The following is a 108,133-nucleotide window of genomic DNA, read 5'->3' as shown; positions in this document are numbered from 1 at the left end:
TAACAATTTTTTTTATTTTCATGGGATTATACACTAATTAAAAACGTCCTGCTTTATATTGTCGTTGGTCTTCTCATCCAGGCCATTGGTTTGGGGATGATAGGCAGCTGTGATGCTTCTTTCTATAGCCAGGAGACTACAGAGGCTGCTGTTGAGCTGAAACATGAAACTGTTTACAGTAAAAAGAAAAAAAACACAAAGGAATAATTCCTGAATTGTATTTACTACAATAGTATTTAAAAAGTGCACATACTTCATTTACAAATTCTCTTCCCTGGTCAGAGAGGATCCTTTGTGGACAACCGTGTCTATAAACAATAGAGCATATGTGCTGTGCCACTTCAGCTGCTGTTTTGCTCTTCAGTGGGAAAGCCTCAACCCATTTAGAGAAGTAGTCTGTGGCTGTGAGTATATACAGGTACCCATCCACAGTCTTTGGAAGAGGTCCAGTTAGGTCAATGCCTATAAGCTCCCAGACAGCAGACACCTATCAAGGTAAAACAAATATTTACTTTAACATTTTCAATACTTCTTTATCTTTAGCTGTTGTATAATATCAATACCACTATACACAATTACCTTTATACACTGTAACGGCTGTGCAGCAGTCAAAGATTTACTACTTTTCTGGCAGCAATCACATTCCGAGACCTTTAAGAAACTATCTGTTAATAGTCCTCAGGTGCAAGCCTAGTTGGCTGAATGCAAATCTGAATCTGAATCAAACACAAAACACCTCAAACACATACCCAGTTGTCAATACTCTGGGCAAAACAGAGTCCATTCTCTTCGGTTCAAATAAAAAACTCAGCAAGACCGACGGCTTCTCAGTTACAGTGGGTGACAATATTGTCACAAGGAAAGAAGATATTACCTACCTGGGTTCCATCCTAGAGGCAAATCTTTCCTGTGACAAAATGGCATCCAATGTAATAAAAAAAGTCAACCAACGAACTCGATTCTTGTACCGGATCTCCTCACTGGTAAACAAGAATACCCTGAAGACTCTGGCAGGAGCACTCATTCAAGGGTACTACGACTATGCTTGCACCTCATGGTACCAAAGCACCTCAAAGGCGCTAAAAACAAAATTACAAACATCTCAAAACAAACTGGTCAGACTACTGCTTGACCTTACTCCTAGAACCCACTTCACCCCTGCCCACTTTGACAACCTAGGATGGCTTAGAGTAGACGACAGAGTACAGCAACTTGCAATGGGCCTGGTCTACAAGATACACTACACGACCAAGGTACCCATGTACATGTCAAAATACTTCCCAAAGGTCAGTGAATACCACGATCACAACACCAGAGGGAGCTCCACAAATCATGTTAAACCCAGATTCGGCTCAAACAAGGGACTAAACACATTTCGCAATTATGCCACATCAATGTGGAACGCCCTACCCAAAGCTGTAAAGGAATGTGAATCACTACCCACTTTCAAAAACACTCAAAAAACACCTAAGGGAGACTGCAATTCGAAACTGGCCCCTGTAAATGTCCGAACACAACCCCCTCCAATGTACAGTAAATTACCAAGTATGGTCTTGTCAATATTCCAATGTACAGTTTTGTTTGTACAGTTGTACAGTGTCCCCCACCCACCCCTCCTACCCAACCCCCCCCCCCCCCCACTCCTACCCAACCCCCCCACCCAACCACCTCCAATGTACAGTCCCGTCCCCCCCCCACCTACCCAATCCAATGTACAGTTTCTACGTCAAATGTATATACTCTTTTTTCTGGACTATTTTTGTATCACAAACAGTACTGTATTTGCAAATCTGGTATGTCATAAATGTATAGATGTAGCAGTACTGTCTATCTGTATGTCATGTATGTCATATATGTTACGATGAATTGAAAATGGGGGACCCTGATGTAAACAAGACGAAAGTCTTTCTCTGGTCTGCATCCCCTTAACAATTGTATGTATTGAGCTGTACTGTACCCATTCTGCAATCTGTTAATAAAGTTTTCAATCAATCAATCAATATCAATGGTCATGCCAAGCCAGTAAAATCTCGAGCACATTGCAGTGCGGGTTTTCAGCTGTCTGTATGCCCACCCATTGGAGAGGAGTGGTACTCCTTGAAGAGTTTTCATCCATCCTCTTTGGATTTGACTGCTCTTCTCTTTTCAAAGAAGAGCTCTCCTTCTGCAGTGAACAACTATAATCATTAAAGAGTTATCTTACCAAGACACTTGTTACATTTTAAATGCATTGTAGATACTCACCTTTTACTGTGAATTTGGAGGAATACCTTCTTAGGTTGAGTTTCTGGGATTTATCAAACCCTGTCAGGGTATATTCCCAATGAAATAAAATTGACCACCTCGGTCCACCTATTCTCCATTGCTATACAGACCAGGGTCGGGATAAGTATTATTAACACACAAGTGATTTTTTATGCATAAAAAGTGATATTATTAACACACAAGTGATTTTTGATGCATACAAAAGTGATTTTAAAACAAGATAATGCTAAACTCAGGCCTATATCTTTTGACAGCTGGGTGTCACGTTCACTCCAAACTCCAACAGTTGTACGACATTTTATCATCTACTTTATACATACTTTATACATTCTGCTGCAAAGCCAATTACAAGACTCAACAAGACGTTCGGCAGCAGAATATTGTAGATTGAAAACGTGTGGAAAAGGATTGTGGGTCATGCGCATGCGTGCGCAAGCGCAGAAGCGCTGGCAGCAGAATTCTGGTGTGGAGTAGAATTTTGCAGAACACCCGAGGGTCGCGTGTATGCTTTCCGCAACGCAGTTGTGTTTCCGCGTTGCTCTGATCATTGTGCTAAGCTAGGCTAACATGAAGCCAGATAGCTTTCTAGTACTGAACGCACAGAGAGGAAAGGGTCAGGGGGTAGAGTGGCCTCCCGGGCAGCGTGTCGAAGTGTCCTTAAGCAAGTCACTTAACCCCTAATTGAGCAGGTTGGCACCTTGCATGGTTGCCTCTACCGTCGGTGTGTGAATGTGAGGAACAAAATTGTAAAGTGCTTTGGATAAAAGCGCTATATAAATGCACCATTTAGGGGATGGGGCTTTGGTGGTGATTCGTCTTGGATATGTTAAAGATTACTGTAGCAACTAAATGTATTTGATTGCATTCATATTTTGTATGTAATTTGCCAGATATAACTTTCTACTGAAAGCAGAGAGGAAGCTGATTGATTGATTGAAAAGTGTATTAACAGATTGCAGAATGGGTACAGTACAGTACAGCTCAATACATACAATTGTTAAGGGGATGCAGACCAGAGAAATACTTTCGTCTTGTTTACATCAGGGTCCCCCATTTTCAATTCATCATATGACACACACAACATACAGATAGACAGTAGGTCTACTGCTACATCTATACATTTATGACATACCAGATTTGCAAATAGTACTGTTTGTGATACAAAAAGTGTCCAGAAAAAGAGTGTATATACATTTGACATAGAAACTGTACATTGGAGGAGGTTGGGTAGGTGGGGCTGTACATTGGAGGTGGGGGGGACACTGTACACTGTACATTGGAATACTGACAAAGCCATACTTGGTCTTTACTGTACAACTGGGTTAGGACATTTGTAGGGGCCAGTTTCGAATTGCTGTCTCCCGTAGGTGTTCTTTGAGAGTGTTTTTGAAAGTGGGTAGTGATTCACATTCCTTTACAGCTTTGGGTAGGGCGTTCCACATTGATGTGGCATAATTGCGAAACGTGTTTAGTCCCTTGTTTGAGCCGAATCTGGGTTTAACATGATTTGTGGAGCTCCCTCTGGTGTTGTGATCATGGTATTCACTGACCTTTGGGAAGTATTTTGACATGTACATGGGTACCTTGGTCGTGTAGTGTATCTTGTAGACCAGGCCCATTGCAAGTTGCTGTACTCTGTCGTCTACTCTAAGCCATCCTAGGTTGGCAAAGTGGGCAGGGGTGAGGTGGGTTCTAGGAGTCAGGTCAAGCAGTAGTCTGACTAGTTTGTTTTGAGATGTTTGTAATTTGGTTTTTAGTGCCTTTGAGGTGCTTTGGTACCATGAGGTGCAAGCATAGTCGTAGTACCCTTGAATGAGTGCTCCTGCCAGAGTCTTCGGGGTATTCTTGTTTACCAGAGAGGAGATCCGGTACAAGAATCGAGTTCGTTGGTTGACTTATTTTTATTACATTGGATGCCATTTTGTCACAGGAAAGATTAGCCTCTAGGATGGAACCCAGATAACCTGGTATCTATCTTCTTGTCTCTCTCTGGAGAAGACTGTAAGCTAATTTCCCGAAATGTTGGCATGTTCCTTTAAGTGGTAGAAAATGCTAAATAGCTCAAGGAAATATTTTAATGGATAATATAAGTAAATGTCTAAATCAAGCAATGTCTTTGGAATGTTACTCTCGTTGTTTTAATAAAGCATTATATTGCTGAATAAACAATACTGGTTGCTTGGTTGGGTGATGATGTAGGGATAGTTTAACCAGGTAAGAATAGCTGCATTTTTATCCCACTCATTCAACAGCGACGTCTCTATGGACTCGTTTTTCTGGTTCATTATGGTTCCGGTTTATGTCACGTGACCTCATCTCCAAAGCGGAACAATTGTACGTGAACTACCGTGCTTTAGGTCGGAGATATTATTTTGTAGCACATAAAACCAATGGCGTCAGAAAGCAGTGGGGATCAATGTTGCTGCAAAGGTGTCAGAACTTGTCTGATATGTGAAACTTTTAAAGGAGAAGAACGATTTAAGGATAAACTTACGTTAACGGTAAATACTCAATTGTATGGGCGTAACGTTATATAGCTTACTTACTGTCCCTTGCCTCGTAGACAGCGCTCCATGTAGAATGATCGTCTGGAGGCTATGACTTGGTGCAAGCTCGTTTATTGACAACCTCAGTATGTAGTAACAGACAGACTCCTTCACGTTCCGTGTAACAATATATATAACTCCAGATCAATGCGCATGCCTTAGAACTACCCCTGCATCTCTTATATACTTTCGTATATGACATCTCCCCTTTTCAGCATGTTATCGCTAACATCATAGGAACATTCCAAATGAAAAGTACTATAGGCTGAACATACCTTTTTAACTTAAATCTGAGACATCATCACACATTCTGGTCTCTGTCTAAAACAATTAACTGTTTAAGCTTTCAAGTGTTATTATTATTATTAAATCACCAACCAACATTTCAACATCCAATACAACATTCCTTTTTTTTTTTTTTTTTTTTTAACATTGTACCCAAAACTCTGCACAGTCCATTTACCCGACCGATCTACAGGTCAAGTCTCTTGACTGGCTTACTCAGTCGTCCCGATCGGGTCACCGTTTGACCAGACAACGGGGTTGTAGGTGTAGCTGTAGCCACACTCTGACTGGCAGGAACAGTCTCTAACAAGGTGTGTCTGTCAGAGTGGGAGTCTGTCCCTGCGCACTCACCAGGCGTTGCTGGGGTTGGCTGCATTGCAGGCACTGGTTGGAGGTGGCGGCGGTTACGCCGCAGCTCTGTTCCTTGCTGTGTCTGGATGACGAAGGATCTCGGGGTGCTGCTCTCGCTGGAGATCACTTCTGGCAAGGACCACTTCTTGTCATGGTCCAGCTTGGAGAGTACAACGTCTCCTGGTCGCAGGGCGGGTAGGGCCCTGGCCCCATGACGGCGGTTGAAGTAGAAGGCCTGTTTAGCTTTTTCCTTCTGATCCTTCTCTCGCACAGCTGCCTTGCTGGGCCATTTTGGGGTGAGGTTTTTCTCAAGAGTGGGGAGGGTGGTTCTGAGTTTCCTCCCCATCAAGAGCTCCGCTGGGCTGTAGCCTGTGGAGGAGCACGGAGTAGACCTGTAGCTCAGTAGAGCCATAGCTGGGTCATCTTGCTTGAGGATTTTCTTTGCCGTCTGCACGGCTCTCTCTGCGTGCCCGTTGCCTTGCGGGTGATGAGGGCTGGACGTGTAGTGTTTGAAGTCCAGTTGCCTAGCCAGCTCCTTGAACTCCATACTTGCAAACTGGGGTCCATTGTCACTCACCGCTTCCTCAGGAATTCCGAATCTCGCGAACACGGCCTTCAGCAGCCTCTGAATGACTTGTGTACTGGTTGTGGAAGACAGGTGGAGTATCTCGATGAACCTAGAGTAATAATCTGATATTACTAGGTAGTTGTTGTGCTTGTACTCACAGCGGTCCATGGCGATCCTCTTCCAGGGTCGCTCTGGGAGTGGCGTGGAGAGGAGAGGCTCTTTTTGTTGAGTTCTTTTCAGTTCACAGCACACCTGGCACGACGCCACGAGCTGGCTTAACTCTGTGGAGAGACCAGGCCACCATACTGAGGAACTCGCTCTCTCCCTACATTTCACTAGGCCCTGGTGCCCTTCATGGATTCTCTGAAGGATCTCTACTCTCATCTGTCTCGGCATGACAATCCTGTTCCCTCTTAGGACAAGTCCATTTAGCTCTGACAGCTCTGATTTCACTGGGCCATAGGGTCTCGCCTCGATAGGCACCTCGACCAGGTGTTCAGGCCATCCCTTTTTTATGAGTCTGGCGACTGACAACAGTTCGGCGTCAGCTGCTGTGGCCGCTCTGATCTCGTCCATCTTGCTTGTGGACGCTGGGATCCCCTCCATTACACTAGCCACATAGCATGCCACCTCACGCTGTGTGTCCAAGTCTGCATCTGTGTTGGCCATTGGGCTGCGTGACAGAGTATCTGCGACAACCAGAGTCTTTCCAGGAGCATACTCTGCCACCGCGTTGAACCTCATGAGCCTCATGAGGAGTCGCTGGCATCGGAGAGGCACATTGTCCAGGCTGCGAGTGTTAATGAGAGGTACAAGGGGCTTGTGGTCAGTTATTAGCTTGAACTGGCCCAGTCCACTGAGGTACCGGTCGAACCTCTCGCACGCCCACACGCCCGCCAGACCTTCTTTTTCAATCTGGGCGTAGCGCGTTTCTGCTTCGGTGAGGCATCTTGAGCAGTACGCCACAGGTTTCCACTGCTCGCCATGAAGTTGAAGTAGCACGCCCCCTAACCCGTAACTGCTTGCGTCGGCAGACATGGCGGTGGGCTTGCTCACGTCGTAGAAGGCGAGTACTGGTGCTGTGGTCAACATTCTTTGATCCTCTGAAAAGCTGTTTGCTGGGCATGGTTCCATGTCCATGCATTCTTGTGCTTCAGGAGCTCATACAGCGGTTGTCCTACTGTTGAGAGGTCTGGGACGTACCTGCCGAGATAATTCACCATTCCCAGCACCCTCCTCAGCTCCTGCACATCTGTTGGCGGCGCCAGCTGCCGGATAGCCTCCACTTTTGCTGGGTCAGGCCGGATCCCGGACTGGTCGATGATGTGCCCGAGAAACCGTAGCTGACTTTGCTTGATGGAGCACTTTTCTCTATTCAGCTTCAGGCCAGCCGTCTCTATGCGCTGCATCACCTTCTCCAGGCGACTGTCATGCTCTTTTTCTGTGGCCCCATAGACGAGAATGTCGTCCATGAAGATCTCGACGCCCTCTAACCCGTCCAGGGTCTCCATCATCTTCCTCTGGAAGATTTCCGGCGCGCTTGTGATCCCGAATGGCAGTCGCTTGAAGTTGAACCTGCCAAACGGCGTGATGAAGGTGGTGAGCTTACAGCTGTCTGGGTGCAACAGGATTTGGAAGAATCTACTGGCGGCATCGAGTGACGTGAAGACTGGCCCCGCTTAGCTTTGCTGTGATCTCGTCGGTAGTGGGCAGGGTGTACTGTTCTCTTTTAACAGCCTCGTTCAGCCTCTTGAGATCCACACAGATGCGGGCTTTGCCTGTGCTCTTCAGGACCGGCACCATGGGTGCACACCAATCGGTAGGCTGTGTCACCTTCTCAATGATGCCATTCCTCTCCATCCTTTGGAGCTCCTCCTTGACCTTCTGCAGCATAGGGAGAGGTACACGTCGCGCTGTGTATACCGCGTACGGCTGGCGGTTGAAATTTTGCCATTTTTTGTCTACTTTGCTTCTGACACCATGTAGAATGATCGTCTGGAGGCTATGACTTGGTGCAAGCTCGTTTATTGACAACCTCAGTATGTAGTAACAGACAGACTCCTTCACGTTCCGTGTAACAATATATATAACTCCAGATCAATGCGCATGCCTTAGAACTACCCCTGCATCTCTTATATACTTTCGTATATGACACTCCAGAGAGGTCGTCTACGACTCTAAACGTTACCAGCTATGACGGCTTGCGCATCAAAGCACATCAGTCAAACGTTTAAAAAATAACCTCTTTATTTGGTTGTATATTGTGTAGAAGGTTGTTTCAAAGTCGACAGTTTTAAACTAAAATCCAGTTCTAAACTCATAGAAGAGATATACTAAATCTACCGTAAACACATTTGTTCTCAGGTTGTGCATAAATTCTGCTACGACCCTGTATTGAGACTAGCAGTGCGGAAAGATGGAGAGCCTCTGTCTATTCCCTTCCCGGGGGTGTTTCTGTGGGAAAACTTTATATCAGAGGAGGAGGAGAAAGAGTTGATTACCAAGATGGACCAAGATGTCTGGACCCAGTCACAGTCTGGCCGACAGAAACAGGTAATGTAGAACTAGTTTTTGAAAAATAATAATGTCCTCGTTATTGTGTAAAACTAGGACATCCTGCTTATCCAGCCTGAAGTGATTTATTCAACATGTATATTTTTCAACAATGAAAGTGATTTTGGTAGATTCATATGATAATTTTTTGGGGGAGGGGCATTTTAATCTGAGTGAGGGTCACGTCTACACTGATTCTACAATGTTACAACTACAACTTGTACACCTTACTGTAAATTGTACCTAAATTGTACCTCATCCCATTTCTGCTTTGCACTAGATAGTACTGTACATTAGTACACTGCATAGTATTGTATATTATATGGTAACTCAGAACATTGTACATATGTCTATACCGAACACTGTGACCTCTTTTTCTTTTTTTTCTTCTTCTAAATTACATGTATACTATGTTTGATACTATCTTGTCTAGCACAGTCTCTGGAGCGTAACAGTAAGAAGCATTTTGTATGAAAGTATTCTGTACTTCTGTATGACAACTATTAAAGAAACTTGAAACTTGAAACTACAATGTTCTACATGATGCTCATCCACCTGCCTTAACTTTCCCCTGTTGAAATCATCAAAACGTCTATGCTTGCATCTTGTTATAGGATTTTGGTCCAAAGGTGAACTTTAAGAAACGAAAGGTGCGTTTGAGTGGCTTTTGTGGGCTGCCCACCGCCAGCCAAGATCTGGTGCACCGGATGCTCAGAAAGACAATTTTATCCGGCTTCCAACCAGTGGAACAGTGCAACCTTGATTACCAGCCCCAACGCGGGTCTGCCATTGACCCTCACCTGGATGACTCCTGGCTGTGGGGGGAGCGGCTCGTCACTATCAACATGCTGTCTGATACTGTGATGACCATGTCCCTTGAAGAGGGTCTGGCAGGACTGGGATCTGCGGAGGAAGTCCAAGTGGCCGTGCATCTTCCTCGCAGATCACTGCTGGTGCTATACGGTGAGGCGCGTCACAGGTGGAAGCACGCCATTCACAGAAAGGATGTTCAGGCACGCAGAGTGTGTATTACTTACAGGGAACTGTCTGCAGAGTTCCTACCAGGAGGAAAGCGAGCAGAACTCGGCTCTCAACTATTGGAAATTGCTCTGAGCTTCCAGGGGACTCCTGTCTAGATGAAAATAATGAATAATGAAAAACAAGGCTATCAAAATGTACAATGGTGCATTGTAACATTTGGTTGAATATGTGTTTTGTCAATCCACCACTCAGACTGACACACACTAGTCTTGCATGCCAACTATGTCTCTTTCTTTTAGCACAGTGCCAGGGTGTCCTAGTTGATACCACGTCATAGAAAATTCAACCCTAAATTTACTTTTAAAAAGCTGATATACATGCACGCACGCACACACACATGTACGTACGTACACACATATAGAAACACAGCACAAATGTGTGTGCTTCTGAACAAGACAAAGAAGGGCAATGACCGAACAATGACAATCACAGAAATGACTGTAACTTGCTATAACTACCCATTATCAACCTCACACACATGCAGTGCAGTGGGAAGTTCTCGGACAACCTTCTCCATCTCTTTTTGTCAGTACTGAAAGTAAAGCAAAGAGAGGGAAGGTGACTACAGGAAATTGTTTATATTTAAGAAACGACCAAACACTAAGAACAAGTCGATTGAGAGGTCACCATCGGATGGCCTAATGCAAACCACCTGACGCAGGCCTCCTTTTTATTATTATTAAGTAAACAATCAAAACAGATAATCTCACTACAATTTTTTTTTTACATACGTACAAAAACAGATGATCTTCTGTCATGTGTTGTGTTGGCTATGGCTGGAAAAAGGAAATAAATCAATTCTGGTTTGTAATGAATTACTGCAACAATGGCTAAACAAATTTGTTTTTTCATTTTTTATTCACTCACCTTTATGAGGTTGAATGGAATAAACTGGAATAACTGCCATACAATGTACAGAGAGCTATGTACAACCTATGGCCATACAACTCAGTTCTGTCACCAAACCAAAGATGAGAAGGCTTGGATAGGTAAACTTTTTTTGAACACAGGCCCTATTTAAACATTGTCTGGCATGTTACAGGCCATAATCTTACTGATCGCTTTAATATTGAGAAACTGTTGATGCACCCTTGTATCCTTTTTCAAAACATGGAGCTCTCAAAAACATTGGAGTATAATCAAATGTGTCTTCATATGTTTCACTGGCAGAACTTTTACTTAAGTAATGTACCTAAATAGATTAGTAAAAACAAGATTCTTGCTCTTTACTTGAGTATTTTCATTTCAGGGAACTTCATACTTTTATTCCACTACATTTATCTGATCCCATCAGTTACTAATTACTTTGAAGAAAATTCTTTTGCATAGAAAACTTGATTGACTTTCAAATGTATCAGAGCCAGCATAATGGAAATTTCACTTTCACATAAGTCTTTCCCAGCACAGGTATGTTTTCTCTTCTATATGTTCTCAAATCAACACAGATATTTTTTACAATTTTGGACCATTATTGACTTTTTCTTTGAAAGTACTTTCATTTTGTATGGTGAAACAGCATCCAGTATCAATCTAAAATGTCACTTGTTTTCCATTTACAACCATGCACGCTTTATATAGGGTCCGATAATGGGCACTGGCTCCTACTGTATGTGAGTGTTATTGGTTAGGTATCAGGGTCAGTTCCAACCACAATAAACCAACATGAAATACACATGTTTCACTTTCACTCACTATTTGATTCGGTCAAATGTCTCCTGTTTTGTCTGTCACTCTTTTCTATATTCTCTATATAATTTAAGGACTTCATGTTGACATAAATTACTCACAGAAAACGCATCCTCTCCTGACTGAGACTAGATGGCAAACATTTATTCTACCTCCCCCCGGCCCAGATCGATTTGCAAATTAAACAAAACAACACCAATGATGATACCACAGCCAATGGCCCTGGCATAACGTAATAAGCATTTGTATAGCAGGGGGATGCTGTGGACACATCCACCTCCTAATTGATTTGCAATTGCAAAGTCTGGGAAGGAACTGGAGTACCCTATAAACATGTGAATGGGGTGATCAGTTACTATAGTAAAGTTCCTGCCATAGATGTATTTGTGGAACCTCTTTATTCCACATATCGTAGCCAAACCTTCCTTGTCCAACTGTGAATACTTCACCAGTGACAAGGTTTAAAATATAAACCCTGGAGACAATTCTACCGTAACTGTCTGTCTGTTAATCTCGCACCAAACGACCAAATCAAATTCCTTGTATGTGTAAACTACTTGGCAATAAAGACCTTTCTGATTCTGATTCTAAAACCAATGGGTTTCTCTGTTCCATCTTCCATTTTGTGGGACAGCACATCTCCTATGCCATAGGGTGCTGTACTGCCACAGGATAATATTATTATTGTTATTATTATAATCACAGGATAACATTAGGGCCTTATCTCCAGAGTAGTGCACTAACACCTCTGCTGACTTCAATAAAAGTCTTTGGACCTCCTGAAGGCTTCGTCTTGATGGTCACTACATCTCCAGACACCCTTTCTCAACAGGTAATGTAAGGGGGTTAGCAATGTGGAGAGGTTGGGAAGGAAGCGATTATAATAATTCAACAAGCTCAAGAAAGCCTTAAGCTCTGTAACATTAGTTGGGTCTGGAGCATCAACAACTGGCAGTTGGTGTGGTTGTTAGAGGTATACTGGTTCTCCAAATCCATTATTAAATTAGATTTTCAATTTGAAGATCACAAATGTATTTGATTTTCTTTACCCCACATTGATTGCTACACTGCTGTTGACTGCTATTTACAACTATGGCCACACAACTCAGTTCTGTCACCAAACCAAAGATGAATGCGTTTTAGGATATTTATTAAGATATTTTTAAGATATTTGCTCTTTACTTACTAGTATTTTCATTTCAGGGAACTTCATACTTGTATTCCACTACATTTATCTGATCCCATTAGTTACTTTGAAGAAGAAATTACATAGAAAAATGTATTGACTTTCAAATTTATCAGAGCCAGCATAATGGCAATTTCACTTTCACACAAGTCTTTCCCAGCACAGGTATGTTTTCTCTTGTATATGTTCTCAAATCAACGCAGATTTCTTTCAATTTAGGTAATTTTAAACTTTCTTTTAAAGTACTTTAATTTTGTATGGTGAAACAGCATCCAGTATTGATTGATTGAAAACTTTAACAAATTGCAGAATGGGTACAATACAGTACGGCTCAATACACAAAATTGTTAAGGGAATGCAGACCAGAGAAAGACTTTCGTCTTGTTTACATCAGGGTCCCCCATTTTCAATTCATAATGACATTTATGACATACACAACATACAGATAGATATACAGATATATATCATGACATTTATGACATACAGGTATATAGTACTGTTACATTTGTGACATACAACATAATGCAAATATACAGTACTGTTAAACAGAGATCCTAACAGAAAATACATACGAGTTTTTTTTTGTAATTTACGGTGGCCAGTTTAGAATTGCAGCCTCCCGTCTGCGTGTTGCTTTTTAACAGCCACTCTGAAGTAGTAATGTAATAAGATTCCGGTAGGGGCGGCAGTGCAACAACTTTGGATGCCACCAGAAAACAAAGAAGAAGGCCGTCTACCGGAAGTAGCGTCATTAACATGCGTGTACATTTTCCCGGGAAGTTTTGCTCCTAGGCCACTGGTGAGTCTTGTGCATAAAAAGGACATAGTAGTGAAAATAGCAAAACAATAAAATATTTGAATGTTTAGCTGTCATTAGCTATGATTAGCATCTAACTGATAGCATTTGCGAGTACTGGATATGTAACCTGAAAATGTATAACGTTAGATTACGGTTAAAGCAAACAAAACGAGCATAACTTTACAACGTGACTAACGTTACAAGCTACCAGTCTGTTGTCCCTTGCTGTTCTTTGTTAAAGTGGATGACAATGTAATTACATGTTTCTTATTTATGCCTGGTTCGGTAACAGTTAGAAAACAGAACAACCGTGTCTTTAAAAGTATAAAATCATAGGATGGTTTGCTGAAATATTAGCCTGCAGTCAAAACGTTACGTAAAAGTATGACATTGTAAATTAATTATTCATATCTGCCAGCATTTACCCCTGAAAGTAGGCCTACATGACATATTCGCATATAGATCTGTACGCAGGAAAATGCCTTTTGGAACTTTCATAACCATCATACAGCACAATCATACTGCGGCATGGTCATGCTGGACCTACAAAAGGCCTTCGACACTGTCAATCACACCATTCTGATTGACAAGCTAAAAGCAATAGGTTTTGATAGTTTATCAGTGAGCTGGATACAATCCTACCTGGAGGGGAGAGAACAGATGGTGGAGGTAAACGGTACCCTACCTCCCCCCCTCACAGTGAGCTGTGGTGTTCCACAATGAAGCATACTAGGACCGCTACTATTCCTAATTTATGCAAATGACATGTCGTCAGCTTGTGACTGCAACTTGTTCCTGTTTGCGGACGACTCAGCCCTGCTGGTCTCTGACAAGAACAAGTTACAGGTTGAAAAAGCCCTCAGCTCGGAACTAGGCAAAATCTGCATATGGCTCGCCGACAACAAACTATCATTACACATGGGCAAAACAGAGTCCATACTCTTCGGTTCAAATAACAAACTCCGCAAGACCGACGGCTTCTCGGTTACAGTGGGTGACAATATTGTCACAAGGAAAGATGAAATTACCTACCTAGGTTCCATCCTAGAGGCTAATCTTTCCTGTGACAAAATGGCATCCAATGTAATAAAAAAAAGTCAACCAACGAACTTGATTCTTGTACCGGATCTCCTCTCTGGTAAACAAGAATACCCTGAAGACTCTGGCAGGAGCACTCATTCAGGGGTACTACGACTATGCTTGCACCTCATGGTACCAAAGCACCTCAAAGGCACTAAAAAACAAATTACAAACATCTCAAAACAAGCTAGTCAGACTACTGCTTGACCTGACTCCTAGAACCCACCTCACCCCGGCCCACTTTGACAACCTAGGATGGCTTAGAGTAGACGACAGAGTACAGCAACTTGCAATGGGCCTGGTCTACAAGATAGACTACGTGACCAAGGTACCCATGTACATGTCAAAATAGTTCCCAAAGGTCAGTGAATACCACGATCACAACACCAGAGGGAGCTCCACAAATCATGTTAAACCCAGATTCGGCTCAAACAAGGGACTAAACACTTTTCGCAAATTATGCCACATCAATGTGGAACGCCCTACCCAAAGCTGTAAAGGAATGTGAATCACTACCCACCTTCAAAAACACTCTCAAAGAACACCTACGGGAGACTGCAATTCGAAACTGGCCCCTACAAATGTCTTAACCCAGTTGTACAGTAAATTACCAAGTATGGCTTTGTCAGTATTCCAATGTACAGTGTACAGTGTCCCCCTACCCCAACCCCCCCCTCCAATGTACAGCCCCCACCCACCAACCCCACCCCACCCACCCAACCTCCTCCAATGTACAGTTTCTACGTCAAATGTATATACACTCTTTTTCTGGACACTTTTTGTATCACAAACAGTACTGTATTTGCAAATCTGATATGTCATAAATGTATAGATGTAGCAGTACTGTCTATCTGTATGTCATATATGTTATGATGAATTGAAAATGGGGGACCCTGATGTAAACAAGACGAAAGTCTTTCTCTGGTCTGCATCCCCTTAACAATTGTATGTATTGAGCTGTACTGTACTGTACCCATTCTGCAATCTGTTAATAAACTTTTCAATCAATCAATGACAAGGGTCTTACCATTGACTGAATCACAGTGAAGATTCCCATCTGAGTTTCAGCCATGGCAGTTACATCAAATCATTTTGTGATCCCTTCCATAACAGTCATGTGAAAAGGCTGGTCGCAAACAACAAGTGATAGTAATCGAATAGCAGGTGATTGTCATAATGACAATCATGGCCAATGAGCTGTGGCTCTGTGCCATATTGTAGGCAGAACACGTCATGACAATACTATAGTATGAATTCTATTTTACGTCATCACTAACTGAAACAAAATCAACCAATCATCAGTCTGAGCTACACAAAGGCATAATAAGATACTTCTTCATAGATTGAATAGCCCACCTATTGTATTGTAAATTCTTAACAATCATTATTGGTATCGGCTGATTCGGGTGGTGGTCCTGTTTCGGTATTGGCCTCACTGGGTAAATTGGGCTTTCTGTAGACAATGTCCCTCCCCCAAAGGCACCTGATAGGCCAGGTCCTTCAGGGAAGACAGCATAAAAACACAGAGCTTCAGGTAATCTCAACTTTTCACTCTGTTGTTCCTTTTCACAGTGAAAGAATGGAGAAAATAACTGAGAAACTGCTATTGGAGAAAGGCTCTCCAAACACCAACAAGCTTGAACAAATCAAAACCCTGAAGTGAGTACTTTTTCCTTCTCTTGGTAAGGTATTATAATATTTTTTTCTGCCCTGTGCGCTTTAGGGAGAGGTGAATTTGTTTGCATTTGCAGAGCATGCAGTTCATTTACAAAACATTTTGACCATACATGTAATTCTTAGAATTATCTTATTTTATCATAGATTAAAAAAAAGAAAATAATTAAGGCACTGTTAACCAAGATAAGATACTTTGATTAGTCAATATGTTTGTTAATAAAATTACAAACTGCTTTTCTAAACAGTTGAAACAGTAACTTCTCTGGTAGCTCTTAAGCTTCAAACAGTGTTCCAATGACCCATCAAGTTTCAAGTTCAAGTTTCTTTATTAGTTGTCATACAAAAATACAGAATACTTTTATATGAAATGCTTTTTTCTGTTATGCTCCTGAGAGTGCTAGATACAAATGGATAAAGTATAAAATAGAAAGTCAAAAGTACGTAAACAAAAGTGTTCCATCAGAGGACAGACTGTTTACTCGGTTCTGAAAATATAGTTTTTTAGAACCACATTGTGTTTTTTTTTAATAAAAGTTTAAATATAGAAACCATTGTGAAAACCTTAAAGAAACACCAACATTATGGGAAATGCACTTACCTTCTTCTCCAGAGTCGGACAAGACGATAGCTAGCTTAGCACAGCACAAATTAATGGAAATGGATATGGGCTAGCCTAGCTGTGGCCATAAACGCTGGAGTTTTAAACAAGGGTAGTGGTCTGTATCCGCTTCTATTCATTTGTGCTAAGCTTGCAGCCAGATAGCTTTCTACTGAACGCACAGAGATGAAATAGGTATTTCCCATAATGTTCCTTTAAAGGTGTTCCTTTAGGTGACATGTTCCTTTAAAGGTGAAGAGAAACAAGCGGCTGGGTGGCTCAGCGGACATTGCGCTTGTCACCAATGCAAGAGACACCGGGTTCGAATCCGGCTGTCGGCGTTGCCTCTGGCTTGGGCCGCCCGTCATACTAACTCAATTGGCAGAGTTAGCGGGTGGGAAGTCGAAGTGTGGTAGTCTGGTCGTTGTGAACAGCGACTCCTACAGGTCGGTTGGGGCGCCTGCACAGCAAAGTCAGGAAAATGGCGGGGGCAGTGTGAGCCTCCTACACGTTACTCCTCGCCAAAATGAGAGTCCGCGCTGGCAGGTGAAAAGATGTGACTGGCTGCCTCCACATGTATCGGAGGGGACATGTGATGCAAGGCTTCTATCCTCCCTACAACCGGCCAGTGGGGGGCATATGCGAGCAACGATCAGGACAGGGGAGGGAGAATTGGCACGAGAGGTAAATTGGGATGGGGAGAAAAATCACAGAAAAAAGGAGGAGGAAAAAAAGGTGAAGAGAAACGAGAGTAATTTCTAGCCCCCATCCCATTACCATCCCATTATTTAAGTATTTTGATTTGGAATAATGAAATTGAATGGCAGAAAGGCCGTCTGGGTTGTGTGATTCTCACCAGAAAAGCAAGCTGATTTAAATAGTTGAATGTCAAAAGCATTGAGGTGTGAACAATTGATCCTGTAACTACTATGCTACTGTGCCTGTTCACATGCAGATACAGAACTGGGTCACTCAAGTGGGCAGCCATCTGACCCCCCCCCCCCCCATCACATGCTGAGTATCACCAGGAGCAATTAGACTTGAACACACGTAGACGGATCAGGTGTGACTGAGACAATACATCATTGTAGTACACGCTTTTTAACTCTTAACTCTTTTAGTTTAGATTTGTTCTTTCTCTCTTTCACCAAAGAAGACTAGTTGAGAGCCCTCTTTCACAATGGTATCATGGGATACACACTATACACTATAAACAAAAACTTGATAAAAACGCATATATATTTTCATCTTTACTCCCTATCCATTCCTTCCAGTCTCTCCGGAATGGGTTTGAAGGGCCAGGACTTGCCGGTCACCCTGCTCTCCCGTCTCCGGGCCCTGGAGCGGTGGGACCTGTCGGGGAACAGCCTCAAGCAGGTGCCCAGGGGCCTGGTTCTGCCGGCGCTGCGCTCCCTGGACCTGTCCAACAACGCCATAGAGGACATCGGCACCATGGGCTCTCTCAACGGAGTGGAGGAGCTCAACCTGGAGGATAACCTCTACATCACGGTGAATTTTTAATAATAAAGGAATTATTATTAAGTAAATGAACAATAACAAAATTCATATGAAGTGGGAAAAAAAGATTAACTAATACAAATACTGGTGTGTATATATATGTCTTATATTTAATGTTGAAATAAATTCTTGGATTCTGCATCACAGGGCCCATTTCTGGGTTTTGTCTGGCGATGTTGAGCTTGAAGTAGATTTTGATGATGCCAACGGTGCATGCCAGTTGTCAAGGAGACAAACAACTCACTTTTGAACCTACATGTCACCATTTCTGTCAGGGATGTGTTATTGGAACTTAAAGATACAGTGACTGCTCATCATTTTGGGAATGCATTGCTAACATTATATCTCTTTCTTAGGTGAATGACAAATACAAGTTGATGACTCTATTGCCAAAGCTAAGGGTGTACGATGGGAAAGATATAAGCACCACTGCCAACCACATGCGCTATGTCTACAGTGAGCACCTAAGGACCAGGGTATGGATATACAGTGTTTTTTCAGTTGCACTGTGATTTTGTTTTCATAGAGCTCTGCAGTGTCTGTCCCTTGGTTCCAGAGGAATTGTTTCTATAGGTGTATTTATAATAAAACACAACAGACTGCCCTAACGATAAGGACAAGCGTTCAATGAAGAAACTCAATCCCAGTGCCAAAAAAGTCTAACATGCCTATAAATAATTATACTACACACTACAAATGTATTACATTGCCCATGACCACCAAGCGGCATTGCCAACTCCAACCGTCAGACTGTCTGTTACACAGAACCATGTGGGCAGTCGTCCTTTGAAATGGTTAGGAATAGGGCCAGCACTTTAATTAGCGGAGTATCTTTGCCTGTAGCCACCTGTAATTTCTCAAAGGACGCTGGTTGGTCCGAAGCGCTGTGGTTTAGGCACAAGCACATAATTTGAAGCCTGACAAGATGGGATTCTTGTAAGAATAGCCATAGTCATTTTAATGTGCTGCATACTGTAGCAACCCATGGGTCTCTGTGATCGTAAAGCAGTAGCTTATATTTAATGTAAAATCAATAGGACTGTCGATATTAACGTGTACATCTTTTCAATTAATTTGAAAAGCACAACCCAAAAAATCACACTTAACCACACTTAATGTAATTAATTACATTACCCTTTTTGAGCCCAAATGCCTCCTATGCCTTCTACAGGAAGCAGCGGTGGGAACGTTTTTTATTTACGTTCCTGGTAACTTAGACATTCAAACCAGGAGAATAATGAGTAACCAGACATCCCCTAAATGTCTTTGTTTCATTATACAAAGGTTCTGAACAGACTTTGGGATTAAACCAAGTTGTATAAATGATGCAGTGATGAATGGTCATTCCCAGCGAAGCAACATGTACTAAGTAACATTACAAAGGCTGAGCTACGTTACACTTTCTAATTATGCTTGGTAGCAGTAATGTTAACAGATTGTCCAAAGGAGCTGTCTGCCAACAACGATATTGAACATTGGTAACCATTGGTTGTTGGGTTTAAGCTATATTTAATATCCACATTTTGAATCCCGTTTCCCTGTTTCAACAAACACAAAGAATCTATGCAACTGTTTTACGACTGGATAGGAAAGTTATTACGTCCATGGAGAAAATTCGTCTGGAGGCAGAGAGGCGGCAGCCATTATGCACAGAACTTGTGGCTGTTTTGGTTTCAGTGTATAATGTGTCTTTGGTTGACAGGTAGTCACAGTGTGGGAGTCAGGTTTCTGTCTCCCAGTCCCCGCCACCACTGAGAAAATGGCTGCCTTGGAGAAAGACTTCGTCAGCACGGCACGCCAGAAGGTCAAATATGGACAAAGCTCAATCAGCGACTATACTAAATGGAGGGTAAGACTATTTTATGTAATTGAACTTTTTTTTCTTACACAATTCCAACGTTTCTTCAAAAGTCATTCGGGCATCTTCTCTCTGGTCCCTTTCATTGTGTCACAAGTCGTCTTTCATTATGTTCCTGACAAGGGAGGTCCTCAAATAAGAAATCCATAGTTGACTAACAAAGTCATTTCCAACAGCCCTGGCATTACATAGAGACCTAGTTAACTGACTAAAAAGCCCTAGCCCTAGTTCCTAGTTGTTGATATCCTCTCGAGTGTCTGTAGTTGGCACTGACATACTCTGGTTTCTAGGTGGAGATGATCGCCAAGGAGTACCTCCGTTCTCTGACGGAGCCGAAGGAAGAAGACAAGGAGATGTCAGAGCCTGTTCACCCAATGGAGAGCAGTGTAAGATTTCAGGAGATGCCATTATTAACACACTGTCAAAATTGTACGATTGAAACCGTCATGGTGTTCGTCGCTAGTGTTTGTTCCGTGACTGATATTTGGTTGACACGAAGGCCTGCAGGTATTTTATTAATTTACACTTGAAATATCTTATTTGTGTTATTTCCTTCCATCCTTCAGAAAGCTGCCACCCTGGTCAAGAGACAGCGGTTCACCTCATCAGCGGACACAAGGGTAACTCTGACCCCTAAGAAGAGAACCAGAATAGATGCCGACGGCAACTCGGTTGAAGCCAGCCCTCGCAAGTCCAGCCGCTTCCAGCTCACTCCTTGCAAGAAGGTACAGGCCCCTCCTACCACCGCTAGCCCTCACAAGAAGGTACAGGCCCCTCCTACCACCGCTAGCCCTCACAAGAAGGTACAGGCCCCTCCTACCCCCACGAGAGGTCAGGCTACAAGACCAGTGACTCCCAGGGGAGGCTTGAAGGAGCCCGAGGTGGATCCACCTCGGGCTAAAGACAACAGATCTGCCACTAAAATGGATCCCAGACATACGTTGTCCCAGAGAGAAGTAATTGGGTCGCCCAGAAAAAAGATGAAGGTGAGTGTGTGGTACAGGATGATCAGCATTTTTGTCTGAAATGGCTTCCTTAACTCATTCAGTGCCGGGCATTAGACTGGTCCCGTTGTAGCAATGCCACGCTTTAAAGATAGGAGTGCGTCACCTTGTTTGTAGAGCTATATTCTATATTATAGCTATGGATGCAATACTATGGCCCATTTGACATAAACTATCTATCGTTCAATATGTGAAAAAGAATACATTTTTTCATCCATACATTCCCGTGTTATACCGTGGTGAATATAAGTGTAGTTTTAGAGTGGTCTGGGGTAATTCCCGAAAGGTCCCTGGACAAATAATGAATAAAAATATTGAAAAAAAGGAAAAACTATCAAAACCCGAGATATCTCGGATCTGGCATCCAAAGCATGGCGAGTTAACCCAATTTATCTCGGGTCTGGCGTCCAATGAGTTAAAGTGCCTCTGGATTTTGCTTTCAGAATGGGGCATGGTTAGGCCATATATATATCCCCGATTACAATGGTCAAAAATTGTTACCATTTGATTTACATTTTTTCGAACCTTTCTTCACCCGGGGTAGGTTCGCTGAGCACATAATGCTATTTTTCAACATCATCCAGCTACACGCATGCACAGTTTCACACACTCGCACCAGAGAACTGTCCAGAGCAACCACAGTCTGACACTGTTGGTCCCCCCCCCCCCCCCCCTCTGTACAGGAGCCGGTGTGTCTGAAGCCCGTCCACATCCTGCAGTGTCACAGTAAACAGGATAACCCAGATGACTTCACCACCCAGCTGTGGGCCTGCGCTTTCCAGCCCTCACTGGAGCTCTCTGGTGGTGAGAAACACCCGTCTGAAGTCCTAATCCAACTGGATTTGTTTCCCCTGTAATTAAAACCAACGGCATCTGTCGTTTTAATCGAGTAGTGCATTTATTTGGCGATTTACTGAAGTAGTTTGAATACAGTTTTGGTTCAGTGAGATTTACCCTCCTTTCATGTTACCACAATATGCATTCTCAGGTATAGCAATAGTGCTAAATCATATTTATCGGGCCAAAATTGCTACATAAATAAACAGAATAATTTTTTTTTAAATCTATAATTAATGGAAATATTTATCCCACCCTCACGAAATATTGCAGCTCTAAAATGTATTCACCGACTGAAAACACTAGTGTATTCCTGTTTCCTGAGTGAAATCACTAGGGATGCACCAATGCCGATACTGGTATTTGATATCAGGACGATGCCAGCCTAAAATAGGGTATTGGTATCTGAGAATTTACTCCATTCTAAAACCTGTTACGTGTAACATGTCAGAAATCAAAACAAAGCCACTTGACTTTCTGCATTTTTGACACATAGAAAGATGTCTCTGATGGAGAAATTGGATTCTCTATCTCTATTATTCTTCTCCACTGACCCCAAGCTAAGTCTATACTGTTCAGTAAAAGTAATGGATCTGATCTATATCATGTATCGGGTAACACTATAGAGTTTAGTACACCGAATCTGTAGCAGCGGTGAAAAGGTGGTATCGGTGCATCCTCTTTTCTATTGAAGGTAGTAAAAAGTGGTATTGGTGCGTCCTCTTTTCTATCAATATTAGTAGTCAAAAGTGGTATCAGTGCGTCCTCTTTTCTATCAATATTAGTAGTTAAAAGTGGTATCGGTACGTCCTCTTTTCTATCAACATTAGTAGTGAAAACTAAAAAGTTGTATCAGTGCGTCCTCTTTATCAATATTAGTAGTTAAAAGTGGTATCAGTGCGTCCTCTTTTCTATCAATATTAGTAGTGAAAACTAAAGTGGTATCAGTGTGTCCTCTTTTCTATCAACATTAGTAGTGAAAACTAAAGTGGTATCAGTGTGTCCTCTTTTCTATCAACATTAGTAGTGAAAACTAAAAAGTGGTATCAGTGCGTCCTCTTTTCTATCAATATTAGTAGTGAAAACTAAAAAGTGGTATCAGTGTGTCCTCTTTTCTATTGACGGTAGTAAAAGGTGGTATCGGTGCATCCTCTTTTCTATTGACTGTAGTAAAAGGTGGTATCGGTGCATCCTCTTTTCTATTGACAGTAGTAAAAAGTGGTATTGGTGAATCCTCTTTTCTATTGATGGTAGTAAAAAGTGGTATTGGTGCGTCCTCTTTTCTATCAATATTAGTAGTTAAAAGTGGTATCAGTGCGTCCTCTTTTCTATCAACATTAGTAGTGAAAACTAAAAAGTGGTATGGGTGCGTCCTCTTTGAAAAGCGTGCAGGATGCACTAACCAGAGTCTCTGTTGCTCCATCAGACAGTGCTGGAGGAAGCCGTATCGTGGCCACCTGCGGAGGAGACTCTGTGTGTTTGATTGACTGTGAGACGGGGATGGTGATGAAGAAGTACAAGGTCCCATGTGAGGTATGTCCCCCTGTGTCCCTCTCCGGTCAAAACTACCCCTTAATGTGATATCATGAGGTATCTAGCATTTTGGACAGTAACGATATACATAACAGTGTGTTTGTGATTCTTGTAATAACATCTAAACATGTTGTTGGAGTACAAGAGCTCTATGCCATGGGGCTCAACAGTGCAATTACTATACAGTATAATGTGCAACATAATACAACTTTTTCACAACACGACGCTCCGTCAGTTGTAATTCTATATCCCTTCTGCACTATTTGGCGGCGGCTGTTTCCCTCTCCTCAAGTTTAACACAGTCTTAGATGATTGTGTTTGTTTGAACAAACAGGAGTCAACAGATGCCTACAGCTTACAGCAGGGGTCTGCAATTAGGTTTGGCCGCGGGCCAATTTTTCCCCAAGCCATTGAATGGCGGGCCAGAACCAAAAACAATGGCTAATTTAATATAATGATAGTGAAAAATGCAGCACCGCGACGGGTGCATAAGTAACACATGAACAGCAGATCAGTAGGATGGGCATTTGATTTTCATGCAGCACCGCGGCGAGTGCATAAGTAACGCATGAACAGCAGAACAGAATGCATGAAAACACGACTCACCATAACTGCCCTGGGCTTGTTTCAGTCCTCCAAAATCCCTGCTAATGTTTGAAACATGTCAAATGTTCACTCGCCGCCCTCATCATTGCCTCGTTTGCTATCTTGTCTCCACATATTATGCAGAGAGGACGTCGGCACGAAAGAGTCACCTGTTGCGATAAACCCGTATTTTAAGTATGACTCCTGTTTATTAAAAGAAGCTTTATGTGTCTTGGAGGTCGTAGGCTCCTCTTCTGGCTCCTCAGTTGGTATTTCCCCTTTGCAAAGAAGCTATCCAAAGACGTTTTTTTTAACACATTTTTGCTAACGTTAGTTTAGCTAACGTGGCCCGGTACCCGAACTCGGAAGTGAGAGTGCGTTAGGGAAAATATTTAAGATTGCAAGCTAAAAAGGTTTGAGAACCACTTATCTCTAAAGTATGATCTAACTAATTTCTCCGCTGTCACTAGGAGTTCTTTTCCCTGGCCTGGTCCACAGTCCTGATGTCCGGCAAGAGCGCAGGGGGCTCTGTGCGTCCCTGCAGTATCCTGGCAGCCGGTGGGAAGAGGGGCCTGGTCAAACTGATCCACCCCAGGGCTAACATGGCGTACGGGGAGTTCAGGGCCAGCCGCAGGGCCCTCTCAGTCCTCCACTTCAGTCCACGCCAAGGAAACTTTCTCTTCAGTGAGTCGCAGATGTGTCGCAAAATGTTATACTATGTAAAAAAAAATGTATCCACCTTTTTTCCTTATTTTTTTTCTATTTTTCTCCCATCCCAATTTCGTGTTTCCAATTCTCCCCTCCCCTGTCTTGAACGTTGCTCGCATATGCCCCCCACTGGTCGGTTGTAGGGAGGATAGAAGCCTTGCATCACGTGTCCCCTCCGGTACACGAGGAGGCAGCCTGTCACATCTTTTCACCTGCCAGCGCGGACTCTCATTGGCGAGGTGTAACGTGTGGGAGGCTCACACTACCCCCGCTATTTCCTGTCTCTGCTGTGCAGGCGTCCCCAAACCGACCTGTAGGAGTCGCTGTCCACAACGTCCAGATTACCACCCATCGACTTCCACCCGCTGACTCTGCCAATTGAGCCAGTATGACGGCCGGCCCAAGCCGGAGGCAATGTTGACACCCGGATTCGAGACCGGAGTCTCTTGCATTGGTGACGAGCGCAATCTCCGCTGCGCCACCCAGCCGCCATACTATGTTAAATTTGATGTAATTGAATAGTTGTATAAAGTAACAGTTATAATGTCCTGAATTGGGGATAGGGTATCTGAGATATTCCCTGATGCTAAAATCCGATACCAAGAAACGTGCCTTAACCATGCCAGAAATCAAAGCAAACTGACTTGATTTGCAGAATTTTTATGTTAGAATTATCTCATGTATTATATAGAAAAATGTATTATATATCTCAACCATTTATGTCCATAGACCTGAACCGTCTTTAAGACAATACCGTTCAGTAAATAGAGGGATAGTAATGGCTCCGATCTGTACTCTGTATCAGCCCATACTGAAAGGACTTGGTATCCGCTATGAAAAAGTGGTATCATCCTTAGGGATGGGATGATACGAGTAACTCAAGATATGATACTGTGGTGATATTTGTCCCCTGATGACGATAATATCACGATACACGATATCTGCAATAATCTATATAGTGCAAGAAATGTCATCTTCAATTCATCACGATATCGGTGTAACCTGAAGAAGAAAAAATACCCATAAAAAGCAGGAATTATGTATTTATTTACAGAATTGACATGAAAGCTCATCAGATTATTTAGTGTGCATCATAAATTGGCCAATTGTACATGAAACGATGTACAACAAATTGCATAGTGCCTCTTAACTCATTCAGCGCCAGAGCGATATGCCCGATATAGGTCTAGAACGCCACCGCTTTAATCAATGGGGGTACTGCAAGATTTGCGAGTGCTTAAAATATATCTTAAATTATAGCTATGGGTCTAATACACCCGTCGATTATCAGTGAGTTGCTTCCAGTCAACATGTACAAAACGGATAATTTTTTCATCTGTACATTTCCGTTTTATACAATTTTGAATGCGAGTATAGTTTTGGTGATTTCTAGTAATCCCAGGAAAAGACGTGATAATAGCCCTTTAGTGGAATACACAAAACACACGTCATTTTTCGCCTGATTATCGAATCTTCCTGAAATCAACGCTAGATCATCATTATTATCCTTCCTCGTGCAAGAATGAAAAGAGCCCTGGACCGCGGGTCCCTCGCCTGAGTTTTTTTTTTTTTTTTTTTTTTTTTTTTTTAAATCCACTTTTTCTCCCATTTTCTATATTTTCTCCCATCCCAATTTCGAATCATCCAATTCAACCCTCCCCTGTCACGAACGCTGTTTCTTTCCTCCCACAAGCCGGCTGCAATGTGGACTAAGTCATACATAGCACAAGTCCCCTCCGGTACTTGAGGTAACAGCAGTCGCATCTTTTCACCTGCGCAGCTCGATCTCTCAGTGGCGAGGAGTAACGCGTGGGAGGCTCACGCTGCCCCCGACACTTCCTGATTCTACTGCGCAGGCGCACCAACCGACCTGTAGGAGTCGCTGTCCACAACGCCAGATCCCCACCCATCAGTTTCCCACCCTCTAATACGGCCAATGTGTATTAGTATGAACGACCAGCTAAACTGAAAGCAATGTGGAGCGCTGGGCTCGAACAGGCGAGCCCAGCGTCTCCGCATTCGTGGCGAGCGCCTTGCCGACTACGCCACGTAGCCGCCCCCTCGCCTGAGTATTTAAACCCTGCCCGCATGGCTCGTATCGTCCCAGAAAAGAAACTACACCATTCCCAATGGGGTGCAATACCAGCTGGAAGGCGTAGGCGGCGGTATTTGCCCTTTTGCAAGCTCAGACACATTCCCAACGATAATATCAGGCTGGATGGATGAAAATTAATGGATATCGCTAATAAAAGAAGTAACGATTAAAACCAGACTATACTTGTGATTGGCGCTCAAGCGATGGCGAGTTAACCCGACTATCATCGGGTCTAGCGTTGAATGAGTTAAGGCACACTGACTTGATTATTATTAACTTTCCCCAACGGAAAGCTTTGTTACCATCTTCAATAAAAAATAATATCATCCGTTTTATCTAATAAGATACAATTTTCAGTCTGTTCACCTCAGTCAAGTAATTTTTATTGCAGTACGTCCACGCTGCTTTTCCCCCCACATGAAAGTAATGGTCTTTATACTGTGGGTCAAGTACAGTCGGGATGCAGTACAGGGGTTCAGAGTCTGGAGCGCATCGTGTTCACAGAACAGCATGGGTTGTCGGCACTGTTTGAACCACGGTCTGAGCGACTGAGTAGGAGGAGCTTGACGGCAACAACCTTCAGGCTCTCATAGGAAATTAATGGGATGTGGTTGGGGTTTGAACGCATCAGCAATAGGAGAGCAACGAGACGGAGTGGGCAAGGCGTTCGCCACGAATACTGGAGACGCTGGGCTCGCCTGTTCGAGCCCAGCGCTCCACATTGCTTTCAGTTTAGCTGGTCGTCCGTACTAATACACATTGGCCGTATTAGGGGGTGGGAAACTGATGGGTGGGGATCGGGCGTTGTGGACAGCGACTCCTACAGGTCGGTTGGTGCGCCTGCGCAGTAGAATCAGGAAGTGTCGGGGGCAGCGTGAGCCTCCCACGCGTTACTCCTCGCCACTGAGAGATCGAGCTGCGCAGGTGAAAAGATGCGACTGCTGTTACCTCAAGTACCGGAGGGGACTTGTGCTATGTATGACTTAGTCCACATTGCAGCCGGCTTGTGGGAGGCAAGAAACAGCGTCCGTGACAAGGGAGGGTTGAATTGGATGATACGAAATTGGGATGGGAGAAAATATAGAAAAATGGGAGAAAAAGTGGAGCAAAAAAAAGGAGAGCAACGAGACGGCATAGAGGTCATTCTAATTATTTGGAAACTCACATTTTTGGCCTTTTGGTGCATCCCTAGATTTTCGGGATATAAATCTTGTTCCACCATTCATCCTTTGTTTTTCTCCTGTAGCTGGAACCTACGATAACAAGATTGTGATGTGGGACATTGGTGGATTGGACAGCGAATACAACTTCAAAGCCATGTGAGTGTACCATCGATTAACAAAGTCTTGGTCAACTAAGACCAAACTAATCGACTAAGAGGGACAGACTGATCACTCTTCATACATTAAGCACTGGGAACATCTATCTTTTTTAAGTCTATTAGTGAAATTGATAGCCACACATACAATGGGGGTTACTTCTGAAGTTTTGGACCTTGTTTGACCTTGTTTGACCCCACCAGTCAGCTGTTGGTGTTGGAGACCAGTGCCACAGCCCTGCACATCTGTCTTCCCCCCACCTCCCCCGACACACACCTCCTGGCCGCCTGTGAGGACGGATTGCACTGCTACAACATTCAGCTCAGTAAAAATACCATGAAGAGGTGAGTGTGTGTGTGTGTGTATTGCCCTCCTTTCTTGATCCTCCCATCACAACTGTTGGGAAGCAATGGTGTATATATACTGTATATATATGTATTGTGATACGAGAGGAGCGTGAATTTTGTCTAAATCAATGATAAAAAGCGTATAATATTGGAGTCAGTTCTCACAAAATGATTTGCCAGTCAGTTTCAGTTTGATACTGTAGCATACTTCCAATTACCCTGCAGGTCAATATGAGGAACGCCAGTTGGATTATCGAATATGTGATTTTATGCAGATTTATATCTACCGTAATTTTCGCACTATAAGCCGCACCTGAATATAAGCCGCAGCAGCTAAATTGAATGATGTGTACATATATAAACCGCACTGGACTATAAGCCGCAGGTGTTTTAATGTTTAATTACCATATGTAAGGGTTCGTGCACAGAGGGGATTGTTGGCTGTTTGAGGAAGCTCCCATTTATTAACTTGCAGCAGCTGTGTGCCTGTGAGAGAAGAGCGAGTGAGAGTTAAAGGTGGTGGACTGTAACCTGTAAAATCCATAGATTTAGGAGGTCCCCTAAATCAAATCAAATCAAATTTATTTATAGGGCCCGACAACACACGTTAATGTCCCCATGGGCCGTACAGGTCTTCTTTAAACAAGTCAAGAAGACAACATAACAATAAGTCAAGAACAGAACAAGAACACCATAGGGTCCAAACATTTTTTAGATGAATGCAAATAAATGAAAGAATGCAAGCACTCCCAGACATACCCCACGTGAAGGTAAGGAAAAACTCACTAAACCTAGCAATAGGGAAAAAAAGCTCCACAGGCAATGTGGAGGAGAGAAACCTTAGAAGGGCCGTTCAAGGGGGGATCTCCCTTCTTAGATGTCGGTGATAGTAGTGTTGCAGACGGACAGTTGGTAAGCATGCACTCATGTGTGTGGTGAAACACAGATGAGTGCATGCAATAGCAACTGTACATTTTGAAAAATTAAAGATAGAGCTAATAGCGATAGCAACTGAACATTTTGAAAGATTAAAGATAGAGTTGATAGCGGATCTATTTGAGGCACAGGGGCGGCGCAAGAGGGTCACGTCCTCCCCGTCTTAGTCACGGGACATTCAACACTCCGGTCGTTGCTCAGGGACAGCCGGAGACAGGGGGAAGTGGCCGTTAGCTGTAAAAATCCATAGATTAGCCGCACTGTTATATAAGCCGCAGGGTCGAAAAATGGGGGGAAAAGGCGCGGCTTATAGTCCGAAAATTACGGTATATTGATACTTACTAAGTGTCGTGATATATATATATATATTTTTTTTACCATATTGCTCAGCTTTGGTGTGACTTCATGTTAGCTTAACAATAGCTTATTCAAAGTATCAGCTCATATGACACCATTTGTCATTTCATGATTTAATCACCTGTCATTTGATTACAATCGCCTGTTGTTTGCCGACCAAGAGGTCTGCGATGAAATATCATGAATACAGGGCTGTTTTCACCACAGGTCTGAGGAGATGGAGATTACTTTCCCCATTTATGAGAAAGAGGACAAAGACCATAACTACCACACCATTGATGGGTTTAAATTTCTCAACGGCGACATTGTGGGTAAGTAAGCAACTGATATTAGCATAACACTTAAGCATCATAAAGAAATTAGCATCATAAAAATGAAAGGCATCATCTTAGGAAATCGCTAAAGTGCGTAAATTCACGTCATCTAAGCTTGTTAAGCAGCTGGAGGCTTTGTGGGACAAGGGATGTGATGCCTCTTTTTTAGTCCTCTTGTTTTCAACATGCGGTCATTTCTATACAGGTCCTATTGTTTTCAACGTGAGGTCATTTCTATACAGGTCATTGTTTTCAACGTGAGCAGGTGGCATTTCCCCCCCCTCACTGAAACATGTCTTCTGTTTATTTAGTGACATAACATTGAAAGGGGACTATTGTAATTTGACGTAGACTATTTTCAGTGACGCCAATAGAAATGTATGGATCTAACCTCATGGCCAATAGAAATGTATGTTTCTTGATTCTTCCTGTAGATAATATTTTTTTCTATTTTTGAATTTATAAATATTGATGCATCAACATGGTCTAATCATATGAATTAGGATGTTATCCAATCTCATTGTACAGGCTTCAGAGATTACACGTAATCTAATCTTGGAATCTATCTCTTTCTCTCCCTTCTTTCTTTCTTTCACCCCCCCCCCCCCCCCCCCCCCCCAGCCTCGAAGAGCCATATGCAGAGTTCCATCTACCTGTGGAGCTGGAGCAGCACCCAGTCCCGGCGCCCCAACAAGAAGACCAGGGAGGTGGCTGCTGTGATCCTGGCAGAGCTGCAGTGGGACAGCACAGACATTCCCTTCCTGGCCCTCAACACCTGTCCTGGTGAGTCCCCTATACACCCTATAAACCCTATACACTGCATAGCCCAAGGGAAAAGTAACCCAGCAAAGCCTAGCATTTTTAAGTTTTCATGAGTTGTTTATTAATTAATATATATTTATTTTCTTCATGCACTTGGGCGGGGGGGTTTGTCCATGAAGCATTTCACTGCCGTTTTGCATGTATAATATGTATGTGACAAATAAATAAACTTTTTTATTTTTGAAGAAGAGGATGGGACGCAGCCCCACCATTACCTGCATTTACATGGAGTCTAATGTTCCACTAATAATGGGAATAATGGCCTGATCAGAATAAAAATGCTGCATGTAACCACCTCAATTGGGTGAGAGGGGTGGTGTAACCCTTTGATTTATCAGTTATGTCAATAATGGGAAAATATTAGTGCCTAATAGCCATGCAAACTCCCAATTGTTTCTCTCTGGTTGGAATGTATATAATCTTTCTGTGCATGTTTGCCCCACGTGGGAGTAACATTAGGGCTGCAACTAATAATTATTTTGTTATCAATTCATCTGATTATTTTTCTAAATTAATTACATTTACCAGAAAAACAACAACAATTAATTAACACTTTGATTGCCTAAGGCTAAATTCATGATATACCATCCGTTGCCAGCTCTATTTAACATGGAGAAGTTCCCCTTCTTTGCAGGGCTATAACTTTTTAAATTCTATTGCTAGATTGCCATTATTAGGGCCCATTCAAGGTCCTATATGTATTGTTCATTGTGTAGCAACGTTAAACTTTTTCATTCACATATTCATAGTAAAATATGGTCTAAAGTATAAGTATGTTTTCATCTCTTTCTGCAGCTTTCTCCAGAACGTGATTTATAGCCCCAAATGCATTATATTGATGATGAAATACAGTTTGATAGCGATCGGTGCCAGATGAAAAATTTCAAATGGACGTGCTTCTAGGAGTTTCTACGTATCATCTGATGATGACCGGATGGGCGGGGGATCGTTTATAATCCCGTGGGCAACGTTATACCATTCATCTAATGTGGGTCAAATGTTTATCATAGAAGTTAGTATCGAACACGATAATAATAAATGCTAAAACTCACCCCAGTCTCTGCGGGCCGTTGGGCGATCAGCATGGAGAAGACAGTTTTCAATTATGGGATGTCGAAATACCGGATCTATTTCCAGGTTGTATAATAGTATATACGTCCAAATCATGTTGTTTATCGAGTTATTGGCAACGGATCGCTATGTATTGTGTCGAGATCGAGTCCCGGGACATATAGCGAGTGCCCGGAAGTAATATGGACGATCACCACTTCATAGATAGATAGATAGATACTTTAGATACTTTATTAATCCCCTTGGGGAAATTCAGGGTATCTCGCAGCTCACATAGTATACAGACATTGACCATTCCCATACAGTAGTTACACGTTATGTCTGCATCATGAATTAAAATAAGTACATGATAAAATTCAATTAAATCATACCCATCAATATTAAAATTAAAATTAAAATAGGAGCGTGATTAGATAAAAGCAGGTGTGTAAAAACAGATGTAAAAACAGGTGTAAAAACAGGTGTAACTATAATACGCTGTTGTACAGTCTGATGGCTGTGGGGACAAAGGACCTCCTGTGCCGCTCAGTCCGTGAGTGCAGGGAGATGAGCCGTCCGCTGCGACTGCTGCTCTGCCCCACCAGGGTGTGGTGGAGAGGGTGGTTGGTATTGCCCATGATGGCCAGCAGCTTGCTCTGAGTGCGGCTCTCCACCACGGTCCCCAGTGGGTCCAGTCTCCTCCCTACCACTGAGCCAGCCTTCTTGACCAGCTTATCCAGCCGTCTGGTATCCCTGGCCGTGGTATTACCACCCCAACAGACAGCGGCGTAGAGGAGCACACTTGACACCACTGCCTGATAAAACATAAACAACATTTCCCCACACACATTAAAAGACCTGAGCCTCCTAAGGAAGAACAGCCTGCTCTGTCCTTTCTTGTAAAGTGCTTCCGCATTCGCAGCCCAGGCCAGCTTATCATCTAGGTGCACTCCTAAATATTTGTATGATTGCACCGTCGCAATGTTGTTTCCCCGTATGCTGACTGGTTGCAGAGGTGGTTTCGACCTGCGGAAATCCAGTACCATCTCCTTGGTCTTTTTTGCGTTCAGAAGAAGGCCGTTCCGTTCGCTCCAGTCGCTGAAGGCTCCCACCTGGTCCCTGTACTCTCCCTCCTGTCCCTTCCTCACACACGCCACAATCGCTGTGTCGTCCGAATATTTTTGGACGTGGCAAGACTCAGAGTTGTAGTTGAAGTCTGCCGTGTAGAGGGTGAACAGGAACGGAGCGAGAACAGTCCCCTGTGGGGCCCCAGTGCTGCTGACCACTGTCTCCGAGACACCGTTGCCCATTCTGACAAACTGTGGTCGATCTGTCAGGTAATCTGTGATCCAGGAAGTGAAGGAGGGATCCACCCCCATCTTCCTGAGCTTGTCTTTAAGTATGACTTCCTGTTTGGCGCTTCTGCCGATCGGCCACCAGATGGCGCTCTTGAACCGCTAGAGGGTTGAGAGGAGGCCAGCACTGTGTCTCAGGGCTGCGGAGGAAAAATATGATTTCGATCACAGATTTTTGAAATATTGATATTAAAGACGAGTTAGGGCGTCCGCTGCAACTTTAGCATGCTAGGAAAGACGCCTAAACACGTTTTCGGCACTTAAAGTGTTAAATGAGCAATTGAACATTTAAAAATGATTGACAAGTGCGGCACTACTATCCTTAGGTCACATGGGTAGTTGCCTCTCTGACACCACCTACTGAATACCCAGAGTAGAAGATGAGCCATGAAGTTTATTTATGTCTGTAAATGCTGTGTAGTGTGGGTGAGTAACCTACATGCCATTACTACTTTTTATCTATTGAGTCATTATAGCTACTTTATTTTTTTGATTATCTGGCTCAGCCCCTCCCATTCCTCACTGTTGCAGCTGGAGTGGACGTCAAAAACAAATGAGAGTTGAGTCCTGGCTTTAGGCAGAATCACTAGCAGTGCTTTAAGAGAAGTTATTTATATTTTGAACGTGATTTAATTAATTCATTGCGCACTAGTTAGATGATATGTTGCGCATGTTATGACTTTGAACGTCTGCCATTTCCACTGCAAAGACAGCATATAAGTGACGATACGATGCGTCTGTCATGAATATGCAAATCGATGAAATGTCATGGTCATCGATAGTGTTGTCAAAAATATCGAAGTATCGATACATACCGATACTGAATATTTAAAACGGTTTTGATACTCATTTCCCGAAATACCGATACTTTCTGCAGTATCGATACCAGCTAGCTTGCTCCCGCAAGTTGTTGACAGACAGACACGCTGCTGTCCTCCTCCTCCTCAGAGACCAACAGACACAAGTTGCTGCAGCCTCCTCCCCCTCACAGACGCGTCAGACCTGTCTTCAGTTTGTAAACAAAGCTATTAGCTAACGTTAGCTAGTCCGTTAGCTCCGTCCGTTAGCTCCGTTAGCTTATGCTAGCTAGCTGGCCACCTTTATAATTCCTTCATGGAAACGGAGTAACGCCGAGCCCACCCACACTACACCAGTACACGCATGAACTCGACACAACGCTACCCCGTTAGGTAGAGCCCATCCATAGTACACACTGAACTCGACACAACGCTACCCCGTTTCCAACGTTAGGTAGAGCCCATCCATACTACACTAGTACACGCTGAACTCGACACAACGCTACCCCGTTTCCAACGTTAGGTAGAGCCCATCCATACTACACTAGTACACGCTGAACTCGACACAACACTACCCCGTTTCCAACGTTAGGTAGAGCCCATCCATACTACACTAGTACAAGCTGAACTCGACACAACGCTACCCCGTTTCCAACGTCAGGTCGAGCCCATCCATACTACACTAGTACAAAACTAGAAAGGTGCGCTCAGTAGGTGGCAGTCACACATTTCTTCTCTCTCACTTTTTAAAACAAAGGGTTTTAAAAGTGTATTTATCTTCTCGTATAGTACCAGAGAGAAGCTGAGGAGAATCAACCAGCAACAAAAGCAAAATTTGTTTAATTTTTTTTTTTATTATTATTATAATTTTTTTGGTATCGAAATGGTATCGATACTTTTCATGGTATCGAAGTCGAAATTCCAGTATTGTGACAACACTAGTCATCGATGACGTTGACTCATCGTTGCAGCCCTAGGTAACATCTAAGCTATTTGATGTTGTTATGTAACGTTTTAGCGCTAGCTAAAAGGATCATTGAATGCCAGATGGTCAGTCTGTAGTGAATGTCCAACTTGTTCTTCATCACGTTATCCAAATGAAGACATAAAAATTGTCTGTTTTCACTGTTTTCACTGTGATTTGGACATTAGTACACGGACCATGGTGGACAGTTGCTGGTCCCTGGCTAGCATAGCTTTACATTACAGCTGCCGATGAGCAAGGTTGAAAGGCTTGAAACAACGAGTTTTGAAACAACAAGAAAATTATGCACAGAACTATCAAAATGAACCCACGTGTGCTGGGAACAGTATTTGACTTTCTGTTGTTGATTAATAAGCAACATAAATATAGGTAGCGAGTGCAAGAGGGGCTACGTGTAGGTAGGGTTTTCTGGGCATGTACCAAAAAAAAAGCAATATTCTGATTACATGCTTGCAGCTTATTTAGCATCCCATGTAAACGGTTGTTTTGAATCTGAATTATTTCAGTCTGGTTGAGGAAATACTGTCCATGTAACCAGGGCCGCCTGGGAGAAATGCGAGGCCCTGTGCGAGATTTAAACGCGAGCCCCCCCCCCCCCCCAAAAGGTAAAAAAAAATATATATATATATATATATATAATTTTATTTTATTTATTTTTTCATACAGTCAACATATTCGTAAATAATAGCGCTGCCCGAGGCTGGGCATGATACAGTCAACATATAGCAAGAGAGAGCGAGAGAGAGCTCCCGTTCTACAGTCAATATACAGTGTACAGAGAGAGAGACACATTGGAAAGAAATTGAAATGCTATTTGGCCCTAAACAGAGAGTACACAGTGGCAGAATACCTGAGCACTGTGACTGAAGATCCTTGACTAGGTACAGACTCAGCGAGCACAGCCTAGCCATCGAGAAAGGCCGCCATAGGCAGACTGTGTGTGTTAGAAAGAGAGAGAGAGAGCATGTGTGTTAGAGAGAGAGCATGTATGAGAGAGATAAGCAAAGATGACCCCCTAAAGGATATTCAACTTTTAATGAAAGAACAAAACAGAAGGAAAAGATAACTTCACAAAGGCAACATGAATATACATAGATCCAAAAGGACAAAGATCAACACTTAAATCCAAAGAGAAGAGGGTCTATACCAGAGAAAACAAAGCAGCAAGGAGCCAATGGCCGACAGCTAAAGGCTAGCCAGGTAGGCTACTGACACCAGGCCACACACAGCTTTGGCCAACGGCCCAACGCTACCCAAGCTACACAAACGACCAAGACAATGAATTCACACACAGCACATGTCGTATCTCCAAATGTTGTGATGTAATATATGTTTTGCCTGGAAAAAAACATCGTTATTAACAAAACATTCGGGAGGGGAAGGAAGGAAGAGTGGGGTAATGTCATGACATTTTCATTAATCTTACCTGCACCAAGGAACGCAGGGCGAAAGGCCGCAACACAGGTCTCCACGTTGACGAAAGGCCTCTCGCTGTCGGGACAAAAATAAGCTATGGCCAGAGCCTTGTCATGGTGCAGGCCCGACTACATCTTCTGTCAAAGATGATGTCGTAGTCAGAGTGCCAGAACCCCCTGCTATTCTCACGGCTAATGTCAATGGTCGTAGCACAAGCTAACAGCTAACTCAAGGCTAACTGATAGCATCAAACGAACGTTCCCAGCCGAGCGCAGCCGGCAGCTAACGTCGTAGCTAAACAGCTAACTGGCTAACAGTTAGCTCAACCAGGCTATCGCTAACCATTAGCTAACGCAGAAGCAAGCTATGCGGCTACATACAGGTGCTGACACCAGGCCACACACCGTTAGCTACTAGTAGTACTCCAACAGCTAGTCGGCCAGTTTAGCTCCAGAGAGAGAGAGAGAGAGAGAGAGAGAGAGAGATGTCCACGGCGGGAATAGAATAGAGTTAATAGAATAGGTTAAAAACTCACCAAACGTCCAAGAGGATGGAGACAACCGCGTGGAGTTGACGAAGTTCATCTGCCAAACGACCATCCTCTTCATCTTGGCTGCATACGCTGTCTCTAGGTTAGCTAACGCTAGTTAGCCTTTAGCTAAGCTAGCTACTAGCCGACATCATCATGGCTATATCCCGACTGCATCATGACAAGGCTCCGGCCATTTGTCCCGCCAGCGAGAGGCCTTTCGTCAACGTTCCTTGGTGACCGACCGACCTCTTCGTCTTGGCTGGCATAACTAAGCATAATAGTCAAAAGCTGCACTCGCGAAATAGTCAAACGCAGCTGACTCACGCCAGCGTACTACACATGATGTAAGTAACCACTCCCTTCGTTGAAACCAATAGTATGTCTGCTGCAGAGCACCAGAGCTCCAATAGTGAGTATGTCACTGCAGACCCAGGAACAAGTCAGACACATTCTACAAACGTGTCTAATGTGAAATATATAAGCATATAAGCAAAACTAGATTTTAGGTCTGTGATAAAAAAGGGCCTCGCAGGAAGGGGGGCCTCGCAAAAAAAATAAAAAAAATAATAAATAAAAAAAAAAAAAATTATTTTTTTATTTTTTATTATTTTGCGAGGCCCCCCTTCCCGCGAGGCCCTGTGCGACCGCACTGCTCGCACACCCCCTGAGGCGGCCCTGCATGTAACCACAGCTATTGTCACGGAGGACATTCAGCACTGGGAGAAGACGCCTACTTCATTCTTACAACATGATTGTCTCTCCCAGCGGTAAAGGGGAAGCCATTTTTTTAAAGTTTCTATGGCGACACTGATTAGTCCTCCTATTATAATTCTAGGCGCACACCAGGACACCTGTGTTTAAATGTGGTAGTAGGACGCCGGGGAGGATAAGATACACATAACTGAACCCCCCCCCCCCACACACTCATATAATATTCATATTACTGCCATCTAACCAGAACCACTCTCAGTTCACCGGCATCTGTCTTCATATTACTGCCATCTAACCAGAACCACTCTGTTTACTGGCATCTGTCTTCATATTACTGCCATCTAACCAGAACCACTCTGCTCACCGGCATCTGTCTTCATATTACTGCCATCTAACCAGAACCACTCTGTTTACTGGCATCTGTCTTCATATTACTGCCATCTAACCAGAACCACTCTCAGTTCACTGGTATCTGTCTTCATATTACTGCCATCTAACCAGAACCACTCAGTTCACCGGCATCTGTCTTCATATTACTGCCATCTAACCAGAACCACTCTGTTTTCTGGCATCTGTCTTCATATTACTGCCATCTAACCAGAACCACTCTGCTCACCGGCATCTGTCTTCATATTACTGCCATCTAACCAGAACCACTCTGTTTACTGGCATCTGTCTTCATATTACTGCCATCTAACCAGAACCACTCTCAGTTCACTGGTATCTGTCTTCATATTACTGCCATCTAACCAGAACCACTCTGTTCACCGTCATCTGTCTTCATATTACTGCCATCTAACCAGAACCACTCTGCTCACTGGCTCTGTCTTCATATTACTGCCATCTAACCAGAACCACTCTCAGTTCACTGGCATCTGTCTTCATATTACTGCCATCTAACCAGAACCACTCTCAGTTCACTGGCATCTGTCTTCAGATATAACTCTGATGAAATTAGTGAGCTTATATAACAATACTAAATGTTGCGTTGGTTTAGGGCCTAAACATAAACTTTTTAGATCCAGGCGTGTTGTTTGTACCTGACTGTTGAGCTGTTTATGTCCCTTGCTTGCTTGTACTTCCATGGACATAAATAAACTATTAAAATGTTCCTTCTTAGGTGCGGGCTACGTGGTGTGTGGTGACGACAAAGGCAGACTGTGGACCTACCACATCACCGACCTCAAGGCCAGCTGTAGGAGTGAAAAGCTTGTTCCTGCTACTGAGGTATGGTCTAGCTCTGTGGTGCTCAACTGGTGGGTCACAATCAAAAAATGGGTTGTGGGGCCATTTTGAGTGGGTCGCAGATGTGTGCATGGGAGAAAAAAAGTCTAGGATTTCTGATGCTGTGCTTTTATTTTGAAGGACATTAAATGTGTGTTTTCTTACATCGAGGACAAGTGTGCAGCGAAGTGCAATAACATGAAAGCATGAAGCCATCAACAATGAAACGCCATTTAAAACAAAACGAGACAAGTCTGCCTTTTTATTTCATTTAGTTTAAATTTTTTTTGTTTATTTCATGTTTTTAACAGTGCATGAAGGCAGTGCACAGGAACTGCAATATTTTTGGTTAAATACATTTTGAGTGGTTAAAAAATGAGTTTCTTGATTCTATGTGAATGATTTACAAGATGAATGCCCTGTGTCCACTCAGCAACTTTTTATATGTCTGTCTGTTTACCAAGCAGCACTTAACATCTGCTGTCTTGGCTTCTGCGGTTGCTATGCAACTATTATAAAAACCTGTCCAAAGGCGCAGCAGCACTCTTTGCTAAAGTTGCTAAGTAGTAAAGTCTGATACCAAGAAACATATAATGTTTTATCGTACAGAAGCATGTGTTAGATCTATTTTAATGGAGAAAAAAAAACATTAGATTTCTCATAATTTCTGTCCTATGACCCCAAACTGATGGTCTAAGTCTATACTGTTGAGTCAAATGTATGGATCGGATTGTATCAGCCAATACTGAAAGTTAAGTACTCTGAATTGGTATCTGCAGTGAAGAAGAGTTATAGGTGCGTCCCTACTAAGTATTTTATTTTTTCTGGTACATTAGGTGGCGCTGTACACCTTCAGCTCTGGTCTTGGTTAATGGCTTGGATGACTTTGGGAGGGTATTTCACAGCAGTTATAGAGCAATCAAAGCCATCAAAAGTTGCAACACAGTTGGCTGTGCCACTTTTACATTCTCTATACTTTATTCCAGGGCCGTTTTTTGCACCCATAATCCCAGTTTTAGGGGCAATTCATGAATTCTCATGTGCCTTTTTGCCCCCGAGCCCCTATTAATTTCCCCACCCTGATTTAGTATCTTCCTCAAAATGTTTTCCCCAAGTAATCCCCCCCCTCCCCCATGCCTTTTGATGACCTGCTAATGATGCGCTCATGTTTCCCACCAGGTCCTGGAGTGGCCGTCTCCAATGAGGAAAGGCCAAGGCAAGGTGGACGGCCCCTCCATCAACAATGTAACCATGGACCCCGAGTTCAAATACCTGGTGTCCCTCACAGACAAGAACATGGTGGTTGTGTGGAAGAGAGTGGAGTCGTCCTGAAGAGCAGAGACTAGTGGAGGCTGTTGTCCGCTACCCCAGAATCGAGGCAATTCAGACGCCTATGACTTCTCTTCTACAAAAAAAAGACTGTTGAACTATGCTGAGCTGAGCAGTATCGGCCCAATATGTTCGTAGAAAAATGTCTGTTGTGCATTTTGGCCCACTTTGATCGGTCATTGCCATGGCAATGCTGCAAATGTTCTGCCGAGTATGAGTGCTACTCTAAAAGAAGAAAAAAGTAAGTGAATACAATTCAATTGTAGTACTTATCTACGGTAAGACTGTTGCCATCATTTTTCAATGATGAATCGCTGTTTAATTGTGCATTGATATATTATTGCAATCTTTGTTTTAATGAAAGAAAGGTCAACTTTTTTATGTTTCACACATCTCACCAATTCTTTGTTTTTGTCATTGAAATATTTGGACATTCTACGGTTCCTTATATCAACTGTATTCCTTCTCCAATGGTATACAGAAGTACACCATCCAGTTTTTTTGTATGTGTTGTCAAGTCAGAAAAAGGCTTATTTTACCCTAAACCTGCAACCAGCAGCTCTATAGGTAACTCTGTCGATCGGTCGGTCGATCCACAAAAACAATTCCCTGCCCTCTAGCGGCCACAGGTTTCGCCCCTAGGAGGCTGAAATTGGGCATGAAGGTCAAGTTTGTGTGTTTTTGCCAATTGGCAAAAAGGGGCATGGCAATGGGAGTGGCCTATCAAAAAAAAGTTGCAGCTATTGCAAAAAGAAAGTCAATAATTAAATCTAAAGACATTTAAAAAAGAACAGTAGCTGCAACCTGTCTGTAGTCGAGAATTCAAGACCAATGAGGCCAATTATTAGAGCAAGCCCGGTCTTTCCAAGACCAAGACTGAAATGGACTATGTATGACAACTCTTATTTAGTCTTGAAAATACTTGAATTCGATTCTAAATGCTTTTTGCATTCCATCTTGATTATACTTTTGTCATTGATTCCATTAAAAACTTGAAAAGTCTATCATCCATATCTCAGTGGTTTCTGATCCTATCTTTGTGTAATTTAACACTAACTCACCTTGCCATAGCAAAAAAAGTTTGCCAATAGCTTGGATGCCAATTGTCTGGGGGGCTCCTTATGACCTTTAAGATATTATAGTAATTACATTCACTATTTGGTAGAAGTAGTTACTTTCGTAAGCTATATTCTGCCTGCTCCATTATCATCCCTGGGTACTGGCAAGTCCTTTGAACATATTTTGATCAGTCATACGAGTCCAAGGTTTGGGGGGATAGTCACTTTTTAATTGGATGCCAACAAAGCTCATGTAATTTATGTTCAGAATGACTTGTTTTATATACTCTGTAACATAGTCAAGTTTTTTGAAAAAATGCTAAGTAATTGTATGTAAAATTACTGTAACTGAATATGTAATTAATTAGTTACTTTCCACTTCTGAAGCGTCAGGTAATATATCCAGAACCCCTAAATATCTGACTATTTGCTACACCGCATTATTTGTTGGGCAGCACGAGTAACACACGCAGCTAAAGACGCTGTTGCGCTCTCTCTCCATCCCAGAAGTTGAGAGAGACACATATAATAACCCCCTTTCTCAGTTATCCGGTGCCAGTTTACGACCAGAGGCAAATGAAAACAATGTGAATTAAAATCACTATTTGATGCTTCCAGAAGAAAAGAACATTGCGTACTTTCTCACTGGTTTTGCACACGCATGGCACGATGGCACTGCAATTTTTTGTACAGTAGAGGAGGAGGGGAGAACCCTTTAATCTCCGCCTCTTATTGCAGCGATTGGATAAACCGGCACGTCTTCTCACAAACACTCTCCACCACTGGTCAATGCGTATAAAGCCCTTTCTGTACCCTGTCAGTACTGTATTCAGATCCGTGCCTTTGTGCACGATAACGATAGACCGATGACCTTATAGCGGCAGCCACCGAAGTCAACACTTGTGTGATCAGGGACCAGGGAGGATCGGGATCGGGACCAGGCAGGCCCTGTTCACTCAGTAACTCGTCCCCCAAATGCGTCGCAGGGTGACGGGCAGAGCGCTGGAGATGCTGGGCTGTGCTCCCTCCATGGCCACCAGCCCCAGGCTGAGCAGGCTCCTGCTGGCCCCCCTCCTCACCAAAACAACCGCTCCGGTATCAAAGACAGACAACAGGAAATATCGCTCAACGTCCTCCATGCACGGGCACACAGAGCTGGCACGGGAGAGGTCCAAGACTGTCACGTCGTTTTACAACCAGTCGGCGATCGATCTTTCTGCAGAAAAGGTAAAAAGGGGAAATTGTGGCGTTTCCATGGCTGCTGCTGCACTGAAGTGCTCCGGCAGTGGCAGCCGGCTAACTGTTAGCTGTTGCTGTTAGCAGCGAGGATAGCATTGCTACCAGTTAGCTGCTCAGGGGTGTCAGGTTGAATGTTCGGTACCCATCCATCAGTGCTTGGGTTTAGCCATTAGGGGGTTTAGCTTGGCAAGCAAGGCCTTCGTTTTAGCTGACGTTAGCTAGCCAATGCCTATTATTGACAGCTGCATTTATCTCATGTGCAGAGACACGAATATAATAACGCACCATACAAATGACAAGTTGGCTGTATCTCTGTTGGCGTTACTTTACAACACGGTGGTATAAGGGTGCAAAGCATGCTGTCCTCCACCGAAAATGTTAACGATCAAGTCAAGCAGGATCAGAAAGTTGACCGTTATTATCCACCGCTAAATTAATCTGATTTTAAAAGTTAAAAGTGGTTTCGGGGACGTAAATAAACACGACAGTACTGAATTCACTTGACCAGCCGCTGTGGAGTTGTTGTTGTCGACCCTAGGTGAGGAATCAGAGGATTACAACACACTGTGTAAAGTCACTGGATTATCATTGGACCCACGGCCCAGGACATTCACGTTCCCTGGGGACCCACATTCTAAACTGACCCAAGCTGATTTAGTGGGAGCTATTGTGGAAGCTCATGGATATGATGAATTGAAAATGGGGGACCCTGATGTAAACAAGACTAAAGTCTTTCTCTGGTCTCCATCCCCTTAACAATTGTAATATATTGACCTGTACTGTACCCATTCTGCAATCTGTTAATAAAGTTTCCAATCAATCAGCCCATGTAATTTTTTCTTTAATTTAGTGGCAGAGGGACTAGTGAAAGATACAGTATTGCAGCATAATATTAACTTAGTGGCAGAGGGACTAGTGAAAGATACAGTATTGCAGCATAACATTGTGCCAACCTATATATATATATATATATACAACCAACCAAATCTATCAACTGTGTATCCAGAATTTTTGGGAACCCATTTCAGTCTTGCCACAACTTTGTGATCCCTCCCCCCCCAACAGGTTCAAAGTTAACCATAGCCGCCCGCCAACACATATTATTCTTGGGACTGTGTGTGTTTATGCCACCAAATACTTTGGCAGGTGACCAGCTGTCATTTGAATGTCCTGTTATCCGCTAGCCTGCCGAGTGAAATAGTTTCAGTGGAAGGTGATTACTCAGCCAACTGTGGCCTGTGTAGACAGCAGACACTGCACGCTGGTCTCTGAAAAGAAAAGCGGTGTTATTTGGCTCGAGACACACCAGTTTGATCCCTTTCTGTGCCGTGACAACAACAAAGTAATTTCCCTACAGGGCCAATAAAGTTATTCTCATCATATATTATCATATCAAGCATGCAGTGAAGAAGGTGAACACACACACACATAGAGAGAGAGTGCATCCTCATCCAGTGATGGGATAAATTATTCCAGTGTTTGCTGATTCATGTAATTGGTTGCCGTTGGTAGTTGACATTCTTAGGAAACCAAATCGCCCAAACCAACCCACTGTATGTCTGGGGTTAATTTTGGCGCACTAGACTAGTCCTACCTGTACCTTGTTAGAGAAATAGAGTATTATCTGTCTTGCTGTTTTCTGTTCAGAAACACTTCTTGACCTGGATAAGGATGTTAGGCTACTAGATCATTACCTGTGTTGCTGTTTTCTGTTCAGAAACTCCATCACCTAGATAAGGATGTTAGGTTACTAGAACATTACCCATGTTGCTGCGTTCTGTTCAGAAACACTTCTTCACCTGGATAAGGATGTTAGCTCATACAACCTTCAGTGAACCCCCCCCTCCTTCCATCCTGTTTATCATCCAGAATATCTTGGTAAACGTTGTGGTAGTGAAGCAGTTTTGTGTTCATACTGGAAGTGGGGTATACATAATCTGCCCATGTAGTTTTAGCTCTTAAATCCAGTATTCACACCAGACAGACTGGTGTAATGAGTCACACTCGGTGTGAGAAACGGGAAGTATCCTCTAGATAGAGCCACCAAACATCATCGATGTTGTTGTTGTTTTTGTTCCTTTTTCCTTTTCTGTTTTGAACCACTCCATCTTCCATAAACCTCCATTGATGTAATTACGATTGCAACTCTTAACCTAGAGATTCCAGACTTGATGTAGCCTAGCTATAAAGGTTATGATCTTTGTAGACATCCGTCCTCCATAGAATTCTATTAATTTAGCTACTCTTAGAACCTTCAACCTAAAGCTTCCAAACTTGATCTAGGCCTACATTTGTGACTGACCATCCTAGATGTTGGATGCTGTTCTTTTTGCGTACCTACTCCCCATCGGTCTTTACTTTACCACTCTTCCATAGAACACTACTCTTACAACTTTCAAACGTAGACTAGATAGCTTCCAAACTTGCTATAGAGAGTGGGATAAATAATTGGATGTTTTGGCATCACTTTAACCGTTTCCCGGCCAACCACGGAGATGTCCGTGTTTCGAATCCAACGGTTGAGGACCAACCACGGACATGTCCGTGGCAAGGTTGTTTAGGCTTTTATTCCATTTTAATAACCTACTCAATGTCACCGAGCAGCACCGCAGAAGTACCCTACTCGTTGAATTCGAAAAAGTGCATTACCGGCCAGATCCTCTTAGGGGCGCTATCTCGATAAAGCAGTGTTCTCTGTGGCAGAAGTTGTCTTGTTTTTTCTGGATCTTCAATGTAGTTTTCTGCTAACCTGAAGCTATGCCTATAGCATGTAGCACGGAATACGTTTTGGGACGCGGATTTCAGTGTGCAGTAAAGGAATATATGATCAGCCAATGGACATATCGATCTACTAGATGACGATCGATAACTGGGAAATCCTTTGGGGGATCCAACCGGCCCATGGTAAGATCTTTTTAACGTAAATTACACGCTGATCAGGCCTTGTTATGATAGCCATCCACCCGATCAGCTACTGAGGCTAACACAGTTATTGGTAATCAATAATCAGAAACTACGTCCCCCGCCCCCCCCTTTCATGCATTCATGGTGGACCATCATATCGATCATATGCAGTTTGATTTTTAACTCTAGCTTCTGTAGTGCCGTAGTGTATTTAACGTTACTAGCTTAGCGCCCTGTATCTCTCCTTCCAGGAAATATACTAGTCCAAATCCCATATAATGCTTATATTCAAGAAGCTATAAAATGAGAACGTATTGATGAGAATGATTTCTTTAAGCCATTTTGAAGGGACGGTTTATGATGTCAATTGACAATGAGAATGGACAGATAGCAATACTATAAACAGTATAAAGTATAGATTTAGCTCTACAAACAGCCTCACGAACTATGCAAGTCTGTTTAGAAATGCTGGCCGTCTAGAGTGATATTAGATGGCCCCAAATGTGTTATTTGTGACTTGGTTGTTTGTTTGGGTGCAACCTCCATGTGGTAACCTTTCGCCTATTGCCTGGATGCAATTTTTTTATATAGGCAAGACCTTTTCCCCAACTTGTCTGCTCTTGCCTGTGTAGAACTATGAAGTAGCCTATTGGGTAACTAATTAGAGGTTATATTGCTTGTGTAAATAACGTAAAGATAAGTTCGAGTCACTTTTTTTTTTTTTTTTTAATTATAAATTTTTTTAAATCTTTTTCTCCGCCTGATTTTCGATGCTTTTCTCCCTATCCCAATTTAGTCGTTATGCCAATTCCCCCCCTCCCCTACCTGGTTGTTGTGCGCATGTTCCCCCTACTGGTCGGTACAAGGGAGCCCTGAGGTCTACCACATGCTTCCTCCGACACATGCAGAGACAGCCAGCGGCTCTCTTTTCACCTGGCAGCGAGGACTCTCATTGGTGAAGTGTAACACGTGGGAGGTCACGCTGCCTTCACCACTTCCTGCCTTTCGCTGAGCAGGTGCCCAGACCTGACCTGTAGGCGTTGCTGTCCACAACGCCAGATTCCCACCCACGACTTCCCTCCCGCTAACTCAGCCAAACGAGTTAGTATGACGATCGGCCCAAGCCGCAGGCAATGCTGACTCCGGGAGTCGAGACCGCAGCCTCTTGCATTGGTGACGAGCACAATCTCCACTACGCCACCCGACCGCCTGGACATGTCACTTTATTTTTATTTTTATTTTTTTATCTTTTCCCCCCTCCTTTTTCCTCCGATTTTCTCCCATCCCAATGTTAGTCGTTATGCCAATTCCCAATCCCCTTCCTGGTCGCTGCACACTTACCCCCCACAGTCGGTCTGGGAGAGTGGAGGCTATCACGTGCTTCCTCCGACACACGTCTAGCCAATCAACCGCTTATTTTCACCTGGCAGCGCGGACTCTCACTGAGAGGGTGTAACGTGTGGAAGGATCCACTACCCCCCTTAGATCCTATCCGCGCTGAGCAGGCGCCCCGACCGAACTGTAGGAGTCGCTGTTTACAACGACCCGGACCCACCCCGCCAGCTTTCCCACCCTCTAATACTGCCAATTGTATTAGTGTGAACGGCCAAGCTGGTGACAACGCCGGGAGCTGGATTCGAACAGGCGAATCCAGCGTCTCCGGCGTTGGCGACGAACGCAATCTCCGCTACGCCACCTGACCGCCCTGGACTTGTCACTTTCTAATGTTTGCAATAGAGGCTACAAGAGCCATCATAGTAGGTTTGGAAGGCAAACATGTCCAAGCATAACTGAAGCCAGCCAACATATTCACAACTCAAATGGCCTTTTAAACTCTGTTGATGGTTGAAGACAAAAGGTTATGGTTTAATGTTGTAGTTGGCTTAATTTAGGCCTGACCTCTGCTTCTACTCTTGTAGAGAAGACTTCTTTCATAATATGAACCATCTAAGCAAAAGAGACCCGCTTGGTATTACGCTTTATTTCCTTTTTTTTTGTTTTAGTCTGACGTGTGGTTTGGAGTTTAGTAACTTATTATAGTGTGAATTTCTCCAGACCTCTCTTGGTAGAGCCTGAGGTGTGACCAGCAGTAGGAACCCCTCCCCTATACCCATTGAAATCCAATCCGCACATCAGACAAAAACAAAATGTAAACAAAGCACAATACCAAGAGAGTCTCTTTTGCCTAGAGCTCGCTGTTTGATTCTATCTTTAATGTAAGATAGTTGCAGTGTGTTAAACTAGCTTGTCTTGAAGAAAATGAAATACTGACTGATTCAGAAGCATGCTTTTCAATTGGCGTGACTCTCTACCATACTGGCTGGCATTAGGACTCATGGATTACAGACTGTGTCGACATTCACTCCGACACGGAGCTATTAGTTCTTGTATAATGTAACCACAGCAGAATGCCATAATGGGCCCCTGTTGTTGTTGTCGTCGTTGTTGGCCCTACACTCTTTCTGCTTATCAAGAGGACCAGAGGCTCATTAAGCCAGAAAGAACAAACTGGACCATTTATAATTATTGGGCCTCAGATCGCCAGCTTGTTTAGTGAGGCCCCCAATCCTTTCTACCAGCAGAACTTCCAATAAAAACTGTTCATCATAACTGTCCCAGAACAGTCTCGATGTAGTTAGTTAAGTCTCAAACTAAAGGACAGTGGACACCCATCCCAAATCCAATAAATAATAATAATAAACTTTATTTGAATAGCACCTTTCATACAAGAATTGCAGCTCAAAGCTCATCAGTAAAATAAGACATGCATGAAATGAGCACAAAATTGGCAGATCTTTTTTTCATCTATACTGTCTCAGCCGGGGACCATCCCTAAATCTGTTTTGGACCATCCCAGACAAAGTTATTTCCCCCTGGATGTTGGGACACCCCTTCATTTCAAGCCCTGGCTACTGTCTGTGCCCACGGCTGACATGCCCCTGAGCAAAGGACATCATCCTGACCCCCAATTAAATTTGTACCAACTTGCTCCAAGGATATTGAAAAGTAGCCAGCGTCGCTGAGTGAGTGGTGGTGCAACACAGTTGGCAGTTGCTTACAATAAGTTATTAGGGCTGCATCCGTTTTTAGTGAAAAACAAAACCGGATGCATTTAATTGTGAGTTTTATAAGATGAACCAGATTCGTTAAGCTCCGAATCCTTTTCTCAAATCTCCCCCCCCCCTTTACTAGCCTATCTGCTACAACTTCAACCTTAACCACAGTCTTTCAATATCAAGTTGTTTATAGAGTTACAACGTGCTGAAAGTATATTGTGTTAATAAAAGGAATACACACTCTTTACACAATAAACTAGCTATAAAGAGCTATAAAGAAGAAGTCAATCTAGAGATGTTATCTTGTGTGCTATGAAAGTATTTCTATTCATGGGCCTATATTATATTATTGGATGTTGTTTTAGCTTCATGCATCATTTGTTTGAGCTGAATTTTACTGTAAACATTGCCTTGATGTCTCGGATCAGATCAGATGTCGGATCTTCAACAAATGAGTTAATCTTCTCACTCACAACTTTATTTATTTGGTTCTTTGTCTGGTGTGTGTTTTAATTATTTTCCTTACCTCTGTGATGTATGTATCATCTGTGTCCAATAGTCTTATCTGGATCGTTCTTTTTGGTTTATTTATTTAATTTATTAAACCTTTTGTTGTTTTTGTCCTGATGAATTGAAAATGGGGGACCCTGATGTAAACAAGACGAAAGTCTTTCTCTGGTCTCCTTAACAATTGTGTGTATTGAGCTGTACTGTATTGTACCCATTCTGCAATCTGTTAATAAAGTTTTCAATCAATCAATCAATCAACCTTTCCATAGGCCCCTTTGTCTTCTCACCAGGCAGAATTGACCTGCCTGGTTAAATAAAGGTTTAAAAAAAGAAACTCACACACACAGACACAGAGAGAAGTCTGCTTACAGTGGGACTTATGTTTGTTCTTGTTCCTCCCCCAGGCATCCGTGCGGCTGACCCCAGCCACCCTGCTGTATGCTGGGAAGTCTCCTGATGGACATCACATTCTGGTAAATAATCCAAACCAAATTCCTTTAACCCAAGTGCGGGAAGAAAAAGGAGAACCAGCAAACAACATTTTAAGAATTGATTCGATTTCAAGTGAAACGATTCGATATCTATTGTTTGTTTTCCCCCACACTTTTTCTCCTTATTTTTTTATTTTTCTCCCATCCCAATTTCGTATAGCCAATTCTCCCCTCCCCTGTCTTGAATGTTGCTAGACTATGCCTCCCACTGGTCGGCTGTAGTGAGGATAGAAGCCTTGCATCACGTGTCCCCTCCGGTACACGAGGAGGCAGCCTGTCGCATCTTTTCACCAGACAGCGTGGACTCAGTGGCGAAGAGTAACGCGTGGGAGGCTCACGCTGCCCCCGATACTTCCTGTCTCTGCTGTGCAGGCGTCACCCAACCGACCTGTAGGAGTCGCTCTCCAATGTCCATATCTATTGTTTTGATATTTTCCCCCAGTCCTAACTAGTCCGACTATCTTATATGATTTTTTTCTTCACGTGGTTATGGACAATGGGTCGGTCTCCATCCATTTCCTTGCTGTCTTTATGGATCACTCGTGAGTTTTGTAATCACAATAGTGTGACCTGCCTGCTGTTCAGGTTATTTCCGTTTATGAAATGGTATTTTTATAGCAACGTCTCAACATTGAGGTGAACGGCCTTTCTACCTTTTTCCTTTTATAATTATTCTGTCATTCACCACAGTTGTTTTCTGTAGTCTTCCATGTCTTTTGGTTTTGCTGAGCACATTCTTTCTTTTTAAGAATGTACCAAGTAGTTGATTTGGCCACACCAAATGTTTTTGATGGGTATGTTTTGGTTTTTCAGCCTAATGATGGCTTGCTTCACTGATGGTGAAAGCTCGATGGTCCAAGCTCGTTGGACCTCATATTGAGGGTTGACCGCAACAGATTCCAAAATTCAAATACCACACTGAAATTAATTCTACACCTGCTCATTTTAAATGAAATAATGAGGGAATTACATATACCTGGCCATGAAACAGCTGAGCAGCCAATTGTTGAATTACTTTTAGTCCCTTAACACTTTGGATGCCACTGGTGAACATGGTCAAAACATGGTTGAATGCCAGCACCCACTTCAATGATAGCGTTGTGAACGCATGTCTTAAATTATGTGTCTAATCTGGCCGTCGCTTATCAATGACTTGTTTGCAGTCAACATTGTCGAAACGGATTGTTTTTTAATCGGTTAATTTCCATTTTATAGCATTTTGAAAAGCCCTAGTTTTCTTGAAAGTTTCAGGAAAATATAAAGATTCCAACATGGACATAGGGCAAACGCTGATATCTCTGAAAACAGATCCGATTATCCTAAGACTGGTAAAATAGATTCCTTACCTCAGATCAGATGTTCTCCAAAAAGATTATTCCAATTCCTGATCGCCATTCCAAATATCGATCGCGTTTATTGATTCAGCGCTGGGTACTGGAAATATGTATTCCACGCTGTTTTCCGGCTCGGCAATCACTTCGATCTCTTCGGATGGCTTGCCGGATAAGTAAAATGAGGAAACTGGATTCCCCCCCCCCCCCCCATCAGTCTAATCCAATGGGGTGCAGTTATACAGGGAGAGACGATAGGGGGCGGTATTTTCCCAATGGAGCTCCGAGAGAGGTTGCTAGATTGATGAAATATGAATTCAAATCGCTAATAATAATAAAAACGACAAACAAACGCTATATAGCGTCGCTGGCACTCAAAGTGTTAAAAGGGGGAGACACATATACAATTGTAATTCCTCCCCTCAAATTAAAGCTGAAAGTCTGCACTTAAAGCACATATTTATTGTTTCATTTTAAATACATTGTGGGGGTATATACATTACAGAGCCAAAATGATGTTTGTGTTGAAAATTGTGTTTATGTCCAAATATTTATGGCCAGTCTGTAATATAGTTAGCCTTTACCTTGTTCAATTAGTCTTTCTTTTAACAATTCTGTGTGTGTGTGATCACAGAGCAGTGCCAAATACCTGCATAAAGAGCTGCCAGTGCGTATCGCCCATCGCATCAAGGGTTTCCGCAGTCTGCCCTTCATCATCGGCTGTAACCCCACCATTCTACAAGTGGTAAGTCCAGAACAGTCCTCCCCACCAGTCGTTCTCTGCATAGAGCCTTTACTTAATACCACAGTGCTTAAAGGGGTAGTCTGGATTTTTTTTGGAACCCTAGCCCTATTTGCTACTTACCAACGATGTCGTCGATTGGTAGAATCCCTTCTCGGCACAATCCGTGCCGTTACTCCACAGTGCAACACAAAGTTGATTTCAGCCAGCTTTAGCCAGCTTGTCCAAATGGGAGCTTGAACCCGTCGACCTTTCGTTAGTAGAGCTAGTATGAGGGACAGCATGGACTGTGCTGAGAAGGGTCTCTGGCTCTCTGCCGATCAACAGCATCGTTGGTAAGAAATGCATAGGACTAGGGGTCCAAAATTCTGAACTATCCTGTTTTAGTTGTTCAGCTGTTTACTACCAGAAAGTGAATCTGCAAGACTGCAATAGCTGAGGGAGTGGCCCATTGCCAAGTTCCTGGAATACAGGACTTCCATTGCATGTTGTGGCCTATTCAAGAAGAGTGGTTTCTCCACTTCACTTTTTCAAGATTTCCTTTCACAGAAGTCATGGCCTACGTGTTGAGTTGAGCGTTGTGACATTGACTTATTGCTCATGAATGTGACTAGTTTCTTTCTGTGAGGAGAAATGCGCTGACGTTTTGGAATAAACCCGGTAGGCAAACGGTGATACTAGGCCTGTGGTAAATCAAAACGTTGCCTTGGGTGTGTCTGTATAGGAGACAACTTGCGAGGTCAGTGGTAGTCATCCATTTGTTCAGTTGTCACTCGTCACAGAATATCGGCATCGTTTTCCTTCAGTCAATAATTGAAGTGCATTAGGGGGCACTGTGCCCACCTGACGCGAGGGGAGGGCCCGCCCACTAACCAGCATCACTCCCGTCATGTTGGATCACAACTTGTGTTGGAGCTCTACGAAAATAGCATTCCACTTTCTTTTCATTTTCACTTCTTCTCCCATCCCCCAATTTTGTTGTTATGCCATTTCCCTCCTGATCATTGCACTGCCCTACTGGTCTGGGGAGGGTGTAGACTAGGGTTGCCACGGTGGAATGTCTAATTTCCCATGACTAATAAACTCACAACAACACCTGTATTACCAGTGACACCGGACATTTTATAAAATTATGCTCAGTATCTTTAGAGCGCCTACCTTGTTTTTTAACTTATACTTAAGTCTACATCTGATTTCTATTTATTTTCAATGATTAGTATCCATTTGTTGGACAGAGTTGATGTTAGGTTCTAATTAAAACAGACGGTAATACCTTCCGTCATTTATGTTCATTGACGGACAAGCTGTAGGTACTGCTGCTCTGGAATTGAACCCGGGATTCTGGGGTGCTTAGACCTCTCCACGTCTCTCATGTACAGTATACCGTGAACACAGAAGCAATTCCCCCCCGCACCCCTCCTCCCGCTCAACAACTTTAGCCCCTCCCACCATAAGAACATTTCTAGGAGGCGGCTAGGTGGTGTAGTGGTCTAAGGCACTCGCCACCAGTGTGGAGACGCTAGGATTCGCGTGTTCGAATCCAGCTCTCCACATTGTTTTTCAGTTTGGCTGGTCGTCCGCAGTAATACACATTGGCCGTATTACGGGGAGGGAAAACTGAAGGGTGGGGATCGAACGTTGTGAACAAGCGACTCCTACAAGTCGGTTGGTGCGCCTGCGCAGTAGAATCAGGAAGTGTCGGGGGCAGCGTGAGCCTCCCACGCGTTACTCCTCGACACTGAGAGATCGAGCTGCGCAGGTGAAAAGATGCGACTGCTGTTACCTCAAGTACCGGAGGGGACTTGTGCTATGTATGACTTAGTCCACATTGCAGCCGGCTTGTGGGAGGCAAGAAACAGCGTTCGTGACAGGGGAGGGTTGAATTGGATGATACGAAATTGGGATGGGAGAAAAATATAGAAAAATGGGAGAAAAAGTGGATCAAAAAAAAAAAGAACATTTCTAGGAGAAACACTGTATGGTATATTTTGTCACCAGCAGAGAGCAGACCACCAGTAATCAAATCCATTAAGTCAGAGTCAATCAGCTTGTCATGCCATTGTGTCACATAGGACCATGTATGCTTCCATTATTTCTGCAATGTAAACAAAAGGCAAGTGAATGATCTGCTATGGAACGCTGACTCCTATGTTGATCACATTGAACTTGAGAATGCTCCTTTCCTATTGTTTCACTCAGCTTGTTTGACGTGAGTAAACATCGTCATTTAATGGCCGCTTGGTACATAAAGAAGTTTAAAAGGCTTGGTTTTATTACACACAATGAGCTCCTGTAAGTTATGCATGCTCCCTTGCTCTTTTGAAAATTGACAGTCATTTTGTATTATACAGTATTTACTTAAATACATTACTTTTGAAATATGCCATTCTTTCATGAGTTGAAGACTCATTAGGGACTACTCAAGCTTTTCAATCCCGCCTCAAAACCGTCTCGTACCCCCCATCCTTGTGTGTTTGTTATGTTTGTCTGTTGTTTGTCTCACTAAAGCGAGTTCTAGAAAAGCACTATATAAGTAGTACCATTTATTATTATTATGACCTATAATGCTTTTCATCAGTTATACTCTCCATATGTCTATCTTATCTATGACCTTGCTCTCACCCTCCTGTTCCACGTTATCACTGATTCTGCTTTGTGCCAGCCACAGCAACTACTACGTTGTGATTATTGTATTCTAAATGAATGCACGTTTCTTTATGCTGCTGATGTTTAAATCTTTAAAGGAATTCCACTCGTCTATGCTGTAACACAATAGGGATGCCACAATCAAATCTAGGCACAGCGTATACGAGGAGCACCCTCTTTCTATTCGCTCCTCCTTTCCCGCCTCCTGTAACCCAGTCACCTCCGGCTGAGACACCAGTCTCTGTGTGAACTTTCACCTAGATTCCTCCTCTCTCGCGGTGCCGCGGCTCCTCTCCTTCATAGAATAGAATAGAATAGAATAGAATAGAAATACTTTATTTATCCAGAGGGAAATTTGGCACTACAAATCTCCCGCTCACAGTGAACAGTAAACATTTAGGTAGACAATAACAAAAGTCATGAATAAAAATAAGCCTAAGAATAAAATACGGTCCGGGATATACATTTCCTATGTTACATTCTAATGTAAAATATACAGTAAAAATATACAGTAAGTGTAAATTTTTACTATGATGGTTTAAAAGTCCAGGAAGATAGTACTGTCACCCTGTGCTTAGTGAGGCACAGTGATGCATTATAAAGTCTGATGGCTGTTTGGAATGAAGGACTTCCTGTGCCTCCTCCTGTGTTCATGTTCATTTCATCGCCTACTTGACCCTCCTGAACACAAAACGAGTCGTAAAAAACAAATCGAGCTCTGGGAGCTTCTTCTCTCTTCACAGAGTTGTGTTATGGGACTGAATAACAAGTCATTAGTGATGGATTTCCAGTTTGGTGCAGCAGCAGCAGCTTAACCAATCCCCCTGTCGACGTAGTCCGACTCCCACGTCAACAAGCTTTACCCAATGATCCGTGAGGGAATGATTTAGGCTGACACCACTTTGGCATAGTAGTCCATACAATCAAACTTCTATTTTTGTATGCTATTATTTATTTAGCCGATTCCATGTGTAAAACAATTTTTTTCAAAATGAGTCAATTACATCAATCAATTCATCATTAAATGACGGAAGTCCTCTGACTACTAACGTTAGTTGATTATTAAGAATTTATAATTCATTGAATAGACGGATCAGGATTCCTGTTGTTTTTCTACCTCTGGAATATGAAGAATTCACCCGTGGTTAGTCTTCCTGGTATGGAGCTGGATGTCAAGTCACATGTCGGTGGCTATGCATCTTGGGGCCCCTGTTGGGAGGAGTTTGGGGACCTTGAGGTGAGAGTTCCTCGAAGGTGGGTAGCGTATGGGTGGAATTCTAAGGACAACGTCTTGTTTTTCTTCTTCTTCCAGCATGAGCTGTACATCCGGGCCTACCATGTGTTGAGTGACTTCCCCCTGGTGAGTGATCAGACACACAGACAGACACACACACACACAAACAGACAGACACACAGACGCAAGGTTTAAGCCAAGTTCAAGTTCACGACCCCGTAGCGAACTAGTTTATTTATAGCCATATGTGTGTAATTTTAGGAGTTGTTAAACTGAATGGCATGTGGCGGCCCTGAGGTGAACTGATGTTTTGCTAACTCATGTTTACTGAAGTGTTGTATGGATTCACCAAAGCGTACTCATATAAAACATGATAAAAAAATAAATCTATTGTATTTTTTTTGTATCTGCCATGATGATAATCGATGTTGAAAATCACTATTTTGGGGGCTTCGTTTTCTTAGTTTTTCTTGTTTCGTTTTTTATGAATGGCAAATTTTGGTTACTCACTCAGTCACGGATGATCTGGCAGGGACCGATCTGGCAGGGACGTTTAGTCGGACGCACGGTAGCAGACTTTCTCCTGCTCTGGCACAGCGCTAACATAGTGTGGAGAGCAGTCAGGCTAAGCGATGCCTTGTGCTGCACCCGCCTAAATCATCTTCGAACGCAATTGATATTAACAACACAAAAGCTGCCCCCCCCCCCAGATGCTAAACGGCACTCTGGTGCACACATTGGGACTGTGCATGGATCATGTGTTGCCAGAGGCGGCTTCATTGCGCTAGCTTTTATTGTGAGTTGTTAAGTTAACAACTATGGTTTTGAACCAACTGAATGGTTTTGAGTTTGTTTTGTTTGTTCTTTTACCAGAACACTCCATAAATGTGCCTACATCAGCACAAGAAATGTAAAGAATCAGTTCTTATCGGACATCATCATATGATCATTAAAATTAACTTTCAGAAAACCTGTCTACTAGGCCTGTCCCCGACTAAGGATTTGGATAGTCGACTTTGATTGGCCGAAATGAGCCGATAGTCGACTATTAATGTCTGTGCTTAATGTCTGAAGGAGTCAACGTAAGGCTTCTTGTCCTCTGCAAAAGCATGCAATTGGTCCACTGATACATCTTGATATTTGTCTAGTCTAGTGTGTTCCTTAGATGGGTGAAATCCTCTTTCAGTGCCTCTGTGCCTGTTTTCTTAGGCAGTTAGCCTCTGGTATGCGTGCCATTAGCGTTAGCCACGCTTCTAGGCCTCTTTTCTTTTGGAAAGAATGATAAAAAAAAACTAAGAGGTTGGCAGTCGACTACGGCTCCTTTCGATCGATTATTCGACTAATAGGGGTCAGCCCTACTGTCTACCACACAGCTTTCATTTACCCACCGCATTGATATTTTTGAGCGGGAAGAATGAAGCTTTGATTATTTCATGATAATTACTATTGAACCTCAAAGCCCCAAAGATGGTAATCAGGACAGCCCCAAAAAAAGAAAAAGGAATTTAGGGCGATATCTACTGTATTTGCTGTGGGTTGACGTTTTAGCCTGGCCTGGTGTCTGCTCTGCTGTAGATTTGATTGGGTTGATATCTTTTCACAGATCAAGGACCAGGAGGTGGATGCTCGTTTCAGTAAACTGGTTCAGCAGCTTCTGGATGATCACAAGGACGTGGTCACAATGCTGGCTGAGGGCTTCAGGGAGTGTCGCAAACACATCCAGGTAAAGGCTGATGCTGCATTCGTGCTTCTTTTAGTATGATTCACTACAAGACAAATGTCCCCATTAGGGATAAAGTTGGAATAATCATTTAGTGGTTTGAGTATACACGGTTCTCATGCCATTGAGGCAGCTCTCGAGATACGGAACACATTGGTAGAGAAAAGAGGGAAGGAAGGACGTTTTATATGTCAGATTATCGTGTGTTCTCCTCACAACAGAATGAAAGGATAAGAAATCACTCAATTTTTCCCATTTTTAAAGGACTATTAGCTGATTTGTTACCAAGCAGTTGACCGGTTTTGTTCGGTTTTAAGGATAAGACGTTACCAAACCAAATGCTTTGACTAGATAAGTCGTGAAATAATATATATTTTTTAGTCAGTTTTAGATGTGGTCCAGATGCTGAATTAACTTCCCAGAGATAAAATACTTTTCCACAAAACAAATACCAGAGGCTGTGTATGTATATATGTATATATTAATATATATATATATATAGAGAGAGAGAGGCCTTCGGACCACAGCAATGGACGGAGAGAACCCGTGGGACCACTTGGCTACTAGGGCTGTCAATTGAATACCATTTAACTATTTAATAGGCTGAAATTAGGCAAATTCGATTTTAATATTAAGGACAGCATTTACATATTATTATTACCACATCAAAGCGGGTGCAAAATGCTTACAATTAACACATTTTCTGTGTGTTGTATTTGCTATTATGAGTTCTACCCATGGGAAACGTATCATTAGGCACTGGGCTGTGCTTTGTAACAACCATATTGGCTTCCATTACAGGCAAATCTTTCCCAAATCACAAAAGTTTCACTTCACCTCGGATCAATAATGTCTATTTTGTTTTATTTACCTTCAATTGGCTGTTTAGTAGTCAAAAGTGCATATGTTGGGGGCGGCCGGGTAGCGCAGCGGACTATGCGTCTGTCTACCACCGCAGAGACAGTGGGATCGAATCCGGCTGCCGCGGTACCTCCAGCTTGGTCGGTCGCCTATACTGACACAATTGGCAGTGTCAGCGGGTGGAAAGCCGGTGGGGTGGGTCCTGGTCGTTGTAAACAGCGACTCCTACAGGTCGGTCAGGGCGCATGCATAGCGAGGGAGGGAACTGGGGATGGTAGTGTGATCCTCCCACGCGTTACACTTCACCAGTGAGAGTCCTCGCTGTCAGGTGAAAAGAGGCTGCTGGCTGTCTCCACATGTATCGGAGGAAGCATGTGATAGAATTCAGGGCTCCCTAGAATGCGTGCAACGAACAGGAAGGGGAGGGGGGAATTGGCATAACGACTCAATTGGGACGGGAGAAGAAATACAGCAAAATAGGAGGAGAAAAAGTAGATAAAAGAAAAAAAGATAAAAAGCACATACGTTTTGTTTTCTTTCCAAACTCATTTTGACAGCCCTATTGGCTGCTAAAACTGGACTGTACCGACTTCGGGTTTTGAGATGGGTTGATAGGAGACCATTGAAAGAGCTCCCGGTCAAATAATATCGAGAAAGGGAAGTAAAACCGTCTAAAACAAAATAAAAGGTGACAATTCAAAGATATAAGAGAAAAGGAAAGATGTCCACGAGAAAAAGTGAGAGAAATAAGACCCCAGAAGACGTACAAACACCGGAGGAAAGATCTAGACACGAGGAAATGACGGAAGAAATTGCTCAGGCGAGCGTGACGCAGGTAGGCAGGGACGGAGACCCCGTGGAGCCCGCCTGGGTAGCGAGGATACAAGCGACCATACTGGCTGGCCAGGAGCTACAAGCTAAGGCTAACCAGGCTAAGCTAAGGCTAACCACTAGCTAGTGTGCAAGCTAACGCAAAAGCTATCCAAGCTATGCGGGATAGCATACAAGCAAGCGCACAGGTACCATTTATATCCATGTAATTTTTTCTTATTGTGTTGTTAGTTTTAATTTCATAAATTTATGCGGGGATGTCGGTGACATGGGAGGTACAGTGGGGTCGGGGGGAGGGGCCATCGTTCCGGCGGTTCGACCTGGGGGAGGGGGGGCCTTGCGTGTTGTGGGATTGGTGTGGGGGGGGCGGGGTTTCCTGGGGTCCTCGGCCGTCGTGGCCGGGCGGTCTGGTCTCCGGGCCGGGGGGGCACCGGGCTTGGGGTCGGGGGGCCATTGAGCCGTGGTGCTTGGGCCTTCTGCGGACCTGGGCTTGGGGTTCTTGTGGACCGGGGGCCTGGCGGTCGGGCGGGGGCGGGTGGGGGCTCTGGGTGCTCGGCTCCGTGCATGGTGGACCAGGATATGGGGGTGTTCTATCTCTCGGGGAGGAGGGCGTGAGGGAGGGGTTTCTCTCAGGGGGATCTGAGAGGCTGGGCCAAGGGACCCATATCTGTATGTTGTTATGTTATGGATGTCACTGTAAATGTTGTGTTGTATGTCTATAAATGTTAAATAAAAATGTAAAAAAACTGGACTGTATCAGAACTAAGCGCTTTGTTTCCTGTCCTTTCAGGATGAGGCTGTGATCCGCAACTTCCTGGACACTACCCTGTGCTCTCGTCTAGGGATTCGCATGTTGGCCACACACCACCTAGCCCTTCATGAAGACAATGTACGTAACTCTAACCCTAAAGAACTCTAACTCTAACCTGTTCGTTCTGCCACGTGTGGAAACTGACTGTTAGGATTGTGTTGTTCTGGTAAACATGGGTACCTTCTTTTGTTACAAAGCGGTTTCTAATGTGTTCAAGGCAAGGGTGGACAAAGTGCACAAATGTCTTTCTTAAAGGGATAGATTTTTTTTGGAACCCTAGCCCTATTCCCTAATTCCCAATGGTGTTGTTGATCGGTAGAGTCCTCTCTCCGCACAGTCCATGCTGCTCCTCACACTTGTTCCGGCTAGTTGGCCACAAACTAATGCAAAGTTATTTGGGTCAAGCTCCTGTCTGCACAAGAGGACAGAGGACAACTGATTCTACTCCAAAGTTCACACAAAGTAGATTTCAGCCAGCTTGTACAGATAGGAGCTCGACCCCATTGACTTTGCATTAGTTTGTGGCCAACTAGCCAGAGCTAGTATGAGGAACAGCGTGGATTGTGTGGATTGAGAAAGGACTCTACTGAGCTGACGGCGAAGCAAAAGATAGGAGGGAACAACTAATATAATCCATATGTAGCACCAGTTAGTTTACTTCCTCGTTGGGCAGATATGTTTTTACAGTGAAACGTTGGCCAACTCTCCACATAGGAGTGTGGTGGTCATCGTTCCAGATCTTACTTGGATGAGTTGAACCACCACCAACATATGAATCAAACAAAGCCCCTGTTTTTGAATGTGGTTATTGCACTCTGCCCCACTGGCTGCTTTGTGGCTATCTATAGCCCATTGTAAAAGCAGTGCTGTGTGAAATTCACCTCATTTCTTTCTTTCGTTTTTTTCCGGCATGACTCAGTTAAGGGGGGGGGGGGGGCGTGGGGGGAGACTATATTTAACCAGACTGGTCACTTCGGTGTCACTACGTTAATGAGGCGTATTTTGGATGGTCTGACTCAGGCATATGGTTTAAAGAGTCCCGTATGACTTGAGTGTTGGCCAGGTCATTTTGACCCTGGTTTCCCTGCTGGTACCTAACCTACCTAAAATATATTATAATAATAATAAGTGTTTTTGCACACCTGCTTCCTCTGGACATGTGAGTACTGCGTAGGTGAGGAACAGTTGTCACATTAAAAGAGACTTGTCTTTTTTGTCAATAGTCACTTTTATTCTAAATACAATGATGACAATGAATGTCATCCGACCTTCATCTGATACCTGATACCTATTCTCTTTTCACATAACAGAGCAGTAAAATCACTCTGGGATTAGATTAGATAACAAGTACAGTACAATGAAAAGAAGTTTGGCATCCAACCAGAGTGCAAATGTAACATTAAAGTGCAATAGTAATATACAATGTACAGGTGATTCAACTGGGTACAAAATATACAAATTAGTACTACTGAGTGTAGTGCTAATCAGATGTACACGTACAGAGTTAATATGTATAGTGATATAAGTATAAAGATGATATGGTAGTAGTCATACTGGCCGGCAGTGTAACTAGTAAGGGATATGTACATATATAGATATAGTATCTACAGATATGTAAAAGGGTTATATGCAGGTATGTACAGACAGGTGGATAGATAGCTATATATACAGTAAGAATATATTGAAATTCTTTTATTGGAATAACCACATTGAGATACAGTATCTCGTTTTCGAGAGGGTCCCACATTTTGTGCAATGTAATTCAGAATCAGAACACATGGCACACAACAACAACAAAAAAATAAAATAAAATAAATAAGAATAAATATATATATATACATATACAGCATTATTGTACATGCTATCATACAGAGTTATATGGGTTATATGCAGGTGCATAAGTAGGTATATAGGATATGTAGGTATATTCAAATGGATATGTATATATATATATGCTGTAAATATATAATGTATATACAGCACTGTTGTACATGCTATCATACAGAGTATATGGGTACCCCCCCCCCCCCCCCCCCCCCCTTACCTCAAATGAGTTTAAATGAAACGCAATAGAGGAGGCAACTCATTCAATGCCTCAAATGAATACTAATAATACTACTAATATTAATCCTACTACTACTACTACTACTACCACCACTAATAATAATGATGATAATACTAATAATAATAGCCTCGGGTAATTTTGCTCTGAAAAGCATAGTGCTGTCAATTGGCATCAGAGTCTTTGGCTAGACGATGTGCATCATTGCCATTGAAGCCTGACGGAGGGAGTTATGTAGCCATTAAGCCAAGGCTACAGCCTACACAGGTTCCTAGAGAGAAATGCAGGCCAATCCACTTGAGTACTACTCCCTACTACTGCCTTTTTAGGAACTGTGTTGACCATTAATGAGATTAACTGGCAATAGCGGTTACTCCCGCAACCAGTCTCTGACAGTTGGAAATGTCCCAAGTTAAGCTGCTCTCTGCTGTTTCAAACTGTGTCATTGGCTCTTACTCTAATCAGTTCAGTTTGTCAGGGCATGATGGGGTACGTTAGCCCAGTTGGGGTTCAATTTAATTGAAAACGGTCAGTCAGTTGTGATGGCTGGGATTACTTCAAGTAGAATGTCCTTTAGTTATCTTAAAGGGAAAAACCACCCTAAAGCAGAATTTGTATTGTGGTTTTCCAATGATCTTGGGACAGTTACGTCAATATCTATAAGTATAAACACAGACAACTGTCTCCCTCTAGTATCGATACTTTTTAGAATAATAGGTAGCCTGATGTATTTTCTATGGTGTGTGTGTGTGTGTACACGTATACATGTAGCTCAGCGGCGGGAACAGAATAATTCTTTATTTTTGAAAATGTACGTTTCGACAGCGTCAAAATATGATTTATTATGAATTATATTCTATTAATACAAATAATTTAATAAAGACTTTTCCATGTTCTGTCATCTAATATTATACTCCATTATGTCTTGATGTTTTAGGTTTTTGCTGTGGTATCATTTTAGAACCGGTATCGTGATACTTAGGCTGGTATTGGTATCAAAGTAAAAATTCTGGTATTGTGACAACACTACACTAGATCAGGGGTTCCCAAAGTGGGGGTTGCGAGCCGCCGTGGGGGGGTCGCCAGATGATAAAAAAATAAAATAAAAAAAAAAAGATTTCCAAAGATTTTTATTCTTTTTTTTTTTAATGCAGTCAGGCCACTGAACTTAGAAGCAGGCCAGGCCAATAGTTAGATAACCTAGGTGGGGAAAAACCAGGAGATCACTGCAACCCACACAAGTTGGAGAACTCTCTCTCTCTATCTCTCTCTTGCTCACACACACACAAAGGGAGCCGCGTGTGATTGGTGGAGGCGGGACCCTTACAAAAAACAAAAAATCCATCAAAATCAGTGTTGTTGCTAATCATACATATGCTAGCCTGTTTTTTAACAATAATTTGTGATGTCATCACAAACACTGGCATTTAAATAAAAAAAACAAATAAAAAAATGCCTACACCAGAATGCAGGAAATGAAGTCTTTGTAACAAAATGTCCTGGTGGGGACCCCGGCTTAAAAAGTGGCCTATATTTTGCACTATATTTCCTGGCCTGAATGATTTCCTCAGTCCGGCCCTGGTTAAAAGCCTCCAATGCTTATTAGTGTGTGTGTGTGCGTTTGAACGTGTGCATGTTTCAACCATACATTTTCATTTATAAAAAAAAAAAAGTATATATATATTTTTTAAACTTTTTTTTTTTTTTACCTCTTATAATAGTGGGGGTCGCGGCTCTCTGACACTGTTATTTCGGGGGTCGCGGCCTGAAAAGTTTGGGAACCCCTGCACTAGATAACATGATGGGTACCATAACATGTCAATTCCATCTTAGGGTGGATTTAAATGCTCTGTAATGTTCCACTGTTTGACTCCCTCAGTTCTACTGTGTTCAACATGTTCCACATGTTGTCTGTGTTCCACATGTTATCATGTTGTCTGTGTTCCACATGTTATCATGTTGTTAGCCCCTTACGTGACTGCGATCTGCAAGCCAGTAGCTTTTGGTATCCGCAGTCACTCTCAGCTATGTACCTACCAGGCTAGTTTGGACCACCAAGCGCTGCTTCTGAGCTGGGGGTGGGTCAAAATATATCAGATATGAATTTCAAAAGGTACCCAGCGTACAATATGGGTTTCACACAGCGAGGCGCTGGGGTCTGAAAGCTCGGAGTTGCTAATAAACAGTTTAAATCATTGTTACAAAACGAGTGGTACTTACAGAGCGAGCCGTGTATTTCCGCCATTGGTGTCACAGCGCATGCGCACCAGGCAGCCAAATAGCCTGGTGCGCATGCACTGTGACACCAACGGCGGAAATACACGGCTCGCTCTGTAAGTACCACTCGTTTTGTAACGATGATTTAAACTGTTCATATCTGATATATTTTGATCCAGCTCAGAAGCAGCGCTTGGTGGTCCAAACTAGCCTGGTAGGTACATAGCTGAGAGTGACTGCGGATACCAAAAGCCCCTGGCTTGCAGATCGCAGTCACGTAAGGGGCTATCATGTTGTCTGTGTTCAACATGTTATCAGCCATCTTTGGTCTGGGTCACACTTAACTGACAGTTATATACTCGTACTGGCAATCGCGTCCCGCTCTTCGCCATATTGAGATATACCTCATCTCCAGTACCTATTGTTAGATGTTCCGATAATCCCAGTGAGTGATGGATAGACGATAGTGTCCTGCGTTGTGTACTTTTTTAATGATCCCTCTGGTGTGCTCACGGAAACATCTGATAATCCCAGGCAGAATGAACACCTCACACGATTCAGTCGACAATCATCAAGGAGAACTTTATTCAACCAGACAGGGTAGTTTTACAGGAATAAAGTGGTCTTCCTTGACATACGCAGCTTGTGATAAGGTCCAGTGATTTAAAGTTCATTTGATAAAGTCCGTTAATAAAAGTCCAATTGATCAGCTCCTCATAATCCTCTCTCTCTCTCTCTGTTATTTCTCAACTGAAGATGAATCACCCCCCCCCCCCCACCTCCTCCTGCTCCATCCTTATCTTAGGAATGCTGTTGTGACTGCTAGGCACCGGGTCGCCTAGCGACCTGCTCCAGTCTTGCCCTACTTACACTATCTGAAGAGAGGGGTCACACCTCTTCTCTGCCATGCAGAGAGTAACTGTTTTGCTCATCAACATTAATTCATATTATAATCACAGACGAATCACCACAATTCTTCAGTCCCTCCTTTTGATTCGACAGAACATATGTTCACTTGATTATACAGGATTAATTATTCCCCTAAATTATACCAGGGTTAATCAATAGATTCCCCCCCCCCCCCCCCTAGGCACCTTTCACTATCCTTACAGAGGTATCATTTCCATGGGCACCGAGGCCCCCTGTAAACGCCGTAACCGAGGCCCTGTTCCCCCCAACAAGACGCGCTGGATCAGGCAACGGACCAGACTGACAAACACCAGCACCACTGTCAGCACCAATACCATGGGCGCGGCCAACTGCATTAACATGGCTGACCATGAGCTCCCCGACAGCCACGCGAAAAAAGAGGACCCCCCAGAGCCAGAGGCCGGGGAAAATTGGGTCGCCATCTTCCGTATCAACTATCTGCTCCCTGAGGGGTTTGGAATTGTCTGGTATATAGAAACAACAGGTCGTGTTCAGGACCCGGCACAAACCTCCTGCCTTAGCATAGATCATGTCCAAACCCATCCGATTCTGCAAGGCCACCTGACGCATTTGCACCATTTCCTCATTGACCAGACCCAGAGCTGCCTGTGTTCGATTGGCTAAAGCCCCATAGGCTCCCGCCAACTTCCCCACATCCCATGTCAACAGCTCCACCCCCACCCCTGGTAACAAGAACATTAAGAGATCTTCCCCCACCCCGTGCTGTGTTACCAACCCCTCTATCGATCCTGACACCTCCTCCCTCCTATACCGATGACTGGAGTGCTGACTCGACTCGCTGGGGAGACCAACACCATGGATTCGCTCAACTGACTCCCAGGTCCGGTGCACGACCACTCCTGGGAGAACAAATGCCAGATAACAGGTGCCACTCCAGTCCTCCGGGAGGGACGTATATGCCGTCATTCCACAAACCCAGAACGCATTCTCCAAGGCGTGCAGGCCTCGGATACCTTTCGGTATACAGCGCGTGGTCTTCACACTACACAAACTCATACCCACCTCCCTAGTCCCCCCCTGCCTGGACAGACAATAAAACCCCCGTGTGTTCTGCGCTAACGACACCGGCACCTGCTCTCCCGCCCATACCACCCCTGGATCATACTTGGCGTCTACCCCCAACCCCAGGCCCTCGGCTGGCCGAAGCATGGTGGAGACCACTGCCCGTTCCAACCCGGCCTCCGCTTTCTGAGAGAGTCGTACAACCTGATCTTGCATGGTAGAGGAGTTGAACGGGACAGCCATCTGTGGCACCCCTGTATGCTGAGATAAGGGTATCTGCATACAGACATAACATTCCTTGACGTTCACTGTGTCAGCCACTTGATGTGCCCACTGGAGGGCGCTGTTGTGCAACACTGGTTCCCCCAGTGCCACCAACACCACCAATAGACTCCCAAGGAAAACCCTCATGTTAACTCCCTGTAGTTGACGTGTAGAACGACCTCACCTCTCTAAATGGAAAACCCTGTCTCGTCTCGTCCCCCCCCGTTTTGTGGAAAGACCGGATAGCTCTATGTACCTCCTCACTCTAGAGCCTAACTGCACTCTCACGGTCTGGACCTTGATTGTCACTAAAGGGTTTATCAATCAACACACACGACACTCCACATGGTCGTTGACTCTGGTTATCTTCCCGTTCGATCTTCGGATGATCCCTGGATTGTCTCTCGATCGTGCCCTCCTGTGCCCCCCCCCCCCCCGGTCGCCGCCGTCTTCCACTTGGCCCAACCCGTCCACAGTCCGTAGGTCTCCGGACTCGTCTCCTCCAATGGTCTCGGCCCCGCACGTCCACGGTCCGTAGGTCTGCCTGGACTCGTCTTCTTCAATGGTCCTGTGGACACAGAATGGAGGAACAGGGAGTCTCTTTCCGATGGGGAAAATCTGGAATTCTCCTTCCCCCCCCCCCCCCCCCCCCCCCGTCTCCGAGACCGTCTGATTGTCACATTGATCCTATATGGGTTTTAACTAATCATTTTTTTTTTTTTTAATCACCCAAACACTAATAATATAGGTTTCAAATAATCACCCAAACACTAATAATATAGGTTTCTTAACTAATCATCAAAACATTTTTTTTTTTTTTTTTTTTTAATAATAAAATTAATAAGAAAAAAAATCAGAAAATCACACCAAACAATAATCACACCAAACACACCATCATTCTACACTCCCCACTCTTTCCCCCTCCCCTCCTTTTTCTCAACACCTTTACCTGTCCTACCTCGGGGTCACCCCCGTCTTTCCCGGCGTGACACGACTGCAGCTCCCGATACCCACTCCGCGCAACTCTATCTTCGTCCCACGGTTGACCCCCAGCGCGCGCCAGTTCTTTCTGGTGACCGTGTCTTCTCCTAACCACGCCCTCTATTGAGGTGTTGAAAAAAAAGGGGGGACCCAACCCCCTGACTCCACCCCTCCCATCTCCTAAAACTACATGTCGATGGTCGGTGTGTCGACTAGCTTACAATGACTCGCATGGATCCAATTGGGCCTCCCCGCCACCTTCACTGCACTATCGGTGATCAACAGAATCTGATACGGCCCCTCCTATTTAGCCTCCAACGGCCGACGCTCCACCCTTTGCACCATGACGAACTGACCCGGGACCAGTGCGTGTCCCCCCACCGGAACCGGTTCCCATGCAGCCCGGACCTGACGATAAGCTATCCCCACCGCTTCGCTCAGTTTCTCACAATACAGGATGAGTGCGTCACTCGCAAGATGAATGTCTGCTTTTCGCAAATCAATCGCCCCTGGAAGAGACATCGGCCTCCCACAGATGACCTCGAACGGGCTCAGCCCCGTCTCCTTGTTGTGGGTTGCCCGTATTGACCCCAGGACCAGATTCAACGCATCTGGCCAGGGGACCCCCTCTTGGTGATACTTGGTCAACCTCTCTTTAATCACACGGTTCATTCGTTCGACCTGTCCACTACTCTGCGGGCGATAGGCTGTGTGAAACTTCCACGTGATGCCCAGCATCCTGCACACCTCCGCACACACCTCCGCGGTGAAGGTCGTTCCCCGATCCGAATCGATTTGGACTGGGAGACCCCAACGCGGAATGATATGCTGAGTCAACACCTTCGCCACATGTTTTGCTGTTCCCCGCGCCGTCGGGAATGCCTCCACGTACCGGGAAAACCGATCAACAATCACCAGGACCTCTCTCAGGCCCCGACAGAGAGGCAACGTGATGTAGTCCATCTGCAGCCATCTGAAAGGCCCAGGAGGGGCCGGCGTTGTCAAACATGGCACCCTCACCCGTGCCCCCGGGTTGACCTTCATGCACGGTGAACAGTGACTGACCACATGCGCTGCTTCCCTGCGGAATTTAGGACTCCACCACACCCGATTGAAACGCTGAAGCACCTGTTCCGCCCCGACATGTCCAAACGAATGGATCTGGGTAGCTAAATAGGGGAGCAACCGCTCTGGCGCCACCATCCGGAGACCGTGACGCCACACCCCATCCGGGTGTAGTTTAGCCCCCTCCTCCATCCACGTCCACACCTCTTCCCGACTGCTCTCAGCCTGCATGGCCGTCACATCTTTGATTGTGTCCACGCAGTAGTCTCCTGCCTTCAACACCGCTACCACCAGCCCGGGCGGCAACGCCCCTCGTGCCGCCTTCTTGGCTGCCTCATCAGCCAACATGTTCCCCCGGCCCTCAGGAGTCTCCTCTGGCGAATGCCCCGGTATCTTGAGCACAACAACCTCTCTAGGAAGCCGGACTGCCTCAATCAACTGTTTCACCACCTCCCCATTCCTGATGGGGGTCCCCACTGCGGAGAGAAAACCTCGTTGTTTCCACAACTCCGCAAAATCATTGACCACCCCATGTGCATACCGAGAGTCAACATGGATGTTTGCCGTTCGACCCCTTGCATACTTGCAGGCCTCCACCAGAGCATGGAGCTCCGCCTGTTGGGCCGAGGTACCGGCGGGCAACCCACCCGAAGCCACAACCTCAAACTCACTGGTGACCGCCCACCCTGCTTTACGAACACCCTCCTCCACCATTGAGGACCCATCGGTGAACAAGATTAACTCTGGATTTTCCAGAGGAGTACTCCGTCTCTGTTCCGCCTGCTCCATGGCCTCAACCACCCCGTGGCAATCATGTTCCCCCTCTCCCTCCTGTTCGGCGGGGACCAACATGGTCGCAGGATTTGTTATCGTCGCTCTCTCGATCACCACCCCCCGGGGCCTCTAGCACCGCTAGCCATTTTCCCCACCGGGCAGCTGTGACTTGGGAGGCCCGGTTCATGGTCAACAACGTGTGCACCGCGTGTGGACACTTCACCACTATGGTCTGATCCAGCACCAACATCAACACTGTCTGCACTGCCAGGAATACCGCCTGTACCGCTCGGAAACAGGGGCCGAAACCCTGTGCCACGGGGTCTAGACAAGCGGAGTAATAACCCACCGGTCTTTGGCGGCCACCATGCTCCTGGGTCAACACAGCCGTCATGTACCCATCCTTCTCTGCCACGTACAAAACATAGGGTCTACCCGCGTCTGGGAGCCCCAAGGCCGGAGCCCTAACCAAAGCCCCTTTTAGGGCCTCAAACGCGGCTCTCTGTTCCTCGTTGAGTTCAACCCTCTCCCTGGGCCCCGGGCTTCCTTTCAACATCTCCGTGAGGGGCTTTGCGATCGTCGTATAACTATCCACCCATGCCCTGTTGTAGTTACACATTCCCAAGAAGGACCGCAAATCCCGAACCGTTTTGGGGACCGGCGTCTCCCGGATGGCCTTGGTGCGGTCTTGGGTGATCTCCCTCGTTCCCTGAGAGATCCTCTGACCCAGGTAGATCACCTGTTCCTGCATGATCTGGGCCTTAGAGAAACTCGCCTTATGACCTCGTGCCCGCAAATGGTCCAAGAGTACTCGGAGGTCCCTCTCATGCTCTGCCTCACTGGTACTAGCCAGCAAAATGTCGTCCACATAATGGACATAGGCGGACGTGATGGTCGGCGTCTCCAATAGGTGGCGCCGCAATGCCTGATGGTACACCGTAGGAGAGTTGTGGAGACCCATTGGTGTCCGGAGGAACTGGTACTGCTCTCCCTCGATGGTGAAAGCGAACCACGGTTGAACCTCCTTCGCCAGTGGCACACTATAGAAACCCTGTGTCATGTCAATCACTGAAAACCAACAGTGTTCTGGTTTCAAGGTCCCAAAGATTGTGGACATATCTGCCACCAATGGTGTCAACTTGTCGACGCTCTCGTTGGCCACTCGAAAATCCACAGTCAAACGCCACTCCCCTGTCGGCTTTAATACCGGCCAGGCAGGGCTGTTAGACGCGCTGGGGGCCTTCTTGATGACCCCCCGCTCCTCAAAGATTTTTAGAAGCGGCCGTATCCCATTGAGAGCCTCCACGCTCAGAGGATATTGTCTGGTACATGGCGGTGGTTTTCCCGTGAACCTCACAGGTTCCATGTCCAACAACCCACAGTCGTTTTTTCCGGTCAACACTCGAACCTTGGGCTCTGCAGCATCCTTCATGATCTGCAGATCTCTGTCTAACCTACACAGTGACTCCACTATGGCTCCATAGCCTGCCCGCCCCCAGGTGGGAGTGGACATGATTAAACCGTTTTGCAGCCGAGGTGCCACGGCTGCCACAAACGTTTGAGTCAACACTGGGCACTGTTTCTCCCCGATATTAGCTTCTGTAATATCATCTATGCCACTAAACCTCACAAAAGCGACCCTGAATCTGTCTTCGAACTCAATGAAAGACTCGGCCTCTCCTTGGCGACAGGCCAAGATCTGGGTCCAGTCCGCATTGACCCGGGAGAGTTTAGCTATCCATTCCCTGACTGCATCCCAACCTGCGTTGAGGTCCTGCCCCTCCTCTCCCAGTGCCTCGTTGATAACCCCGGTCAGATCCTGTCTCTCTCTTGTGGAGAGACGATGACTGAGAATGGCCAGGGCATCCCATGGGTGAAGGGAGTAAATCCCTCTTAATTTATTCAATTCATCCCATGCCCCCAGGCCAGCGGTGCGGGGATGACGCACCTTCTCACACCACCTCTCAATATATTCTGGTTTGGCCGGAACATAAGAGGTGTGCACTACTCGCTCTCCAGCTACAGTCTTGGGCCGATGTATCTTTAAAGGCCGCAAACTTTTGGGGTGTGAAGTGGAAGGTCCCTCTCCTTCCTCTGATTCACCACTACTATCCTCAAAGATATCCACGCCCCCAGAGGGAGCCAGATCTCTCCCCTGCCTCCCACCAGCCCCCTGCACCAACCCGCGTTCACCACTGGAGGGAGCCGGAGATCCACCCATTGCCCCTCTTTCACCCGGCTCTACCGTCTGGGGAGGCACGCTTGTCCTCCCAGCCCCATTCTTGTGGTGACGAATGGTTTCCGCCTGTCTCTCAACCTCCTGCTGTAATCTCAGCAGATTCCCAGCCTGCGTTTGTCTGATGTCATCCAGGGCGCGAACCTTCTGCTTCTCAGATTTCAAGAGACGATCTGCTTCAAGACGCGCGACCTCAACCATATTGCGTCGCGCCTGGCCCAAAATCACAATGGCCCATATCAATTTATCCTGAGCCTCCGAGAGACGAGTGAATTTTCCCCAGGCCTTCCTAATGTCGTTTAATTTCCAATTTCCTCTCTCATCTGGCACTACCTGGTATTTGGACACGATCGTCCCCACCACTGTTTCCAAAGCCATTTTCTCATGAATATATTTGGTCACACTCTCTTTGATGGCCTGTATCGACACATCCGGGGGAGCTACCCCCCCTTTCTCTCGCGTAGTTTTTTGTTTTTGGTCTTGCATGACTTCACAAGTGCGATCCAAAACTATGTCTAGAGTGGGAAATAAAATTAAAAGAAGAATACTCTTATCCAAAAAAAGAAAACCACACTGCACCAGCAAAAACCGCAGTTGCCGATGACTTATTAGAAAAACTCTTACATACAACAGAGCTGTCCGTCGCCCTATACCCTACGGGGCTGTCTCCGTCGCCCTGGAGCTGTACGTTGCTCTATACCCTACGGGGCTGTCCGTCGCCCTGGAGCTGTCACGTCGCTCTATACCCTACGGGGCTGTCTACCGTCGCCCTGGAGCTGTCACCGTCGCTCTATACCCTACGGGGCTGTCTACCGTCGCCCTGGAGCTGTCCACGTCGCTCTATACTACACACAGGGCTGTCTACGTCGCCTCCCGTCTCGTTAAACTCAACCAAAAATAACAAGGAAAACCTCTGTCTTCACAAACTTCAACATTCATCAAGTCTTATGATCACAATGGGTTATTTATTTTACGTGTGCTTGTTCACAATGCTTATCTTTGTGTTGGCATGTGAGATTAAGCCCATAAATCAGCTTACGTTTAGAATTCTGGCTTCCTCCCACGCAGCAACATCCGGGTCACGGCACCAAGTTTGTTAGATGTTCCGATAATCCCAGTGAGTGATGGATAGACGATAGTGTCCTGCGTTGTGTACTTTTTTAATGATCCCTCTGGTGTGCTCACGGAAACATCTGATAATCCCAGGCAGAATGAACACCTCACACGATTCAGTCGACAATCATCAAGGAGAACTTTATTCAACCAGACAGGGTAGTTTTACAGGAATAAAGTGGTCTTCCTTGACATACGCAGCTTGTGATAAGGTCCAGTGATTTAAAGTTCATTTGATAAAGTCCGTTAATAAAAGTCCAATTGATCAGCTCCTCATAATCCTCTCTCTCTCTCTCTGTTATTTCTCAACTGAAGATGAATCACCCCCCCCCCCACCTCCTCCTGCTCCATCCTTATCTTAGGAATGCTGTTGTGACTGCTAGGCACCGGGTCGCCTAGCGACCTGCTCCAGTCTTGCCCTACTTACACTATCTGAAGAGAGGGGTCACACCTCTTCTCTGCCATGCAGAGAGTAACTGTTTTGCTCATCAACATTAATTCATATTATAATCACAGACGAATCACCACAATTCTTCACTATTGTACTACATGAACGAAAACAAAGCACCCTTGCACTTGACCAGGCCCCGCCCCAGTGACCTCCTATAAGTCACCAGGCGTGGTCACACTCGCCCTTCCTCTTTTTCCATCATGGACGTGCTTTGCACCCTGTGTAACTAGCGTAATGAAATGCAAAGAGAAATTTAACAATGTTGGTTTTCGCCGGAGATTTGCCAGCCCCTGGAATCTTCTCGGCATGTTCCAACGGCGCCTCGTATGGGTTCTGCGGTCCTGCAGCTGGATGCATCTCGATGCATCTCCGCGTCGGGCCTGTCCTGGAGTTTCCTCGTCTTTTGACAGCAGATTGAGGGACGTCACACGATGTTTAGCTATCGGGCTAACTCGCGTCCAGGTAGGATCTGCGCCACTAGGCATAACAATGCTGGCGTTGGTGATGTTGCTCGAGTTGTCCCGGGAGACAACCGAGTTGTGTATTGGCGCAAGGGGCAGGATATCTGGGTAAACGTTGTTGTTTTCCCGGTTATCTTGGAGCGCGCGGCTAACGCTATGCTATATGCTGGGTTACTGTTTCTGTTTTGATTCCCCGCTGAGGGATGTCTGTCTAAAAGGTCTTCCCTCCTCTTAACCATTCATGCTGACGGTCAATCGGTGTCTACTGTTGGGAGTATTGCGGGGGCTTGTTTACCTTTTTCATGGGTGAATGGGCTGAGGTCTAGGGCTGGTGTGCTTTTTGTGAATATTATGAATGGTATGCGGGACTGGTTTTCTCTGGTCCGCATCTCCTTAACGTTGTGTGTATGGGCTAGCCCATTCTACAGTGTATTGGTGGTGTTTCTAGTTCATTTATTCATTAACCCCTTCATGGGTGCACACCACAGTGGAGGTTGCTGGTTGCTACCACCACTGGTGCTCCGTGTTTATGAAGCAGGTGGCATTAGTCCTTTGCCTCTGGCATGTTGAAACAGTGCCCCGCCCGGCCGACGCCATGAGGTGAGTCGGCCCGGCGGGTGGCTGGTGGGCTGTTACGCCTATACCGCCACGGTATAGCATTAGCAGCGATTAGTAATTTTGTTCGCATTGCTGTTTTTTTCTGTCAAAATGGTGTCTGGTGGCGGGACCATAAGGGCCAGCCGACGTCGAAACATCGCGCGAGGTTTTTGACGTTATTAGCTTTGACCTAGCCGCAAGCTATAACCGCAGGGAGGGCTAGGATGCTGTCAACGCTTGTTTACAGACATCTTGGTTGGATTAGTTTCCCTTTGAGGGGGTGAGAAGTTAAAAAGAATTTTTCCATCCTCAGGGCTCCCCTCTCCGCAGAGGATCTTTGGTCTTCCGCTGGAGCGCGGGCGGTATTTGTCCTAGGCCCCACACCGCCTCACGCCGTGCAGTCAGAGGTGTGAGCACGGCCTCACCAGCGGCTGTGGCGAGGCCCTCGACCAGCGGCCATGTTTCCCTCGCCTGAGGTACCCTGGGCTCAATGTCAACAGGTGTCCACAAGGCCGACAGCCTTGGCGGCCGAGGGATCAGCTACATTGGATGAGCACGCCCTAAACAACCGTCGCCGTCCAGCTGTGTGCAGCCCGCTCTCCGGTCACTCCCTCCCCCAACACCAGCAGAAAAGGGGCTCTGATTTCTTTCTTTTGGCTGCGGGCCGCATGTCTTCAATGAAGCGCAGGCAGCCCCACGTTCGCTTCTCATGAGGACAGGGGCTGACACCCAGTTGATGGCTGAGACTGGGTCTGTCCGTGAGAATGTTGTGCTGTCAAGCGGCTCCCACACCATAAGCTGTGTTGGTTGAGCCTGGTGTTACGTCTGTCAACTACAAGGGTTGTCAGCAGGGGGGCTCGAGACCTTTTGAGGCAAACAGTGTGGGCTTCCCCGACCTCGCCTTCGCCAGGCCGGGTATCACGTTGGTGCCTCCCACTCCTGAAAGATTGGCAGTGGTCTCGCAGGCGCGTGTGATTTGGGTGGTAGTAATATCACTGCAGGGCTACGGTGTGTAGGAACCCATGGGGGCCTCGCACCTTGCATGTCCAGCTGCAGAACAACTCCTCAGCATGTACTGGAGGGGTGTTCAGTGGGGGAGCTTTTGTCACCTAGTATGATGTCAGCTTCCCCCGTATCAAACCGGCCCTTTCTGTCGGGGTCCCCCCTTGGGTGCGATTGCCTCGTGGGTCCGATGTCCCGACTCCACGGAACGCTCTGCTCGCACGGTTAGCAGGTCCAGGGTTGGCTACGCACAGCGGGTGGGACCGGGCCACTTATCTACAGTTCCTAGCGGACCTGCGCCAAATGGCGGCGGGTGCGTTTGGGAGTATCATCACATATGGCTACAGCAGTACCATATGTCGAGGTGGATGGAGAGAACGCTGAGGCGGGGACTTGTATTTACACAACCCCACCCGTTTTTAGGTTTGGTACAGACCCTATTGTCAGGGTCACCAGCAGTGACAGCTCTGGTCAACGAGATCCAATCTCTGTGGGCGAAGCAAGCCATCGTCATGGCGTTTCCTCCCGGTATTCTCTGGTGCCCGAGAAATCGGGAGGGGGGGTGTCAGACCCATGCTGGACCTGTCCCATGTTGAACACTGTCAGGTGGGGGCCTGGTTCTCCTCCATAGACCTGTAGGATGTGTATTCGCATCCCCGATCTTCCATCCTAGGGCTTACCTACGCTTCCTTTGCAGGGTTTAGCGTATGAGTACCAGAGGCTGCCGTTCGGCTTTTCTCTGGCTCCGCGCATCTTCACCAAGTGCGTGGAGGCCGCACTGGGGCCTCTGCGTCGTCAGGGGTTACGAAGTGTATACTGCCCTGACGATGTTCTGGTCCTTGGTGGTCAAGGTGGATCGTCAGGTCTCATACCAGGCAGGTGGTGGAATTCCTCACCAGCCTGGGGTTTGCTGTAGACTGGAAGTAGAGTACTCCTCTTCCCAGTCAACGGGTGGAGTACTGTGAGCATCCCTCTCAGAGCATGTTATCGGTATGATGGCATCTGCTCATTCCGTGGTCCCTCTTGGCCTCCTCTTCACCTCATGAGGAGGATACGGACATGGTTTTCCAGTATGGAAATAGACCCGGTGGGAGGCAAGTGGAAGCGGCTAAGGTTCCCGTGTCAGTACTGGGGGACCTCGCCCTCTGGGGAGGGCCTGGGGCCTCACCAGGGGGATCCCCATGGGCAGTAGGCTGTCACACGTCAGGGGCGTCGGGCCAACGCAGTAGGGGGCAGCTGGCAAGACCATGCTGCCCGGTCTGCGCTACGTTCAATGTGTTGAAGGCGGTCCTTCTGGTCCTCAAATGGTGTTTTGATCAGGACGGACAATACGACGTCGGCGTCGTATATCGACAGACAGGGAGGAGTACGCTCCCTTCGTCTGCACCGGGCTATGGGCGGCTGGCTATGGGCGTTCTCCATCTGCGCCGCCTGAGGGCTCTCCACATCCCCGGCAGGGTGAATGTAGGTACAGGTGTGATGTCGTGGGGCGGTCCTCACCCTGACGAGTGGGGATTACGTCCGGACATAGTCGGGCAGGTCTGGGACAGATGCCGTGGCCGCCTGGGATTCTTTCCCCCCATACATCTGATAGGTCAGTTGTTGGTGCGGATACGTCGGGAGCGCAGGACCTTGGTCCTGTTCGCGCCGGACTGGGGCACAGCTGTGTGGTTCCCGGTCCTGATCCAGCTCTTGTTAGCCCCGCCGTGGCCTGTTCCTTGGTCGTCACAGGCCCTCTCTCAGGCACACGGGTCTCTGTGTCAGTTCCCTGTGCTGGCCTCTGATGGTTTGGCTGGTGAGAGGGTGAGTCTGGAAAGGATGGACCCTTCTGTGGTCTACACCATCCGGAACGCGCATGCTCCCTCCACTATCGCGGGTTACGCGGGTAGGTGGCGTATTTTCCAAGAGTGGTGTAAGGTGGGGGGCTGGGACCCGGTGTCCTGCCCCCTGGACGCTGTCCTTACCTTCCTTCATTCTATTTTTGGTCGACTTCGACGGTGAGGGTATATGCTGCGGCTATAGCCTCTTGTCATGAGGGGTTTGAGGGCGTTATGTTGTTCAGCCACCCTCTTGTGAAGCGTTTCCCGCTTGGCGCCTTAAGCCGGTGAAAAATTCTCTGTCTCCGAGTTGGGACCTTCAATTGGTCCTCGGCCGGTTGTCCGAGGCCCCGTTTGAGCCTCTTGAGCAGGCGTCTTTGGAACAGCTGTCTTCAAGACTGCATTCCTGCTGGCCATCACCTCCGCTGAGTGCGTGGGTGAGCTCTGTGCTCTCTCGGTGCGGCCTGAGTGCTTGTCTATTCGTGTCAATAGCGGTGCGACTCTGAGGCCTAATCCAGTCTTCGTGCCAAAAAATATCCGGAGTTCTTTTCGCTCCAGGGATATTGTGGTTCAGGCGTTTCATCCGCCTCCTCACGCTGGTGAGTTAGAGGCGAGCCTTCACCTGTCGTGTCCAGTCCGGGCTTTGGGGGTTACCTCAGCCGGACTCAGGACCTCAGGGCTACCGATCAGCTCTTTGTTTGTTACGGTGGCTCTCGTGTAGAAACAGCGCCTATCACATTGGTTGTGCGAGGGCATTGCCCTTTGCTACACGTTGGCTGGGCTGGCCCCCCCTGGCACTCCACTCGTGGAGTGGCGGCCTCTGCCGCCTTGTTAGGGGGGGCCTCGGTGGAGGACGTCTGTGCTGCGGCCTCCTGGTCCTCCTCGGGTCCCTTCGTTAGGGTTTACCTCATGGACATGACTGGGGGTTCTGTCTCCCAGGCGGTTCTGAGGTCTGGGACCTCCCCTGCGTCCTGCCCTTCGGTGGGTTAGCAGGGTTGTGTGGGTGTGTGCCACGAGGTGTTGTGTCACACGTGGTCCCGCCTGTGCTGTGCGTTTTTAGGGGTTCTAGTTCCCTCTTTTTCGCACTTGAGTGGAGTTGACATCCGCCCCCTCTTCGCTAGGAAGGGGGGGTGATGGGACTCCCCTCCCCCTGGTGGTAGGGCTTGCGGGTCCTCAGGGGGTACATTTGTCGGGCCTCGCGTCCGCTCTGCCTCATATCTCAATATGGCGAAGAGCGGGACGCGATTGCCAGTACGAGTATATAACGATAGGTTATGTATATAACCTAGTTATATGAGTACTGGCTGAGCGTCCCGCTCTAAGCATGCCCTGAGGTCCCTTGAGGGTTTTTTTTCCTGATGGAAAACTTTTCCCGAGGAAGGGCGAGTGTGACCACGCCTGGTGACTTATAGGAGGTCACTGGGGCGGGACCTGGTCAAGTGCAAGGGTGCTTTGTTTTCGTTCATGTAGTACAATAGGTACTCAGCCAGTACTCTTATAACTAGGTTATGTATACATAAACTAGGTTATGTAACCTATCGTTGTGCAACCAAACTGTATTCTACATGTATGAACCCATGTTGCAATAGAGGCCTTGCATGGAATGTTTTGGTAGTTGTCTTTCTTCCAACATGGGCTTTAAACATGTAGAACACAGTTCAGTTGCATAACTGTCAGTTAAGTGTGACCCAGCCTTAGTAAATGAATGAGTGATGTGTGAGTCCTTGACCAAGGTGCGCCATGTGGGGTTCACTAGTTAAGAGTCTAAACGGTTCCAACGGTTCTCAAGTTCTCCATACGTTAGTTCTCCATCCGTTGGAGTAGTACATTACATTTACATTTAGTCATTTAGCTGACGCTTTTATCCAAAGCGACTTACAAGTTCTGTACGACAAGTCGTCAGGAAGGGCACAACTCTATCAGCTGAGTAACAATGTTCATCAAAGTGTTGAGTGCTACAGTGTAGGTTAGTATATTAGGACAAGTGCATGACAGTAAGGTTAGTTAGGGTTAGATTTTCTTTTGTATGAGCAGGAGAGAATCGGGAGAGAGGATCCAAATGCCTCTGCTGTCAAGAAGCCAATGAGCAACCTGAGTGAGACAGGTCTTGATTGATTGAACAAGCCCACAGGTAACGAGCCCACAGGTAATGAGCACATGATTTTGTCGCCCAGCACCATCCTCATCACAGATGGCTCACGTATACGCCTCCACTGTGACAAAACCGCCCACTGATCTTAACTTTTTAACAGTGATGTGTTTTCCCTGCTTTTGCCCTGTATTTTCAGTAATACTTTTATTAAACATTTCCCATTTCCCTTTTCTCGTTTCAGCAATCCGACTTTGTGGGGATCATCTGTAGGCGTCTCTCCCCGAAGAGAATCATCGAAAAGTGGGTAGACTTTGCAGGGTAAGTCCTTGTCTGTTCACGTTTAGCCTCACACTACTGTATGGCTGTTTCATTGGCTCCCTACCCCAGTTTTCCTGTTTTGATATCAGTTCCATCACAAATAGACCTCTCATGGCTGCTCCTGAGTCTCCCATCATCTCCTGCAGCTCTAGGAAAATGAATTAACTATTAATAATAGATTGCTCCTAGCTTCATCTGTGGTTCATGCAGCTGTGGTCCTGTGAACAAAGTCCTCTAATATAATTTAGATTCTTCTCTCTGAAAAGGCAGGGGATCGCTATCCAAAACTAGCTTAGCATTGTGGATCAGGTCTCCCGACGTCACCAGCGTCAGTGCATTCTCTGCAACATCCGGTCATTTAGGGTTAGCAATTTGCCTTTTTTATTTTTTTTAACGAACAATTTAAAACATTAAATTCTTTGGTGAAATGCAATTTTCCATTAACACTTCATGGATATCAAGGACAGAATTACTGGTAAACGGGAAAGGGAAAGAAACGGCGGACAAGTTCCTAATGGCAAGTGTGTTGTCCACGACGAGCCATATCTCTTGGTGTCATTATGGTGACAGTATGACTAATGGGTCAGGAAATGTTCTCATTTGAACATTTTGGCCTGATGGAGGCACTAGAAGAAAGGTCATGGGGTCACAAAAATCAATCGGGTTCCTTCCTCTAGAGCAAGGGTTCCCAAACTTTTCAGGCCGGGACCCAGAATATAAGGCGTCAGAGAGCCGCGGCCCAATGCACATCGTCAGGCTTTTATTTAAAAAAATGTTGCCAGGCGACCGATTTTTTAAGCCAAATATCACTTCAATCCTATTAAGTTAGTTCAAGTTAGTTATTCATTTATATGTGCTATTTATGAGAGGGCTAACTTGTTGCAAAATAATAATGATAATAATAATAGCCTCATTAAAATACTATTGTTGCTTCGGTTGTTTTCAGCGTTTTATGTGCATAATCTGTTATTTAGTTTGAAATGTTCGTTGAAATAAGTAGATTTTTCGTTTTTGTTTATTTATTAAGTTAATATAAAACCATATAGTCACATTTTAGAATACAATAGAATAGAATTTTAGAATACAACTAGAAACACTGTCCTGGCCTGCTTCTAAGTTCAGTGGCCTGACAAAAAAAAAAAAAAAATCATTTTTTTTCTTTTTTCTTTTTTTAATCATCTCGCGGCCCTCCCGTGGCTGCTCGCGGCCCACCTTTGGGTCGCGACCCCGACTTTGGGAACCACTGCTTAGAGGTCATGGCTCTTCACAGCAAATGTTTTGACTGTATGGATCAGGAGATATGCTCATTTAAAAGGTTTGGCCTGGTTAGAGGAAAGTTGATCAAAATCAATAAGTGTCTGTTAACCGGCTGTCGTGTGGCAGTGAAAGGGTTAACCTTCTGTGTATTGTCACGGTGAAAGGGTTAACCATTTGGTAGTGCGGCGGTGAAAGGGTTAATACAAAATAAATACAGATCTCGTCTCAGAGTAGAAGCGGATCTGCGCCTCTTTCTCAGCACAACGCAGCCACGTATCATGGAACTGTCCAAATGTACAAGGCACACCCTTCCCATTAAGTCTTGTTTTTATTTTATTCTTGAAAAGCGCATGTGAACGCATTTTCTTTTTTTATGTTCTGGCAACATATTTGGGCTAAATATGCCTCGTTTTATAAATGTGTATACAGAAACAATTCTGTTGCTTTTGTTGATAATATTCATTAATTTCATTGATAACAGTGCAGTAATTTCATTTTCTAATAAATATGCATTATCAAGTTCAACGTGTGCTTTTATTTTGATATTCCTTATTTCCACGTTGAAATTACGCGATGTGGGGTTGCCAAAAAAATCCTAAATAAAATGGGGTCATGGTACAAATACAGTCAGTATTTTATATAGAGTATATAGCCCCACAGTATTGTTAGATTAGGCTTAAATAGAGGCCTACTTCCTGTGCAGTGGTAGAGTATAGGTAAACACTGGAAAAGCATGATATTACTGTACTGTGACTTGTTTATAAGATCCAGTAATAAGACACCAACTCATTGTGTTTTTGTTGATATATTTCTCATACCGTTGTTTTGCACATAGTGACCATTGTCTCTTCCATCGTCATGCACAACACAATGGTTGCTATGTTACAGGCAGCCCTTTTGGAAGACAGAACTACACAAACATTCCGTGCAAGGCCTCTATTGCCATTATACATTTGTTTTATGATTTATCAACAGGAACAGAAATTCAACAACATATGTCCCAAATGATTTAGATTGGTTTAATTTCTACATTTGGAGTAACAAAAAAAGAACAGACACACTTGGATTGAATTTGACAGTAAAGATTACATGAGCAATATTTATTTGCTTTTGCTAGAGGGTTCCTTGGAATTTTGCCAATATTTTCAATGTCGCAACAATTTATCCTGAGTGCTAAAATGTTTAAAAAAATAAATAAAACCCGACAAACCAGTTTCAACATGCAAGTAATTTGCTCTACTTGCTTCAACCTCTACTTTTACCTCCACCAAGGTTTTCACCCCGTCTGTCTGTCTGGCTCGGAGTATAATATGAGCTGTGAATATTCATGACCCTTAACTAATTCAGCGCCATACCCGAGTATAGTCGGGTTATCTCGCCAACCATTGAGCGCCAAAACCAGGGTATACTCAGGTTTTGATCTTTTCCTTTGATCCCCGTTCTATACGGTCAGCCGGAGCCCTCTGTCCCCGATTCATCTGCCTACGTTGGAATTGCAATGACGATCGAATCTCACCAGGTGGCAGTATCACCTACCTTTTGAACTCTGATAGTCTAGTTCAGACAGTGTCGGTCCTGATCCCTTTCTGTCCTGACTCGCTCTGAGGGGGAGGAGCTCTTGCAGAGCAATCGCTAGGAGATCTTCTCGCCTCAAAACCTATAGTTTCCCGTATACACAAGTAATTACATATAAACGAGTAATCGCGGTCGCCGAGGGGATCATTGGAATTCTTCTTTTTGGAGTACCTTCTGGCTAAGGTAAGGTATATTCTATGTCTATTTTACCGAACCTGAAACATGTTTCTGTAACAATCAGTGTCGTATTTTACCGGACCTAAACCAAGCTTTTTGTAACAATCGCATTTTCGGGGTAAGACTTCTTGATGATTTTGAGAAGGCACATATGTACATGGTATATACCTTTTTAATTTCTGAGTATTTGGGGTTTCAGGCGATCAACCATAACGATTTGGGCTTATTGCATATAACGCGTCATATCTCGCGATCTATGGAAAAGGACTGGATTACTTTGGAAAGGGGCGATGTGTAGCATGTAACAAACTACAGTGTGTAGAAATTAACTGATTAGTCAGTAATGGACTATGAACAATGCCTGTAAAATGAGCCATACTATTGTCTCCATAGCTATAATACAGAACACACGATGGGAGTCTGCAAACATCGCTAAAATGGTCAATAACGCTGGCGCCAGCCAGTACAAATGGGTAAAGTCGTGGCAGTCAAAGAGTTAACCCTTTCACTGCCACACGACAGAAGGTTAACCCTTTACTATCACACAACCGACGGCGACCAGTGTCCAGTGAACTTGAATTTCTTGTCACACGAAAGATCAATTTGCGCCTCCTGCTCAGACAGTGGGAGGCCTGTTGCGTCATGCGTAATGAACGGATCTAGGATCCAGTTGTCCAAATGGTCCGTGCTCTCTAGTTCCGAAATTGTTCAATGAGCCCTTCTATGTGGCTAGATGATGGGCTTCAAATAATTTTTTACAACATTCTGTTCCTCCAAAAAGCCATCAAGCTTGAGTAAATACCCCCAAATCTCCACTGGTTATCCTGGAGTGCCACAAACGGAGTTCCTTAATCCAGCTCTCCATTTGAGCTGTGAGTCCAAACAGGTCTGTGTCCCGACCTTGTAGTCCCAAATTCAAACCATAGAGGCGGTCAAAGATGTGCCAGCCAATCATTATCAGCACATTTATCTGCCAATGGGTTGTTTTTGTCTGCAAGGAAAATCCGTGCTTCTTCTCTCTCTCCGTGCTTCTGACAACAAACCTATCCATTGTGAGTGTCAAGGTTACACACAAAAGACAAGACGTGGTCTCAGATTATACATGCGCAGGATGTAGTGAGTTGTGTATTGGAATATTGTGTCGGCCTCCATTGATGAAGGGGCGAGACATGGCAAATACACACAGCTGCCAGGTGGAAAACTCGATCGGTTTTTCTCTTTTTTATTTATTTTTTTGCTAATGCGCACTGTCACCTACCCGCGACTCCACTTTGGGTCGCAACCCGTAGTTTGAGAACCGCTCATCTAAACGATGATCCATTTAACTAGTGCTTTTACTTAACCACCCATTTCATTAATGAGTTAAATATTGTAGAGTTGTTCAAGCCCAGGAACCTGACCATACCATAATTTTACCATACCATAATTTTTAATAAAAAAATATTTTGAGTGCCATTTTCGTATGACTTTTTGACTATCTATTGTTTGTGGCAGAGCACCCAGCCTGGACTATATGAGGCGCACCTGCTGTCCATTCTCTCCAGAATAAAAATAGAAATGTATTGGTATATTGCCCAGCTGTAATAGATAAAGGTGTAAGAAAATACAGATACAGCATGGTATCATGATACTCTCCACCCACAATATTATGTCAATACGAAATGCCTGGTATCGTGATATCTTTCACTGTACTTTCCCTGTGCTTTTAATGAAAGACTAACTATACATATTATAATACAATGTCAACCTTGTAGCAGATAGTTACATTACTGTATTTATTTGATTACATTTGAATCCTGCAAGCACTTTTATCAGGCTAAACTCCATCAAACCAAAAAGAAACTTCCAGACATAACAGTTTTCACCAAAAACCCTCTGCCCGTCCCTTATGACCTTGACTGCTGTGATTTCCTTTTACAATGCTATTTCTTCCTCTCATTTCGACGTTCTGAAATTGCAGTGACAATAATAGCAACGCTGTACTAGTCGTTGTACTCCCAGTTCTTGAATCATGACCCCCGTGTTGTGACGGAAATCGCGTTGCCAGATTCTTGTAGACACCCGGATAGATGTCGGTGTTTTCCACGCACTGTGTCGGGGGTGGAGTGGGGGGGTTGGACTGGGTCAAATGTCGCAAACGCGACACTCTCTAAAAACCTGGTATTGTGTACGCCTACCACGACCATAACCGTCACCTCACTGGACCTCACGCCCCATTGGACGGGGTGTGTGAGGTGGTACGCGAGATAGCGAGTTCTTAAGTGAGTCCCTCATGAACACACGTGTGTGGCTTGCAGCATACACACATATAGCATTCGTATTCTCTCACATTACTCGGGCAGCAGCCCCGCCCCAGTGCTGGGTCGAGGTCACCCTCTCTAGGAATGTACACCTGCTCTCTCTTACTCTAGGGCTAGGCTCTTGACTCCAATGTGCACACACATGTCATGTACGTAAGCCAGCACACGGATGCATACACGCATGCACAGTCTCCCCACAGGTACGGTGAAGTACTTTTTATCTCGTCATACACACACGCGCACAGATCCAGTATGCACACATATATATATCTGTGCTTAGTGGCATTACTGTGCCCATCTACTGGATTTCCCAGTTTGCCAAGCTTTTATAGCTGTAATCCCTGTGCCCCTGTGCGTTTGCTCGTCCGTGTGTGTATATGTGTGTGTGTGTGTGTGTGAATGTGTACGTGTGCTCGCTCACTCACAGTTGTTGGCCAAACAGGTCCAGATCTATCATCCACACATGGACCAAAGTTTGTTTCTTGTTGCAATGTTTGCTAATGCAAATAACTGACGGGAAATACATTTGGGTCCAAACTGTTCCCTAGCAACAGAATTCCAGTGAAACCATCTATAAAGTGCTACCATGCTTGCTTTACCACTAAAAGGGTAAACCTTTCAGGGGGCGGCTACGTGGCGTAGTGGGCAAGGCGCTCGCCACGAATGCGGAGACGCTGGGCTCGCCTGTTCGAGCCCAGCGCTCCACATTGCTTTCAGTTTAGCTGGTCGTTCATACTAATACACATTGGCCGTATTAGGGGGTGGGAAACTGATGGGTGGGGATCGGGCGTTGTAGACAGCGACTCCTACAGGTCGGTTGGTGCGCCTGCGCAGTAGAATCAGGAAGTGTCGGGGGCAGCGTGAGCCTCCCACGCGTTACTCCTTGCCACTGAGAGATCGAGCTGCGCAGGTGAAAAGATGCGACTGCTGTTACCTCAAGTACCGGAGGGGACCTGTGCTATGTATGACTTAGTCCACATTGCAGCCGGCTTGTGGGAGGCAAGAAACAGCGTTCGTGACAGGGGAGGGTTGAATTGGATGATACGAAATTGGGATGGGAGAAAATATAGAAAATGGGAGAAAAAGTGGATAAAAAAAAAAAAGGGTAAACCTTTCAGGAATCAAGAAACCACAGACACCCAGAAACACCCACATATTTTTACCTCCGCCAAGGACGTTATATTTTTGTGTGCGCGTCTGTTCTCAACATATTCCGAAAAGTAATGGCCAGATTGGCATGAAATGCGCTGTGCACATTCATGACCTCAAGAGGAAGAACCCCATTGATTTTGGTGAGCCTGTGACTTTTCCTCTAGCACCACCATCAGGCCAGACATTTCAAATGAGCTCATCTCCTGACCCCTTTGTCATCGTAAAGTAAAAAAAAAACTTGCTGTGAACATTCATGACCCATAGAGAGCCCTGTTCATTTTGGTGACCATGTGGCCTTAACTCTAAACCCACCATCAGGCCAAACCGTGAACAAGATCTGGAAATGTAATTGCCAGATTGTGATCAAACTTGCTGTGCACATTCATGACCTGAAGAGGAAGAGATGTCTTGATTTGGGTAACCCCATAACATTTCCTCTAGCGCCACCATCCAAGGCAAACCTTGCTTTCCAATGAGTGTCTTGACGCATTAGAATACTCATGACTCCTAGAGGGAGAAACCTGTTAATTTTGGTGAGAGAACCACAATATGGATTCATGCCCTGGGTCTGTTGAGACTGGCAATATCAGCAACCACTGTCATCTACCCAGTAAAATGTTGCATGTGAAAGTAACGGCAAAGTGGGGATTGTTAGTCCTAGGTCTCTACTGAGTACATTATTCAAGTTATACATTGGGTATTGAATGGGTTTTGTGAGTCATATAATGTGTGATGAAACTTGCTCACAACATAAAGAACCATGTCAAGTAAAGACATGAACATTTCCAAAATCAGAAATATACGTTTTTGTTGGGTCGACGGGCCAGCAACAGCAATATGGTGAACTCTCACCCAGTCCTTTATGTAACCTGTTAACCTTTCCCTATTCCTTCCTTGTCCTGCAGGCGTCTGTGTGAACACCAGTATGGTAACTCGCCCAGAGTGCGGGTCAACGGCCATGTGGCGGCCCGCTTCCCCTTCATTCCCCTGCCTCTGGATTACATCCTGCCTGAGCTGCTCAAGAATGCCATGAGGTAACACTTGTAACACTACTGCTCATCACCTGACTTCGGTTACGTTCAGACTGCAGGCAAAAGTGGCCCAAATAGTTTTCGTTACTCGTATGTGACTCAGATCTGTTATTTTTATAAAAAAACAATTTTATGATTTTTTATTTAAAATCACACAGAATCTGATCTTTTCCATTCTAATTTGGGCCACTTTCATATGTGGTCCTAAATCGGACACAGGTCTGATTTTTTTTGGAATGTGACCTAAGTTGTAATCACAATTCGACGTTTATGTCACTTTCTATAGGGAGGTGTAGTCTGACGTCACTTTAGTTTCCCACGCGGTCCACCCGTATAGGGATTTATCATTGGGAAAATGTATTATCGGCTATTGTAATAATTCTGCCTCATGAACATTGGCAAGCTTTCCATTTTTGCACAAAATGAGCTCCCTTCTATCACTAACATTATTGTTTACGCATTTTTGGTTGAAATAAAATTATACGTAATTATTTTACGATTAGTTGCAAATTGTTTCATGTTGAGCTATAGATTTTGGATGAATACACACAGAAAGGTACACCATGCCAATGTTCATGCTTTATTTGTTTTAAACTAGACGATTTATAAATGTGTCCATTGGAAATACATTGCAATTTCAAGCGAGGTGGACCGGCCGGAAACAACAATGACGTAACCACTGCACCTCCCTATTGACATTCATCACAATTCTGTGCTGGCGGGAGTCACTCTGAATATAAACATGGAAGACAGCTGTGATGGAGGTGGTCAGTGGGGGGGACAGTGAGGAGTTTACCTTGTAAGTATTTGCTGTGATACTTCTGTACAAGCTAAACTTGAAGGGATGTATCATAACCCATCTGTGTTTGAAAGCATATTGAAAGAACAAATGGCTCTCATTTCATCTCCTCCTCGCCCCCATTATCATCTGCTCACAAATTAGCTAGCCCCCACTGCACACCAACTTATAAATTAAAGCATAAACTGTGACTTCAGTGTCCTCTGTGTTTACTGTACGTCCAGCTTCATTATTGTTCATTTGTGCATGCAGGTCAGTTCAGGAGTGGGACCAGTTCACACTGGAATCTGATTCTTGAAGTCAACTTCCTGTCTGTTGTTGCTAGGCAACTGCGGCGTGGGGGAAACATGCACCCAGGTACATTGTGTACGGTGCATTTAGTGCAGAAACGGATCAGAAAAGCGGCAAATTAAACACAATCAAGGGTAATTTTCTTCATTGCATCACAATGCCAAAGAGCTGCTGTGTTACGCTTTGTACTAGTAATAACATAATCAAAAATCCAAATCGAACGTTTTATATAATACCAGTTGAGGCATCACGGATAGCTGGCGGCTATCAAGAGGGCACATGTAGACTCAGACGGGAGAGTCGATCAAAGCAGACCCTGGTCCCCCAAGTCAAATCATACGTATGTCTGCTCTACCCATTTCATAACGGGTGAGAATAAGGAACAAATATGTATATCGTAAATGAGGTTTTATTGGCTGTGAGGCTGTAAACAGCAGAGAAATGTTAGCTGCTAGCTACTTCACCATATAACGTTAGTCCATTCTCTTCAAGTAGCCTACATGCCTTTTTTTTCGCCTTAGAATCACCAGAAAGGCTTTCGAAATAGTGAAATGCCATGTTGGCCTCAATATTTTCAAAACAAATGATATGAAAAGGTTATGAAATGAACAAGAATGTGATAAAATATGTAATAAAAACGGAGCTCAACGCATACATTTGATCGTAGAAATCCGTTTGTTTTCCACCATACCAAGATGGCGGCGGTCTCGTGACATCAGAGTGTCTTCGAGGATATTTGCATCAGCAATCATTCAGTCAATCACTCACTCACGGTTAGCCACTCTGCCCCCTAGTGGCGACTCACGTACATTGCACTTTATGTAGAACCAGTTCAATGCTTTGCATCTATATGACATTTGTGTCCTTGTTTTTAGATGTGAATCACCTCACAGTTGGCCACTCTGCCCCTAGTGGCAGCTGTGCGCTCTTCCTTTTTCATATGCTATTTGGCCATGTGGATGGCGACATGTTTGAGTTTGGACAGGGGAGCAGAGAGAAACGTGCACAAGAACAGAGGAACGAGAGGATAGCGCTGTCCTACTCTCTCCTGGAGGACAGTAGTGTTGTGTAGAGTGGAGCTCCTGGCTGTCCTACTCTCTCCTGGAGGACAGTAGTGTTGTGTAGAGTGGAGCTCCTGGCTGTCCTACTCTCTCCTGGAGGACAGTAGTGTTGTGTAGAGTGGAGCTCCTGGCTGTCCTACTCTCTCCTGGAGGACAGTAGTGTTGTTTAGAGTGGAGGTCCTGGCTGTCCTACTCTCTCCTGGAGGACAGTAGTGTTGTTTAGAGTGGAGGTCCTGGCTGTCCTACTCTCTTCCTGCAGGACAGTAGTGTTGTGTAGAGTGGAGCTCCTGGCTGTCCTACTCTCTCCTGGAGGACAGTAGTGTTGTGTAGAGTGGAGCTCCTGGCTGTCCTACTCTCTCCTGGAGGACAGTAGTGTTGTTTAGAGTGGAGGTCCTGGCTGTCCTACTCTCTTCCTGCAGGACAGTAGTGTTGTGTAGAGTGGAGCTCCTGGCTGTCCTACTCTCTCCTGGAGGACAGTAGTGTTGTGTAGAGTGGAGCTCCTGGCTGTCCTACTCTCTTCCTGCAGGACAGTAGTGTGAGCTCAGCTGTAAACTATTAGTGCTGCTGCTCCTGAGGTGTGAATGGAAGTGTGATGTCACAGCATCCCTGCAAACTAAAAAAAAAGAGGGAAAAAAGGGACATTTGTCCACCAGCTGACCGTACAGCCTACATACGCTTCTACCTACACCTTAGGACCTAGGTCATGGTTACTGCCTAATACTGAGATTCTACCTACACCTTAGGTCAGGGTTACTGGCTAACACTGAGATTCTACCAACACCTTAGGTCAGGGTTACTGCTTAATACTGAGGGAACTAGTAATATGCTTCTACCTACACCTTAGGTCAGGGTTACTGCTTAATACTGAGAGAACTAGTAATTATGTAGTTAGTAGCATACTACAAAAACCTAGGCGTCCACAAAGACGACTTCAAACTGGAAATGGTAACAATAGATGAGGAACTCAAAAAAACTGAGCGCCCGCCAACCTAACAAGGCCACTGGCCATGACAACATCCCCTCCAAATTCCTCAGAGACTCAGCAGCAGCCATCACCTCAGTCATCACACACATAATAAACCTCTCTATAAAACAGGGACACGTCCCCAAGGACTTCAAAATTGCTAGAGTGACCCCCCTGCACAAAAAGGGCAGCAAATTAGACCCAGGCAACTACCGCCCTGTTTCTATTCTTACCTCCATCTCGAAAAAATAGTCTACGAACAGGTCGAAAAGTACCCAGCAGGAAAAAATCTAATCTACGAATTCCAATCTGGCTTCAGAACATCCCACTCCACTTAGGGGTGGACGGTATAAACGGTATACGGTATAAACGGTATGAATTTGCTCTACGGTATGGATTTTGACTATACCGTGTAACCGGTAGGGCAGCTCTAAAATAGCAATGACGTCATGTAACCACAGCGCGACTATTTCACTCGCATTTGCCCCTAAAAATAGATAGAATTAGTCATAGATAATAGATATGTGCGAACTGGAAAAAGTTATTTTTTCACATTAGCGCAAGTTAGTTCACCGTTCAAAACGAAATGTCCCATTGAACTAAATAATTCACTGAGGCGTTGTATTAACGTTATATATCCGGCTAGCAGTAGCTACAGATAGCTCCTGATATCAATGTCTTATAACACTGATTCGATGCGTATTCGAGCTGAGGGCTTGCTGAGCACAGTTAAGTAACGTTATGCCAATAGGGTCCAGGTGCAGCGCCGGAGAATCCTGGCCGTAGCTCTGCTCGAGGCTACTCGAGTATAGGTCCAGGTGCAGCTCCGGAGAATCCTGGCCGTAGCTGGAGGCTACTAGAGTACACGCAGACAGTGGAGCTTGTTGCGTGGTGGCGATGTCTCGCAGATAATACAAGTACAAGTCTAATTATATAATATATATATTTTATTAAAAAAAAAAGATTATATAAAATTAAAAAAAAAATTTAATCAAAAACGATGATACCGTGATATATACCGTTACCGTCTATGCTTCAAATTATACCGTGATATAAATTTTAGACCATACCGTCCACCACTGACTCATGCCTATTTGAACGACCACATCAAACAAGAGGTGGACGTGGGCAAATACTGCGGCATGGTCATGCTGGACCTACAAAAGGCCTTCGACACTGTCAATCACTCCATTCTGATTGACAAGCTAAAAGCAATTGGTTTTGATAGTCTATCAGTGAGCTGGATGCAATCCTACCTTGAGGGGAGAGAACAGATGGTGGAGGTAAACGGTACCATACCACCCCCTGTCACAGTGAGCTGTGGTGTTCCACAAGGAAGCATACTAGGACCACTACTGTTCCTAATTTATGCAAATGACATGTCGTCAGCTTGTGACTATAACTTGTTCTTGTTCGCGGACGACTCAGCCCTGCTGGTCTCTGACAAGAACAAGTTACAGGTTGAAAAACCCCTCAGCTCAGAACTCGGCAGAATCTGCACCTGGCTCACTGATAACAAACTATCATTACACCTGGGTAAAACGGAGTCCGTCCATTCTCTTCGGATCAAATAACAAACTCAGCAAGACCGACGGCTTCTCAGTTACAGTGGGTGACAATATTGTCACAAGGAAAGATGAAATTACATACCTAGGTTCCATCTTAGAGGCAAATCTTTCCTGTGACAAAATGGCATCCAATGTAATCAAAAAAGTCAACCAACGAACTAGATTCTTGTACCGGATCTCTCTGGTAAACAAGAATACCCTGAAGACTGGCAGGAGCACTCATTCAAGTGTACTACGACTATGCGTACACCTCATGGTACCAAAGCACCTCAAAGGCACTAAAAACAAGATTACAATCACAAAACAAACTGGTCAGACTACTACTTGACCTTACTCCTAGAACCCACCTCACCCCTGCCCACTTTGACTACTTAGGATGGCTTAGAGTAGACAACAGAGTACAGCAACATGCAATGGGCCTGGTCTACAAGATACACTACACGACTAAGGTACCCATGTACATGTCAAAATACTTCCCAAAGGTCAGTGAATAACACGACCACAACACCAGAGGGAGCTCCACAAATCATGTTAAACCCAGATTCGGCTCAAACAAGGGACTAAACACGTTTTGCAATTATGCCACATCAATGTGGAACGCCCTACCCAAAGCTGTGAAGGAATGTGAATCACTACCCACTTTCAAAACCACTCTCAAAGAGCACCTACGGGAGACTGCAATTCGAAACTGGCCCCTGTAAATGTACAGTAAATGTCCTAACCCAATAATACACGAGACCCTCTTCTTGGGACCAAGTAAGGTTTTGTCGATATTCCAAAGTACAGTTTTGCTTGTACAGTTTCCCCCACCCCACCTACCCATCACAAACGGTACTGTATTTGTAAATCTGGTATGTCATAAATGTATAGATGTAGCAGTACTGTCTATCTGTATGTTGTGGTGCCAAGAGCCGGAGACGGTGGCTCGAGGCAGAGCGAATAGCATTTATTAAGCACAGAAATACACCATGCTACTGCTACGTTGCTTGCAGTCGACTGACTGACTCTGAGAGGATTGCCGAATACATATATCACCCATGTTCTAGAACGTTCGGCTATGACATCACCACAAATATTGCAGGTTGTTCGATGTTCTAGAATGTTCGGCTATGACATCATCACAAATGTTCCACAATAGTTCCGTGGGTGAATTATGTACCATTCCAATCACTACAATGTCATGTATGTCAAATATGTTATGATGAATTGAAAATGGGGGACGCTGGCCTGATGTAAACAAGACAAAAGTCTTTCTCTAGTCTGCATCCCCTTAACAATTGTGTGTATTGAGCTGTACTGTATTGTACCCATTCTGCAATCTGTTAATAACGTTGTCAATCAATCAATTTCAATCAATGCTTCTACCTACACCTTAGGCCAGGGGTACTGCCCAACACTGAGGCAACTTCTACTAACCCTACATACACTTCTATCTACACCTTAGGTCAGGGGTACTGCCCAACACTGAGGGAACTTCAACTAACCTTAACCCTACATACACTTCTATCTACACCTTAGGTCAGGGGTACTGCCCAACACTGAGGGAACTTCAACTAACCTTAACCCTACATACACTTCTATCTACACCTTAGGTCAGGAGTACTGCCTAACACTGAGGGAACTAAGAAAAACTGACAATAGACCCATGTTTTTTTGCTTTTGTTTTTATAGGGGTTACAATGTTTCATGACCTTGACCAGACTACTAGAAATAGTCAACTAATTGTTGTGTAACAAGCCTAGAAATTAAATGAAGGGACTCAACGCAACGTGGGCTCGTAGCCACAACAGAACTCAGTTTGTCTCTCATTATCATGTGTTATAAAATAGTTCTGGCAAGTATCCTGTAAGACATCCCATCTTATTCAGAGATAAAGTCACGTTCTCAGACATGCTGAGGAAAGTAGGTCAAGGGAATGTTGCTATGTGGATTTCCTTGGCAGTCCGCCAAAGACTGTTACTATGTAGATTATAAATACTGTTCAGCCAGTTGACATAAACAAAAAGTCACAAGTGTCTTTTCCCATCTTTGCAGCGGCCCATCCCTATTATATCTTTTAAATAAATTGTAACGTAGAAATGAACTCTTCTTAGGGTATATCATCACCTGCGAAGAAATAACTGACAGATCCTGACAGTTTGATAAATTAGCAGCCATTTTGTACTAGCCTAAACCAGGGTTTCTTAAACTATGGGTCGGGACCCAAAATGGGCCGTGGTCCTATTTCTGGTGGGTCCGACTTGATAAGAGTACCAATATGTTTTAATGTGACTGGGTCTCATGGTGAGAGTATTTACTCAGTTCAGGTTCCACGCTCCTGCTCCTCCTCCTCCTCCACAACAACAGACAGTAAGCTGACGGTCTCCTCAACATGTCTTGTCAGTTTGTGAGGGGAACACTCTGGACTTGTCAGTAACAATGCCCCTGTTACGGTGATAGGGACACCGTACAGCTGCGAGTGCCGTCCTTCGGATGAGACGCTAAACCGAGGTCCTGACTGAATTCGCCTAATAACCCAGGACAGGACGCCTATCATAAAGAGTAGGGGGTTCCCTGACGTTCCTGGCCGTTCCTGACTTCCTTACTGGCATGCTAGCCCTAATATGGTCAAAGGGGCGTGGCTCTGAATGAGTTAATTGGCTGATATCAATCCCTGTCTCCTGAGCCGTTCAGCCATTGTGTAGTGTGATGTCTGCCTGGTGCCAGTGTATGGCAGCCATTGAGCCTGCGTAGCCCAAGGTTGGGTGCTACCTCCCTGAACGTCAGCAAAACAAAAGAGATGATTGTGGACTTCAGGAGGTCGGGGGTCAAGGACTACAGCCCCCTCAGCATCGACGGGGCACCGGTTGAGAGAGTGAACAGTTTCAAGTACCTCGGAGCCCACATATCCGAGGATTTGACATGGACCACACACATTGACAGTGTTGTGAAGAAGGCACGACAACGCCTCTACTTCCTCAGGCGCCTAAGGAAGTTCCAAGTCAGTCAGAAGATCCTTAGGAACTTCTACTCATGTACAATAGAGAGCATCCTGACTGGCAACATCACCTCCTGGTTTGGGAATAGCACTGCACAAGACCGTAGCAGACTACAAAGAGTGACACGTTCAGCCGAACGCACAATTAGAGGGGGGCTTCCCACCCTCCAGAACATTTACAACAAGCGGTGCAAGGGGAAGGCTAAGAGAATTATTAAGGACTCGAGCCACCCGAACAACTGCCTCTTTGAACTGCTGCGGTCAGGCAAGCGATACTGGAGTCTTAAGGCGAGCACAGAAAGACTCAGAAGAAGCTTCTATCCCCAGGCCATCAGGCTGCTAAACGAACAATAAACACTATGCAACAACCATCAAATGCACACAGCACACACACCCACACGCACACACTCACTTAAACAAACAACACACTGCAGCACCCACTCTCCACACTTTAGATCACACAAACACACTTTATATTTATTGATAAAGGATTTGCACTACAACTCGTACACCTACTGTAAATTGTACCTAAATTGCACCTCATCCCATTTCTGCCTTGCACTATATAGTATTGTATATTAGTACACTGCACAGTATTGTATATTATATGGTAACTCAGTTACGTCTATTCTGCATCGAACATTGTACATACAGTATGTCTATACTGAACACTGTGACCTCATTTTTTTTTACTTCTAATTTACATGCTATACTATGTTATTTTATTTCATACTTATCTTGTCTTGCACAGTCTCTGGAGCGTAACAGTAAGAAGCATTTTGTATAAAAGTATTCTGTACTTCTGTATGACAACTATTAAAGAAACTTGAAACTTGAAACCAGTGGTGGTGAAGGAGGCAATTTCCCTAACCCTACGTTGTAAAGTGCTTTGAGTCTGAGAAAAGCGCTATATAAATGTAATGAAATTATTATTAAGATAAGATATTCCTTTATTGATCCCCTTGGGGAAATTCAGGCAACATAGCATCATGGAGCAGGGGGAAGGGGAGGTACAGGCACAGGTACATGTGAAGGAAGACATGATACAGGTCATAGAATTATAGTACAGTGGAGAAGTAAAAATAAAAATAGGCAGTTAATTATATTGTTATATTGTTTACACGGAGTATGGGCAAGTAGGCAGTATAAATAGGTATGCCCTCTCAGTTATATTGGCCCTACAATACATAGTTACAATATATATATAATCTAGTAATCTAATATATATATAATCTAAAAATGCTAAATATATGCTCTGATTGAGTAAGTATACAGTATTATTACATGGCGTTTTCACATTCGCAGAAATGCTTGCTTGTGATTGGTCAATAGCGCTAGTCGGAGGTCCGATATGTAAGGGATAATGTATAGCTACGAGGTCATTGTCGCGAAATAATTGACCGACACGGAGTTCAAAATACCGAGCCGCCTCTGCGAGGTGTTTTAAACGTCAGTGAAGGTCAATTAATTTGCGATGATGACCGAGTATAGCTATACATTATCCCGCTTATTACATGGCTAACTTACTAACAATATACCTAATTCATTTTACAAAATCGACAAGACGAGATCAAAATGCAGACGCAGTTGTTCTGTGGCTCTGTCAGCCCAAATAAAGTGATTATTATTATCGCCGGCAGCCCGGCAGGTGTGTCTAATTGCACTGAAACAGTGTGCGTCAGTGGCCTTGATTGCGAACAGCTGTGCACAGCGGTCATTATTGTTCCACAGAGGTCCGTTATAGAGTATTATTACATGGCGTTTTCACATTCGCCGAAATGCTTGCTTGTGATTGGTCAACAGCCCCCCGACTGCGGTCATTATTTTTCAATAATGACCGCAGATTTTTCAATAATGACCGCAGAGCGCAGCTGTTCGCAATCAAGCCCACTGACACACTGTTTCAGTGCAATTAGACACTGCCGTGCCGGCGATGACAGGGGGCGGAGCGACGAGCGCAGCCAGAACACAGCGGAGCCAGAACACAGAGGCTGCCCGCGATAATAATAATCACTTTATTTGGGCTGACAGAGCCACAGAATAACTGCGATTTGTCAAATGAATTAGGTATATTGTTAGTAAGTTAGCCATGTAATAAGCGGGATAATGTATAGCGCTGCACTGACAGCGGAGCCAGAGGCTGCCCGCCATAATAATAATCACTTTATTTGGGCTGACAGAGCCACAGAACAACTGCGATTTGTCAAATGAATTAGGTATATTGTTAGTAAGTTAGCCATGTAATAAGCGGGATAATGTATAGCCTACTCGGTCATTGTCGCAAAATAATTGACCTTCACTACGTTTAAAACACCTTGGCGCGGCGCCTCTGTATTTTAAACTCCGTGTCGGTCAATTATTTTGCGACAATGACCTCGTAGCCATACATTATCCCTTACTTATTCTTGGCTGGTGGTCTTGGACTGAACTCAGCTGGAGAATCTGAAGTATAGAGGGGGGGGGGGGGGGGCACAGGGAGGCCTGGGGCCTATTTAGAAAACTGGTAGAACCATTATCTTGGTATTGACAACATACACTCTGTCACGAACATGGTTCCTTGTTTGCCCTAACGTTACTCTTCGTGAGAGCTTTTGGCACGCCGTTCTGACCGCAGCTTTGAGTGGGGGCAGGGTAACTATATTTTATGGCACTGCTAATTCAGAAGAGGTTTCACAGCTACTGTTCAGCAACAAATTCCCTCATAACAATATGGGTCTATTTTGTGAGTATTGCACTGTTTGAAACGAGATATCTGTTTGGCTGTGGGCACAAAGAACAGGGTTATGCCTATTGGCTATGCATGGGCTATGCATGTAACAAGGAAGGTTTTCTAGCATTTATTTGAGACTGTTATTTGGCTGTTACATAAGGGATTACATAAATTAAAGATGTGGGTTCATCTCATCTGCTTTTGGATTCCCTCCCTCTCCTTATTTTCCCCTGCCAAGGAAATATTTATCCTTTTCTTTTGGTATGTCCTAGTGCAGCCGCTCTCAAACCACGGGTCGCGACCAAAGTGGGGTCATGGGTAGGTGACAGTGGGGTCATGCATTGGCAAGTAAAAAAAGAAAAAGAAGAAATTAAAAACAATATATATATTTATGTTCTGGCAACATATTTTGGCAAAATATGCTTCGTTTTATAAATGTGTATTGAAAACATAGTGCTGTAATTAAATGTTCTAATAAATATGCATGATCAAGTTCAACAACGTGTGCTTTTATTTTGATATTCATTAATTCCACGTTGAAATAACGCTATATATTTGGGGTCGTCAAAAAGAATCCTAAATAAAATGGGGTCGTGGTATAAAAAAGTTTGAGAACCTCTGTCGTAGTGATTTGAATGCATGTTTGAGAAAAAAAACCTGCAATGTACTCTATGTACAATGTACAAACTCCATGTACAAGGCCTCGTCGAAATTGCGCTTGAAAGCCTCTTTTGGAGAGCATTGTCACCGGAATAGCACCAGGCTGCTCAATGATGAAATTGTTGTAGCAGGGAATAACTGCAACATTAACACGTAACATACCTATTCAATATCATATAATATCAATATCACACAGGAGAGGAGTACCATTTTCTGGGAGACTTATGTAAGGTAGCCTAGGATGGGTATAACTTGTGTAAGCTAGCCACGGACGGGTATAACTTGTGTAAACTAGCCTAGGACGGGTATAACTTGCAGTTAGGGTTTGGTTAACTTGTTTGTAGCCCTTGCTTTTGTGAGTTTACTCTGCACAATGTGAACAGCGCAGGCAGGGTGCTGCTTGGCTGGAGTACACAGGTGTGGTGGAACCAGATGAATCAATTATGCGTGTGGACAGATCTTCATGATTAATATAAATGTATTAGTAAGACACAAAAAGAGATCAGTAAGCTTAGCTGAGAGGAGTCCCACTGAGGGAGACGAGGGGACCCAGGCCTCTTGTAGCTCCAGGGTGGGAGCTGTGGAAGAAGTGGGGCCATTGGCCCTCCCAAAGGGATATTGTCTATCGGCCCACTGGCTACCTCAGACGAGCAGTGCACTCGGGAACCTGATTTCCTTTTTGTGTACAAGTCAAAAGTCATACTGTGTAGGGTTGAGTCAGAGTTGCAATGGTGATATTTGTGGTAATATTTAGCCTTTCCGAGTCAGGAAATGCACATTGAGAGTAATGTATCAAGCCGCGACCGTGCAGTAAAATGACCTGCATTGATGCCCTGACTTCCCTTGAGTGGTAAAAAAATCTATGGATACAGGAAAACAAGCAAACTCAGAAATGTAAGATGAACCTGTCCTAGCTTATAAACATTTCATCTTCCAGAAAATGGCACTATTACTGAATATGTATGTTAAAAGAACACGCCAACATTTGGGGAAATTAACTTATCGTCTTCTCCAGAGAGAGACAAGAAAATGGATACCAGGCCATGTTTGCTTCCATTCATTGTGCTAAGCTAGGCTAACATGCAGCCAGATAGCTTTCTACTGAATGCACAGAAAGGAAACTGGTATCTATCTTCGTGTCTCTCATTGGAGAAGACGGTAAGCTAATTTCCCAAGATGTTGGTGTGTTCCTTTAAAATCTCTTAAGCTGCAACGTCCCTCATATGGGAAGTTTTTCGGATATTTTGCAACCGGCACTTTGGCGACCCCTAGTGGCTCGGGTGTGCATATATTGTAATACAATATATATATCGAATTGAAGGCTTATTTGTTGCCTGTCGATGGCTTGTGCAAAGTACACGGTATTGCGCAAAATACCACTCCCGACTCAGGCTACAGTAGTTCCGTCAATCTAGATCCAATCTCGAAAATGATTGTGGATCGTTGTAACCAATGAGTGTGGCTTTCCAATGATACCCCACATGGGGATCTAAGTAAAAAAAAAAACTAAGAAACACGAAGACCGGAAGAGCAAAACAGCTGAGTGAATTGAAGTCTATGAGAAAACTGAGTTTTTCTTTGTACACAGTTTACCAAAATCACTCCTAATCACTCATTTCTGAATGGATCTTTATGAAATTTGGATATGTACTACATAAGGCTTCAGGCTATGGCTCCGTCTGGATATGTAAGCCATACCACCTTCTGGGAAAATACTACCTCTGGACTACTAACTTGAGTAACAAGTTTTTTTACAACTCAAGTTCAGACCTATGTAACTCTATTACTTTAGCACTAAAAGTGAATTGTTGGCATGTGCTATAAGTATAAAGTATGTTGTTTTGGTTTGCAAAAAAAGTATGCAGTCCTCAAGTTCAAGTAAAAAAAATTGCCACTTTTCTGCCCGCTTGTTAAGACATTTCTTCATTGAGTCGTCTGGTGCGATTCCTGTGATGACTCGCTCTCCCATGAATGCAAATGCATGTGTACCTTGCAGGCTTTTCCCCCCTGACATGTTGTAGCAACTAACCCGCCTAAATAATATTTTCCAAAAAATTGTTATTCCTCTTTTAACAGTTTTTTTTTAAGTTCCTCTTTAAAGACAGCCAGGCTGTGTAGGATATTAACAAGTCTGTGGAAAGTGTCTATGATTAAGAAATCTGTAGAACGGCGGCTAAGTGGTGTAATGGGTAAGGCACTCGCCACCAACGCAGGAGACGCTGGGTTCGAGCCCAGCTCTCGGCGTTGCTACCAGCTTGGCTGGTCTCAAGCTCCGCCTCCTATTTTCTTGTTCTTCCAATCACAACTGTGGCTTGCACAAGCCACAGTTGTGATTTGGAGGATCAAGGAAATATGGTGGAGCTTGATATAGGTTAAACCAGCCTCATGTTTTCTCTCGCTAGAGACCAGTGTGGACAATTTCTCATATCAACCTCCAATGCAGATTTACCAGTGTACATGCTGACAAGCTCATTTTTACATGTGTTAATAAGAGTGTCCTGGCACCTACCATATGGTAAACTTCTGCATCTGTCTTGTTTGTCCCATCAGGGCCACTATGGAGAGTCACCTGGACACCCCGTATAATGTGCCTGATGTGGTGGTCACCATTGCCAACAATGAGACTGATTTTGTCATCAGGTGAGTCACTTAGGCTGCAGGTATTAGAGAAAGGCAACACCATGAAACAACATACTGTACATCTAACTGTACATCTAATTGACCTATCCCAGAGGGCGACACAGGAGAGAAGGTTCATTATAGTAGGAGGTACAAAGGCAGAATTAGACTTCTGTGTGGGCTGTTGCGGCTCCTTTCTCCGATCATCATACCTACAGGTTGTTGGCATCGCCCGACACGCTGTTACATTTATGGCTACAGCTACACATAGACCTTGCTAGTAGACTCCTTGGCTTTGGGTGCTAACGGCACTACTATTAAGACCGTAGGACATCTAGGAGGGAGACAAAGTAGGGCAGATCCAGGAGAGAAGGTTCTGGTGGGATTCAGTCCCAGGCCAGCAGGGGAACACATCCATGGGGTGCAGTAAGTGAATTTGAATAGTCTCAGAATTCAGGGTTTAGACGTTTTAATGAGAAACCTGACTCTTTATCAACAGGGATGTTTTATTCAGCCAAAAGGTTTTTCACAATCTGTGGCTACTAAGCACTGGGAGGTTGTGTATCAAGTAGCCTGTCTTTTGTGTCTGGACAAGGGAAGACTAAATAAAAGAGGCGAGGATTGAAGCTTTTTGTGGGAAGAATGTTGAGACGGACTACTTGGCATTATGTGCGAGTCATGTGCACTTCTGTGTGCAAGGGCTAGGCTTATCTATTACAGTATTGGACCCATTAAGTATGTTTGAATGGAAGGGTAGCACTTTAGGTTACAGTGCTGAAATAACACATTAAACATGCGTTATGTAACCTTTTCATGAAAAGATATTGCTCCAACGACGATGCATTGCCACAAATGCATGGAAAATGATGGAACACATGCTTTTCCAGTGTTTTACCTGCACATCAGACATTTTCCAAAGTGGTTACTAATGGTTGCAGGCAGCCGTACTAGAAGAAAGAGAACTACACAAACATTCCGTGCAAGGCCGCTATTTCTAGAGCATAACATGTTAAAGGACCATACCAGTTTAATTTTGACTTCTCGCCGTTACTGGAGATTGCCCCTGTCTTTAACTAATGTTGTGTTTGTAGGTGCATACTATGTGTTTTAGCTGATATCAGCTTACCTTACTAAATGCCATTCAAACTGCCATTGGTGTTGAAAGGGGGTGTAAAATAGTCCATGAGACTTGAAAATGGTTGGAAAGTTGCTAGGCACATCATCAGCCTTCTGAAAACCACTGAGTTGTTTAAGTTTAGCTAACACTCTACTACAAGCCCTGCACGTAACTTCAGTTAGGTACGCTTGTCACCAACTCCTGGGTGCTCCCAGTTGCTGTGTGAATTTGAATAGCTTGTAGTAGAGTAACACTGTAACATGACTGATGCCTGGTGACATTCAAGTTTCTTGGAGCATATTTTCAACCCTTTTCAACATCTGTGGCAGTGTGAAAGGTAGGCTGAGATCTACCAAAACATACATTTTATACACCTATGCACATGAAATTTGTTAAATTTGGCAATTAAATATCCCCAAAATTGACAATCTCTGGTAATGGCGATTAGACTTTTACTTGTATACGCCTGAGTCTCCTGAACACTCAGAGACCAATCCCAAGTCGATCTGCACTTTCTCGGCCGTGCTATAGTCACTTTTCCGCAACTACTCCCGAACTCCGTATGCGCAGATTGCCCACAGAGTCTCTCTGGATTGTCCATAGATCTAGGTTCATCAATCTGCGCATGCGTAGTTCGGAAGTAGGTGCGGGAAAGTGACTATACGTAGCTCGGCAGAGAAAGTGCCGATCGACTTGGGATTGGTCTCTCCGTGTTCAGGAGATACAACCACTTAATGTCAAAGCTCTCATCCACATTCATTCATTTTCTCCCCCCGCTCTCTCCTCCATGAGCTCAATCAATGTAACACGGAAGTGCAGTGGTCTATTGTGCAAATTCAAATGACGGGGAGATGAGCAGGGCTTAATTTAATGTAATCTTTCAATTCAGTAAGGTTCGAAGATGGTTTTTGAAGGAAGCATTTGCAATATCATACATTATGTTACCATATTTTGTCTCCTTTTTAAATTAAAACAAGGAATGTGTAAAGGTAAATAAATCTGATATAAAAATGAATGGTTGGAGTTACTGATTCTCCTTGTTATTGGTCATGCCCAGAGATGGTGGAGTGGTTAAGACCTCTTGCTGGCCTAGGATCAAATCCCGTCAGAACCTGTCTCTCCCGCTCAGCCTTCCAATGGTCTCAATAAAGAAACAAGGTCATACAGTGTCATAAATGCGAAGCTAACTAGTCTTGCAGAAAGTATGTTGCCATTGAGCCGCCACTAGGGGCAGAGTGGCCAACCGTGAGTGAATAACTGACAATTACTGGTGAGTGAGTTAGTTGGTGACATTGCCGGTCATAGAGGTGCTTTGCATCTAAAAAACTAAAAATAAGACTATGAGGAGTGGACTGGCCAATTCTCCCTTTAGAAGAAAAAAAATATATATATATATATCCTGCCGGATAGCTTTCTACTGAACGCACAGAGAAGAATGTAAGTGTGTTTTCCATAATGTTGACGTGTTCCTTTTTAAGTTAGTTGTGTTGTTTGATGGTAATGTTTAGTTTGTCTTCCTTGTTTGACCAGGATCTCAGACCGTGGAGGCGGCATCCCTCACAGCATAGTAGACAAGGTGATGGACTACCACTTCAGCACAGCGGAGGAAAGTGCACAGGACCCACGCATGAGCAGCCTGTTCAACACCATCACCAACAGCGGGCCCCAGTCTGGCCCTATGCATGGGTAAGAGAGAGAGAGAACGGGCTGGTTGAACCCTTCAGAAGAAGAAACATTTACATCTCTTTTGGGGGGAAGACATGTCTGGACAGCTCATGTGTTTTGAGTTGTAGTGTCTTAACCAAAGGGTTAACCCTTTCACGGCGACAATACAGCAGGTTAACCCTTTTCACTGCCACACGACAAAGTGTTAATCCTTTCACAACCACGCTACCGTCTGTAGTGTGGTAATGAAAGGGTTAACCTTCTGTAGTGTGGTAGTGAAAGGGTTAAAGTCATGCTTGGGTTGAAAGTAATCGCAACCTGAGCGTGACGTGAAAGCAAAATAGCCACCGTGTGAATATGGTCAATGCCATTCATCACCTGAAATGACTCGACCTCTGTTATGAATGAACACAACACTCTAGCTTACCATCTTTGGATAATGGAAACCTATGATACAACACATGCTTTCATGTTTCTTCTTAGATTGGACTGTAAAAAGCAATGTGTAAGAATAAAGGTTTACATTATGTATAAAGCTTCATAAGTGTTTTTGGGCATTTTTTGGTTTTGATTCACAAGATTGTGATGGTTTCAAGTACCATTATCCAAAGATTGTGAATTGGACTGATTCTTTATTAAATGCAGGAGAGGTTGTGTACGTTTGTGTGTCGCATGTAGGCTACATTGTAGATGTCATCATGGAACGTTTATACAGCTATCAGTTATTTAGTTAGTTTATACTGTTCAAAGTTATTATATATATATATATATTTTTTTAACTAACTCAGACAATGCTTCATCTGCAGAGCTCAAGTTTTAACCAGACAGCAGCCTAAGCCACGGTGCATGTACAAATCCTGTCTTTCTCAATAGTACTTTTACTACTGGAGATGTAGGGTACAAATACAGAATCCAAAAGTTACAAATATCTCAGTTTTATATTTTCAAGAAGAAAAGGAATGAACAAAAGACTAACAGAAAAAGACAAAAGACAACAAAAAAAACTGTACAACTGTACAAGCAAAACTGTACATTGGAATATTGACAACCATACTTGGTTCCAAGAGGAGGGTCTCGTCGGTTGGGTTAGGACATTTACAGGGGCCAGTCTCGAATTGCAGTCTCCCGTAGGTGTTCTTTGAGAGTGGTTTTGAAAGTGGGTAGTGATTCACATTCCTTTACAGCTTTGGGTAGGGCGTTCCACATTGTCTCAGTCTCATATGTTCATAGTAGGTTTACTACTAGTCTGTCTGTTGTCCTGCAGGTTTGGCTTCGGGCTGCCCACCTCCAGGGCCTATGCCGAATATCTTGGCGGCTCCGTGTCAGTGCAGTCCATGCAGGGCATCGGTACCGACGTCTACCTGCGCCTGCGCCACATCGACGGCAAGGGAGAGAGCTTCCGTGTCTGAAGGGCCCCTGCCGCGCAACCTTGGAGACCCTGTTTAGGGGGCGAGGGCACTGCTGAAGCACAGAGAATTCTCCACCAGGAAAACAGTCCTTTTCAAAGCTAGCCTGGGCTGTGTGTTAATACTTCCACAAAGTGATAGCCTATGTGGTCAAGAGGCTTCTCACAAAATTCACCAACGCACCATGTTTCCTTTCCTTTCTTGCCTTAGACTCTGTAAGCTAATTTGGCTGAAAAGTTGATGCTTTTACTTTTGTTTTCTTTTCTTTTTCTTATAATATTTTTTATCCTGTCATGTCTCCTTTGGTGTCGTAAGGGTTTTGTAATCTTATGGTTGTTCAGGCAATCAGGAGAGAGTATGTATGGTGGTTGATATCAATATTACTGAAGTGGAAAAGGGGGGCGAGAGGCTTCAAGAATTTCACTTGGTTCACCTTGAACTTACATGTGTCGCAAAGCCTCTCCAAAACAGAAGAATACTCATTTCAAGGAAAATACTCTGAATGAAGCTTGCCAGAGAGGGTCTCTCTCCTCACACTCCAGCGGCTCTGTCTAAATCTCTTGGAAATTAAAATAAGTTATTTGGGCAAAGCTGCACTAGGGTTGCATGATACTTTAATACTACCATAGTATTGCAATACTAAATCCTTACGATGCTTGTTACCGGAGTTTCTCAATCCTTTTTAAGTGTACAATCAAACAGGTGTGATTAGAATTTTGAGAACTCTACATTCTAATCATTGATTGAACCCTAGAGTTCTATAATTCTACAATACAATTATGAGGAAACGTAAAAAGATTGAAATAAAAGCCTCACTTCAAAGTATCCCACTGCTCATGTTGGAGGAATTAATATATGACAAAAGAAAATGTTCAGTATCCAGGTTTTCCAGGATATTTAGACAAAACAAACTAATAATAGGTAGCTGTGCCTATGTGCTAGCCTCTGTCTGTGCCTACCACCACTCCAACTAACAAATATTACTATATCAAGTTGTCATTTTCTCTACTCTGGTGGTATGGTATTGTGATTTGTGGTCTGTTTATTACGGCATTGTGCCAACCCTCAAGTCGTACTCTGCGAAGACCTTCTCTCAAGTCAGCTGAGGATGGACTCTTAACGGAGGGAGGAAAAAACTGCCAAAACACCAAATGCTCATTAGCACGATTTCTCTTTCTCTCTTTTTGTTTTTGTTTGAGAACAAAGAGAGACCCACAATGAACATTGACTGAACTCTCTTTTCTGTAGCACTACTGTCAACCAGGCGCTCGGGCAGGTATGGAAGCAGAGATGTCCAGTTGCCTTACCTGTGTTATGCGGGTCCGCATGCAGTCTTCTACCAATTACTGCCGTTTCTCATCTTCATACGTTTTCACACACGTTCATTCATTCATACCACATCGATGAATTTACTGTAGTTATTTCTTTTTTGCACAATAACTAGATTTTCTCTTTCTTATTTTGTGAATTTTATCTATCATAGCAGTTTTTTGGAGACTTTATCATAACTTTTTGAATTTAATACAACTGAAGACGTATTGTTTATCTCTTTTTTTTCTTTCTTATTTATCTCACCAGTGAAAAGTGTTTTTAGAAACTTTGTCAGTCATATTTCAAACTGATTGCTCATTTTTGTTTTGTTTGCTTGTTTGACGTGGGCTTCTCGTTTGGGGGCATTTTTTGTACCAGATCACATTCCGAGAGGGGGGCAAAAGATGGGGTTCCTACACGAATCTGGAAATGGTGGGAAATAATATAGACCATATCCAGTGCGCTACAGATGATGTGGGGGGTGGAGAACGGGGGATAAATACATTTTCACCAGAAGCACTCTACTGCATTTTGTTGTACATTCCCCAGCCAGCATCAGCTATTAAGCAAGTTATCAGCCTGAAATTGAACTGTTATGATTTTTCCCCCCATAACTTGCTTAGGTATGTTGATTTTCTTTATTTAATTTTTTTCAGCAGTAGAAGCACTAAAATTCTAACGCTCAAACTGCTCTGGCTACAGCAGAAAAACATACTGAATTAGTATTTAAAAGTTAAAAAGAGGGAGCATGCCCCACTACCCCAGGATCCTATTGCATTATGGGAAAATGCCCATTTATACGGGGGGGGGGGCTTTGTTTATGAGAGTAGGCATGGCACTAATTATCAATATTTATATGACTTCGTCAAAGTTGTAAGATGATGGCCGAGGAATCTGTGAAGTTTAAAAGTTGAGCTATGGAAATGGAGTTTTAAAAAAAATTGTAGGAACCCTGCAATGAAAAAAATCTGTGGAATCCATACTTTGAGTAAAATGGATGTGTTGTATTATAAGGACTGTAAATAAAAGACAACAAAATGCTGAGGATTGGCCATGTGTTGTGTACGACTTCAGCATAAGCTGGCTGTGTATAAATATGTTCCTTGTGACTTAATTAAAAAAAGAAATGTATAATATTTATAGGTTTTTACAAACTACAAAACAATACATCCAACCATATAACCATAGCCGGCACCCTAGCCAACACCAGCGCCTCCATATCCCACCCTGACCGAGCATAGCACAGCAGGCAACACCCCGGGGCCACAGACCATCAACGTCCACTGTGGGACGCTTCCCTTCCTGATCTCCTTCCACACGAGCGCTTTAGCTAGTGCTGGGAATTATGGCTCATTGAAGGGAGCCGGATCGTTTGGCTCCGTTGCTTTTCGTTCCTTTTAAATTTTTCTTTTAGGGGGTTATACTTGGTTGGTTTATCAGTCTTGAATCAAAATCTCTGGTTTATCTGCAGAATAATCCCTCGGATAATGATAGGATAAGATTTAAACTTGGATACTTGTTAAGACCCTGGAAACAAAGTCTTGAATCGTTCAAATGTATGTATGATATCCAACATGAGTGTGATATTAAGCTTCCACCAAAGTTCTTTGACAAGATAACAACAGGATCCATACGTGTTCACGTAAAGGGGAATGGATTTAGGTTGGTGAACGACACTGCGAACGATACAAATAATGGCTCCCACCAAGTATGACTCGTTCCCTTCATTCGTACCAAAGCGCCATTCAAAATAATCGGATGGTTCGCAAACGTCACATCACTAGTTTTAGCACTGTTTTCAGAAGTGATCTCCATCCATCTGTCTATACCCTATATACCATATCTGGGTATGCACATGCCGGTATAACAGGAAGCAGATTGACTCTGGTTGCAAAAAATACTCGTACGAAGATCAGCAATGGTGAAAAGTAAGAAAGTAACTGTTACTGATAGTAACAAATAAGTAGGCTATATGGTGTTCCAACGCGGCTGAGAACAGATTTGGAGTCGTCACAAAGCCAATATATCGACATTAGAGTGGTACAGTGTGCACTATCCGTTGCAGGAGGAAGCCTTGCTTACTAGGTAGGTTGATTTCCCCTCCGGGAAACCTGCAGTGTGATAGCCCCTTTCGTGACTGTGATGCACGCCAACAAGGTTTGGCCGAGTGAGTGTGGATTCACTCGGCCAAACCTTGTTGGCGTGCATCACAGTCACGAAAGGGTCTGGCTTTAGAACATCCCACTCCACTGACCCATGCCTTCTCTATTTGAACGACCACATCAAACAAGAGGTGGACGTGGGCAAATACTGCGGCATGGTCATGCTGGACCTACAAAAGGCCTTCGACACTGTCAATCACTCCATTCTGATTGACAAGCTAAAAGCA

The 108,133-nt window shown here is 44.4% G+C and overlaps 3 protein-coding genes across 3 annotated transcripts; all 3 read left to right on the top strand.

Moving 5' to 3' along the window:
• Positions 1–4,654: 4,654 nt before the first annotated feature.
• alkbh4 (alkB homolog 4, lysine demthylase) lies at positions 4,655–11,816 on the top strand. Its single transcript, XM_084320138.1, has 3 exons — positions 4,655–4,766; positions 8,380–8,568; positions 9,183–11,816. Exons 1-3 carry the CDS (start codon positions 4,656–4,658, stop codon positions 9,702–9,704), a joined length of 822 nt encoding a protein of 273 aa, XP_084176264.1. The 5' UTR covers position 4,655; the 3' UTR covers positions 9,705–11,816.
• A 1,445-nt stretch (positions 11,817–13,261) lies between these two features.
• Positions 13,262–41,215, top strand: lrwd1 (leucine-rich repeats and WD repeat domain containing 1). The gene is made up of 16 exons (XM_084319811.1): positions 13,262–13,280; positions 15,933–16,019; positions 17,910–18,144; positions 18,510–18,629; positions 19,856–20,002; positions 20,302–20,397; positions 20,578–20,997; positions 21,699–21,819; positions 23,279–23,385; positions 24,441–24,654; positions 28,020–28,092; positions 28,296–28,436; positions 29,940–30,043; positions 30,668–30,829; positions 38,835–38,941; positions 40,118–41,215. The coding sequence occupies exons 2-16, from the start codon at positions 15,940–15,942 to the stop codon at positions 40,268–40,270; spliced, it is 2,280 nt and encodes a 759-aa protein (XP_084175937.1). The 5' UTR covers positions 13,262–13,280; positions 15,933–15,939; the 3' UTR covers positions 40,271–41,215.
• A 900-nt stretch (positions 41,216–42,115) lies between these two features.
• On the top strand, positions 42,116–106,786 carry bckdk (branched chain ketoacid dehydrogenase kinase). The gene is made up of 11 exons (XM_084320940.1): positions 42,116–42,552; positions 49,439–49,507; positions 51,491–51,601; positions 55,557–55,604; positions 57,082–57,201; positions 59,681–59,779; positions 79,028–79,104; positions 86,471–86,599; positions 100,177–100,266; positions 102,893–103,048; positions 104,292–106,786. Exons 1-11 carry the CDS (start codon positions 42,301–42,303, stop codon positions 104,434–104,436), a joined length of 1,296 nt encoding a protein of 431 aa, XP_084177066.1. The 5' UTR covers positions 42,116–42,300; the 3' UTR covers positions 104,437–106,786.
• Positions 106,787–108,133: the final 1,347 nt, after the last annotated feature.

Source organism: Notolepis coatsorum (assembly GCF_963971535.1).
Source record: "Notolepis coatsorum genome assembly, chromosome: 8".
NCBI lineage: Eukaryota > Metazoa > Chordata > Actinopteri > Aulopiformes > Paralepididae > Notolepis > Notolepis coatsorum.
This window is presented reverse-complemented; position numbering and strand designations above follow the sequence as displayed.

Coding starts and splice junctions, on each gene's coding strand:
- bckdk (XM_084320940.1), top strand. CDS start 42,301: ATGCGTCGCAGGGTGACGGGCAGAGCGCTGGAGATGCTGGGCTGTGCT. Junction 49,508..51,490: donor CTGATGGACATCACATTCTG/GTAAATAATCCA, acceptor GTGTGATCACAG/AGCAGTGCCAAATACCTGCA. Junction 79,105..86,470: donor AAGTGGGTAGACTTTGCAGG/GTAAGTCCTTGT, acceptor CTTGTCCTGCAG/GCGTCTGTGTGAACACCAGT.
- alkbh4 (XM_084320138.1), top strand. CDS start 4,656: ATGGCGTCAGAAAGCAGTGGGGATCAATGTTGCTGCAAAGGTGTCAGA. Junction 4,767..8,379: donor AGGATAAACTTACGTTAACG/GTAAATACTCAA, acceptor ATTTGTTCTCAG/GTTGTGCATAAATTCTGCTA. Junction 8,569..9,182: donor AGTCTGGCCGACAGAAACAG/GTAATGTAGAAC, acceptor ATCTTGTTATAG/GATTTTGGTCCAAAGGTGAA.
- lrwd1 (XM_084319811.1), top strand. CDS start 15,940: ATGGAGAAAATAACTGAGAAACTGCTATTGGAGAAAGGCTCTCCAAAC. Junction 18,630..19,855: donor GTGAGCACCTAAGGACCAGG/GTATGGATATAC, acceptor TTTGGTTGACAG/GTAGTCACAGTGTGGGAGTC. Junction 20,398..20,577: donor TTCACCCAATGGAGAGCAGT/GTAAGATTTCAG, acceptor TCCATCCTTCAG/AAAGCTGCCACCCTGGTCAA.